This window comes from Eretmochelys imbricata, chromosome 5 (genome assembly GCF_965152235.1).
Source record: "Eretmochelys imbricata isolate rEreImb1 chromosome 5, rEreImb1.hap1, whole genome shotgun sequence".
NCBI classification, from domain to species: Eukaryota; Metazoa; Chordata; order Testudines; family Cheloniidae; genus Eretmochelys; species Eretmochelys imbricata.
In genome coordinates this window covers 77884093-78005988 of record NC_135576.1, presented here as the reverse complement: position 1 = coordinate 78005988, position 121896 = coordinate 77884093, and the positions used below count along the sequence as shown (strand labels likewise).

General features: G+C 41.0%; 1 protein-coding gene across 1 annotated transcript; it reads right to left on the bottom strand.

Moving 5' to 3' along the window:
* Positions 1-6209: 6209 nt before the first annotated feature.
* SNX2 (sorting nexin 2) lies at positions 6210-64093 on the bottom strand. Its single transcript, XM_077817372.1, has 15 exons — positions 63944-64093; positions 50080-50197; positions 42622-42785; positions 36261-36327; positions 36032-36075; positions 35766-35907; positions 21920-21998; positions 20671-20746; positions 19317-19430; positions 18988-19081; positions 12069-12274; positions 10763-10906; positions 7560-7640; positions 7358-7429; positions 6210-6373 (listed from the first exon to the last, which is right to left on the bottom strand). Exons 1-15 carry the CDS (start codon positions 64049-64051, stop codon positions 6323-6325), a joined length of 1560 nt encoding a protein of 519 aa, XP_077673498.1. The 5' UTR covers positions 64052-64093; the 3' UTR covers positions 6210-6322.
* Between the last annotated feature and the right edge of the window lie 57803 nt (positions 64094-121896).

Below are 121896 nucleotides of genomic sequence, written 5' to 3'. Positions count from 1 at the left end.
TGAGGAACTGTTTGCTCAGAACATTAAAACTTTAAATTATACAGATTTCACCATGAGCTGGAAGCAAGATGGCAGGTTCCCTCTCTTTATTAACATTTTTAAATAGTTGGCAATATACATATATTTACAGCTAGATGATAGGATATGTTTTTACAGCTACAGTTTTTCTTAAAAGACTGTGTGCAAAGCCAATGCTAGCATTTCTTTGCTAGCCTTTCAAGTATGGCAATCTTAACCTCACAGCCCTTGAAATAAACTGCAGTGGGCTAGGAATACGCATGTCTTTTTTCAGCCTTGAAGCAAAGCAGCAGAAAGATATTGGCCAGATCTTTTGTCTGGATAACTGAAATCCCTTGCTGATAAATCTGTTTCAGACATCATGCCAAGTAGAAACATCCCTTGGTCATAGGTTCATAATAATGACTGATTCACAGCACTGAATACTCAGCTATTCTCAACAGTTCAAACAAACTTTTGGCTTGGAGGAGAGTAAGTTCTGTCACTGTTACAGACTAGTTGCATCTCTGTCTCCATTCTGGTGTCTCTGAGTGCACTCCCACAAGGCCCAGTATTTTGATCAACTGTTGACCCAGCAGGTCCAACTGATGTCAAAATACACCATGGAACTTTTAGTGCACAGTAGCAGGGACCACACGGATGGATGACTATAATCCCTGCTGCCTGCAAAACCACCACAAAAATTCTTCTGTACTGAAGTATAATCTGGGTATATGAAATGCTAGATGTTCTTTGCCTCATACAATTTTCAGTATTTTATTTCTGGTCATGAGAGATTTATATGTAACCAGCAGGATAACTGTCTCAAGTCTATCCTGACAATTTGTCTTAAAGGACTTTAAAAAAAAAATTGGCAGGTATTCAAACAATCGTTAAAGTGCTGTCTTGTCAGACAGCATTCAAAAAGCTGATGTCTTTGGCTGTTTGAAACGTATCCCATTTGCAACTCCTTTATGTGTTATTTCCAAGCATTACAAACAAACAAAATAAAATGGCTTTGACTTAACCAAAAATTTAAGTCTCAATTTATTTTCCCTGGACAACATCACAGAATTTTGTGCCAAACTTTAAGGCTGGGAAACAAATTATAGCAAAATACCATAACAACAAGCAGCAGCTGGTTAATGGACATGTCAGATTTTCACATAAAGTTGTCTGAACATTTGGAAAATAATTAAAAAGATCAAATAATGGTTTACAACCTTCACCCTTTGATGTCAGAGGACATTCTCCTCCTGACCTTCTGCAAGATTCCTTAGACTCCTAGTCATGTCTTGGAATTTAAACCAAATTTAAAAAAATTCTTTTGGGAGTTCTTGGCCCTGGGAAGTAAGAAATTTAGCCAAACTGGCTGTGCTAATGAAGTCAACATTACGGACCTCATTCAAGCACAGGAATGACCTAGTGTTCCAGTTGGTATATCTGCAAACTGTATTGTACTGGTTCACCCATATCTTTCGATGAGTCATGGCCACAAGTAATTCAAAGGTATGTTTATTGGTCCAATCCTGATTTTCATTAAGAAATTAAGAAAACAACTAACTAGCTGCTTCCTTATACTTTGGGATGACAAGTTTGTATTCAGCAAAGAAATGAGGCTCTAATTTGGACCCAGAACTATCCTTTGGTCTCCTGAATTACACCTGAAGCGCTAGGGCTAAGAATAACTATTTCCTTTATTAAAAATCAAAGTAGAGGCTTGCTTATGGACCCATAGGTCATCTGATTTGGAGTTGGATTTTTTTGCGGTTAAATTTGAATTAATGAAAGGCTGAGGTCTACTCTAGTGCAATCCTGTACAGTGAAAGCAGAACTTCATATGCCAGATATTATGTCAGGCTAGAGCTGGCTGGAAACTAGAATGCCTGTTCTACAGGAAAGTCTGAAGTTTTGTTTTTACTAAAACAGTTTAGATTTTACTATCTGTGACTTGTGTTTTTATATATCAGTTTACAATAAATGTTGAAATATTTCAGCTAATATATTATGACATGACAAAGCATTCTGACTTATTTATTATTTTAGGTTATTTCATATTTTGTTACATAAAATCGATGATTGGTATTCTGATAATTGGCCATTACTATCAAAATTGGTTTGCTAATTGTTTCGGTAACCAGCAATTTCCTATTGAAATTGGTATAATAAAAGAAAAATATAGCTAGGGAGCCCACCATTCCCCAGCCTGGGTTCCGTCAAACCGGCATTTTCCAATGGAAAACGTTTGGTTGGAAAGTTTTCAACCAGCTCCACATCAGATATTATGTGAAAGAAGGAACACTTGGGTTGCAGATGTCTCAGTTAACTGGGCAGCAGCTGCGCACCATGGATAGTCCAAGTCTTTGAAATAGGTTCTTCTATCCCAGCTAGCAGATGAGGAAGCCGATTCCTGTCAGAGCTGGAGACAAACCAGTGTATTTCTGAGCCATCAAATTCATTACATACTGGGTAACTATACTAAGAAGTTCATTATTTTATTTCCATCTGAAGACAAAGGAACTTTACTCAAGTGTCTGGGCAGATACAGACGGAATAGAGAGCTTTTAAAAAGCACAGGAAAGAAGAGGAAGGAAAGAATTCTAGGCAGGATATTGGAGTACTTAATAAGGATTTAACCTGACAACAAAAGTTTGGCACACTAAACTTTTCTATTAACTTGATACAGTCAACAATTTAATAAACTATTTTCTATCACATTCCTGTAACATGAGAATATTATGAATAATTTGTTATAAAGGCTTGATCAGCATCTGTTTGGAATGACTAGATTATTCAGGTTTGGCAAAGTCAAAGTCATCCTAAGTGAGTGTTAAATAAAATTTATACTACCTCTTTTATATTACTAAATATTTATGATGTGGTAGTGCCTAAATGCCCTAATAAGGCAGGGGCCCCATTCTGATGGGTGTTGTACAAACACAGAAGGAAGACAATGCTGGCCCTCTAATGCATACAACCAATACATTTAGAAAGTTTTAGTGTCAACTGTGGGAAAGGTAGATTAGTGGGCAGAGTACAGGGGAATTATTCAGTGGTGCAAGATAAGTGCAGTCTATTATCAGGATGAAAATTACTACATGGACACCACCACCAAACATGATATGCTGCTATATAAAAGCCAAATGAGATATAACTAGATAAAAAATACAGTCTGAATTATAAATTGGAACAGTAACCCATCATAAATCCTCCAAGTTGTGAGCGTTATATCTAGTGAAATTCCATAGGGGTCAGTAGTAGAACAGGTATGCAAAAGAAATCAAAATTTACAAGTAACGACAAAAAAGTGACAGATGGATAGCCAACAGAAGATCCACTCAGACAACTAATGCAAGATGACCAGGAAAGTTTAGAACAGACAGCCATGTTCAAGGACAGGCAATTCAGTACACAGATACAAACTGGGAAAGTTGCACAACTAGAACTGACCCATGGCTAGTAGACTAAATATGAAGTTTGGATATTAGTGTGAAAAAAATACTTGTATAATATTGATCATGGAACTAGGGAGATGACACTATATAGCCAAACAGATGGCTCTTGGAACGTTAGAATAATATCAAATGCATCTCTAACTAAACCTTCAAGTTCAATATGTATATGAAAAAAAGCCTGAACACACAAGAGGGGCAGTAAAAACTGTACAACTCTTGGGATTAATAGGCATGCAAAGATTGAAGCTACTAAAAGATGCTGAGAGGAGGTGGGAAAAATGTTTAGTGAAAAGGTATTTATTATATAACTACACAGAAGGGAGTTCAGCCTAGATGTTAAAGTTACAGAAGACTTGTGAGCAACTCCCCACCATGGGAGACGGTCAAGGTATATTACTTCAGATGTGGTTAAGAAGAAGGGATGATGATGTAATTTTTAAGATTGTAAGCTTCTCAGAGAAAAGATTATCTTATGTACTGGCACTACATGAGACAGTTAGCTCTTAATTATATTATGTAGAGCAAATAATCATATAATATTAGGACTGGAAGTGACCTTGAGAGCTCATCTAGTCCAGTCCCCTGCACTCATGGCAGGACTACGTATTATCTAGACCATCCCTGACATGTGTTTATCTAACCTGCTCTTAAAAATCTAACGATGGAGATTCCACAACCTCCCTAGCCTATTTATTCCTGTGCTTAACCACTCTCACAGTTAGGAAGTTTTTCCTAATGTCCAACCTAAACCTCCCTTGCTGCAATTTAAGCCCATTGCTTCTTGTCCTATCCTCAGAGGTTAAGAAAAACAATTTTTCTCCCTCCTCCTTGTAACAACCTTTTATGTACTTGAAAACTGTTATGTCCGCTCTCAGTCTTCTCCTCTCCAGATTAAACAAACCCAATTTTTTCAATCTTCCCTTATAGATCATGTTTTCTAGCCCTTTAATCATTTTTGTAGTTCTTCTCTGGACTTTCTCCAATGTAAGTGGGTTTTCTAACCTTGTATGAGATAGGAATTTAAAGTTTAGTATTTCTTACTGACTTGACTGGATTTAAAATACTATAAAAAAGCCAAACATCAGGCCACAAAAGGTACCTCTCTCTTTTTTAAGTGCATAGTCTCATCGATTTTTGCCCATTTATTTTCTCCTCAACTCCCAATAATGCTGATGGGTCTGCTCAGATAAGGGTATAGTGAAGTGATGGAATCTGCTCAACTAATGAAAATTCAGCTACAGAGTTTCCCTGTGTTGTGTTTGATTCAGGAAATATCAGCTGAGAAGAAAAAACAGTAAGTGTTTGTATTCATTTTGTTCAAGAATGCAAACTATAAAAATATTGCTTTTTGTTTATAACCAAGTATGGACTAAGTGAATTTGTGGGCCTGATACACAGTCTATAGCATTCTTATGATTATAATCAGAGTTTAGGAAGTAGGAGGTAGTGGTGAAATGCACACAGTTTTCTCGTGATCATTTGACAGAACTGTTTAGCATTAAAACATCTACTCTGGAAATGAAAAGCAAGCAGTTCTATATGCTATTACTAGTGAAATAACTTGAACGGAACCAAAACCACCAATCAAAAATAGTTTGCATATCTTCTGTGTCAGTAGTTAAACCCCTACCTCAAACATAATAAGCAAAATACTAAAACTTGAGCATAGATATGCAGACTACACAAATAAAATCTATTCTCCATGCAGATAATTCTCTAATTTTCTAATAAAAAATCATAGCCTTATTAAAAAAACTAAGTAACATACTAAACTTATTACTGCCCACTCCCAATTAAACCACTTATGTGCTTTTTCCTGTTCCCTGCCCCATCCCTGTGATTATCAAAATATTAATGTGAACACGAGATTTTCCCCTCGTAACCAGTCTCAGAAGATACATGATAATCAGACCGCGATTTGATCTCGATTAACTTCATCAGGACAGTGTGGTTGTAGTACCTGAACAGGTAGGTGATATTCTCTGATGAGGGAACCATATATTGTCAAGATACTCTATTTTCAGGAAAAAGAATCCAATTTACACCTGCCCCCATCACCACTGGACAGTCTCCATTCTACTGATCATAGAAGGAGTTAAGAATCCATCATCTTGGCAAATAAGTGTTTCAAAAATAAATGAGAAAGGAGTGGGATTTAAAAGTTGGCAAAAATAGAAAGTGTTTTTTCCAAGAACACTAATAAAATGTTTTTCATAACCTTTTAACATTTAAGTTTAATTCTGCCATGACAGCTAGTGTACAGAAACTTAACTCCTTGTGCCAACTTTTCATTTAAATAGTTAATTTAGAACTACAGTTCCTGTCAGTGGTTTCTAAAATTCTATCTCCAGTTTACTAGAAATGCTACTTCTAAGTAATCTAGAAAATTACTAATGTTATAGAAAAATGAAGGTAAAAATAATGTATAACTAATGTTTCACAAGGTACATCCCTTTATTTTTGTAATCACAAAAATCATGATTTTGTACAGGAATGTGTAAGTGAACATTAATTAATGCAATTAAATTTGTTTAATAAAGATCAGGTAAACATACTACAGAACATATTGTATTGTAAAGAACAAAAATATCGTAACTTTCTGGCCTTGCAGTGCACATTTTAGTGCAAGTATTAAGACACAATAGTGCTCAATTCAGCAAAATATTGCAGAATATCATGCCACAGTCCACTTCAAAGAGGGTCAGGACATGCAGCTTGTTAATAAAATGCTGTATTATATAAAAAAAGACATGGTAATTCATAAAATATATAGTGGTTTATTTGAATGATTTTAAAGTGATTTCACTGTGGAATTTAGCTTAACCGGGACAAACATCCAAAGTGTCTTCTGGTTTGGAATATTCTTCTTTCTAGGCAATGGCTTTGGCTTCAGGTAGGAATGCCTCCCAGTATTTTATCAGCTTGGGGAAAAGGAAGAAAAAAAAAAAAAAAAGTTCAGCATTTTCCAAAAGCATGTTTTCTGCCAACATGGCAATTGCAGGAAAGCACCAGGTAGTAATGTTTACATAAATCCATTCATTACTATGTGGTAATCTCTAAAAGTTGACACTTCAGTCATTTGTCTTTACACAATAAGCATGCATATATTTACAAATGTAGCTCTCCTCTAGGGAGATTTCTCACTCCACTTCTAGCAAACGTGATGGGGTGAGACACTTGGAAAGAATCTGGATTGATGGAAGACGGAGGATTAGGATACGTTACATGTAACGGAAAAGAAGGTTTTCCACCCGAAATAGCATTTATACATTACTCACATGGGAACGGAACCCATTCTTAAGGTAATTTTACTGTTGTTTGACATTCAGCATTTGTATCTGTCAGGTGAATACACTAAAATCCAAACACTCAATTTCTAAAACTAACACACACACCCCTCCCATAATAATTTATAAACACTTCACTCTATGACTAAAAAAATTCCATACTTCCAAATTTACTTTTGAGATTACGAAGCATACGAGTGTCTTAAGTGAGAGTACCTATATTATCTTATAGTTTTTGCATATAAGACCAATGTGGCTGTTTCAAGAAAAAGCAAACTTTCTATAGCCCATCCACATGTAAATAAATTACTTCAGTTAATCAGTGATAGAAAAAAAACAAGATTAAGAGCATTTTCTCCCCCCATAAACATAGTGGAGAGAGGGAAGTTTCAAAAAAAAAAAAGTTACCAGCAGTAACATGGATGAAAGACAGCACCAGTATTCAAAAAGTGAAGTTCTGTTTCCTCCCTAACCCTCCCAATCCAACCTAGAATGATGGCAGTTTTTAATTTTACTAAATTTTACTAACACCATCTATAATTGAAAAATTCTCAGTCACAGCTTCATATTAGGTTAGTAATGAAACCCCTGGAATGAGTTCCACAAAGTTTAGCTTACCTGCTGTTGTGTTTGCACTAATGATTCTAAGTACTTGATAATAACAGTTTTAAAGTCTTTCACTCGTTCCTTCTGTTAATAAATGAAACAGATTAATTCTGGTAGATTAATGTAAATAACTGATTTTTTAGAATGCCATATTGCTATTAAATCATTACAACAAATGAGATTGTCACTGAATTTATAAAACAGGTATACATGCCTCAAATCTTCCCACTTCTTTGCGTATGGTTTTGGAGATCTGTTCAAAGTCTCTCTCCCCTTGCTGAACTTTTGTCTCCCACTGGCAAAGGAAAAACGTACACAGATAAGACTTCATGTTACTCATTCACATACCTAGAATAAGTAGACAGTTCTATCTATAATTTACCAGCACTAACAAATTAAGGAGAGAAAGCATTTTATTTCAACAAAATGCTATTTGCTTGGAGTTGAAAAGTAAGAGTATTTAATTTAAATTTGACAGAGCAACATTTTAGGGAAACTCAAGTTAATGGCATGTCAATCCAACTATATTTTACACTGAGGAATGCCAAAAAAAATCTGTTATTTAACAAAAGCTTCTTTAGAGCTAATTATACAGACTTGTTAGCAAGAGCCCATTATTCACAGCAAACTCTTCCTATATCAGTTAAAACGTTCTTTAGTGAAACCTTTAATGGCACTGCCTGTAAAAGGAGCATCCAATTAAACTAAATTACCTAAAAAGTTACTTTTAAAAACCGTAAGTTGTCATACTTCGTAGCATGCCATTAATATTTCACTGCCACGTACAGCCTGGTTCAGGATCACTAGTTATCCCTAGCTTATGGAGAAAACTCCAGCTGCACAATGTACAGCATTGCCAGGTATGGTACCTTGTCCATAACTGCTGTAGCCAGTTTTCAGAATCTGCTCTCTTTCCTGCACAAACTGAGATACAATGTGCACAGCTGCTGTTGATAGTAAATTGAGAAGATAGAAAAAAAGGCTTGCAATTCTCAATGCTTGCAGCCTATTACACTTTCGTACAAAGAGGCTTCAGGTTTTAAGAAACATTCAGAGGTTGAGATTGACAAATTTAGTTTCAAGGTGCAACTGAAACATGGGGATCAGCTGCCTGGTACAATCATCATCTTATAAAGCAACCAACAGGTCAAACATACCAAAAATTTAGTAAGATCAATCTATATTAGGTTGCCAGCAGGAAAATACTATTCCCTCTCCCCAGATAATTCTATAAAAAAGGTGATATTCAGTACTTAGCAAAGGATGCACTGCAATATATTTTGCATCAAGGAACAATGCTTGAATAGTTTTATAGCTGGAGATATACAGCAAAATAAAAAAAAAGTTAACATTTAAGTACATTTATTCCAATTTCCCCTATCTTTACTGTTCAAATGCCCATTCTGACATGGAATAAGCAATAAGCCACAACAGGACGTACTTCAGTAGGCTTTTGATGTACACCTTAAGGGAGATTCTGTGCTGTGCCTCTAAGAGGTGCACTACAGAATTCAAAGCTTACAGTGGGGTATTTGGCTTTGAGCCACCTTTGCACGATCCCTCTCCTGGGCTGCTCTGGAGAGATCCCCTGGTATTAATTTAGGCATGCTTGCCTAGATGAAAAGTTAGTGCATACAAAGTTGGAGTGTAAATCTATAATGCACTAGCATGCTGAACAGTAACTGGCTGTGTTAGGTCAATGCACACTAGTGTGCGGTAGCATGGTCCACATGACCAGTTAGTGTGTGGCATGCTAGTGAGCTGTAGATTTACCCCAGCTTGCTGCACACTAGCTTTTCAGACAGACAAACCCTTAGGCATGCCTGGGGGCCTTTCAAGTTATGACAGCTTCCCTGAGCTAACCTATGGGCTGCGGCACAGCCTAGAATCTCTGTAGTACTGTATTCCAGTTCCAATACAGATCTTTCACTGCCAGCCCTGTGCTCAGCATGCCCTCTATACTAAAGATGGGGGGATGGATGGGGAAGAGAAGGAATCAGTGGAAGTCAATCTTACAGCCGTCTTCTACAGTTCCAGGGGAATCCTTCCCTGGTTGGAAACGGAGCTTTTAGGGTCCCTATATGCCACTCCAGCCCTTTTACCAGGTATAAAGGAGCTGAGACACAAGTGAGGATCTTGCCACTCGTGGGCTTCATGCCTGGGAAGTTAACAAGGACTATTAATCCACACTCTGGAGTAGCTTTTAGCTATTTGACTATGGCTCAATAATCTGATTAAAATTAAATCATCAATATTTGGAATTGTGGTTTCTGCAACAAATCCTTCTCCTGTGGAGAAGTACTTCCTAGTAGGAAAAAAGGAATCCTGCTTTGGGCCCAAGTAGGCCAGCCCTGTCCTTCATTTCCTTTAGTGTAAAATCAATAGAATACTTAAACATCTTTTTTGGTGTAATGGGCACAGAGTTTTTCCTCTTTTTGGTAATTACAATTCACTGTTTTGAGTTTGTGCATGGCAGTAACACCAAACTGTCCAGCAGCCACTGAGACAATCTGTGGACAATCAATGATTCTCCTAAAAGTCAACAGCACACGAGAGCCAGTGGGTGGTAAAATATTTTGTGGAGAAGGCCAAGTTCTATTTGTAAACTTCCTCAAGTCTAATATACAAAACACTGTGAAAGTGCAGAAAGGACAAAGCAGCTTGTGATTAGTGACCAATGAAGCAGCCAAACAAAACAACTGTGAAGATTTTAAGCTCTATTATGCAGTGATGTTTTCCCACAATTTGATGACAAAGTTGGTACACATTCTTTAGAGTATGTGTATTAAATTCAAATTTAAAAAAAATTGTCCTACCTCTTCAATTTCCTTGGTGAAGCATGACAGAAAAAGTGTATAAATTATGACAAACTTCAACATGTTATATTTAAGAACTTTTACTGAAATTATACCACATATATATACACACACACACACACACACACACGGGGGTGTGTGTGTGTGTGTGTGTGTATATATATATATATATAGGTGTAAACGTTGCACCAATAAAGAAAACATGGAAATAGTTTTCAAATAGTCTTTTTAAATTTACTTGAGTGATACACTTTAGTTTTAAAAGCCAGAAGACAGTCATTTAACTGCATAGAAGTAAACTGACTCAATCAGTAAAGAATGTTTTTGAACTTTTCCGTGTTTTTGTTCCCCTCCCCATGCTGTAAGACAGAATCAAAGCGCCTTACAGATTTCATATTGGTGTAACAATTGTGTACATTTTATATTTAATTAATACCATTCCTTTTAACAATTTCAGTAAACATGGAAAATAGCAAATGTGTAAGTGATTTAAAAATAAAAATCCATATAAAAGTAGTGCATTATGCTGATGAATGAATCAATGGAAAATTTAGGCCTTCAGAATATAGATAGGTAGTCAGGCGCTCAACTTAATGATTACCTCCTTTATCTCATCTTTAGCTTGCTGCAGTTTATCAGGTTTGTTGGCAAGCTGGAGCTTTGCTTCAGCCTCACGTTTTTTCTGTAAAGTGACCTGAGCATCTTGCCATTTCTGCCAGCATTTCATTCGATGATCTAACACACCCTGTAAGAGTAATAATGCAACAGAAAATTATTATTTTTTTAGTATCATGTTAACTATGACAATGTGCTGTAAAATTAAAGAACAGGAAATAATGACTGAGTAAGACCTACTCTGCATCAGATATCTTGCAAATGTCTCCTAATCCAACTGTCTTAATTTTTCTAATACAGTTATTATGAAAAAGTATCTGACTACTGCAGAATGAAGTCCTCCCTATATCTACATACTAAGGAGTACATGCAAGGGGCCATCTCCTGGGAACATACAGTTTACTCTCTATACCCATTCAGTCCTTTCTCTCTCTCCCAAGACCGTTGACAAGGCTGCCAATTATGGAGGGTTAGTATGTTAATACTACTCTGTTAGAATCTGCATTTAGACCACTGATTTCATTTTTATAGGCCACTCAGCTGTCCGGTAATATGTTTTGGTGGAAACAGATCAAAGTAGTAACAATTAAGTTTTAAGTGTTCATAAGCTTAAAGTAATTTCTAAACCAAAACATAACTTCTGATAAAAAGTTGAAAGATACATCCAGATAAATTACTGTTGAAACACTCTCTTACATCCCCAACAAGTAATCAAAAGCTACTGGTACCAGATAGCACAGTTTACACCCTCACTGAACACTCCTACAATGCTTTTAAAGTCCTAATAGAGCTACAATAGATATTTTTTCATCTCTGGCATCTCACATTAAGGCCTCCAGGCACATAAAAAAAAAATCTTTAAGACGAAAGTACAGCCCTGTAACTCGTGTTCCACTACAAGTTAATATTTTCTGTACCTGAATATAATAAGCACACCATGCTGAACAGTAGAATGTCCTTATACAATAAAACATACTTCCTAGGACTATCATTCACATACATAAATTCTCCATTTAAGTTTACACAATGTTTGGGATGTTGGAGAACCCAAATTTGATTAATCCACATTACACAACAGTTTATAGAGTGGGATGCCGCAATACTGGAAAAAGGGGAATCTCCCTAGCAATTTTCAGTGCTAGCTTGAAGTCACAGTTCTCCTTGCAACAGTTTTGCATTTACTTTCCCTTCTATTGCCCATGCATTCTTAGCCTGTGAAGAAATTGCAACCTTCAACATAAACCCTATCTTGCAGCAAGATAAACAGGTTACATTTTTAAAACAGTGCTTACTTTTACTGCAGCAATAAGACGAATGTAGTCACCGAGCAGTTCTGAGAACACATAGAAGTCAGCAAAAGCTTGTTCTTGATGTAACTGGTCTATTTTTTCCTCAACTTCTGCCAGCTGAGACAAAGCTCTAGATAAAGCAGTGTGGTCCTCAGAGTTACCTAACATAGCAGCACTTTTAGCGAAGGCAGCTGTGTTGGCTGAAAGCTCTGAAAGACAAGAGTAAAATTCAGTGTGAAAGTTTTTCAGAAGTTACTCCTGGGGGAAGTCTGAACCACTGTGCATAATTCATGTCCCCCTGCATATTTTTTTCCCCTCCAAGAATACAGATTCTGCTGGGGAGACGCTGCAGTTATATCTTTCGCCCATCAAGGTCTGCTGTGGAGCCAGAAGAGAGGACAGCCAGCCGGTGGAGAGGGAGGCGAAGAGGCTGCATTCCTCACAGCGGGGCCAGGTAAGGAGGCACGGGATGCATGGAGCAGGGCACATGGGGTTGCTGGGTAGTCTCAGACTGTGGTTCAGGAAGGCTAATGGGCGGGGGAGAGTGGCAGGAAGACAGACTGGGGCATGGACTCAGGCAGGGCCAGATTAACTTTTTGTGACCCCGGTGTCAAACATATTTGTGGACCCCCATGTGGTTGTTATGGGCCCCTTCTGAGGTGGGCCTGGCGCGACGGTGCCATTGGTGCCATAGTAGACGCGGTACTGCCGGGATGGGGATAAAAACATTTATTCAAAAACAAAACGAGATATCTGAAGGCACACTTGATTGAGACCTCCACTCGGGCCATAGATAATCTGGGCTAGCATCCATATACCTAGAATACTCTCGAATTTGGTTTGTGAGGGAAGGGGTTATTTGTTAGTTTTGTCTTTTTTGTTTAAACACTCAGGGCCTCCTTGGGGCCCTGAACATAAGTGCTTAATTAGTACACTTATGAGCCATATTAAGCCCAAATGTAGCAGTCAGTGGAGTTGCACCTGCATCTCCACACCACCAACTCCTCCACCCAAAGTTATGTTTTGTAAATACATTTTTTGAAAGCTGCATTTTCTACTTTGATACAATGATGTTTACAAAACTTTTTTAAAAAGTTAGTTACTTTACCCTATTTCTCCCTTTGCCTCACCACCCCTCATGACTTCAAGTGAAACAGTAAAATTACTGGGGAGGAGTGTGGGGAGGAAAATTGCTCGTGGCCATTTTTTGCACGGAGAAAGGGCCACTGAGAGACGCACACACACTTTACCACAAAGGCTACCACAAGCGAGCTTCAAACCCCTACCCAAAGCTTCACATCTGGACTCTTCTCCCATCTCTCCTACTGTCCACACTCCACCCAACTAACCCCCACTTTCACACAAAGGCTTTCCTCAATCTCCCTGCTACTGCCCCCCACACTTTCACCCCAGGGCTATCATGTACCTCCCTTCTACTGCCCCCCCCCCCGCCAACCTCCCACCTTCAACCCCGACTCTCTCCATCACCCCACACCCATCCCCCACCTTCAACCCAGACTTTCCTCGCCCTCTGCCCCATCAACCCCCACTTTCACACTCTGCTTCTTTTACCCGTCCCACCGAGTCTCTGCCAACTCCCCCGTCGCACTTGGACTTGCCCCACAACTGCCCCTTTTCCCCCAAACTGTGCTGCACCCCTTCCCCTCCCCAGAGTGGGAGGGGGGATTTCTGGGCATTCCCACTGGCAGGGAGCGTGGCAGCCAGCACTGCCCAGCCCTGCTGTCACCGCCCCTCCTGTTCCTGGGGACCATAGACAACCACTCCCCACCCCCGTGCCACGAAGTTGCAGGGTAGAGACCATGCCCAGGAGCCCGCAGCCGGGCATCAGGGTTGCCAGGGGGCTGCACACTGGGAGTCACAGCACCGCAGCTGCCCCTGGCTCCCCACCACCCCAGGAGAGCAGGGGAGACTTGGGGCGGGGGAGCAAGCCAGGAGCCACCATCCTGTGCCCCATAAGAGAGGGAGGGTGCAGCGGGATCAGCGCCAGGAACCTTCTTTCTGAACCAGACCATTTCCTTGCTGGGGCAGTGTGGCGCAGGGTATTCTGGCACGAGTAGTGCAGCTGGCAACGCAGGTTCCAGGGCCTAGGGGAACACAGAGGTATGCAAACTACAATTCCCAGTACACCCTGCAACACCCAGTCTCTATTGCGCCTGCACGCTTCATTTCCTGGGCTGCTGACTGTTTCAGCCATGGCTGGGAAGTTGCTGACTCTTCACATTGCTGGGCTGTGGCCAGGGCTGGATTAACCCTTTGTGGGCCCCTTCCAAGTGTGGGCCTGGTGCCACCGGAGCCATTGTAAACCTGGTACTGGGCTCTGGAACAACTGGGAAGACAGCACTAAGATGGGGCTGAATGGGGGGCGGGGGGCTGCAGGGCCACATGGGGATGGGAGAGAGGGGTTGGATGGACACATGGGGATGGGGGAGGGAGCTGGAGGGACACACAGAGACAGGAGCAGATGTACCTGACTAAATGGGAGAGGGTAGGGGTTAGCCCCAGGGTCTGCACAAGGGAGGCTCCCCAACTCCCTAACAATCCCCCCCCAAAATAAACCCTGTTCCATACTTCTTCCACCCACACCTAACAACCCTCCAGGTTCACTCCCAGGCTCCTTCCCTCTCCCTCAGCTCCTCCATTAGCCCCGACTCCCCCAAGCTTTTGCACTGCTTCTGAGGGGTGCAGGAAATACATTTCTGTATTGTAGTTTAAGTCAATTACTCAAAGTTCCATATTAATATGCCTAGTAAAGAATCTTTGTCAAAAAAAATTTCCTCAATTTTTTTTTTTGTCTGTATTGTTACAGATATGCTTGTTGACAGGTATTTTGAAATACATTACCAAAATAATTGAAATTGGCATGATTATATTGTGTTATTTTGACAAATAAAATATGCAGAGTTTTAAAATATTGTGTGCAGAATTTTTAGGTGCAGAATTCCCCCAGGAGTAAGTAAGTAGTATTCTGGTTTCTTCCTAGAGTTTATAATCAGGCTATAAATTACCCATTAGAAAGGAAAGATTATAAAAGTTCTTGAGACAAGACCACCGATGTTCCCCAGAGATAGGCCTGTGTTTAAAGTAATTCAGCTTTCCACCTGAATACTATTCTGCAAATATATCTACACTTTTAACTTACCCTTTCCAAAGCTTGTGAGAAAAAAAAAGCATATATAGCGAGAACAAAAACAAGGCACTGAGAAATAACCATATACAGGGGGCTAAGTACTGCCCTTTCTCTACAGCAAAACTCACATCAATGAGCATGGTGTATCAGGATCAAGTATATAACTCAAAGTGGAAGAAACTGTTAAGTACTGGGGCTGGAGAAAGTGAGGAAACTAAAAGGTTTCCATTTCTGTGCTTTGGCCTGAACTGTATAAATTCAAATATTTCTCTTAAGCAAACAAATCAGGATAAAGATAAAACATTCAATTTTTTGAGAGACAGTTATGGATCCTAGAACTCCAAATTTAAAATTCAAAACAAAATTCAAGATAACGGTAAAAACATTAGGCTCAAATGCCCAACCACTAGCCTGTGAAGGCCAGCCCTTGTGTCTATCCTGTAATCCTGTTTTGTAAAATTCTACTCCTGAATTATGAGTAAAAAAATCTTCGATTATCATCTGTGTCCTAATGTATTCTGTCAAACAGACCTTATTCTGTCAAACTGACCTTCTGCTACAGAACTATGCTCCAGAATCCCAGCTGTCATTGAAAAATAAGTTTCTAGCTTTCATGGTTTTGAGAAAAATCTTGAAATAGTGAACTGAGTTTAAAAACCATGCACTGTTGTCTTTGTAAAAAGAAAAGGAGTTCTTGTGGCACCTTAGAGACTAACCAATTTATTTGAGCATGAGCTTTCGTGAGCTACAGCTCACTTCATCAGATACATACCGTGGAAACTGCAGCAGACTTTATATATACACAGAGAATGTCTGCTGCAGTTTCCACGGTATGTATCTGATGAAGTGAGCTGTAGCTCACGAAAGCTCATGCTCAAATAAATTGGTTAGTCTCTAAGGTGCCACAAGAACTCCTTTTCTTTTTGCGAGTACAGACTAACACGGCTGTTACTCTGAATGTTGTCTTTGTGTGTGTAGACAGCCCAAAACAATAACTTGAAAGGTATTATCTTTCATCCTCACTCAGGGTCCCACAGACTCTCTGATTCTGTGACCACAGAAGTCACTATCTGCTCAGGCCAGGTGATCCACATTTTGCTCTCTATCTCCCTGACCCGGCTGCAGCTTCCTCTCATTCTCCAGCTTTTCCCACAAAGGGCAATTACCTGGCTTACAGCACACACTCATTGCACAGTTCTTTGGAGCCAGGCAATAGAGCATAAGGGGGTCAGAGCCAGAGTCCAGCATATAGCCGGGAGCAGGTAGAGCCAAAAGTCTACATTGGTAAAATAAGCTGCCTGGAGAACAACGCATCACCTGAGGCCTTGGAAACTAGAGAATGTGTATTTGAGTGTGGCTATGCTCCCCACTTCCCTGGCACACACGGGGGAAAAGGAAGTTCTGAGCTAGGCTGTCTGGACAACACTGCAAGAACAAAGACCCAGTGAATGGAGCCATGCTGCCTGGAGAAGAAAGCAAAAACTTATGCTCAAAAATGCTCAACTGAAAATATGTCTTTACTAGTTTTATATCAATAAGAATGTTCAACTATGAAGCACAGATGCACATGTTTGGAAACAGGGTGGAAAGGAATGAAGTTATTTCATGAGAGAATAAATTAACACTGACATTGAGTTTAAGGGTACTTGCTGCAGAATACACACTGCCTCCTCCTATCCCTCCACCCCCAATTCTAATCTTCTCATGGTAAAGGATGGGCAAGTCAGTTTTCTGTTTTAAAAGGCTGCCATAATCACATGGGTGGCACCTTTGTAATTAGGTGCACTTACATCAGTATATGAAAGATGACCTACACATAGTATAATATGAATCCAATAAAAGATATTTCAACATTATCTTCAAAAAATACTTACACACGTTTAATTTTCATGTTTAATTTTATGCAAATCATTTTTAATAATCTTGCTGTATTGAGTTAATTCGTACAAACAAGATTTGATAAACAATTGCCTATGTGCCTTATGTCACAGGTAATCCATTTGGAAACTTGACAAAACTTATAACTAAGGTAACAATGGACTGTAAAAAGCAGCACCACATAAATAGGGCCAATGATGACAACAAATGTTTGTAACTTTAGTTTTAAAGTTTTCCTCCTCCTTTTCAGGTATTTAAACAAATACATGTATCTATGGCTTTTTCAAAAAATAACTCTTTGGTAGTTATTTGCAATTCTAGCAGCCACTGATCACACTCCCTATATAGTACCAAAGCAAGTTTCCATTTTCATGTGTTCATAGCATCCTGAAATATCTATCTTTAAGACTGAAGTTTTAACGCCATCTCTGCCTGAAGATCAACAATTTTTAAAACATGAGCAAAATCTCATTTGAGATTTAGGAAAGCAATTTAAGATAAAATTCCACACTTCCAAGTGTGGAAAAATTATTAAATATAGGGTTACAGCAAAATGACTGTAGTTTGAAATTTGGCACAGGGAGTAGTGTGCATTTGGTAAAAGTTTTGAAACTGAAGTCCACCAATTTTTCAGTCACTCAGCATGCTCAGTAGATACTTGTTAATGTTTGCTTAGAGTTTAATAAAGTCCTTTCCCGTTTGACACCACTGTTTATTCTTCTTAGCAGGTCTAACTAGCAGGTCAGGCAGGCACAGGGCCTGCGTTATGGGATGCATGAGGAAGAATACATATCATTAAAGGATTTTCCAGTGTGTTAATAAGGGACAAAGATTCTGTATTTTGTGTTTTCAAATCTATCTGGAGTTTTGCTGCATTCTCAAATGTTATAATGTGCTGTAAGCTACGATTTTACTTTCTTAAAAAGGTTATGTTTCTATCTTTCTGTTGTGGAGACATAGCTGATAATCTAAAACTGATACTCTATAGCACAAAAAAAAAACCCTGTCTGGCTAAAGAAATGCAATGGTTTAAGCTATCCCTTCTCTATCCCATTCACTTTGATCAGACAAAAAATCAGCTACTGATAATTTTTACTTTTAAAAAGACAAATTAAATGCAATGACAACTTATTCAAAATAAAGTTGGCTTAATTCAAGGGTTAGTTTCAACAGCAGCATTTATCTGACCATGTTGCATATAGATTTACATAATAATTTTTATTCTCGTTTTGTTTAAATGTCTAAATTCATAATCTTGCTTTTTACACTGTAAACTATACATAAGACATACAGGATGCACAACAAAGCATTTCTTGACCTATCTTACCTATAGTCATTTTGCATCAACTGTTAAAACTGCCACCTTGTTCTAAAACAAATATGTCCTTTGTAATTGCTTTAGCTTTACCTGTAAGGGTGACTGTTAAGAGTAGAATTGGTAATCACCTGTAGAATAAACTTGTGTATCACCCATGTTTTGTACCATCAGAGGCAGACAGTTCACTCATGCAAAGCTTGTACTAATCAAACAAGTCTTCTTGAGAAAAGAATCCAATGCTATAATCAATATAGCAACCTTTAAAAATTCCCTCTTTACTGGGTATAATAGGAATTGTATACATTTGGGATAATAAAATGCAAGTTGAGGGATACAAAAGAAGTTCCTAAATGTCTGATAAGTTTAAATAAAATAATAAAGGTAATTTTAAGTTGGAAAGTTAGTGTATGTTTTGTATTAAACCACAGTATACTTTGAGTCTCTGGCTAACTTACCTTGTATTAGTTGCAAGTCTATAGTAAAATTCAATTTAACACCAATATGAAATAGTTTGCTTTAATAAAGAATTTTAACTCCTGAGCACTGAAATTAACACCCACATTAAAAAAAAAACCTACCTTTTCTGTGGCAGACCAAGGCTTCTACACTGGCATGAAGTTTCCTAAGTTGCTGATCCAGATTCTCAAATTGTTGCTGTTTTTCCTCAAACCACTGGCAAAAGATTGAAAAAAACAAGCAGTACAAATTACGTTACCAACAACAAACTACATTCCTTGTTTTAAAGGAACAAATTAACCACGTACAACCATAGTGGTCAACTGATGCAGCTGAGAACCCAAGCCAATAAGTAAATTAATATCCCATTTTCTACTCCTACAGCCTTAAAATTCAATTGTTGAGTCTCATTAATTTGTCTCGTTATTCAAGTAGAAAAATCAGCTCTTACTGCATCCGATTCATTCATCTTGATTGTCATTTTGTTGACAGCGTCGGCAGCCTTGTTCACCATCCTCAATATTCCTGCTCCACTCAGAGCCTGGGTGTTAACTGCTCTTGGCAGCTGGAATTGAATGACAAATAAGGGCAAACAAACCGGTTAAAAGGCTGGAGGTTTAACTGGGCACAAGAGGGACTGAAAAGGATGTAGTGTTTTCTTCACTCTCATACATTTCAATATAGTAGAACCTAATTTCTCAAATTTACTACTTTTACATTCTCAGAGGAAAACTTAAAAATACAGACTTTCCATTTGCTTTTCTTCTGTACCTTTACATTTAGATGGAACAAACGCTCTATTTGTCAAAAGTTATTACAAAATAGCCAAAGGCCCTAACTGGCCACCTATATGCTACAGAGAGCAAACTGCTACTAAAGAAACAGACAGAAAAGCTTAGATATAGTACAAAACAATAAATACATCGAGATGCTATAAGAATATTTCAATACATTATGAAAATCTTTTAGAGAATATCTTGGTCGTGTACAAAAGAGCACACTGTGTTTGTGTACATTAATTTCTAAATATAAGTTAAGTATTGAAACCTACCTCACACAGGAATGTCATGAGAATTAATATTTAAGTTACCCAGTAATGATGCACTTGTCAGTGATGTGATTCTTTAGGTATGGTAGGGGTAACATGACTAGGATAATGACATGGGCTTATTAGACAAGTATTACAGCAGGTACATTATGTGCATCCATAAAACTGATTGTTGTTTTATATAGAGATTTTTGAAGTTATTTAATGCTTGTGAAATGCGTTAGGTGACAGCACTGGTGACCAAAGTCCTCTATCCGCAGAACAGATATAGTACAACCAGCAGCAGTGCAAACTTCTCCATATTACCCCCACCAACAAACCTCAACATTGACTTCAGGGGTTACAGGTGAGAGGATAATTATGTTTCCATGCCAGTTTAATCCCTCAACTCTCTGCTGAAAGCAGCCAACAGCAGTGCCATGTGTATTTTAGTGACTTGGACATTTGTCCATCAGGAGCTGGGCAGACCAATTTATTTCCCATAAACTACTGAGCAGTCAGATAACTTCGAAGTCATTACTGACCTAATTTACATTTTAATAAGAGGTAAAGGCAAGAGACTCTGTAGTCCATTGTTTTTGTACCTTGAACCATTTTATCACACTGAAGGTATAATCTAATATTAATGCACAGGAAATTATGGGACTAAGTCTCCATATCTAAAGATGAGAATATATATTACCTTGTATAAAGTACCATTATTAACTAGAGAACAAATAGGAGAACTTAAAAAAAAAAAACAAAAAACCTTGAATACCTCAGAACTTTCCAAGAACTGCCTTAAATCAGGATCCTGTAACAAGGTTGGGTGTTTTACTGTTCGTTGTAGATACCTATAATTTTAAAAAATAAAATATTAGATAACTTAAAACAATTTAGTGCTCCTGACAGCACTGGAAATGTCCTTATTCACAGAGCAAGCAGCAGTGCAAACTTCCCTTAATCATTCTGCCAATATGCTCAAGCCCCCTGTTGTGGAGGAATCACCTCTAAGGGTTAGAAGATAGGTCAGTCTCCATGCCCCTTCAATCCTTTACCTCTCTGCTGTGATTTACAATCATGTTTGAGTATGTTGCTACTCGCCACTCCCACCCCACAAAAAACCCAAGCTGATATCAAACACTCAGCATTTGGTTATCTGCCTGTGCCAACAACTATTATGAAATACCAGTAAGAGAAGTCTTGTTTACATATAGCAAGAAGAGAATGTTACAAAACCAAAGCAACTAAAAATGGGAAGACATGGGTACACTAAAGAAAAGCCAAGAAACCTAAGGAGTACCAAGAAAAGGAGAACTTGTGGCACCTTAGAGACTAACCAATTTATTTGAGCATAAGCTTTTGTGAGCCACAGCTCACTTCATCGGATGGCAACCAAATTTAGATTCATCCCTTGATGAGTAAAGTTATCAGTAACTGATGAATGAATTCACAGCTCTGAGGTTTGCTTTCTTTTGAGAAATTTACTTTTTGCTTTTTCTTGGAACACAAAGATCTATTGCTGCTTGAACAACAGTCTCGTGCTATATGTCCCGTCTTGTCCCACGGTTGTGTTATTTTGTTATTTTTTGCCAGTACCCAAGTAAGCCCTTTAGGGCAAGGACCTGTTATGTTTGGCTCTGACTTACAGTACTACTATGCAGCATGCAGTGTAGCTATAAATGAACAATGCCATCTATATTATAAAACAGGTTGGATAAAACCTATCAGGGATGATCTAGGTTTGCTTGGTCCTGCCATAATCACTAAGGCATCATTCTTGTTCAAGTCTCTTTAATATGGTGTCCAACTTAGAGTCTTTTTTGTTATTTCCTTTTTTTCTTTTTTAAGATTGCAATTGAATTTAAGAAGTAAAATTAATTGGCCATACTTTAGTCAGAAAATTGTCCGGATCTGATCCAGCAGCCCAAGAACTGTACAAGCTGCTGGATCAGACTGGGCATACAGAGCCTACTTAGTAAATTAATATACTAGGCGAATGCAGTAAATATAAATACATATATTACCTTTCTAGTGCAGCTCTTCTTTTTTCTACAAATTCTGTAGATGATGAATCTTCCTTGCCTACTTTAACCTTGGTCATGCCTTTGAAGAAAATTATGTGATATTGATTTTACATTACCATGAGGCAATCATGAACATAACTGATGTGCTTAGAACTATAAAGGTATTAAAGCTCACTTGAATGTTATGCATTAAAGTCAAAGTTACATGAAAATCAGCACCAAGGCATACAGAGAAAGATAATGGATATTGTATGCAGTATGCTTTTCTCAAAATTCCCAAACGACAAATTTCTGAAATCAAGTACACAGCTGCTGATAAACATTTTGGATATTTAAAACAATTTCAATTATAAAAAGTAGAGCTGTCAATTAATCGCAGTTAACTCATATCATTAACTCAAAAAATTTAATCACGATTAAAAAAATTAATAGTGATTAATAGCAGTTTTAATCATATTGTTAAACAATAACAGAATACCAATTGAAATTTATTATATATATATATTTTTGGATGTTTTCCTACATTTTCAAATATATTGATTGCAATTACAGCAGAGAATACAAAGTGTACAGTGCTCACTTTATATTATTTTTTACTACAAATATTTGCACTGTAAAAAAGATAAACAAAAGAAACAGTATTTTTCAATTCACCTCATACAAGCATGTCCCCTGGAATGGTGGCTGAAGCATGAAGGGGCACACAAATAGTTTAGTATATCTGGCACATAAATATCTTGCTACGCCAGCTACGAAAGTGCCATGCGAAAGCCTGTTCTCACTTTCAGGTGACATTGTAAAGAAGAAATGGGCAGCATTATTTCCCATAAACGTAAACAAACATGTTTGTCTTAGTGATTGGCTGAAAAAGAAGTAGGACTGAATGGACGTGTAGTTCTTTAAAGTTTTATGTTGTTCTTTTCGGAGTGCAGTTACATAACAAAAAAAAAAAATCTACATTTGTAAGTTCCACTTTCATCATAAAGAGCTCGCACTAGAGTACTTGTATGGGGTGAATTGAAAAATACTATTTCTTTTGTTTTTTACAGTGCAAATATTTGTAGTAAAAAATAATATAAAGTGAGCACTGTACACTTTGTATTCTGTGTTGCAATTGAAATCAATATATTTGAAAATGTAGAAAAACATCTACAAATACTTATAATAAATTTCAGTTGGTATTCTATTATTAACAGTGCGATTAAAACGGTGATTGATCACAATTAATTTTTGTAATCGTTTGACAGCCCTAATAAAATAAATGTGATCTAATAGAAGTCAGATGACTTGAAACTTATTAGGAATTCACACTCTACAGAATTAAGCTGCAACTTCTATTTTAAAAAGTTTGCCACTTTATTGAATAGACTGCAATATAGTGTATTTTCTTGCCTTTTTTTTTTTTAAATACTAATTCGGAAGTAAACAGGCGTACAAATCCTTGCCATGTAAATATCAGAAACAAAACAATCACTACAGAAGTGAGTTTTTGTTTAAAAAGACACACAATAATATTAGCATCAGTTGTCTCTTTTTAGCAGGGTGTTATATTACACAGTGACAATCCTTACACTTATGGTATGTTACTTCTAGTGATTGTATTAGATTGAGTGACAGTTATTTCTGGTGATTTTATTACACTGAGCTCTGATTACATATATTTAAACAGACCAGATGTGTCTATCAAATGTTAACATTCAAAAAATTGGACAGGAGTGTTTTTTTCCTCCACTGCAGGTGTGTACACTGTCTGAATTTTGACTACATGGTAACCTTATATCTAAGGTATCTATCCTCTATTTTGCTTGGTTTGCAGTTGGTGAGTGAATTTTCCATAATCACCACCTTCCTACATAGATGGACTATTTTTCCTCTCTCAAATGAGAAGCTACCACTAACTTAGTATGACCATTTCCACTTGGAAGCCCCAGGAAAATTACCAAGTGATCCTTTGGTAACAAACATCACAAATCGCTGAATATTTAGTTACAAATGTCATCCCGATATTCTCTGATGACTGGACATGTCTATTATATATGCATATAAATTTCCTCTTTCACCACAGTTTCTCCAATATCTCACCTCCGCCCCTAAGCCCTGTGTGCTGTGATAAGGAAATGCTATTTTATCATGCTACAGACTGAAAAGAGGACAATCAATGTCAAGCTCAAACCCAAGGTAATTTGTCTATCCAGATCCTTTTCCCAGCATGTCATATATGGACTTTATTTTGGTTAGGAAAGTTGTCTGAAAAACTAATATCAATTAGTTATTTTTCTGTTCCTTAATTGATCAGACACCATTGCTTCTATTCAAATTAGCTTCTATTCTATTCTGTATAAAACAGCTTTTCTATAAAGTTGAGGGAAAAAAGCCTAACTTGAAAGTACTGGTACAATGGGGGACTGGGCCAGTTAAAGTTAGTTTTGATTTCTAAGTATGTTAGAAAAGTTTCTTTATGGAATAGCTGGCCAACCATATGTAATTCTGCATGTTGGCAGGGGTTAGCCTACATGACTCTTGTGGTCCCTTCTAACTCTATGATTCTGTGATTCCATGGCTCTCCCAATCTGTAAAACTCTCTGGTTTGTGATTTGGATTAACAAGGGATTATTTTCAAATAGATTATTTGTAATGGGCATCACTGGAGAGGAAAAATAGTTTCTCTCTAGTTCTATTTCAAATTCAGAGTAGTCTTCGCTAAAAGATGTATATACATTTCTGGAGGGTGTGACTTTTTATTAATGCCTGGTAACATAGCGATGTTTTCACTGTCAATTTTCTTGTTCAACAAAGACCCAGTTTGGCTGTGTCAGAGTCCCCCAGTCCACAACTGCTTTGAGCTAACCGTTTTGACAATACCACAGAATATTTCAAACAGGTAGTCCATCCTGTTTAATAGGTCTATATAAAGCACCAGTGCTCACTCTCTTTTTTCCCTTACTCCATATAAATTCTAACGTCCTCTGCATTTCTGCTAGTTTTTTTTCCTAGAAGGATTACAAAAAGATTTTAAACACGAAAAGATATCCTTGGCAATGTGTTCATTCTGACTGTGGCTGTTCTTCCTAACTAAGAAATTGCATACTTCCCACAGCACTCCAGATCTTTTTTTCATTTGTAGTACTAGGGACTTACTATTTAAATCAGAGAGCTCTTCTAGCTTGAGAGTTGAACTCCCAGGTATTTTATAGAATTTGTTACCCATCAGTACCTAAATATTTTTGGAAGGAATGACATCCCAGAGTTTGGCAAATTTATAGCTAGCATTTAAAGTAAATTATGCCAAATCTGAAATCCAGATGCTTTCCTGCAGTAATAGATTTCTTTAGAAACTAATTTTAGGGAAATATTTGGTTCAGAGAAAAATTGTATTACATCATCTGTGTATAAAGCTATTTTTGCTTTGTCCCTGCAAGTTCTATTCCAGTGATAAATTCACTGTTCCTTATTCTCTGTGCAAAATCTCCATTGCCAGTGCAAAAAAGGGGAGACAATGGACATCCCTGCCAAGTTCTTCTGTGTAATTCAAACAGGGGAGATTTAACCTCATTAGCTCACACAGATGCTTTTGGGCTGATATAAAGAGTAGTTATCCATCTAAGGATCTGAGGGCCAGCAACCATATGAGACAGGACTTGACAGAGTTCGACTCTATTCTATCAAAAGCTCTCTCTGCATCACGTGATAACAAAAGAAACGGATCTCTTTTTGATCTGGCATTATAGATGATTCCAAGCACTATCAGAATATTGTCTCACATGTCTATCCTTAGTGAATCCAATTTAATCTGGATTTGTACAAACCAAGAGCATAGCCTGCAATCGGCTAGCTAGTATTTTTGCTAAAATCTTTGTCATGATTCAGCGGTGATATGCACTTATAAGAGCAGCACAAGGTAAGGTCTTTTCCAACTTTAGGGATAACAGTGGCTTCTTTCATGTGTTATGGAAGCCCTCCCCTAATGGAATAATATTGAAGGTACCTCTCAAGGGACATACTAATACTTCTTTAAATACTTATAAAATTCAGCTGGAAAGCTATCAGGTCCTTGAATTTTTACCACTTTTCCTACTTGCTAACCTCTAAGATGTCTTCTTCTGTTATTTCTTTGTCTAAAATTTCTTTATCAATTGTGTTTTTGTTTGGCAACTCTGCTACTTCCAGATATTTTTGAATAACTTCAGGAGCTTGGAGTATCTGAGGAATAAAGGTTTTCATAATAAACAACCAAAGTAGCACATATATCAGAGTGTGTAACTGTCTTCTGTAGATTGTTTTTAATTGGTGGAATAATACATTGCTCTTGAATCCCTTTAAGCATTTGAGCCAATAGCTTATCACTTATTTCCTTTCTCACAACAAAATTTGCTTTGTATACAAGGCCTTTTTCAGTGGGCCTTCAGTTAATTGTTGATACAATCTTTGAACCTGTGTATTTATGAAAGTATTTTATCATCACTACTCTAATTTTATTTTTTCTTGAGCTCTTTTTCAATTGAAATGTTTTGCTTATCAACTGGCTCCTAAATATGCTTAACCTGCCTCTTAAGGAAGACCTCTTTATATTATAGTGCATTTTTAATAATAATGATAGACAAACACCCAACATTTTCATTCTATTACTTTTAATTTAATAAATTACCTATAAAAGTAGACAGTAGGTCAAACAAATACCAGAAGCCTTATTTACTGCAGCCGGAATCACCGCGATAACTAGTTAAAACGATACATTTCTGCTCATTCCCCCACTTTTCAGTTGTTCAGTTTTCTAGGACTTCACCTTTCAAGCTGAAGTTTTCTCAGCTAGGTCTCTGCCCAAAAGTAACTTTTTTGAATGTGTGAACAAAAATGGTTCTTTCTACTTCAAGAACAGAGAGTCAACATGTTTTTCCCTATTATAAAAACAATTCTCATGGCTTTTTGCTTGTTTAGGTGAAAAGTTCTATAGTTGTGGTGCAATGGCCCTTTCACAAGGTTTCACTAGTCATTTTCACCTCAGTAGCCTAGAACTCGTCTGTTTCAGCTACAAGGACAGCTGACCAGAATGTCACAGGTAGTTCAGTATACACACCCTCACAACTCGAGCGTACTGACCCCAGAGGCATCTTCAAGTCATTATGTAAAGAAGATAAGGAATCCTTGCACTCAACTTAGCCAGTTTTGAACAGACTGCCACTTGGGACAATCTCTGCAACCTATATCCAACTTTCCAGTGATTGTTGGGGAAGGTGGCACCAGACTACCTAGTAAAGAACTGGGACGACAGCATCAGCAAGAGTTTGCAAGAGAGTTGTGTTGATAGATGACAATATGCTCCTCTATTGTCCTTCACCTGAAGCCCCTCTTTTATTTGAAGAAAGGCAGGAATTTCAAAGAGTCACTTTTCTTCAACAAAAAGGAGATCTGGATCGCAATCCATAAGATAAAGTCTGGGAAAACACCAGGGGTTTGTGGCATCACCCCTGAGTTGCTGAAGACCGTTTTATCATGGCAGCACAGGCTCGGTCATAACATCTGGCACACAAATATCCCTGATTGGAAGAGGTGTTCTTCTGATATTCAAAAAAGGGCAACACAGCCAGATGTAGCAACTATAGAGGTACTACACTGTTGTCAGTGCCAGGGAAGTCTTTGCTTATATGTTAATGTCTCAATGCACTTCATGGCAAAGATCAGGATACCCACTGTGGCTTTCATTACACTGTCAAACAGATCTTTACCTCCAGACAGCTTTTTTCAGAAGGCATCTCAATTAATAAGCTATTTGCAGTACTTTTTATAGACTTCCATCAGGCCTTTGAATCAGTGGATCGAGCAAGTTAGTGGGATATGAAGATATGACTCAGCATCCTTGGGAAGACAGTGTCATTGGTAGAAGTAGTCAATGGCAGGTCCACAGTATGGTTTCCTACCTCCACAGGAGTTTGGCAAGGCTATGTTCTGTCATGATTATTGTTCAGTATTGTCATTGTTTGGTTGATGGATAAGCTTGAGGAGGCAGCTGTTGGTGGTGTTGAGATGAACAATATTCTGCACTGCGATTCTGAATATGCCAAAAACATTGCTTTTTTGGCTACGTTTGGTGAATCAAAGCAGTGGACGGTGGATATAGTCGGGCAAGAAGCAGTGTTCATTGGTCTGGTTATTAATCATTATAAAACGGTAAGTCCCTCGTCATTACCAGTAAGCAGCCTCCAGCTCCAAATTACAACCAGCTCAGTATTAAGCTGTCCAGATGGGACATCGAGCAGCTGGAAACTGTCAAATATCCGGCATCATCTGATGTTGCTTGGAAGACCCTTGAAAGATGTGGACACTCATATAGCACCAGCTGCCACCAAATTCTGGGCCCTTCAGTGGCCTCTGTATGCATTTTGTGACATCAAGTTTACTGCATAGCTGCATGGTTCTATCAACTCTACTGTATAGAAATGATACATGGGTGCAGAAAAAGGGTGAAGAACACCAAATGGATGATTTTGATTCTTGTTGTCTTTGTCAACTGCTTCATATCAAGTGGCAATCACTAGTGGCATGTGTAGCCCGGAATCATAGAAGATTAGGGTTGGAAGAGTCCTCAGGAGGTCATCTAGTCCAACCCCTTGCTCAAAACAGGGCCAACATCTGAATGTTGCTACATGACTGATAATCACCTGAATGTCAAGAACTTTGGTGGTCTGATAAGATTGCCAGTGACAGACAAACTGAATATGCTGCTGGACCACCTTAAGGATCCAGTCAGACACTGGGCCAGGTGGTGCTCAGGAGACCACATCCTTTTGTAATTTATGAAGACAATGACAGCAAAAAGTGGGATGACAGATGAAATTTAGGTTCAAAATTCAAGGAAATAGCCCTTATTTAGTACAATTTAATGTTCCCCCATGAACTCTGGTTTTGACCGGATCAAATTTGAAAGTTGTGCACTGCTTATATGCAGTACATTTTATACAGAGTTTTGTTTTCCTACTTATTTAATCCTGCAACCACTACCAAGCATAGTGCTTACTGCCTTGAGTAGTCCACTTGATATCAAGGGGACTTCTTACATAAGCAAGCATTATGCTTGATAGTATTTGCACAAAGCTTCTTCAGGGAGCAACTAGGGAAAGTTGCGCTGTGTATGCATGGCTAACTAGCCACATACTTACACATTTACTGAAGTGGTGAAGGGGCAGCAGTGATTATTGCACGATTTGTAATACTTAAAACAGAGAAGGAAACCCTTCTGATAGAGCTCATGAGCTTTTAAAGTTTGCAAGAGGGATTCCCTCCTGCAGCTTTCCTAAGGTTAGAGGAGAGTATGTTCTGGTGGTGTCTAACCAAAAAGTTACAGATTATAGGTTTTACACAAACTATTGCCAATTTGTTGAAAGACAGAGCTTTGAAACCCTGGACAATGAGGTTCATCATGTTTTCCTTTTAAAAACTTAGGAAATTTCATACATTACCATAAGGAGAACAAAGAAGTTTCCCAAGTAAGCAATCCAAGCCAGGAAATGCCACACTTAAACTTTAATTGTACCCCCTTCTCTCTATATGCATGATACAAGTTCAATTCCATAAGCACATTTCTCAGACACAAAACTACAAAATGCAATGTGTAATCTATACACAAGAGTCCATGAAAATAGTTTATATTAAGGATATACATTATATTAAAAGAATACATAAAACTATACCAATACAACACACTGCACATTAAACATACAGATTAATTCTGAACATATGCCCAAATCAATTTACAAAACTGAATTAGGTGTAAATTAATGGCCTTATCCCTTGGAATACACTTAAAATTTAACAAAATGGTATGTAATACATTGGTGGTAATAAATTAAACAAGCCTTAAACAAAATACGAAATGTTTAAAAAAAGTCAGATATACTAAAACATTTAGAACACTGAAATTAGCGTAGACAAACAAATGTAAAAAATAAAGTATACATATACATTAAAATTATAGAAAAAATTTACTTGACAAACAGTATTGTAATAAAAGACTCAATACACAAGGTAGAGGAGTTAGGAGTTGCATATGTAACTTTAATTGTGGTGTTTCCTAACTTGTGTGTTTTTAATTATGTGACCTTAATGTTCTCTTAAATTTTGTTGAAGGGTTATATCTAAGGGTTAAACTTGATGCAACAAGAACCAGGAAATTCAAAGTTACAGACAATGTCAAATTTTTTTTATTTTTTTTTTGGTAAATTCCTATAAGCCACTAGTTCTCAAATTGTAATCCATAGAGCATTTGCTGATTGTCCACTGATTGCCAGAAACATGGTGCAGGATCTCATCTTTGTTTAAAGCTGCTCAGTTGCATTAAAAAGACAGCCAAAAATACTTTAAATAATTTCCTATTCCTTTTCAACATAAGGAAATCCTTCACTTGCTATAGGGATGTTATACCATCACACAGGGAGGTAGTCTATGTGGTGATGAATGAGAAGGGAGGAGGTCAATAAGAAATTATTTTGATATAGTGTATACTATAAGAAGTTGAGAACCCACCAGTTTAAGGAAAGTTTAAATTGACTAAACTTCAGCTTTTTATTTAATAAATTTAAGACACTGCTCCAGAGGCTCCTCATTAATTATTCTAGCTAACTCATCTCCTTTATTAGCACAATAAACAATACGTGTTTAATTTCCATGTCTATCCTGATACTCCTAAGCAAGTAAATTCTTCAACCTTGAAACATCTGACTTTAAGAACCAATACTGCAAAAAGTCTATAGGGAAACAGGAATATTAGGCAGCCAAGAGTGCTCCATAAGCACATAAATTGAGAGTTCACGGGGTTCCCCCCCCAAACAGCGGATTCTACAGATCATGATGTCAAGTTTCTTCCCTCTGGCAATCTATGAACAAGTGGAAAAAAAGCAAGTTCCATGGTACAGAAGCCCTTTCCTATTATTACAGGAATAAGGTCCAGGAGTTAAAGAAAAACTGAAGTGAGTATTTGTTTTTGCAGCAATAATAGCAAGAAAATGAGTTTCCAGAACAGTTTCAGAAACAGCAATCTGGACTTCAGTAGTTTTGGTAAATATTCAACAGCTAAATGTTGCTGGCCTCTATTTTGTTAGATGATGAATCTAGTCCTCTTGCAATGATGTAAGTTACAATGAAGAAAATAAGAACTCACCATCTGAGTGCATGATAAATGTGTAGATAAAAGTTCCATTTTACTGGTTGATAGAAACAGATTTTAAGCCACTAATTTAAAAGTCTTTGCAACTTTTGAGACTTTTCTTTATTGTATATTCAAATAATGAACTGTTATTGCATGCATCATACTCTTCAGTCTGTCAAGTTGTCCATTCCCTGGGTAATGGTTACATTTAGATTTTGGGGGGGAAAAAAAGTATTTTTTAAAAGCTTCTTATTTTATTTAAGAAATTCTGTACTGCATAAAACATCCATTAACCCTGGAAAAAGTCCCTACAATTTTCTACCTTTGCAGTGTACATATAATATGCACATGTACTGGCAATGTCTATGTGATAAACTGTAGAGCCATGTGATAAATTCTGGAACCATGTGGTGATTTTATCATGCACCTTTAACTACTCTGGTTGCTCTATGCTCACTACTTTATCGCCTCAAACATTCCAAACCTCCGAACAAGCTTAGAACAAGGCCTTTGTTTTAAGCAACTGCCTAGAAAAGTTTCTTTCCTCCAAGTTATACCTGCACAAGGCGAAGCTGGGCAATGTTTAGTCCTGCAACAATGACAAATTTGAGATCAGGTATCACAGAATCATAGAAGATCAGGGTTGGAAGAGACCTCAGGTGGTCATCTAATTCAACCCCCTGCTCAAAGCAGGACCAACCCCAATTAAATCATCCCAGCCAGGGCTTTGTCAAGCCAGGCCTTAAAAACCTCTAAGGAAGGAGATTCCACCACCTCCCTAGGTAACCCATTCCAGGGCTTCACCACCCTCCTAGTGAAATACTTTTTCCTAATATCCAACCTAGACCTCCCCCACTGCACCTTGAGACCACTGCTCCTTGTTCTGTCATCTGCCACCACTGAAAACAGCCTAGCTCACCTTCTCTGAAACCTTCCTTCAGGTAGCTGAAGACTCCTAATCAAATCCTCCCTCACTCTTCTCTTCTGCAGACTAAATAAGCCCAGTTCCCTCAGCCTCTCCTCATAAGTCATGTGCCCAGCTGCCTAATCATTTTTGTTGCCCTCCGCTAGACCGTCTCCAATTTGTTCACATCCTTTCTGTAGTGGGGGGACCAAAACTGGACGCAATGCTCCAGATGTAGCCTCACCAGGGCCGAACAGAGGGGCATAATCACTTCCCTCAATTTGCTGTCTATGCTCCTACTAATGCAGCCCAATATGCCATTAGCCTTCTTAACAAGGGTACACTGTTGACTCATATCCAGCTTCTCGTACACGGTAATCCCCAACTCATTTTCTGTAGAACTGCCGCTTAGCCAGTCTGTCCCCAGCCTGTAGCAGTGCATGGGATTATTCTGTCCTAAGTGCAGGACTCTGCACTTGCCCTTGTTGAACCTCATCAGATTTCTTTTGGCCCAATCCTCCAATTTGTCTAGGTCACTCTGGATACTATCCCTACCCTCTAGCATATCTATCTTTCTCCCCAGCTTAGTGTCATACACAAACTTGCTGAGGATATAATCCATCCCATCATCCAGATCATTAATGAAGATTTTGAACAAAAAAACCTGTAGGGCACTCTGCTTGATACTGGATGCCAACTAGAAATCGAGCTGTTGAGCCCGACGATCTAGCCAGCTTTTTTAAGTTGCTGGCAAGAATACTGTGGGAGACCATTTCAAAAGCTTTGCTAAAGTCAAGGTATATTACATCCACCGCTTTCCTCATATCCACAGAGCCAGTTATCTCATCATAGAAGGCAATCAGGTTGGTCAGGCATGACTTGCCCTTGATGAATCCATGTTGACTGTTCCTAATCACCTTCCTCTCCTCCAAGTGCTTCAAAATGGATTCCTTGAGGACCTGCTCCATGATTTTTACAGGGACTGAGGTGAGGCTGACCCATCTGTAGTTTCCTAGATTCTCCTTCTTCCTTTTTTAAAAGACATCTCGTAACTGCCCAGGGCTAGAAATAGGAATCTTATCCCATTCATTGCAAAGGGAAGATTCTCAGGCTTGGTTGGCCCCAACACAATTTTAGCCCTACAAGGTCCCAAAATATGGGACCTTGAAGTCACAACTTTGGGGTTTAATTTTTTCCAAGCTTTTTCTAAGAGCTTTTATAGCTCCCTCTAAACCCTGTATAAGTGGGCTCGTGATAAGCAAGAATAAAAATATAAAAGTGATCCCAACAAAATTTTTTTACCACAGTTTCTGTAGATTATAGGAACTCTGTGGGGTAAAGGTTTTATCAGCATTCATTGTGAATGACACACACACACACACACACACCCCTAGTCTAGTTCAGCTGGACTCATTCATACAATCAAAATTGGTTTTCCAGAGATGTGAAAACTGCCATACAGTACCAGATCAAAGGTACATCTAGTCTAGTCCAGTACCTGCTCTCACCCTGTTTATAGGAGACACTTTAGAGCAATGATACCCTGTGGCTCTAGAATTTCATGACACTTTCAAGCACCACATATTTTTCAAGTCTGGGGGTTTGATGGGAACTGTTCACTGTAGATAGAGCAAGGAGAGAAAACAGCTAATTCCACAAGTGTTCCCCATAATGTACAAATTTGGCCAGAGCTGCCAGGATCTCTCTTTTTATCCATCAGATCAGTAAAAAAAGAGAGAAGGACAAAAAGTAATGAGGGCTTCATGTTTTGAGCATCTAACAAGACTATTGCAGCACATACAGCAAGATGGGGGGAAAAAGATCAGAATTGGCTGACTTTTACACTGAATAAATTACTACCTCCCTGTTCTGTTAACAGTTGATAAAAGTTAGATCCATTAATTTAATTTCAGTAGAACACTCATACAACCTGAAGTGAATGAACACCTTCGGTGAAAACTTTACAAATGAACATCAATTCACACCTCTGAGCAATAAACAGATTTAAAACACTTCCAGCCATGTCAATATTTAGAACAAAATTACTAGATGAATCAGTTACCCATTGTTTAATCATTGAAATATACTGCACTGAATCTATTCTCTGGCTATCATCCCAATGCAGATTAAACGATCCTTCTGTAGTGTACATACTAAAACGGAACAATCATATAGCACACTACAGAAATGATTTAGTGGTAACTGTGGAAGAGTAATTAAAAGTCAGCCCAGTTCACAGTTGCAGTTAGAAAAGACAAATAAGAAGCTAGATTATATCAGTAGAGGAACAGAATCACAAGAGATTACATACTGTTAGTGCAGCACACTTCAGACACCCATCTGGTATAAAGTACTGATCATTATACCATTGCCTTAGAGGAGGCCAGTGAAGATTATTGAGAGCAGATATTTAAGTTATGAGGACAAGTTAAAATGCAGTCTTACACTGTAGAGTGACTTGCATAAAAAGGTACCATTTTTACATAAAGATTTGCTTCCTGTGCATACTCAGCAATATTTACTTATTTCAGTGACAAAAATAAGTTTTACTACTTTTTACTTCTGTTACCTTAAGATGCCAATTACAGCTACAGGAGAGGAAGACAGATTCTATTTCTCCTTGTGTATCAAACAAGATTGCTCATTAAACTCCAATCAGTTACACCCATCTACAGCCATTGAATGTAATGGCTTTGCATGGGTGTAACTGAATGTTTAATTTGGCCTTGAGAGCCTTAAATATGTGTGATGCAGAAAGAGAAACTCTGCTACTCTTAGTGCCCACACTAACTGGACTGGCAACCAGAAATCATCTTTATTAAGAGAGCACACTGGAGGTAGATCCTTGCTAAACCAGGGGTGCTGGGACAATTTGTATAGTGGGGAGTGCTGAGAGCCACTGAACCAAACTGTAAACCCTGTATATGACAGAAACCACTTCAAGCTGGGGAGGTGCGGCAGCATCCCCAGCACCACTAGTTCCTGCATCTATGTGCTCAACAGACCATGCTGATTTATACCAGCTTAGGATCTGATCCTAAACAGCATTCATGGAGACACCGATGTCATTCAGGGTCACTATTCAAAGCAGAACCGCACTTTAAGGGAGAGCGCCTTATTCTCATTAGAAATTAGGACAAATAAGGGGACATTAACAGGTATTTTCAAAAATTACAAAAAGGACTGAAAAATCTATTGACAAATACTAGCAAGGAGTTCAAAGCTGAACAGGCAAGTTAGGACATGGACTAAATAGGGAACGCAGGGGATACTACTTCAAACAATTGGTAATGAACACAAAATAAGTTAAATGAAAAAGTCTCAAAGCAAAGGGACTAGGCTGAAAATCTAGGAAAATGGACAAGAAACAGGAGGCCAGGCATTAGGTCAGATCTCCTTTTCATACTACCTCACTTCTTATATGCTCCAGGAGGGGGTTAGGTATCTATATTCTCTCAACTGAAGTTTACTGTTGAATACTAGCTTTTGTTACTGTTCCTGTTCTCTTCTCTCCCCTAAACTCTACTTGCACTAAAAAACAGTCTTCTTTTACAAGCATTTTAATTTTAATTTACAACCCATTTTAATTTTCAAGAGCCTGAGATCCAAGCAGTTGGCAGCATTCTGTGCAAGATATTTTGTTCAAATGATATTTTGACATGAACTGCACATTTTATTTTCAGACACCATGTGTTACAATTTTAATATTTACATTTAAATAATATTTAAGGGCCAATGTAAGACAAACAAAGCCGAGTCAAAGATTGGATGTATATGTTCATCCTTATAGAAACTGTGCTTACCTACAATACTTTTTTCTGGAGCTGGAGGCACAATGTAACCAACATGCAGGTATTTTGTTGCTAATTTGCTGTGCAAACCAAGAAAGTCACTGAATCTTCTTTTAACAGAGAATTCATTTTTGTGAAACACAGAAAGGGATGTCTAAAAAATCCATAGAAAAGTTATATTTTAATTTTCAGTTATTTTTTCATCTACTCAGGTGTACTGTAGTTTATATTCCGTATATTTAAATTCAAGATGAAAAGTAGTTGCAAACAATATTTACCTTTGTTGTTACTCTGTATGCCATGTAAGCATTCATGCCATCCCCTGTAAGAAGATACACAGTTAAAAGACAGGTACTTAATCCAAGGGCAAGTCTTCTGAATCACGTATATGCTGGAATTATAAATAAATGCAAAATTATGCTAAAACCAAAGTTTTTTCAAATAGCAAGCAGATAAGTTAATGCTGAAAGAATGCAATCTTTCTCTGGGTCTGAGATACCAACTCACCAACTTTCTCTGGGTCTGAGACATTGATTTCTATATCAAATACATCTCCATTTGCTTCCTCTTCAATCTAGAGAGAAGAATGTATAGCATTAACAGTATACTAGTGAGTTAACTTTCAAAGGATAATTAAGGTAGCTCCCCCAACTACATCTGTGGATACAAGAAAAACAGTAAATCTGTGTGGGACCTAAAAAAGCATAACTGAGACCCCTTCCATCCCATTTTAGTGAAAAATGTGAAGACACTAGTATTTACCATAATAAAGGTTGAAAAATGCTTTCCCCATAAGTTTCATTTTGAGCCCTGCCACAACGGCTTTAAGTTGGGAAACCTTATCCACCTGAAATGTTACAGGTCTCTTTTTATTCCAAAGGAGACGTTTTTCTAGAGGAAGTTTGAAGCAGATTGGACATATGCTTAGAAGAAATGGGGTTAAAAACAAAACTCAGATGTTTTCCGTTAAAACATTTTCCTAAATTTCTGGATCATAAAGAGAAAAGAGACGAGAATTAGTCTAGAAATATCAAATTAGCTATTATGGACGCCTTTAATTGAGCAAGGAGGGAGACTGAATCGGGAGGAGAATTAAATTCCATTTTATTGTACATAAGGGGAACTGAAATATTTTAAGATACTGCTCAAGTCCTGACCACTCATGTGCACTTCCTAAACTCCATGTGGCATGATGCAGACTTTGTCAGGCCTTTCATTAAAGCCTTTATGAAATCCACACATTGTCATAACAGAAGGGGCAACAAGAGGGAAGCCTGTTTGGAGTGGAGGAACAAGAATCGCATCAAAGCGGAGAGATCTGTCTGGCAAGAAGCAGTTCAAAGGAGACAAGGAAACAGTCTAGGAAGGAAGAGATTAATGCTGTGCAGCTCACAAACCAATTTTGTGGAGATGCTCGACAAATGAATACAGTATACTCCCAATTATAGAATCATAGAACTGGAAGGGACCTCGAGAGGTCATCTAGTCCAGTCCCCTGCACTCATGGCAGGACTAATTATCTAAGCCACTCCTGACATGTGTATGTCTAACCTGCTCTTAAAAGTCTCCAATGATGGAGATTCCACAACCTCCCTAGCCAATTTATTCCAGTGCTTAACCACCCTGACAGTTAGGAAGTTTTCCCTAATGTTCAACTTAAACCTCCCTTGCTTCAGTTTTAGCCCATTGCTTCTTGTCTAATCCTCAGAGTTTAAGAAAAACAATTTTTCTTCCTCCTCCTTGTAACAACCTTTTACGTACTTGAAAACAGTTATGTCCCCTCTCAGCCTTCTCTTTTCTAGACTAAACAAACCCAATATTTTCAATCTTCTCTCAGAGGTCATGTTTTCTAGACCTTTAATCATTTTTTGTTGCTCTTCTCTGGATGCTCTCAAATTTGTCCACATCCTTCCTGTGGCACCCAGGAAATGTGGTACCCAGAACTGGACGCAATACTCCAGTTGAGGCCTAATCAGAGCGGAGTAGAGTGAAAGAATTACTTCTCATGTCTTGCTTACAACACTTCTGATAATACATCCCAGAATGATGTTTGCTTTTTTTGCAACAGCATTACCTGTTGACTCATATTTAGCTTGTGGTCCACTATGACCCCCAGATCCCTTTCCGCAGTACTCCTTCCTAGGCAGTCATTTCCCATTTTGTATGTGTGCAACTGATTTTTCCTTCCTAAGTGGAGTACTTTGCATTTGTCCTTATTGAATTTCATCCTATTTACTTCAGACCATTTCTCCAGTTTGTCCAGATCATTTTGAATATTAATCCTATCCTCCAAAGCACTTGCAATCCCGCCCAGCTTGGTATGGTCCCCAAACTTTATAAGTATACTCTATATGCCATTATCTAAATCATTGAAGAAGGTACTGAACAGAACCAGACCCAGAACTGATCCCTGCGGGACCTCACTTGTTATGCCCTTGCAGCATGACTCTGAACCACTGATAACTACTCTCTGGGAATGGTTTTCCAATCAGTTTTGCACCCACCTTATAGTAGCTCCATCTAGGTTGCATTTCCCTAGTTTATGAGAAGGTCATGCGGAACAGTATCAAAAGCTTTACTAAAATCAAGATATACCATGTCTACCACTTCCCCCCTATCCACAAGGCTTGTTACTCTGGCAGTTGGTTGTTACTGTATCAGCTTGGTTTGACACTATTTGTTTTGAAAAATCCATGCTGACTGTTACGTATCACCTTACTATCTTCTAGATGTTTGTAAATTGATTACTTAATTATTTGCTCCACTATCTTTCCGGGTACAGAAGTTAAGCTGACTGGGTTGTCCTTAATTCCCTTTTTATAAATGGGCCCTATATTTGCCCTTTTTCAGTCTTCTGGAAACTCTCCCATCTTCCATGACTTCTCAAAGATAATCATCAATGGCTCAGATATCTCCACAGTCAGCTCCTTGAGTATTCTAGGATGCATTTCATCGGGCCCTGGTGACTTGAAGACATTTAATTTGTACAAGTAATTTTTAACTTGTTCTTTCCATATTTTAGCCTCTTCTGATCCTACCTCATTTTCACTGGCATTCACTATGTTAGATGTCCAATCACCACCAACCTCTTGGTGAAAACCGAAACAAAGAAGTCATTAAGCATCCCTGCCATTTCCACATTTTCCGTTATTATTCCGCCCTCACCCCAATTGAGTAACAGGGCCTATCCTGTCCTTTGTCTTCCTCTTGTTTCTAATATATTTGTAGAATGTTTTCTTGTTACCCTTTTTGTCTCTAGCTAGTTTGATCTCATTTTGTGCCTTGGCCTTTCTAGTTTTGTCCCTACATACTTGTGTTATTTGTTTCTATTCATCCTTTGTAATTTGACCTAGTTTCCACTATTTTTAGGACTCTTTTTTGATTTTTAGATTATTGAAGATCTCCTGGTTAAGTCAGCATAGTCTCTTGCCATACTTCCTATCTTTCCTACACAGTGGGATAGTTTCCTCTTGTGCCTTAATAATGTCTCCTTGAAAAACTACCAACTATCTTCTATAATTTTTCCCCTTATGCTTGCTTCCTATGGGTCTTACCTACCAACTCCTTGAGTTTGCTAAAGTCTGCCTTCTTGAAATCCATTGTCTTTATTTTGCTGTTCTCCCTCCTACCATTCCTTAGAATAATGAACTCTATCATTTCATGACCACTTTCACCCAAGCTGCCTTCCACTTTCAAATTCTCAACCAGTTCCTCGCTATTTGTCAAAATCAAATCTAGAACAGCCTCTCCCCTGGTAGCTGTCTCCACCTTCTGAAATAAACAGAACATTTTAGCTAGAAAAATCAGGAGTTCAAATAACAGAAGACAGGAGCCATTCAGAAGTGGGGTGGGGTGGCTCCCCATGCAGCCATGAGCTTGGCTGTCTCCTTCCCGCAGTGTTGGCCAGGAGTCTCTGCTCTACCCCACCAGGACCACAGCCTCCCCGTGTACCATGCGCCTGCAAGGATTGTGTGTCACCAGCTCTGCAGCAGCACAGGGGGCTGTGCAAGTCTGCTGTCACAGCCCTGCTCACTTGTTCCTATGACAGTGGGGCTGCACAGGGCTCCCTTTGCTGCTGTAGGAGCCTCCTCTGCAGCTGGGGGCTCATTCTCCCCGCAGTCCTGGCAGAGGGTCTCTGCTCTGTTATCTGAAGCACCACATTATCTGAATCCTTTCCTTGTGCCCAGCACGAGATACATGCCCTTTGCAGCATGTATCTCATGCTGGGGGACAAGGAAAGGATTCAGATAATGCAGAGTTTTGAAAAATAGGGTTTTGGATAAATGTATTTTTGAAACACTGGGGAGATGGAACTATTAACCTGAAGGAAGAATCTATTACTTCAAGAAATATGAATCTTCTTGGAAAACCCAAAATATATTTGAGTCTAGGAATTTTAAATTAATGTTTTGTTTAAGAACTCAAACACTGGAAATTACCAGGTGGATTTGACTTAAATCATGATTTAAAAATCACTAGTCAGGAAGACTTGATTTAATCATGGATTTCTACATAAAAGGGCGTTCTTGTTGGTTGTTATTTAGAATACATATTCTTCACAGGTAGAGGAACTTCATTAAAATATTCCCAAACTGGGTCTCTTTTACGGCCTGCTGCCATTACAGGTTTTCCCTTCCAGTGAGAGAATGACATGGTAGATCTCAAATCAATGAAGACTATACTCAGAAAGACCAAGACTTCTGGAATATGCTGCTCCAACAGTTTCACTTTTGTTTCTACTGCCTGTCCTTCCCTTCTCACATTTATCTCCAGACTTCTTCTCCTTGTCCAGATCTATTCTTCCCCCAACAATCTTCTATTCATTGAACTTATTGAAACTTTGCACTTTTAGAGAGAGATAAGGGATTGACTCTGTGTACACAAATTTGCAGAGGGACAGTAGGGTTGAGGTCTGTTATTTCTCACCTCTCTATATATATTTATTTAAAAATATTTTTGCTGTGAACAAGCACGTTACCTTTGGAGAGACAAATCCACAGTTTGAGAACTGCGAAACTAAGCATCTCTGATGGTATCTTCTAGACTGAGCACTGAGTCCCCTTGGGTAGACAGAAAGATTAACCTAAATAATCTACACAGAAGCCCCTGGACCCCATAAGATTGGGTCCCTAATCCATGAACTACTGGAACGCATTTACAAAATTGTATTAAACATTACATGAATATATTTTCTCATACTATAGAATTAGAATTTATAATCCCTATTTCATGATGAGATATCTTTGACCTATAATGTATCTTAATTAAAACTATCTTTAGATAAAATGCTTTTTGAGAAAAAACCTATCAAAAAAGTCCGATTTAAATAAAAAAATCCAATTTTTTTTTTAAAAAAAATCATTGATTTTTATCCACCCTGGAAATTACTGACATGTAGAGTTAAAATCATGTAAACCACCTCTGTTCCAAGATAAAAAGTGTTTCCTTTTTTAGTCAACCTTTAATAACTTAAACATAACTGTCAACAACCACAAGAAGCAGAATACATTTTTCTCTACCACACAGTTACAAACTCCCTAGCATTCTTTATAACCATATATACAGCACAAAAAGAAAGTATATTTACCAATTCCATTTGGACAAGCAACATACTGAAGTCCATTATTTCTCATTATTCACATGTGCAAGCAGTTAAACAGATGTCAGAGAAAGCTAGATAAGCTACATATACAAACCTGTAATGCAGAGAATTAAATTTGGTACTTATATTGCAAGTGCAAAGGTTAGCATGGTGATGAAGTAGCTCACTTAGTACTGGGACATTTACATATGAAGCCAATTATAAAACCAATGCTTTGCATTCACATTTGATATTCCATCTGCCAAATGCTCCCATTGCTATGAATGGGAGCTGAATTGCTCAGAACCAGATTTTTGCTCTTGAACAAAGTGATATTGATGGTCTCCTACGATTAGATCCTTAAGGTAGTCCAGCAGTTTATTCAGTTTGTCCCTCACTGGTTATCTTATTGCATCACCAAAGTTCTTAACATCCAGGTGATCATCAGCCATGTAGCAACATTTCTTGATACATATGCCACTTGAGATTTTTAAAGCAATGACTAAAGTTAGATCTACAGCATACCAGTGGGAGTTCGGGTACTCAGCATCTCTTCAGTATTTCCCCATGACTATTTCAAGTAATGTTTTTATTTTTCCACTTTATATTATCAGCGTATTAGCTGTTCATATTGGAGTAAGGAAAATAATTGCTATTGACTATAGCAGGGATCAGCAACCTTTGGCACGTGGCCCTCCAGGGTAAGCCCCCTGGCGGGCTGGGCTGGTTTGTTTACCTGCCGTGTCCACAGGTTTGGCTGACTGTAGCTCCCACTGGCTGCGGTTTGCTGCTCCAGGCCAATGGGGGCTGAGGGATGTGCTGGCCACCACTTCCCACATCCCCATTGGCCTGGAGCGGTGAACCATGGTCAGTGGGAGCTGCGATTGGCCTAACCTGCAGATGAGGCAGGTAAACAAACCGGTCCGGCCCGCCAGGGGGCTTACCCTTGCGGGCCGCGTGTCAAAGGTTGCCAATCCCTGGACTATAGATTGAGTCTTGATCTCAACATACAGGGAGTTGTGAACAGAATCCCCCAAATGAATATTCATAAGATCTTTTCTAAGAAGGACATCTTTCAGAAAGTAAACACGCAATAGCTATTTGCGTAAATTTCACATCCCCCCCCATGGCAATGAAAGTTCTTGTGAGTCAGAGACTACATAGTTAATACCTTCAGTTGCAATTTTTATGCTGTTTTAAAAAAATGAAATACCATACCTTAAATTTGTACATATCATAGCAATAGTATTTGCAACAAAGTGTTAAAATATTAAATTATTCAGTTACCTCTTCCCTGGATCTATCAAAAATCACAGGGGCTGTTATACTTTTTGATTCCATTCTGGCAGTTACTAGTGTAGTGGGCATTACAGGAGTGACTGCAGGAGTAGGATCTGGAGACAGTATTGGTTCCCTTTCTGGACTGTCCAGAGAAACCTCTTCTGTGGCTTCTAGGTAAAGATTTTATGAATTAGTACAAAATATTACACAAGAGGCACATAACATACATGCATAATATAAAATATTTCACTGGCACACTACCTACAAGATTACTGTCATTCATAGAAATTAGTTTTACATCTTATTGTATATTTCTTTATTCTTCAAATTGAGAATTATTGCAAACATTGCACTAATAATTTAACACAGATGCATGCTTATATGGATTTCCACTGTATTGTTAGTTATAGTTTACATTACAGCCTTCCTCCAATTTCAGGGGTTTTAGCTGTAAAATTTACCTGTAAAAATTTGCTTTGAAGTGAACTTTGTCAGCAAGGTCTCTGTTCAGAACAGAGCAATTAAATCAAGAGATATTTGGGGGCGCAAGGAAGAACTGGCTTTGGCAAGAATAAAAACAGTGTGTTAAGTGGTTAGTTTTAGAATTCACTACTCAAATGCCAATAAGTATTTAGATATTGTAGCAGGTGATGAGCCTTCAGTGGAAGTCTTTAGGGGGGTTTGGGGGGGGGGGAGGGGAGAAGGGGGTATGTTTCTAAGATTGTGGGAGTGACAACAGTCATTCTCTTGAAGTAGGAGAGCCTGCATGCAGGGTAGTGATTTTTAAGCATACAGATCTGCTGCACACCTGCAGTACTTATATCAATTCATGAAGTTCAGTATGGTCAACAGCTGCAGTCTCAGCTTGCTGATTAACTTAAAAAGGCAGTGTACTTAATAGTGGGGTCAGCTTTCTTAAAGGGCCAATGCACATCTCTCTCTCACACACAGGGTGTGTGTCTCCATCTGCCATGCTGTCTCCCCTCCCTCCATTCCTGCTGCCTTGTAGAGCCTGAGGCTACCTTAACAATGAGTTAACCCTGAGGGCTCAGCCAATTGCTAGTTCATCATTTAGCAGTAAGGCATCCCCTGGGAAATATCCCACCCTCTGACTTCACCACCTCAACCAAGCTTCGCAATTATCATCACTGTGTACCAATATTAAAAATTGTTTGTTTAAAACTTATACTCTGTGTACACACACACTATAGTCTTTTGTATACACAATATAGTCTTTTGTCTGGTGAAAAAAATTTCCCTGGAACCTAACCCCCCACTATTTACATGAACTCTTACAGGGAAACTGGATTCGCTTAACATGGTATCGCTTAAAGTCACATTTTTCAGGAACATAACTACAACGTTAAGCGAGGAGTTACTGTACCAATGTAACTTGGACATCACTGACTTTGGAGTTACTCTGAATTATACCAGCCTAATCGAGAAGAATTCAGTTCACTAAGTCTATTGATTTTTACAAACAGCACATCAGCTCAAGGCTGCAGCAGCAGTTTATATTTTCAGCTGGAAACTGAACTGCCTTGCTTTTGGAAGGTTAACACATCGTTAAAGTTGTGCAGTTATGTATGCAACACGTATAACTTTTAAAATGTAATTAAGGACCCATATTCTAAGTATATTTAGTATTTATATTTAGTATATAAACTCATATGCCTTCATTGTACTATTCAACTGTTTAAATTTTTCCATAGCAAAATGGGAACGTTATATTCGCTGTTGCTATAGCTCCAGTTACTTAATGCATAACTCTTGATTCATGTAGCAAAATGATCAATTCTTCCATATGCAATTTCTTGCTATTCTCTCATCCCCATTCTACCTCCATGGACCACGAAGATATTTGGGCACATTTTGACTTAGAAGCACTCAAGTCAGGACGCCCTCTAATAGGAGGAAAGATTCTCACTGGCTAACATCACTTACATACTGAACCACAGTATCTGAGGAACTGCTTAAGTTATGGGAGCCACATAAGCACAATGACACACAAACAGTTTGCGCCAAACATCAGCCAGTGCTCTGTTAGTGTGGGCATTTCCAGACTCTAGAGTCCTACAGTGATTTTCAAAAAGTGAATTGAAAAGTAAAAGTTTATGCTCTTTACTGCTATTTGGTAATGTACAGTGACCGTCTAGAAATTTGCTTTCAAAAAAAGCTTTTTTTTTTTTTTTTTAGAAAAAAAGTCAGAAATATAGGATTCTCATCTATTTTGCTAGCCGTCTTAGAAGTACCCAAATGGTGATGTCAAAGCTGCAGCCCTGCATGCCCTCAAATATGCAGAGGATACTGATTCTCACAGTAACAAACTAAAGAAATGTAGTCTGAGAATAAGCACTGTCCCACCTCATTTGGGGAGAACTGTAGCTTAGGTTTTAGATAAGTGTGGGGAATCACCATTAAAGTCCTAAGAGCTTACTAAGGATTTCCAGCAGAAAGAAAGTGGCGACCCGTTATTACTCTATGTATTTAGACAGTTTTATTTCTCAAAGGAGCAGTAAGAGGCACAGCTTTTTGCTTTGCAGTTCACCTCTAATACTTACGGGTATGTCTACACTGCAATTAGACACCCATGGCTGGCTCATGCCAGCTGACTGAGGCTTATGGGGCTCAAACTGTGGGGCTGTTTAACTGTGTGGCGTACACATCTGGGTTCGGGCTGGAACCCAGGCTCTAGGATCCTGTAAGGTAGGACTATTCCAGAGCTCAGGTTGTAGCCTAGTCTAAACGTCTACACCGGTCTGTTTCACCAGAAAATGAGTTTGGCAAACTTCAGACTCGAACATAAAGCATATGTTAACCCAGTCTTTGGGCCATGTTATTTTAGTCACACAAGCAGGAAATTTACAATTTAATCCAAATTTAAATTTTTAAAATATTTTACAAAAACCTAAGACCACTAGAAATATTTACATTTTTAAAACCTCAGAGAAATGATTTTTATACAAAAGTAACTTTCCTCTGTTGTGTATGCTGGTGAATGTGAAAGTAAAATGGACTGGTATTGTTCTAGCTAAGAAAAATGCTTAACAGCATAAGCAGAAAAATGCATATTATTTTAATTTTGCTTTAATAGTCTAAGGTGCTTTATTCACAAGTTTTCTAATGTATGCTTCAGCCTACAGTAAGTACATTAAAATAGAAAATCTTTTTCACAATAAAAATGTATAATGTTAAGAGTATTGAGCCAAATAAAACTACTATACATGATTTTTTTGAAGTACAGTGAAACTCATCTTAAGTAGCCACTCAAGACCTACAAAAATGATCTTCTAACAAACAATGAACAGATTTGTACTCCATAGTTAGGGAAAAATGTTAAAACAGGAGGGGATCATTGCCAAAAGGACCCAAATCACCAGTCCCATTATCAGAAAAGACTTATGCACTAGGCGTATGGAAAGCCAGTGAGACTTGGACTCCTAGTGCGTAAGTCTCTTTTCAAAATGGGACTTGGTAGCTTTCGAAAAATGTTACCTGAGGTACACAAGTGTTAGTAAGGGTAACCAGCTGAATAAAGCATTGGTATCAACATGAGACTGTTGCTAAAGGAGGGTCGAAAAAATTACACTTGCCAAAAAGACTGCATCTAAAATATTGTTGGGCTTAAAGTATTTGAAATCTAAGTAGGATGATGACATAGATTTGCTAGTATTCTTTGAGATAGCCACTTCTACCCCAGGACCAAGAACAGAAAAATACACAAAGGTAAACATTCAGAAATGTTTACAATTATAATTCCTTGTTAAAACTGAAATAAGACCACTATTATCTTTATTACAAAAAGGATGACCTAGAAACAGCCCCAGAAAGTTTGTTTCAAATGGGACACAAATATCTACATGAGAATTATGTAAGCCACTGATAAATGAGACTTCCTTCTGGCTTCATAAGATAACTATTTGTTCGTTCTAGAAGAAATACAGACTATTCAACTTCTAAAAATCATACTGAGACGCTACTGATGTAATTTAATTGCCATGCCACCTTGTGATCAGGCACTTTACGTTAACAAAAGCAAGAATGAGACGCTATCAACCTGAGCTATATGCTGCTCATCAGAGCTTCCCCTGTGGCTCATGAGGTCCACATACAACTGACAATCCACTTATTCTGCCTGGATCTCTGAAACAACAAAGTGCCAATAACAAAACTCCACCATGTGGATAATAATCAATGTTTTTTTTTTAAATAAGGAAAACAGATATTTAAATTAAATATAGGTATTCTTTTAAAGAAAAGCTATTTAAAATTAATTTTGAAATTGGCAACCTGTTAAAATAATTAAAATTAATACTAAGCAGTGGGTGTTTGCTGCCAAGTTCCACCAGTTCAGTGGTGTGAGTCACTGGCGAAGCACCTGGAGCCACAGTTTGCTGAAGCGCTAAGTCAGCTTTTGACAGTAGTAGCCTCTTCTGCAGGTGCAGAGAGAATATATTTTCTATTTCATTTTCTTCAACTTCAAAGGTTCAGTTCAATGAGTGGTTCATTTAAAGTTAAGAAACCAGTTGGGTGTTGAGAAAGCAAGAAAGCTTTTTTTTCCTCCCCCACCCAATGAATAAAAACTTGGTGTAAGAGGATGAGATTTAATCGTTGTAAAATCCTGAAAGATGTGATAACAAGAAACAATTGACTTCACTAACTACAGATACTTCCTTTGTTTAATAAATAAGTTTTATATGCAAAACATGTGTTGATTAACTTTTTTCCTTATTTATCTGGCACATTTAAAGTAGTTTTATTTAATGAAAAAATGGTAAATACTGGTTTTGTGCATTTTAAACTGAATTTTCATTCCAACAGAGCTTGACACAAATATCAAAGAAAAAGTTTATCTAGTAAGTAAGAACTCCATCATTCACATTTTTCTACCACAACAAAAATGTAAAAACTACGAGTCTGAACAAATGTAAATTAAGCTATTTAACTGCTACATGTGTGTGTGTAGCTGTTTAGTATGAAAGTTGTATTTATTTGTAAATCAACATGTTTAAACGGTCACCAACCACTGAGAATAATTTTTTTAGGAAAACAACTGAAAAGTATAAATGCAAAACATAATTAAAATTGCTGATTTCAATCAAGGTTTTCTGCTTACTGATTAGAGTCAGTGATTTAAATTGCTTTGATTTAAATCAATCCACCCTGGAACTTCAAGATCTTGGAAGTGAGTCAGCACTCAGTTAATGGGCCTAATGCGGGAGCTAACAGGATCCAATTACCAACCCCCCCTAACGATATACAGTAAAGCAGAACCAGTATCCAAGAGAGGGAAGAGAGAATACCACCCCACTTTCAGCATCAGGAAGCGAGAAATCAAGTGGTTATAAGCCAACGATCTGAATATATATTGACCCTCTAACAGCGCAGATGAAAGCGCATTGTGAGACGCTTCATCACATCATGCATCAACTGTGGATGGTTAGGACAGGATTCCTAGTGATATCTATTACAGGCAGCCCAATACTACATTTCTGCAGCTGTCGTTAAGTAGCTACATGTTTGCTACTCCAGCTAACAGTAAGAGATGCAATCAAATTTGCTTTTAGTCCACCATTTTTGAGTCTGGCTACTTAAGATTTAACTCCTAAATCCAAGTTTAGGCACCTAAGTAAGAGTGGCCTGATTTAAAAAAAGAAAATGCTCAATGTTCTAATGGATGGCACTCTGTTCTACCTTATATTCATGTAAGCATGAAAACCAGAGTCATTCAAAAGGCTCTGGATGCAATAAGATTTGAAGCCACGATCACTCCTGTTTAGTCTCTATATTAAAGGTCTTGGCAAACAGTCTCAGAAGACTGAATGTGATCCATTCAAACACATCCCCCACTCTGCCCCCCGCATAAAAAACTAACCTTCTATACACCCCGCCTGCCCCCCCACCCATATCCTTAGAAAATGAAAAGATCTCTGACTGGGTTGAATGGGCCAATTTTCCAGTCGATAAAAAAGTTTCAAGGAGGGACAAGGGCTCTTTTTGCAAAGCTGAGACTCACAATACAAAAAGGCAAAGAAACAAGCAATAAGGCAATTATTATTTTATGTAATCTACATCCAATTTACCTCCTGCACACTGCTATACTCCATCTAGCATACACATCATGACACCCTGAGCAACACATTCCACACCAAAACATATAGTTTAAGCTAGGACTATGAGAAAATGGCACTGAATTGGAGGAGCAGGTTAGTGTAATTATTTGAAAATATACAGCCTGCTGTATGTATAGATGGCCAAACAAACATGCAATTTTCTTGATTGGTGAATTGTCTCTAAGGTGCCACAAGTACTCCTTTTCTTTTTGCGGATACAGACTAACACGGCTGCTACTCTGAAAACTGTACAATGTATATTTTATTTGATTTTTGGAGGATAGACAATGGATATTTGACAAGATAAATGAAGAAGTTTATCATAGTTTGTAGATGTATTATAGTTACAGTCGTAGTTAGGTATGCACTTCTGGTGCATAGTATGATGCTGTGGAGCATGTGACATATTATGAACGATGGATGGAGAACATCAATGTGCAGGAAGACTAGACATATCTTGTTCTGATCCCATGTGACAATTCCTATTTCACTTGAAACTGGGAAATCTGCTTTATTATATGAAATATATCTCCATATTATAAACCTTGTGAAAATATTCTCATTTCAGAATAGGTACTAAGGAAAGATATCCATGGTAGCTATCACAAATTTCACTACAGTATCAAGTTGCCATTTCCATTTGATAGTTACTTGAGACAATTCTACTCGTTTAGCAGTAGATGATTAATCAGGTGGTAAATGTGGGAAGAAAGTGTTTCCAACCCATTGTTAGTTTTATGTGTAGACAACATTATGTGTTCTATACAAGCTAAATCTATGATTCAATCATTAAAAACAATTAATTAGGATGGCTTAGTTTGAGCCGGAGTACAGTATTTAGTAACATGACATTTTACATTAAAATGTCATCAGGTAATCACAATGCACTAAACAGGACACAGGCCAAACAATTTAACTAAATTGAAATTTTTACTGCAGTTATCAATAATCTTAAAAAAGCAGTATTCCCAGAAGTTCACACAGCATTGTAATGATAATGTAGATGAGTAACCAAAACAATGACTGACAACAGTGGCCAAGGAAGAGAATCCAAATATCAAAAGGATAGACCAACTGTTAAAAGTTGTTTCTTCAAAAAGCATTTGCTGAAGGGGAGTGGGAGAGAATCATTGTTTTAGAGAGCCAGAAGTCTATTTTATCATATTAAGACATACGCATTTTAAATTCAAGGTCAGCATTACAAGTTTAACTACTTCACGTTTCCTCACAACTAGACAGCTAACAAAACTTTTGAAAGAAAAAGGAATAAAGTTTACAGAATACCCCAAATGCAAAAGTGTAAGTGTCCATGTGAACTCTATACTTTAAGAAAAAAAGAAGAGAAAATTACCAGCAAAAAGGTCTTCCCTGTCATCATCTAGTACGATTTCTGCAGGCTTTGGACCATTTGAGTTTGTGCTGATGTCTTCTGCAGGAAGACTGGCTGGTTCCGGAGACGATGGGCTTGACTGTTAAAAGGAACAAACAGTTAGGAGGCAAAGAACTGGTACAGTTATCTGTTATAATCATTTTTATACATTGCCACGATAGTCTTTCAACACAAGCAGAGAAAGCAGCAACAACAACATGGAAAGGAAACCATGTTAGCTATTTCCATTTCCTACTCCTACTGGGATAACAATGATCAAAGGAAATGAATTAGTCACCAATTCTTTTCACTTATTCTTTATGGACTTTAAAAATTTCACCTTTTCCTCTTCATGATATGCATTTCCATAAGTTAATAAATATGTTTTATATAGTTAATAGGATAGAGCCAAGAGCTGCTGTAGACTAATCTAGAATAAGTTTATCTACCATCTTCAACATTGAAATGTTTGAGTCTAGTTCCTCAGACTGCTGCAATCAGTTCCTTTTTGTAAATTTATGTCCAAAACAAACTGCAATTTAAACCATCTGAACAGTTGTCCAAGATGTACAAAAATGTCTACAAAATAAAGTCTGCCTTTTAAGGTTCCAAATCAGTTTTTACGAAGAGTAAAGGAATGAGTTAACTCCATTAGTATTTTTATTCTGCAAACTGTAAAGTGTCAAACCGTGTTGCCATGGAAGTTAAGCCTGCCTCACAGAGACAAGCAGCATTTTAAATCTGCTGTTACCTATCTAACTTATTTTCCATTCTGAGGCATATACTAAAGTATCAAACAAGTCACAGGATTAGTGTTCACATGTTAGCTGGGACAAACAAGAAAGCAATCCAGCTTCAGTGCTGCAACCAGGCCCCAGTTCTTCCACAGCTAGAAAAAATTCACCTTTTGCTGAAGAACCGCACTCTAGTATCCAAGTTTTCATTTTAAAAAGCCTGAGTAACAGACTGCAAGCATGGTACAAATTGTCCCCACTCATCTCAAAAGGTGTTTAGGCAACCATTTAGCTTCAAAGCTGACATCACCCTGAATTATCACAATTCTGATTTGCTAGACATTTCCGCTAAAACAACACACAATCAATATAGCATTTTTTGTTTGAAACTAATATGCATGTTCATTTAACTCAATAAAATGTGTCCATCATTTCAAGTTAAACTAAAGCTGCCTTCGATTTTTTAGTTTACTGCATAGGAATCCCACAGTACTTATGAGGGGTTTTTTTAAGTCGAAGTTAAGACAAGCATCCTATAGAACATACAGTGTCTTTACAACAAGAACAGTCATATACTGAATCTATATCACAAAGATCTTTGATAAAGAAAAAAGAATTTGATGACAGAATGACGCAAAATAGCAAGACTTTATGCCAGTAGCCAAGACTTTGAACAATAAAGCCTTGCAGCAAAGTAGACAGTCTTACCCATTTTAAGTGATATTATTTGCAGATAGGGCATAAGAGAAAGTTAATTGATTTGTATTACAGCCTTCTCTGGAGATAGTATCTTGCAGGATTCTCAACTGGGTCTCATGCCTCCAATACAAGTCATGCGGGAAATTCCCTACCTCTTATCTTTGGCTTGGAGGGCCAAATCTTAAACTGGTTCAAGAACACTGCTTTGTTGGGTATATTTCAACTTTGACAGGTTTCAGAGTAACAGCCGTGTTAGTCTGCATTCACATAAAGAAAAGGAGTACTTGTGGCACCTTTTTCAACTTTGAGTTCTTCAAAGGACACCCTTCTCTGCCCCAGCTACCAAAAAACATTCTAGCCAGTTCCTTACAAGCATGAAGCAAGAGCTCCCCTAACCTCCAAGAATATAGGAAAAACCCACATAGGTTGGGGTTCTGTGCCGAGTCTCCAGGCAGCACAGCACAGAAGATGGAGCTTAGGGTGGGAGTAGAAATCCTCCTAATTATAGGCTTCTCAAGGGGCCAGGGCAAGCTCTGGAATAATGTAGACCAGTGGCCCTCAACCTCTCCAGACTAATGTACCCCTTTCAGGAGACTGATTTGTTTTGCATACTCCCAAGTTTCACCTCACTTAAAAACTTCTTGCTTACAAAATCAGACATAAAAATACAAAAGTGTCACAGGACACTTACTGAAAAATTGCTTACTTTCTCATTTTTACCATATAATTATAAAATAAATGGATTGGAATATAAATACTGTGCTTAAATTTCAGTGTATAGTATAAAGAAAACGAGTACTTGTGGTACCTTAGAGACTAACAAATTTATTTGAGCATCAGCTTTCATGAGCTACAGCTCACTTCATCGGATGCATTCTTGAAAGCTTATGCTCAAATAAATTGGTTAGTCTCTAAGGTGCCACAAGTACTCCTTTTCTTTTTGCAAATACAGACTAACACGGCTGCTACTCTGAAACCAGTGTATAGTATGTAGAGCAGTATAAAACAAGTCAGTGTCTGTATGAAATTTTAGTTTGTACTGATTTCGCTACTGCTTTTTATGTAGCCTGTTGTAAAACCAGGTAAATATCTAGATGAGTTGATGTGGCCCCTGGAAGACCTCTGCGTACCCCCAGGGGTACATGTACTCCTGGCTGAGAATCAGAGATGTTAGAGAAGCACTACTTTCATAGCAGTGAAGAAACAGAGTACCCACAGCATAACCGATTTTAACCTCCCAAATCAGAGATAGGTAGGTTGGTTACAATCCTGCAAGATATATTCAAAGAAACAGAAGAAGCAAATAGTTGTCTCTTCTTAAAAGACACTAAACAGAATTTTTACTCTTGGAGAGTAAGCAACTCAGAGGACTGTAACAAAGGGGAAAAAACATTAACTTAAAAACAGGTATAAAATGAAGGCAAATGCCAAAGAACCAGAAACAGTTAATTGATTTGACAACTTAAGGGACAGACCGAAGTAAGTGGGGAGAAAGTTTGAACTCCCATGACTCAAAAGCAAATTCAGATCTGTAAAAATCAGAGCAAGACTGCTGTAGAGACTGAATACAAACAGTGGAGTTTAGTAACTATATAGCATGTAACCATGTAGTCACCATGTTTATGCATGTATTTTGGTAAAGGACACGCATGACATACATTTAAAAACAAAAGCATGGAAAAATGAAGTAAAAGCTGGCTAAAGCAGCAGCATTTGGTACTTTAACCCTACCAAACATAATTTGATCACAACTTTTAAATCCTCCATTACACTTTCCTACGAGACAAATCCCACCTTCAACAGCCTCTTCTGTTCACCAATGCCCCTTAAACAAGAAGGGTTACAAATCAGAGCTATTTAAAACCTTGGGAAGCTGAGGACTTCCACAGGAAGGGGCCCTTACAGAGGAAGTTCTGCCATCAGCACCCCTACTTTTTATGAGGGAGAAATCAAGCTCAGGGTCTCTTATGATTGCAAGAGTGGCAGCAGTGCCAGGGGAGACATGGTCTCCCACTTAGGCAAGTCCCAAGCAGTTTAAGAATAGGTCAAAACCGCTACTACCTAAAACTCCACCCAGAAACCATAAGGTAGCCAGTATTGCTCAATCAAGCACTCTGGATGAATAGCACTGCCATTTAAAGGCACTGTTTAACACACTGGTATTTCATCTAATAGCCTGCTTAAATTTAGACAGATTTAAGATGTAGCCCACAGAGCAAATTGCTATAATCCAGTCTCAAGGTGACGGACACAGATCACAGCAGCAAGCTCCACAACCAAGGGAAACCAAGCTCCACAACCAAGCGGAAAGCTGATTGCTGCAGAGGCGCATGTGGATCGGACAGAGACTTCTCTTAGAGGACAGTCTATTGATAGAGATTCTCTGGGTTTTAGTCAGGAAGAGAGGATAGAAGAGGATAAACTATGGGTCAGATCAGACGAGAAACATTCATAGAATCATAGAATATCAGGGTTGGAAGGGACCCCAAAAGGTCATCTAGTCCAACCCCCTGCTCGAAGCAGGACCAATTCCCAGTTAAATCATCCCAGCCAGGGCTTTGTCAAGCCTGACCTTAAAAACCTCTAAGGAAGGAGATTCTACCACCTCCCTAGGTAACGCATTCCAGTGTTTCACCACCCTCATAGTGAAAAAGTTTTTCCTAATATCCAATCTAAACCTCCCCCACTGCAACTTGAGACCATTACTCCTCGTTCTGTCTTCTGCTACCATTGAGAACAGTCTAGAGCCATCCTCTTTGGAACCCCCTTTCAGATAGTTGAAAGCAGCTATCAAATCCCCCCTCATTCTTCTCTTCTGCAGACTAAACAATCCCAGTTCCCTCAGCCTCTCCTCATAAGTCATGTGTTCCAGACCCCTAATCATTTTTGTTGCCCTTCGCTGGACTCTCTCCAATTTATCCACATCCTTCTTGTAGTATGGGGCCCAAAACTGGACACAGTACTCCAGATGAGGCCTCACCAATGTCGAATAGAGGGGAACGATCACATCCCTCGATCTGCTCGCTATGCCCCTACTTATACATCCCAAAATGCCATTGGCCTTCTTGGCAACAAGGGCACACTGCTGACTCATATCCAGCTTCTCATTCACTGTCACCCCTAGGTCCTTTTCCGCAGAACTGCTGCCTAGCCATAAAGAATCTGACACATCAGAAAAGGGCAGACAAATAAACAGTGACAAGTTTTTAAAGTGCTTGTACACAATTGCTAGAAGTCTAAATAATAAGATGGGTGAACTAGAGTGCCTCATGTTAAAGGAGGATATTAACATAATAGGCATCACAGAAACCTGGTGGAGTGAGGACAATCAATGGGACACAATCATTCCGGGGAACAAAATATATTGGAGGGACAGAACAGGTCGGGCGGGCGGGGGTGGAGGGGGAGAAGGGTGGCACAAAATGTGAGAGAAAACGTAGAATCAAATGAAATAAAAATCTTAAATGAATCCACATGTTCCATAGAATCTCTATGGATAGTAATTCCATGCTCTAATAGGAATATAACAGTAGGGATCTATTATCGACCACCTGACCAGGACAGTGATAGTGACGATGAAATGCTAAGGGAGATTAGAGAGGCTACCAAATAAAGAACTCCAGTGGGATCCAGTGGACATCGTATACTTAGATTTCCAGAAAGCCTTTCACAAGGTCCCTCACCAAAGGCTCTTACGTAAATTAAGTTGTCATGGTATAAGAGGGAAGATCCTTTCATTGATTGAGAACTGCTTAAAAGACAGGGAACAAAGGTTAGGAATAAATGGTAAATGTTCAGAATGGAGAGGGGTAACTAGTGGTGTGCCCCAAGGGTCGGTCCTAGGACTAATCCTATTCAACTTATTCATAAATGATCTGGAGAAAGGGGTAAACAGTGAGGTGGCAAAGTTTGCAGATGATACTAAACTGCTCAAGATAGTTAAGACCAACGCAGACTGTGAAGAACGTCAATAAGATCTCACAAAACGGCAAATTAAATTTAATGTAGATAAATATAAAGTAATGCACACTGGAAAAAATAACCCCAATTATACATACAATATGATAGGGCTAATTTAGCTACAACTAATCAGGAGAAAGATCTTGGAGTCATCGTGGATAGTTCTCTGAAGACATCCATGCAGTGTGCAGAAGCAGTCAAAATGGCAAACGGGATGTTGGGAAACATTAAAAAAGGGATAGAGAATAAAATGGAAAATATTTTATTGCCCTTATATAAATCCATGGTATGCCCACATCTTCAATACTGCGTACAGATGTGTTCTCCTCATCTCAAAAAAGATATACTGGCATAAGAAAAGGTTCAGAAAAGGGCAACTAAAATGATTAGGGGTTTGGACCAGGTCCCATATGAGGAGAGATGAAAGAGGCTAGGACTCTTCAGCTTGGAAAAGAGGAGACTAAGTGGGGGGGATATGATAGAGGTATATAAAATCATGAGTGGCGTGGAGAAAGTGAATAAGGAAAAGTTATTTACTTGTCACCATAATATAAGAACTAGGGGGCCATCAAATGAAATTGATGGGCAGCAGGTTTAAAACAAATAAAAGGAAGTTCTTCTTCACGCAGCGCACAGTCAACCTTTGGAACGCCTTGCCTGAGGAGGTTGTAAAGGCTAGGACTATAACAGGATTTAAAAGAGAACTGGATAAGTTCATGGAGGATAAGTTCATTAATGGCTATTAGCCAGGATGGGTAAGGAATGGTGTCCCTAGCCTCTGTTTGTCAGAGGGTGGAGACGGATGGCAGGAGAGAGATCACTTGATCATTACCTGTTAGGTTCACTCCCTCTGAGGCACCTGTCATTGGCCACTGTCGGTAGACAGGATACTCAACTGGATGGACCTTTGGTCTGACCCAGTATGGCCAGTCTTATGTTCTTATGAAACAGTTACAATATTCTGCTCAGGAGGATAAAAAGCATGCCTGGACATTGCTGCAATGTGATCATCCTAGAACACTATCCCTAGACTGTGCATATGATTAATGAATGGTGAGCAGACACAACTCCAAGTAGCTATTGCCATCTTCCAGTTGTTTTCTCCCAACCTACTACATCACCGTCTTATATGGCTTGAGTTAGAGTCATGTTGCTCTCATCTATGCCACAATTTCCTCCAAACACCAGCAAGTAAGCCATCATGAAGGGAGACAGTATTGTCTGCCTCACAGTGACTGTACTCTATGTATGATCCTTCAGTAGCAATCTAGCCAGTGAAAGATGTGAACAGCTACAATGATATCACCCACTAGCAACAGTGTTACATAGGACACAGATGAGAAATGAAACCAGAAAGTGAAGTGCATTGCCCAAGGACCTAATACAGGTTGAGATCCCTTATCAGGACTGTTCCACATTAAAACAAGAAAACAGAGGCTTTGTAAGATTAGGCATGTAGATATGGAAAGAGGCTGGCATGGGGACAGGACTATTAATATGATTAATGGTCACTTCCCTGTTACAGATGCCCATTAAAATTGCACCCGTCACATTATCCAAGGAAAATGGGAACGTTATACATTAGATACTAAAGCCCAACGTTTGGATGCCTAAAATTAGGAATCTAAATATAAGTTGCCTGAAGTGCTAATCATACATAAATCCCAGTGAATCCAAACGGGAACATGTTCTGTGAGGCAGAGTTCTCAAGCAAGCCTACAGCCATCTCAGAAGGACAAAAACCAGTAGAACTAAATGAATTACCCACATAGCTTGTGCTGGAGGCATAAAACGCAGGAGTGATAATCCTACACAGATGGTATCTAGAAAGAAAACGGATATACTGGCCACTGCTGGTTAAATATCCCATGGTTCTGTTCACAAAGCGAGTAGGAATTAACAATTTGATTACATTCAAAATTTGATTACATTTACAAAAAATGCCTCATTTCAGTTGTGTAATGAATTCCTTTTCTGGTCTATAAACTGATGGATAGTATATTAGACACTGTTAGACAGATGAAATGTTCATCATAGATGCTGTTGCATTTTAAGATGGGTTAAGGATCTACATATTTCCTGTTGTATCTAACTGTAAAGCTGCTTGAGTTCTTTTGGTCTGAAAGACATTACATAAATTCCAAGACAAAAGACTGCTAAATTAGAGTTCAAGTTGAGAGTATATCTAAGTAATTTAACAGAAAAAAAAAAAAGCTTTAAAACAAACACCTATTAACCAGAGGACTAAAACTTCTAAATAAAGGTTTGTAGGCTAAAACAGTTATTTTGAAGCTTTCAAATACATAAGATTGCAGTTTTGTAAACAAATGAGCCCAAATTAGAATTACACTGCCTTCAGAAAGACAGGTGTTATTCCTGATAATTATGAAGGTAGTAAAAAGGCCAAGTCACCGAACTTTTCAGAAGCTACAGTAGTGACTAAAACTCAATCACCACCAAATATTGAAAGGATGTAGTGGAGCTGGGACACAACACTGTTCAACCTCACTAATAAGCCAAGCTGCACACACACCCTTATTCGGCATATTCAGTTATTCCTCTCTATTCCACTCCTTATTCTGTCTAGATTGAACAGAAAGTGTTCAATCTCTTGCTTATTTTGCTCCTGTAAGTATCAAGCAAAGCAGACAGAATACCCAAAAGAAGCGGAGCTGATGTCTCGGAGCAGCATAAACTACTAGTAGGGTCATGGAGTGGGGAGACTTGAAAATTATCAGAAAACTGAGCAAGATTACATGGGGGGAAAACTAAGGCCCAGAAATTGCTTCAGTGGGGGTTGTGTATGCACACATGCATATTACTCTAGGGGAAATTCTGTGCCACTGTGGAATGCAGAATTTTACAGAATTCTGTTTTCCCCGCAGAATTTCTTGCCACCATTAGATGCCACTGGACTCTGCAGAGCCCAGCTCGCAGTAAGCGGACTACCCACCCTGACTGGCCTGGAGGCTGCATGCTCTTTGATCCTCATTCTCCTAGGGATGGAAGAGGGCCTGGGAGACCCAGCTCTGGCAAAGGGTGAGGAAGGGCAAGGCCATACCACACCATGTTCACCAGCGGGACAGTAAAAAGTTGGCGGGAGTAAAGGCTCTGGGCTGCTGGTGTCTGGGCCTGGATCTGCCCTGTGATTGGGCTCCACGGGGACAGGAGGTGCTGGTGTCTGGGCTGGGGGCTCCGTGGCTCGGCTCTGGGGAGAAGGGGTGTGGATATCTGAGCTCTGGAGGCCCCAAACAGAGGGAACAGAAAAGATGGGAGGGGAGATAGACAGAGCAGAGGCAGATAGCAATTCACTTTTTAAAAAAAACACAACAAAACATTTGTAACAATAAAGAAATTAACAAAACAAAAATCCTAATATTACTTTTCCATGCAAGCAATTGCTGCAGTTGCCAAAAGAATGGTTTGTGACCAGGAGTGAGAGGGGAAATAAGCAATCCATCTTTTATTAAGATGCAGCCAGTACTATGAAACAGTTTGAGAATCCCTGCTCTACTCTATTTGGCTTCTTAACCTTTATACTTATAGCAAATAGACTTATAGCTAAGAGAGTTAAACAGTGATGTGGCGCTTGAAGTTTCAAGCATAAAAATATGAGTGCTTCAGCTCCCACTCCCCAATAACTTCAGCTCCCACTCCCCAATAATAGGGTGCTTCGTGCCCTTTCACCAAGCCTCAAAAACCTCCAAATGTTCTGGATACAGAGTATGAATACAGAGCCTATAATTTAACCATATACAAAGTTTTATGCACACAGATCATAAGGTTAATATGTAAAATCTTTAACCCCTTATATTCCTTCAGCATGTCACAATAATGATCTGGAAAAAGGGGTAAACAGTGAGGTGGCAAAATTTGCAAATGATACAAAACTACTCAAGATAGTTAAGTCCCAGGCAGTCTACAAAAGGATCTCTCAAAACTGGGTGACTAGGCAACAAAATGGCAGATGAAATTTAATGTTGATAAATGCAAAGTAATGCACATTGGAAAACATAATCCCAACTATACATATAAAATGATGGGATCTAAATTAGCTGTTACCATTCAAGAAAGAGATCTTGGAGTCATTGTGGACAGTTCTCTGAAAACATCCACTCAATGTGCAGCGGCAGTCAAAAAAAGCAAACAGAATGTTGGGAATAATTAAGAAAGGGATAGATAGTAAGACAGAAAATATCATATTGCCTCTATATAAATTCATGATACGCCCACATCTTGAATACTGCGTGCAGATGTGGTAACCCCATCTCAAAAGAGATATATTGCAATTGGAAACGGTTCAGAAAAGAGCAACAAAAATTCTTAGAAATATGGAGCGCCTGCCATATGAGGAGAGATTAATAAGACTGGGACTTTTCAGCTTAGAAAAAAAGACAACTAAGGGGGGATATGAGAGAGGTCTATAAAATCATGGCTGGTGTGGAGAAAGTAATGTTATTTACTCCTTCTCATAACACAAGAAGTAGGGGTCACCAAATGAAATTAATAGGCAGCAGGTTTAAAACAAACGAAAGGAAGTATTTTTTCCACACAGTGCACAGTAGAACTCCTTGCCAGAGGATGTTCTGAAGCCCAAGATCACAAATGGTTTCAAAAAAGAACAAGATAAATTCATGGAGGATAGGTCAATCAATGGCTACCACCAGGATGGGCAGGGATGGTGTCCCTAGCCTCTGTTTGCCAGAAGGTGGGAAGGGGTGACAAGGGATGGATCACTTGATGGTTACCTGTTCTGTTCATTCCCTCTGGGGCACCTGGCATTGGCCACTGTCAGAAGACAGGATACTGGGCTAGATGGACCTTTGGTCTGACACGGTATGACCGTTTTTATGTTCTTAACATGCTTTACATACTACAGTATACAGTGATATACACAAAAAAACTGAAAGGTTGATTGAAGTCAGTACAGTGAATTTTTACATGTCAATATTGCTGTTTACCAAGATGTACAAGGTGTAATATGGGTAAGGCAAAGTTTCCTGAACTAGTAGTTTTCACACTACTTACATTTAGTTTTCTTTAAGTGTCATGGTCTTGTGTTACACTTTGTAAAAAGTTAATATTATTCACTGGAGAAAACATATTTCAGTTAACAATGTTTGTTTTGCAGGGTAAAACTAAATAAATACACAGACATTTTAAAACATTTTAAATCTAAATTTGAAGCATGGTATCTGAAAGAGTTTTCATTCATTCTCTTGACTTTACTTCCACCAAACAGAAAATGAAGGGCATGATCTTGTGGTATGCGAATGGCAACAAAAAGCAAAAGGTGAGGGGAAACAAAAGACTATGCTAAGAGAGGGAAAGGCAAATTTTAATAACAAAAAAACCCAAGAAAAACTAAAAAGAATCAGCAGAAAGAAATTGTTGTTTACTCTTCTTCCATCCAGAAGCAAAGGGAAGGGATGAAAAAATAAAGAGTGGGAAGACTCTCCTGTGATCAGCCTGAAGAGGAGTGAAGAGTGAGAGTCAAGTTCAACAGACATCTAGGAGCCAAAACAAGAGAGGGAGTCCCCACCTCTGAAGGATCCATAGTCAGCACTCGGGTAGTTGGGATATCTCCCTTCCCCATCAATTAGCGATGAAGAAAGAGGATGTTTTCACCTTCATTGGAGTTATCCTGGGACTTCAGTGTGCCCTCCCACCCACCATCTTCCATCCCTTTTCTCCCCAATATCAGTCTCTGGCTGGTAAGTGTGCAATAAATGTTAACCACCAACTATGAAGGACACTCAAAGTTGGTTTTGTTTTATTTTTTATTAAAAATAACACTCCTAAAGAGTCTAAGAAATATTACCAAAGCAGGTACAATATGAAAGTTGTTAGAGCCACAGAATTTAAAAGCACAAGTTTCATAATCTCTTAATACAGCAGGCTAATGTAAAGCAATATTATCAGGTTGTTAGGCCAAGAGTGTGACCTATTAATTATTTTACAGCAATCAAGTGTATTAGGTACCTTAGAATAAAGAAAAAGAGACAGAGCTGCTGCCCTAAAGAGTTTAAATCTAGTTTCAGACTAGGCAGGACTTTGTAGACTATATATAAAATTGAACTTTGTCAAAATTATAACTGAAGCCATTATCCCACACACGTCGTTTCCCCCCGCCCCCCTCCCCCTGCAAAAAAAACCCTGCTGCCTGTAAATGAACTGGCTTTTTCTGACATATAAAACATTTTACATATGAACATTGGATATGTGTGGTTGGAAGGTTATAAGAGAGACAGTATTTACTCGTACATAAGAGGGGAAAAAATCAAAAGTCCCAGAAAATTTAATTAGAAGTAACTTCATACTCTCTGCCGAAACCTCAAAAGAACACTTTTTTTAAATTAGTCAATTCAAATGAGTTAGTAATTCTTTTAACAAATAGTTCTAAAAAAATCTCGATAAAAAAAATCAAGGCTTTTTCTTCTACTCTACTCATGTTTATAAGGCTCTTTTCATCTAATCACTTTCTTCCAATGGACTACTTGGAGAAACAGTGAAACAAACACACTGTATGCAGAATGCTGTCAAATGCACTATGTACACAAACTGAACTTTTGTCAGTTTTTCAGTTACAATAATCTTTAGTGTTATTTGTACCATATGAGGTACCAAGCTTTCCACACAGAAATGTGATTTTGAAGTTAACTGTGTCCGTTTAAGACTGGACGTTTAAATACAAAAAGATTTTTTGTTGTTGTATGGAGATGGATTAGCCATAAATTCCATCACTCCTCTCTCTGAGTTTGTAGTTTTATTCTAGACAAGTAAGCATTACTTTTTGTGTTTTAATGCAGTTCATCTAAAAGTACTAAAATATATACAGACCTATTAGTTTGGTCAAACAAACAATCTGGTCAAACAAACTGAATATTTTATATACGTACATAAGTGGGCCTATGACTATGTTTTGCACATTTATTTTTCTGAAAAAAATTGCCCACAAACTGCATATTTACAAATAAAAGGCTAAATACTAAAACTCTAAAGAGAGAATTCTCCTCAAAATACATTTATGAGCCTTATTATGTGTTTGAGAACATAATTTACTATATTTTTGTTACAGGAAGATAACATTGATAAAGGTAGACCACATATGAACTGAACACACTGACCCATTACTGTAAAGTTCAGGGGCAGGAAGCTTCCTTCAACAAAAACAGGAACATTTCACATTTTAGATAGATGTCTGCATGAACAGGACATTTAATGTTGTCCATTACAGTTCTGCACACTGAAAACAAAACCAGAACCAATTACAGAGGAGAGGAAAGCTATCATTTTATAAAAAAAATTTTAAAGTATGTACACACTGCTTATTTAAAAAAAAAATCAATTATATTTAATGGAGGAGAGGGGAGAGATGGGTTGTTTACAAACAAAGCAAGACAGGTTTAGACTTTTCAATAGCTGCACAAAGTTTTAAGTTACTGAAAAAATAACATGGTAATTGTACGTTTCAAAAGCCCTGATATGGATGCATCTCTCTAACTAGCGATAAGTACCATCTGCCCCTAAAAAGAGACAGATGACACTAAACTGCATCAAAATGAGAATCTCCAGACAGTGACGAGCTCCCAGGAGCTGCTCAATGCCAGCATTAAAGAGAAGGAACAAAAGAATTTTAAGGAGTAAACATATAGGTTCCTTGAGAAAGGCAAGAGAGGGGGATTTTTATCTTGGAAGGAAGTGGGTTATGTTTTCAGGCCATGGACTGGGGAGATGCAGAAAGTGAGATCTAGGGTAGGCAACGTTATAAAGGGGAATGAGAGGTTATTCCAGGAGAGAGACAGATGTGGGGGAAGAAAGAACATCTGGCAGAAGAAGAAGAGACAGGTAGCTATTTCTGAAACGACAGCATGATTATCCCGGCAGCGGAGCGGAGGGCTCCCCGGGGAAGGGAGCCAGGGACACCGGAGGGAGAGCGCTCTGGCAGGGGATGACAGCTGCAGAGAAGTGACTCCCCCGCTCAGGGGATGCACACCGCAGCAGGGAAGGGGGGGGACCGCTACCCGGCTCGGGGGGTGGGGGGGGGAGGTCGCTCTGAAGGGATCATAGAATCATAGAATCATAGAATATCAAGGTTGGAAGGGACCTCAGGAGGTCATCTAGTCCAACCCCCTGCTCAAAGCAGGACCAATCCCCAATTTTTGCCCCAGATCCCTAAATGGCCCCCTCAAGGATTGAACTGTCAGAAGACGCCAACGCACCGGGGCAGGTTGGGGGCAGGGCTGCCTGTCACTAGTCACCGGAGCAGGGCGGAGGCCGGTGTGGGGACGCTGGGGCCCCCGACATGCGGGCGGGTCAGCGCTCTCTGGGTACCGGGCGCCCTGGGCCCGGCGGCTGCGGCGGCTCTGCCCCGCAGGGCACGAAAAAGGCGGCGGGGGCCCGGCCCCGCGGATGACAGGGACGTCACGCGGGAGCAGGGCCTCGCCTCTCACCTCCAGGGTGGACACAGTGCTGGTGAACAAATCCTCGCCGTCCTCCAGCTCCTCGAGCTCGGGCTGCCTGGCGTCCCCGAGCGGCGGGGGCTCCCTCTCCGCCGCCATCTTCCCTTCCGAACTGGGGCGCGAGCTCCGGGTCCCCTCGGTCACGTGACGAAGAGGCCCCGCCCCGTTTAACACGTGACTAGGGCGCGCACCGCCTCCCCTATCTCCGGGGGGGAGCGCGCGAGTTGGGCCGCGGCCGTTCTGGAGCTCTGGCCACTGCGTGCTCAGAGAGGCGGGGTAGCGGTAGGCCCCGCCCCTCCCTGCGGCCGGTCCCAGTGTCGGTGGCTGTGGGGAGATGGAGAGAATGGCCTCCTCTCTCCTCCGCCTGTCGTCTCAGCCCCGGCCACTCCGCGCCGGCCGGCCGGGCTCCAGGTCCCCGGAGGCGGGACGGGCTCGAGGCGAGGGCGGGCTTAGCTGCGTCCACTCCTGGGCCGGCTCGTGGCGCAGGGCAGGGACTCGGAGTGGCGCTGTGCGGCGGCGGGGCTGCTGCTTTCCTCGGCCCTGCCCTGCGCGGGGCCCCCTGGCTCACGCCCCCGCCCTCCCTGTGCTGGCCATGGGAGTCCGCCACTGGCCGGCAGCTCTTCAGCTGTCCGAAATCACGTGCTGGCCCCAGTTCCTTGCTCTGAGGGTTGGTTTATCATTGTGCGCCGCGGATGTGGCCCACAAAGTGTTAGCTGGGCCGTAGGCTGAGAACCACAGTATCTCCCACCCGCCCACAGACACACACACGCACCCCGATGCCCAGCGCCCTCCACAGAGCGGAACCAGAAGCCAAGGATGGGGGTGGCGGTCAGGGCCCTCGACTCCGGATCCCCTGTGCAGTGCCTAGGGACAATCCTGATTTGGGGGGCTTTTTCTTATATAGATACCTATTACCCCCACCCACCTACTGTCCCGATTTTTCACACTTGCTATTTGGTCATCGGAGCAGTGCTGGGCAGGAAGCGAGGACCCAGACCCCACTGCAACCCCAGACCCTGCTCTGCGGGGCCTGGCAACAGCTGGGACCTGGAGCCTGAGCCAGCTGGGCAGCAGCCTGTGTAGTGGCACAAACTGCTCCCTGGCAGAATTTCCTATGTAGGTTGTACTGAGCATGCCACTACGCTGGCAGCCTGGACCCCGAGCCTGCTCAGCAGACTGGACCCATGAGTCCACCCTGCGGGGCTAGGCAGCAGCCAGCTGCCTGGAGCCTGCTGTGGGGAACCAGGTGGTAGTCTGCCACCCAGACCCTGAGCCTGCCAGCTGCCTAGACCCCAGAGCTTGCTGTGCGGAGCCAGCAGCAACCCAGGCCCTGGGGCCTGAGCTCGGCCATAGCCGTGTGCTAATTGGGCCGCATGCGGGCTGAGGGTTGAGAACCGCTGCTCTGAGATTAGGCCAATGTTAGCTCTGTGGGAGGACCCTTTTAGTAATGATCTAGTAGGTTTCAAAAGGCACAAGGAGCCCCCAATCATGCTTAGTTTCATATTTTTAAATCTCATAATTTAAGCAAATCTTAATTGTTTTGGTTCTTCTTCCCTGCACTGGCAGAGTCTGTGAAGTGTTTAGCGGGCTCTCATTAGGACCATTAAAACCCTCTAAATAGTATCTACATTTCAGAATTTTTCAGGGGAGGGGAAGGAGCCCAAGACCACTCTTCTCCCCTCATTTTATATCAACGTTTGGATTAAGTTTCTTTCTGACAGTTAATTAACTTTATGTACTGCTAACTCTGTTTGTGATATGGAGGGGAGAATCATTAATTAAGGTGTTTTTGGCCTGAAGAAAAATGTAAGTGATAAATGATTTTTGAGTTTTGCTCTTGGAAGATATGAAACTACTACGTGAATTGTTGCCACAGCGAATGAAGAAATTTTAAGGACAGGCGATCATTATGTATAAACATAGCTAGCCGTTTTCACACAGATTCAAAGAAATTTCAAACGATAAGTTAAGATGCTGTTAGTTCAGCAATTGCAGAGACACAAACCCTCAGCAATAGTACAAACCGACACACACAATACTGAGTATTAAAGCCTATTTTATAAGCAGAGAGCTACAAGTATTAGGTCCTGATCTTGGGAAGATGCAGTTATATAACTAGCATTTAGGTACATTAGTAGTCCCATTGACTTCAGTGGCATATTCATGTGAGTAAGTGTTTGAAAGACCTAGCCTTATGTTATTACTTCTAAATGGCTCTTATTCTTGTATTCACTGTGACTTGGTTCATAAATTCTGATCTTGTTCCAAAATCTTAAGGTATATTATAATGCTCATTTTAAAATACTTCATGTCAAGTGTCAATGGTGTTAGCAGCAGGGTCTAGCTATGGGGCATTAGCGAATACAGTCAAATCAAGTTTAGTGTATAAATCATTTATGATTTATCAGCACAGAAGTATTTTTCAATTTATTTTTTCCTTTATAGAAAGCAGCTTTTGAAAAAAGTTGTTTTTTAAGCATGCTATTCCTTTACTAGAAAAGGTGAGCAAACTACGGCTCACGGGACCGTCCTGCCCGGCCCTTGAGCTCCCGGCCAGGGAAGCTAGTCCTTTCCACCCCCCGCTATCCCCCCTTCCCCACAGCCTCAGCTCGCTGCGCCGGCTGCGCTCTGGCCCGCCGCTCCTGCCAGGCAGTGGAGCGGCGTGGCTGGCTTCGGCCGTGCGGCGGGGCTGTGAGCTCCTGCTGCTCTAAGCGGCATGGTAAGGGAGCAGGCGGTGGGAGGGCGGTTGGATAGGGGGAGGGAAGTCCTGGGAGGAGGCAGTTAGGGGACAAGGAGCAGAGGGGATGGACGGGTCAGAGGTTCTGAGGGGGGCAGTCAGGGGGCGGGAAGGGGTGGATAGGGGGCGGGACCAGGCTGTTTGGGGAGGCGCAGTCTTCCCTACCCGGCTCTTCATACAGTTTCGCAACCCCGATGTGGCCCTCGGGCCAAAAAGTTTGCCCCTGTAGCAAAAAACAGAAAGATTCATCAGTTATTTGAGTTGTTTATTAATTTGATCATGGTAAAACATTTGTTAGCTCAGCATGCCTCTGTTCTGTGAGGACTGTTAATCTTTGAAGTGTTTGAGTTTATTTCTACACTGTGTCCACTGCAGACTAAATGAATACTGTAACATATTCTAAGCTCTTTGGGGCTCGTTAGAATTTCTGACTCAAACTGACTTCAATAATCATTGGAGCAGGGATGATGAATACCCTAACTACTGGGCTACTGGCTGGGTGGACAGATACCCCCATCACCACCACCCAGACCCAAAACCAAACAAACTGGCTGTCTTTTATGCAGGTTAAGTGTGCTCAGAACACACCTAGTGGATCTGGTCCTGCAGGTGAGGGAATGCTGAATTTGAGAATGTGTGAGCTAAGGTGCCAAGCAGCTCAGTGGAATCAGGACTTAGATGGTCTTGTGCATGCTCACCAGTGGAAACGTAGGCATCTACAGGGCTAGGGACAGTTGAGCAGGGGGGTTTGAAGATTTCAGTGAAGATTTCAAATGTTGGGTTAGGCACCCAAGTCCCTTTTTGGATCTAGCTTAATGTGCCTTCTCTTTGTTGCTCTCAAATGTGAAATGAAAACAAAGGAAAGAATGAAATCATACATATTTTTCTTTCAGGCTTTGCTCCCCCCCCCCCAGCATTGCCACATCACCAGAAAAGACAAAGAAGTGGTCTACAAACCATGGAATTGTCATGTATGACTAACATATATGACTGTCTGGACAAGGCTATGTTCAGAAACAGTTGCAGGAAGTGCTTAACAAAGAGCTCCCTCAGGAAAGGTGTTGACACTTCTCAGGTTCTGAATGAGTGTCCTCCACTCCTGATCACTTCAGAGCAAATTATAGGTTTTCAGTTCTTAGCAGAAAGTGCTCATTCCCTCTCTGGATTGAAATCTTACAGATCTATCTCCTAAAACAAAACAAAAAAAATCTGGAACAATTTTTAAAATTGTGGAACTTCAATTAACAACTTTAGATATTTGCTATTGATATGAAGGAGTCTTGTAATGCTGTAGGTTCTAAAAACTTTTTTGTTTTAAAGAAAAATGTTTTACTTCAGTGTAAGGGTTTAAACAAACTCATGCTTATTAAAATAAACTTAAAATGAACTTCAGAAGATACTGAACTAAAGAAACAAAATAAAGATGGTCCGTTTCACTGGCACTGGAAAGTACATTTTTTCAAAACACAGCTATTTTTCACCTGCCTGCACCAGATAAGACTAGTAGTGAATCCAGCCTACACTGCTAGTAATAGACGTGAAATGAAAACCACTTATAAGGCTTCAATAAGTCTTAACTTACTGGTGTCATAGATGTTAAGTAAGTCTTGGTAACTTGCAATGTGTATCCTGGGTTTTATTGTGGGAAGAGAAATCAGGTAAATTGTTTCCCTAAACTCAATGCTCAAAATATTCAAATACAGTCAGAAAGGATATTTCTCCCACCTCTAAATATTTTTATGTGGTTTGTATATCATTGTGGGACCCAGCGGATTTTAGCTAGGTTAGTTATTTCTAGATCTTTGTAGGCTTCCTGTTCCACTATTCCACTTCTGCAAATTTCTCAAATACATAACTGGGAATGTACAGTGTTAGTTTATTTGGAAATTATTATTCTACTAAAAAGGGCATATTTTGTACTCTGGCCTTACATCATAAAAATGTCAGCTTTATCTTTGTTCTTTTTTATTAGGAAGATTATATATTTATTATTCTCTCTAAAAGGTTGGGAAGTATATCAACATACTATAGTGCTTAGGTACAATTATCTTATGGCTTTCCACTGGTTTTAAGGAATTAATGAGACAGTTTAACTATTTCTAGGACTTCATTTAGATTCAAACCAACATGGTTAGTGTTAATGTGGCTAGACTATTAATCTATGTCTCAGATACTTTGGAGTACCTATTACACCATTTAATAAAGTATTCCACAGAAACAAATCAGAACAAAGTCAAAGAACAGACATAAGGTGTTATGGTCACTCCTAACAACAGTATTCACAGTTTTAAACTTGTTCTTTGACTACAGAATAAAATGTTAATTATAACATGTTTTTACTTAATCTGGCAAATCCTTCAGAAATGTGTGGCCATATCTGGTGTCACAGAATATAACAGCAAGACCCTCACTTACTTTTGGTTGGACAAAGGAATATATGCCATATCTGAACCTATATATAAAGTCTAACTGATTGCTCTATCTTAGTCAACCTGTACTTTCGATGATTTCACTGTATGTTTGTTTCAACATGTATCAGAGTGGATAAACGTCAGTGATACCCATTTTTTTACATTTACATTTGATTTCTTTGATGTAGATTAATGCATTTTTCTTTTTAAAAAACAAACCTTTTAAAAATTAAGTTTAAAATTATGAGAACCTATATTAAGTCTTAAACTCCCTAGAAACTACTAAAATAAATTAAAAATAACATTCAAACAGTATATGTTGGCTGCCAAAGTTTTAAAGAAAGTCAGACCTCTTAACTGGTGGAAGTTGCTTAGCTAAGCACCTAGAATTGTTGATTTAAAATCACTCTCCGCTGAGATATACTGAGCCCAGTTCTCTCCTAAGAGATATCTATGGAACTCTCATGCATGCATGTCTGAAGGCTTAGAACATCTGCAGTCATTTTAGTTTATGTACATTGGTATAACTGAATTCCCAGCATTTTTTCTCCTTTCTCATCTGTCATCTCAATTCTTGTCAATAGCCAACTATTTTTCAAATCAGTATTTAAAAAGAACAATGTCAGCTTTTAAAAAAAAAATCCAGTAAGGATAGCATAATAGAAAGGGACCTACAGAGGCTGGATATAACAAAATGAGACTCATCTTGGGAAAATGCAGATTAGTAGATCTTGGTGGGGAAATAACCCAAAACACAGATAGGCAAATGAGAGAGAAAGAAACTGGGAAACCAATAATGCTGAAAAAGAACTCAAGGTGATAGTGAAAACCCAACTGTATACAAGCTTGCAATGTGTAATTGAAAACAAACAAACAAAAAATACCAAATACCAAAACAGTGTGGCAATGTGATTTTTTTCATATCACAGAGCAAGAAGGTATTAGTTCCTCTATGTACTGTATACCGTATTACCCACAAAAAAGAACTTTAATGTTGCAAAGTCAAGTGCCGCTGCAACCTTAATTTGGCCAGTTTGTACATATGCATTATGATACATTCTATAATTACATAATCACACCGTTTTTTCCACTGGACCTTGAGTCATTCAGTGCATACAATGCATGTTGCTCACTTAATGATCAGCTATTATATATTTTGTTTTCTCCTTGGTCTGTGTTTAGCTCCATGCCTTATTTATTGCATGTTGTTCAACCTCTGCTCCGAATACAGAATTACCAATTTCCTCAGGGACTTTCCTGTGATGCTTATCACTATAGCATCTGAGTGCTTCACAAACATTAATGAATGTTTCCACAATGCCCTTGTGAGATGGGGTGGTACTGTACCATTTTAGAGATGGGGAGCTAAAGCACACAGAGATAAACGTCCAAAGTATTCACTAATTTTAGGTGCCTGGTCTGAAATGCCTAGGACCTGATTTTTCAGAATATGTAATGTTTAAAGTAGTCTTCTTGCCCACTCCACCTCTGTATCTATCCCACCAGCTCCCTGTGTCTCCCCCAACACCCAGGATCCTTGTCCCAATCTACTCCTTCCACACTTCCCTTCTCCCCTCCAGGGTAGGCACCCCTGTGTATTTCAGTCAGTCAGCTTCATCCTCCACAATGCCTGGTACGGTCTCCCTGCTTTGTGTTTTCATGTCTGGCACCACATTGGCCTGTGGAAGCTGGGAGGAACCATTGTAGGAAAAATCCTGCTTAGTCCCTGCATGCCTGGGCCTGGAGCATGCTCAATTCTTTGTGAATGGTGCACACCCAATCCAGTCACACAGATAATTTGTCATCTCCCCAGAGCTCCTATGCAGATGGAATCTGGAGAATTTGGTTGCCAAACTCTAAGACGCCTCTACAGATCACATGCAAACTGAGATTTTTCAAAGGCTTATAACTTGGGCAAAATTGGGTAGTTTTCCATAGCAACAGCAAAAGGCTCAGCCTTGACACCAGGGTGATGCCCCTGCCGAATTTCAGGTTCCTGCTCCAAAGCATGGAGGCACTGGAGTTTCTCAATACAATGGTTGTAAGCAGGCCTGCCGACAAAGGGTGTTGTCCTCGAAGTGTTCTAACAACAGTTAAAACTAATAAATCAGAGATTGGTGTTTGGACTCAGACGCAGTATCTATCACCTGTTAAAAATCCTCACTGCCCACCCGCCTCCCCAGATTAGTGAAAACTGGACCCAGATTGAAGGTAAAAAAAGATTTTATTTAGGGAAACAAACACAACTGGGAACCCAAGGGATAAACAGAGAACAGTAAAATGACTCAGTGGCTTTGAACCAGTTGGGTTTGAAGTCTGGCTCCTGTACAACCCTGAATAAGCTATGGATATCTGTACTAAAGTCCATTTTATATGTAACCCTTCTGCCCGTCAGAGTTGGCAGCAACAAGGGCCGGGTTCAATATCTAGGGGATCCATTCCAATAACACAATGCAAACCGGCTCGAGCCCCCACCCAGTGACCTGGGACAAATATATACCACCCCCGCTGGGCGCCTCCAAGAGGCAATACTTCCCCTCTCGCAAGCACATAGTCTGAGTGTAGCAAAAGCCTTTTAATAACAGAGAGAAACAATGTGGCATTATGTTGGGGAAACACCACCAACAGGATTCATAACACAACCCATGAGCAAAAAAAAACCCACCCCAAGCAAATTGGGGCATGCCCTTTTCCCTTTGGTTCTTGAGTCCAGCAACCCCAAATCACCCAAAGTCCCAAAAGTCCAATGCCCCAAAAGTCTCTGTCCCTGGTCAGGGCAGCCCCAGAGTTCGAAAGTTTATCTGCGGAGCTTTACCTCCCAACCTGAGTGGAAATGGGACGGGGGTAAGAGGCACCTTACATGATCTGAAGCTGACCGCCCCATAACTCCATAGCGGCGCTCCGCTCCGCCAGCCACCCCACGAACTCCTTCGCTCAGGTCCACGGCCCACAAGCAGCTCGTGCCATCCACAAACTGCTCCGCGTCGAACTGCTTCACCAGCCTGTCCACAAGGCACTCCAGCCATCCCGCAAACTGCTCCACAATATATCTTCAGGCTCCCCCACTACTTAACACAACACTCAGTGATTTCAGTTCTTAGGTGAATTCAGCTTGTAGTAGGGGAGCCCCAGTGCTGGTGCACTGTCAGCCCAAAGTGAGCTCAGCAGCCTATAACTAGACTTCTAATGAAATCAAAATTAGCTCTGATATTCCACAGTGGAGAGAGGAGGAAGTGCAATTAGCATGTAAAGCCCTCACCAAGGGGCCCATACCACCAAGTATTAATACTTGTCCCCAGCCTCTCTCCATTCACACAGTTTTGGAACCCATGACCCTTGCCTAGCGAGTGCTACTTAGTTGATGGTGAATCCCTCCATCATAACAAAAGGCCATGTACAGTTCCAAGCACAGTTCCCATAATCAGGGTAATAACAATTTATTCTTCCTGCCCCAATAACAGAGACACTGGGGATCCCACAGCAGCCAGAGTGACCATTTGGGCAGCTATGGTCTCATTCTAGGCGTGGTGGGTGTGCCTATGCAAATGAGATCGGCCCCTGAAGTTCTTTTCCACAACTTGCCACACCTCACCACCAGATGTCAGGGTGGAGCTCATCCTGACACTGCTTACATCTACTTGCAGAGTGATGTCATGATTGGACAGCAGACAGCTGGTCTCAACCCAGGTTATTGCAGTGGCCATTAGGTTTTGGACCTTCCACTGCTGAAGATGGTGTCTAGCAGGAGGAACATGGAACCTGATGGAGCAGGTGGAACAGCCCAGGACACTCCTCGATGATCTGCAGGTGAGTATCGATGACAGATGTTGACTCTCGGAGTGCCTGCATATAACCGGCTTACAGGCTGCCTCTGTGGCGTACAGCATTCAATGCTGGACGCGGCGGCCTTATTTAAACTCTAGTGCGTGAAAGCCCTAGTGTGCAAGACCCTTCTGGCATTTTCCCTGCCATTATGGAAAAAGGGCACCAAAGTTCGATAAAGAAGGGCTTACAATATGGAGTCCAAACAGCCGTTTAGCTATATTCAAAATGGCAAAGCCAACAAAATGGCATCCATTGTCCTAAGTCTACATAAGCATCATATAAACTATATAAACAGTACAACATTAACATCACATAATACAGAAACTTAGAGAACATCACAGAAACCTAATATAAAGTTCTACAAGGGGGCAATTGCCCAGGGGCCCAGACAATTTAAAAGGGTCTGGGGGCTCACGGCAGTGCAATGGGGCTAGGGCAGGCTTCCTGCCTGCCCTCGCTCCACGCCACACCCAGAAGCAGCCAACATGTCCCTGCGACCCCTGGGGAGGGGGTCTCCATGGGCTGTCCCCACCCTGAGTGCCAACTCTGCAGCTTCCATTGGCCAGGAAATGTGGACAATGGAAGCTATGGGGGCGGTGGTTTCGGGCAGCAGCGCACAGAGACCCCCTAGGCCCCCTGCCTAGGATCCTCTGAAAGAGGGGTGTGCCGGTTGCTTTGGGAGCCGCCCAAGGTAAACGCCAAGCCCCTGACTCCCTCTTGAACCCCAACCCCCTGCCCCAGCCCAGAGCCCGCCCCCAAACTGCCTCCCAGATCCTGCACCCCACACCCCCCTCTTGCACCCAAACTCCCTCCCAAAGCTCGCACCCCACACTCCCTCCCTCTCCCAAACTCTGTGTCCCAGCCTGGTGAAAGTGAGGGAGGGTGAGGGGGTGGAATGGGCAGGGGCAGTGCTTCGGAGAAGGGGTGGGACAGGGCGTGGCCTCGGGGAATGGGCAGGGCAAGGGAAGGGTCTTTGGGATTACAAGATTAGACAGTTGGCAACCCTACCGGGCGGGCATGTGGAAGCCCTGGCCATGCCAGAAGAGCGCACCCAGCAGCGCAGCCGGCAGCTCGCTGGGCACCAGCCAGTGCAGGCACAGCACCACCCAAATGTCAGGCAGACCGCGTCTGCGCAGGTGCAGCTTGTGCGTGCATGAGGGCCCATTGACTATTTTTGGGCCCGGAATTGCTGTCGGCAGGCCTAGTTTTAATAGGGTTTTTTGGACAAGGGCAAAACACTATTTTTTCCCTAATCTTTCTCAGAAACCCGTGAATCATTTTTGCAGAACCTTTCCAAAATAATTCAGCCTGAGGCACGCTAAAGTTTGCCAAAAAGATGTAAACAACAAGATCTTATAATAGAAAGTGTTGGACAACCTTAATTCCTTATAGGTGGCACCACCAGCAACACCTATAATATTACACATCCCTGCTAGCTGCTTGCCATGCCTCTCTGCCAGCCGCCATAGTGGTCGCTTGCCGTGCCTCTCCGCCAGCTGCCTGCTCAACAAGATGTCTTCAGGGCCCTGCCCCACTTAATACAGCTCTCACTGATTTCAGCTGTCAGTGGGGGAGTCTCATTGCTGGTACACACTGGGCAGCCTCTTGCAATAGAGACACTGCCCTAAAGTAGGTCTAGTACTTAGACCCAGGTCTCAGTGATTTCAGCTCTACAGCATGTAACAAGACTCACAATTGAGTCCAAATTGGCTCTTATCATACCATAGACAGAGGAAGGGTCAAATGATGTCTACAACCCTTAAACAGGACCTACACCAGCAAGTGCAGGTACCTATCCTCACCCTTTCTCCTCACTGGGCTTTGGAACCCATGTCCCCTGCCCAGCGAGTGCTGTCCAGTTGAGGGTGAGTCCCTCTATTGGGGTGTGCTAGGTACAGTTCTGCTGCCCTTGGTTCATACAACAAGGATAACAACCCTTTATTACTCCTGCCCCAAGAGCAAGGAAACTGGGTATCCAACACCAGCCACAAGTGATCATTTGGGCAAGCAGTCCCATCATGCTGAGCACCTAGGCAGTGTGGGCGTATCCATGCAAACAAGATCAGCTCCTGAAGTCTTTTTCCACAGCTCACCACTAGATGTCGGGGAGAGCTCATCCAGACAGGATTGAAAACTTAAATAGATTAGAATCAGTCTGCAGTAGAGTTTGAGCTTGTCAGCACAGCTGAGGAGAGGGCAGTAAAGGTGGCTTCAAGCCACTTTTACAACTCCTAAATTCTGTGGTCAGCAAGGAGCTGAGCTGGGTTCCTGAACCAGTTAAATTGGTTCAGGAAGTTTCTCAATTGAGGCAGGGGCCATTACAGCAGACCTGAAACACCAGAATGCAGCAGTACTCCCAGCAACATCCCGCCACTCCCTGGCCATTTACCCACTTTCCCACAATACATTCTCCCAGTGACAAGGAATTCCCAGGCTGGGAATCCATAGCTGGCTGATAGAGCTAACTGTACAGTCCCTTCGGGCCACTAGAGGAGCACAAAAGGTAAGTAGATGAGGTATGAATCTGGCCTTATTTGTAGAAGGTGGCTAAGTGACATGTAACAGGGAGGCATAACCACCAAACCCCTTTGAAAGATGTAAACACCATTGAGAAATTGAAATATTGTCTTGCGCTAATTCTAAGAGAAATGGGAAGAAATTAAGAAAAGGAAAATTTAGGCTGATTATCAGAAGGAAATTTCCTAGCAGTGAAAGAAATGCAAGAAGCCCCAGCCATTCCTGAAACACTTAAAAACAAAAGACTAGAAAAGTTTTAGAGCCTTGATTTTTCTCTCTTAGAATAATCTAAAAAGGAAGAACTGGAGGCAACATGCTAGCTCCTGAGTGGTCAAAATCGACACCCTCTTACACAGTTAAAGACTCCACTATGAGTCAGCCTTCATAGGAAAAATTATAAAATACAAATATCTACACGTGTCTTTCTAACCCACCTTCCAATCAGCCAACAAGCATTACATCTAATGTTAAGATATAAGTTCCATATAAAAACAGCTGTTACTTTTCCAGAAAACCATTTGAACCTTGAACATTTCACAGCATATTTTACACATCAATATTAATTTTTTCCAGCACGCTTTTTAAAAATTCTTTGATGACAGTGAGTGCGCAGTGATTCTAATTTATCTGTGAGATGTTAATATACCCTTTATATGAGAATGTGAGCTATCCCTATTCTATTAGCATATTCACTCATGGAGTTTGGAGTACTTTTAAACAAAGTTGTGTAATATTTTTGCCTCATTCAAATAAAGCAATGGGAATTACCATTCTCCATTTGCATCTAGTGCTGCATACAATACTTTAGGATGTACAAATCAGTGTATGCCTTTGCTTCAGTTCCCACAAATGCATTGGTATCATCAGGAGAGGATGCCAGGCTTCACCCTGGTAACAGCATCAGGATGGGGCAGAAAAATGGATGGTATATGCCAATCATAGCTGAGAATAACTGAGCAAGGAGTGCGATTAGCACCTCAATTGATAACATGATGGTCCTAAATGTATAATACAACTTTTTTTTCTGGATTAGGTGTATCAATCATACCTTTGTACAGAGGAGGATTGCAAAATTCCCCATACTTTTGTCAGGACACTTGGTGAATCTTACAACAATATACTTTTTCCTGTGTATTTTAAATACTGGGAATCGCTGAATCCTAGTGGACAGCTATTTTTGGACCATTGTAGCTTTTTCTGAGTACACATAAATTGTTAATGATTATATGCATCAGTGCTGATTGTTAAATTGCATGTACATTGTACCACATGAATATTTATGCTCATAATATATTATGAAACAAAATAGTATATCTGGCTACAGTATAACAAATAGGATAAATTAATCAGATGACCTCTATAAACCTTTTTCTTCTTATGAAATAGCTATGTACAGAATTCAAATTCACCACGTTTTATTGTTTTTGTCTCTATAGCCCAACTGAAAACAATGTTGCAAATATTTGATCTGGGATATTCAAAATTAGAGCTGTGCTGCTTAGTAATGTTCATATAAGTCATGTGGTAGGTTCCCTGACTGGAGGAGTGTATGGGGACTTCTAGCAAGACTAGCAAGATGTGCAAGTTAAAAATGCCATTACCCTGAATATTCTGTAATGAGACACTGAAATCACCTTCCACAAGCATTTGTGATATTATGTAGGTATAGTGCCATTCTTGCTTAGACTGATAAGGCTTTTCTTTTGTTTTCAATAACCTATGTACATGATAGCCCTGTAATATTTACAATAGAAAAAAGTTTTAAAAGAAAACATCAGTCATTCAAATGTTCATGTAAGCATGGCTAAAACAAAATCATTTTCAAATTTGAATGGGTGTTTGTATATTTATTTATTGCAGTGTTTGCTCAGCTATGCATTTGGTCCTCATCTTAGTTTGGGTAAAATTCACACTTGTGCATAGAGCTAGCCCAAAGTCTATACAATACTAAAGGCCAATTTAAGCCCTATGTGACATTGCACCCCGTAATGCTTTATAGAAATATGCTTATTAGTATAAATATGATATAACTTGAATATGTTTTATGTAACATCTTTGCAAAGGTTATGAGCTACTGAATATATTCATCCTATTTGTATGCATGTATCATTTTGATATGTGAAGTTATGAGCGTTGGCTCTATGCTTGTATTTAAAGCGTTTGCTGTAGGAAGCACATAAGACAGATTTTGTCAACATAGTGTGAAGGGGTTATTCAAGTAATTGGGAGTACTTAACAGTGGACTTTGAGAGAGGCCAATCCACATCTGAGCTTTTCTGGGAATGCTCAAACTAACATGTAAACAATGGCGTCAGCCTGCAAAAAGCTGAATCATTCATAGACATGTGACTTGCCCAGGTGGCTAGAGACCCCCATCTTGTGGCTGTGATGTTGCACAAGAGAAAGACTATATAAGGCCCTGGAAGCCCCTGCATTTTGTCTTCAGCTGGCTCAAAAGATAACCTTTCCACCCCGAGAGATGCCTGAAAAAAAACCTGGAACAAAGGACAGTAACTACGGGGGTTAGGAGGAAGTCTAGTCTGTAAAAGAAGCTTATCGGTACATCTCTGAGGGTGAGACTTATCTGCATTTAGTTTCCTACTGTATTAGGCTTAGACTTGCGAGTTTTGTTTTATTTTGCTTGGTAACTTACTTTGTTCTGTCTGTTATTATGTGGAACCACTAAATCCCACTTTTTATATTTAATAAAATCACTTTTTACTTCTTAATTAACCCAGAGCAAGTAATTAATTCCTGGGGGAGCAGACAGCTGTGCATCTCTCGCTCTGTGTTATAGAGGGCGAGAAATTTGAGTTTTCCCTGTATAAGCTTTTTACAGAGTAAAATGGATTTATTTGGGGTTTGGATCCCATTGGAAGCTGGATATCTGGCTGTTAGACAGGAGCAATTCTTAAGCTATTTTCAGTTAAGCCTGCAGCTTTTGGGGGATGTGGTTCAGACCTGGGCCTGTGTTTGTAGCAGGCTAGTGTGTCTGGCTCAACAAGGCAGGGTACTGAAGTCCCAAGCTGGCAGGGAAAACGGGCTCAGAGGTAGTCCCAGCACATCAGTTGGCAGTCACAATGGCGTTTCTGTGACCCAACCTGTCACACCCTATATAGAATTTAAGTGATGAATAGGTCTTGTGCTGGCCCTCTGCACAGGGGTGAATTTCACCCTCTACATGCGTAAGTCTTCATCCTTTTATTAAAGCACCTGACTGCCCTCAGCAACTTGTGGTGCAACTGCATTAAAGTCATTGGGGTTGGACCAGATATGATGGCAAGGTTTTGCAATACATAGTAAAAGACCTAAAATAGAATGGATTTTCAAAATTAAGTGGGGTATAATCTCATTCTTTTACAGTGTAATAGAATTCTGTTACTCCAATTCCTTTAGGGTTTCAACCTGCTAGACTTCCTGCTTTCAAAGAATGCAAAGATAGTATGTCAGATCTGTAGTTGGTCCCACTGGAGTTATGAAGGTTTATAGTAATTTACTAATCAATTTTAGCACATACTTTATGAGAGAGGGGTGAATTGTTGTATTTTTGACAGTATATCAATGAAACAAACGTTTGTTTTTATTGTTTTCTAGGATGTTGAATTAAGATGGTACTGCTAGTAAAAAGTGGTCAGTCTGGTTATAGATTCATATGTAGACTTGTCTGGTCTTTAAAGAAGGTGGTAGCAATAGCAACTCATTTTGTTGGACTTTCTTTTTGACCTTTTAATAGAGTTATCTGTTTGTATTGGTTTACTGACTTATCTTTATTCTTCCATCCAAAATTATTTCAGAGTTGCCTAGAAGGAACGGAGTGGGGGTAAGGAGGAAGGAGTTTCACTAGCAGAATGGGAGAGGGGAAAGATGACCTACTGTTTGCTGGTGCCATTTGGTCAGATCAAAAGCCCTATGTGACAGGTTGTCTCCCCTGGGGTGCAGTCTGGGAGCTGTGGGAACTGCTGTGCCTCTAAGACACACAACTGTGTTGGGGACACAGCCAGCCTCACCCAGGCCCTGTTATCACCCAACACGACAGCAGATGGTGCTACCTGAGTGCCAACAGCAGACACCAGCCAATTTCTCAGATCCCCAGGCACATACCCCTCTTTAGAGTATGAACCCAAAATTATACCATCTTGCACTGGATACAGTGTAAACTCATTAATATGTCCACCCCTCTCTCAATGTGGAGAGGGATATGCACAGTATACTTGTGTTAAGCCAAGCTGAGATTTTCCCCAGACACTTCAGTCAAAGTCACATTGGGTTAGATTAAAACATATACAAGTTTATTAACTACAAAAGATAGATTTTAAGTGATTATAAAGTGATAGCAAACAGATCAAAGCAGATTACCTAGTAAATAAACAAAACTGCAAACTAAGCCTTAGATACTTGAAAGATAGGATATGAATTAGCAGCTGATGTGGCTGTCCCCAGGGCTACCTGAGCAGCCCTTGGGTGGCCCTGGAGTCTGCCACACTGGCTGCTGTAGAAGTCACGGCAGTCGCAGAAAGACACGGAATCCTACTAATGGCCCATTACACTGAATGGGCCCGTCACAACCTGCTATTTAGATTGACACCCACTAGGCAAGATGCTTCCGATCAGGTGTGACTGCATGTGAAATGCAGATACATAGTCAATATTCATAACTTCAGATACAAAAATGTTACATGCATACAAATAGGATAATCATATTCAGAAACTTAATTGATCTTTAAATATTCATGGTAAATAGGCCTAATGGCCTGTGATGGGATGATAGATGGGGTGGGATCTGAGTTACCCAGGAAAGAATTTTCTGTAGTATCTGGCTGGTGAATCTTGCCCATATGCTCAGGGTTTAGCTGATTGCCGTATTTGTGGTCGGGAAGGAATTTTCCTCCAGGGCAGATTGGAAGAGGCCCTGGAGGTTTTTTGTCTTCCTCTGTAGCATGGGACATGGGTCACTTGCTGGAGGATTCTCTGCTCCTTGAAGTCTTTAAACCACAATTTGAGAACTTCAATAGCTCAGACATGGGTGAGAGGTTTTTTGCAGGAGTGGGTCGGTGAGATTCTGTGGTCCGCGTTGTTCAGGAGGTCGGACTAAATGATCATAATGGTCCCTTCTGACCTTAATATCTATGAACTTTTCCATAGACACTTGACATGACATATCTTGTACAAAATGCATCATGATTATGGCATAATCATATCAGAATAATATCACGATCAAGAATATGGGGTGCAGTGTCACATCCTAATTTGACAATCCCCAATAGAGGATGGGTTTCACCTTTCCAGTGGTCAGCTGCCCTCTGTCTAGGCTGCTATGACTGCATATCTTGCCATCTTAGCTCCTCCAGATACATAGAGGTATAGGGAATTTTCTTTGCTGCTATATCAGGAACTAGCTGTAGAGTAGTCTTCAATGCAGTACAGATTAGAGCAGGTCAAAAAGTGTTTCATTTTTAGTGGAAATTTGAATATGAAAAATGACCAAACACCCCAAAATTCTGTTTTCATCTGAAATATTTCAATTTTGGGGTGTCCATAAAAAAGGGAAGTTTTCTGCAAATAGATACTTTTCCCCACAAAATTTGTTTAATCAAAAACCAGTTTCAACAGAAAAATTTCAGCCAACTGTAATAGGCCCCAAGGAGACACCAGTAAATCAGATGAAGGTTCAAAATGTTGGTGGGAGGGTTTTGTAGTCAAATTATTCTAAGACATTTGTTTCTGACATAGATAATCACTGACCAGCTTTGATGAAGAAGCACATTTTAAGGAGGGAGTGGAATGAGAGCAATGGTTATTTGGAATATTCCAGAGGTGTAAGGAGCACCATAAAAGAAAGATGGGCCTATGAGAAGGATACAAAGGGAACAATTAGGCAGGAGACATGGGTGGAGCAAATGGCAGGGTAAAAATGGCAGCAAAAACATCCACAATCACCACCCTGCCTTCTCCACCATGATCTAATCCTTGGCAACACTCATTATTGCTGCTGCTCCTCTGTGCCAGAATACACTAAACGCTTAGGGTGCCAGTAGCGTTCCAGTTGCACCACAACTCAGAGGTGAGTGCTCTAGATGCTTCAGTAACTAGGTCTTTAGATTCTAGTCCTGGTGGATCCCAGTAACCATTCAGATACAAGGATAAGGGAAAAGGTTATTTTGCTAGGGTTGGTAGGAAAGGGAAAGGTTAGGAACAGCCTAGATACAGAGGCTTAAACACTTACAGTTCACAGTGAGTGATAGCGGTAAATTGATAGTGGGCCCCTGGGGACACTCCAATCAAGAGTCAGGCTCTTTAGGGCTAGTGTCTGGAGTGCCCTCTCCAGTCCAGTCGCTATTCAAACTGGAGCTTGTGGGTTTCCAAGCCAGGCTCAGTTAATCTCTCTTTAGGGTCTCTGCACTGGCTCCCAGAACTCAATAGGTCTTGCAGCTTCCCCATAAGTCTGAACTGACTTGCAAGCCACTGTAACATCTGTCACTCAGAGCCTGTTCCACACATAGGTCTGCATCCCTTCCTGTTTGCAGCTTCTTTCCAGCCCCTGGCTTGCCATGCAGCTGCTGCTTCACCTTCCCTCCATCTCTTCACTTGCCATACAGCCACTGTCTGCAAATGGACCCTGGCCACATCTTGGTTCAGGACCTTTCCCTTTATCAGGCCAGGGTAAGGGAAGTGCAGTGGGGAAGAGGCTGATGGGAGTTGTAGTCCCCCCTTTGCAAATCTATCACAATTCTGTCATCATGCCAATGCTTGAGTATTTTTGGAGTCAGCTTATTCCCCTGGATCAGTGTAGGGCCTTGCCATACTCTAGAAACAAAAATGCATTTTACTTATCTGTGGACTTTTACTAAAGAAAAACTACATCTTTATACCAGTTGACACTTGTTGAGCCCAGATGCAAAAGGTGCATAAAGATCAAAGGCATGATTGCATCTGGTCCTGCATGAGTAGATAAAAGAGAGACTCCTTTGCACACCCATTTAGGGGCCAGGTACAGCGAGTTTCATGTGCCTTTCTGAGTGCAAAGAATTTAGAAACACTATTGGCAGCAGCAGCAATAGCCTCTGAGAGCGTGGAGAAGGGTCTGGTCATGGTGTTGCCCTCCAACACTCTGACAGGTGCAGAGAGGAGTACATGCTGCAGCTTCAAGATAGCTCCAGCTTACACTATCGAAGATTTGTGCCTGAATTGTGGGGAGTTAAGGGGGAGCAACAGAGTGTGGTAACTTAAAAAGCAAAAAAATAAGCCATGGCCTTTAGAATTGCCTAGACTTTGCAAGAGGCCATGGGGAAGTTTCCATCACTCTCACCTGCATGAACACACTCTAGATTGGCATGCTGCTCACCCAACACACCTGTCCAAAGAACTGCAACAATTGTTCACAACCTTTGTTTTTAGTCTTTCCTATGGACCTCATCCCTGTACTACCTGGGCCCCTCATGAATATTAAAGAATTAATCCTTTAACCCCTTGGAAGTAGGGAAAATTATCCCCATTTTACAGACTGGCAATTGAGGCACTGCAGGATAAAGTGACTTGCCCAAAGTTACAAAGGAAGTTTGTGGCAGAGCTGGAAAGAGAACCCAGATGATTCTGGGTCAGTCTGATGCCATAATCATGAAACCATCCTTCCTCAAGGGGTACATCTATGTGGGGGATAAAAACCCATGGCTGGCCTCGGTCAGCGGACTCAGGTTCATGGGGGCTCAGGCTCTGGGACTGTAAAATTGCTCAGTAGACATTCAGACTTCAGCCCTGGCTCTGGCCCCCTCAAGAGAGTATAGGGTCTTAGAGCTTGAGCTGCAGCCCAAACCTAAACATCTACCCTGCAGTTAAACAGCCCCTTATCTTGAGTTCCATGAGTCTGAGTCACCTGGGTTTAATTGCATTGTAGACATACCCTTTGAGGCTCTCATTCAAGTAAACACATGCTTAACTTTAAACACCTGTTGAAGCCAATGGGACTTAAGCACATGTTTAAGTGATTGGCTGAATTGTTCAGCCAAGTTTGGGCTATTAGAGATAGAGAATCAAGATCAAATTTCGACCACAGTCTAAAGAGACTGGATATTTAACTAGTAGAGTTGTGGAGACAAGTTTAACATAATTCTGAGTTGACTTGGAAAAAAAAAAGTGAAGGCCCTCGCCCACAACCCCAACATGCAGCCTCCTCTTGACTAACAAAAACCCAAACAAACAGGAATCAGTCAAAATATTCTTGTATCCAGGCATCTGAGGAGCCAACGGCGAATGTTTTGCTTCAAGGGTTTCCAACTATGTTCTCAAAGCATAATTTGATATCCATTTAGATTTTTTCTGTTTGTGAATATGAGCTACAGGTATGTAAAAGCACATTTTCCCTGAACATACACAGTAGGAAGCAATAATTGCTTTAATGCTAAGCTTTGCAACTCAAATGCTGTTGTGATTTGTATCCTTTACAATTTTGCCATAAGCTGACTTGAGGCATCTGTCTGCATTATAGGCAGACAGAGCAAAAAATAAGCAGGAAAAATGAAAAATTGTCATCATCATCATCAATTGCCACCAAATAACATTAGCTTATCAAATTACAGTTGGTTACAATTTTCCTGAAAATCAGTGTGCAAACTTGCAGGTCTCTAAGGAATAGTACTGCAAAAGGAAAAACTGGCAATAAAGCCACTCGAGCACTGAGCACCCTTACTCAATTTTCTACAAGTCATTTTCTGATGTGTTTGCAGTGTTGCCTTTTTTTTTAAGCAAAGCTTGAACTAACATGTTTACAACTAAACCTAAACATGATTATTCATTTTGTATATCACTGCAACTGATAGCAAATGCTAAACACACTGAAGGTGAAAAACAAGGATCTCTGGGGAGTTTTGAGAAAGCAATTAATATACTGTCTAAATTAATTAATAAGCACATTCTTAAGATACCCAGGAAGAAAACAGACAGCCTCAAGAGAAAGTTCTTAGAGCAATATGTAGGCTTATCAGAATAGGAGTCCACTGATAAAGAGATGAAAACTTTAGAAAAGTCTTGTCATGATTCATTTGACATCAGAAAAGGATTTAAGAACTTTTTGTCAACTCAAACTCACAATCATAGAAATTAGATAAGGAAAAAAGCATATTGGCTCATGCAGTCCTCCGCCCTCCTACTACATGTTTCCCACAGTAAGTTTGCTGTTGCTTTGATCAGTCTAGTATTAAGTGTGCTCATAGATGTGGTTTCTGGCACCTCTTGGGAGAATATAATTAAAGGCCTGATTCTGTAATGAACTAGCAGGAACAAAGTCTCATTGATATCAGTGGGATTCCATGGGGGTACAGGTATCTATGGTGGCACATCTACCTGGAGAATGAGGGCTCAATACATCAGAGTCAGGCAGTTTTTCCCTTGATATTCAAACTAAATTGTCATTCTTAATTTCACATAGTTATTTCTAATTATACAGTTTTGCATTACCATAAGTAATTACTATCCACCCTTGGTATTCAGCCCCTTGATATAGTTCTAGACCGGGGTGGCCAAACTGCGGCTCTTGAGCCATATGCAGCTCAAGTGCGGCTCCACACCCACCATTCTCCACCTACCAGACTGGGGGTGGAGCTCAGGGCTTCTGCCCTGCAGTGGGATGGTGGGGTTGGGACTTCTTCCAGAGACAACTGCTGCCTGTAAGTGTTGGGGAGGGGATAATGTAAAGGTTTGGCCCTCCCAACAGCTTGAGTCACATGCCCCCAGGCACACTCCCCCTCTTTCCCTCAGCAGCCTCTCCCTTCAGCTCCCAGGTGTTAGCTCTGTGTGGAGAGGCAGTGACAAACAGCCAGGAGGGGTCTCTGCTTTAGCTCCTTGCGGAGAGACAGCAGCAAAAGCAGCTGAAGCTCCAAGCCCTGGCAGGTATGCCCCAGCTCTCGTCTAAAGATTGTCATATGCGTAGGGCCCTATCAAATTCACAGTCCATTTTGTTCAATTTCATGGTCATAGGATTTTAGAAGTCAAATTTCATGATTTCATCTATTTAAGTCTGAAATTTCACAGTGTTGTAATTGTAGGGGTCCTGACCCAAAAGGGAGGGGTGTGTGTGTCGCAAGGTTATTGCGGGGAGGATTGCAGTACTGCTACCCTTACTTCTGTGCTGCTGGTGGCAGCGTTGCCTTCACAGCTGGGCAGCTGGAGGCAGAGCTGCCACCACAGAAGTAAGGATGGCGTGGTTTGGTATTGCCACCTTTACTTCTGTAGAGCTGGGTTTCCGGCCAACAGCTACCAGTCTCTGGCTGCTCAGCTCTGAAGGCACCACAGAAGGGTGGCAATACTGCAACCTCCCTATAATAACCTTATGACCTCCCTCCCTCCCCTGCAACTCCCTTTTTTGTCAGGCCCACAATTTAAGAAACCTCGTCTCCCGCATGAAAACTGTATTGTATAGAGTAAAATCACACAAGACACCAGATTTCACGGTCTGTGATGCATTCTTCATGGCCGTGAATTTGGCAGGTCTCTACATACGTGGCTCAGAGGTTTGGCCACCCCAGTTATAGACTGTTATGTTCCAACTTATCCAGGTTCTCTCTTTAGTTCTTTTAATCCTTCCTCAAGTAATATAATATAGGTTCTTCGCCCCAGTTAGATTACTGAAAATCTATAGTTCTGTACCAAAATAGCTGTTGGTAAAACTGTGGAGAGAAGGTGAGGGAGAAAATTTAAAAATTCAAAGGCTCAGAAAACAAGTTTCCTAGTATATTACAAAAATTACTGTGATGACTTTGTCTTGTGATCAATACAGGAAGAAAAAGTGGCTCCCAATAAAATAACGCATCAGCTTGAAGTTAGCAAACCAGCATCTCAATTCCTTGTCGTGGTTTACAGTTGTACAGATGAAAAATGAAAGAAGGAAGAGAAACCTCCTGCTTCCTGTTGGATAAGATTATAAAACACTAAGTTGAAAAATTAATCTACAACAACAAAACATTTACCCTCTCTCATAAAAAGAAAAGGAGTACTTGTGGCACCTTAGAGACTAACCAATTTATTTGAGCATGAGCTTTCGTGAGCTACGATGAAGTGAGCTGTAGCTCACGAAAGCTCATGCTCAAATAAATTGGTTAGTTTCTAAGGTACCACAAGTACTCCTTTTCTTTTTCCGAATACAGACTAACACGGCTGTTACTCTGAAACCTCTCTCATAAGTACAAGATGTCACCCACTGAAATTAAAAAGGTAATATTTAAAATTGATTAATGGATTTTAAAGAGTCAAGGCATAACTAAGGTATGGCATAAATTATGCCAAGATTTTATCTCAGCTGTTCTGAATTACCAATTGTGAATGAATTATCCAGAAAACATAGCCCTTCTATTTGTGAATCATTTACAAAACAAGCTTGGTTTCTGCAAAAATATTTATGATTTGGAGTTATTCACCAATTAGTTAACACAAACAATTTTCAGTCACAAGCTGTTCCCTTCAACTATTTATTTGGTTATTCATGGGATGTGACTGGTTGCCTCAGTCACATAGTTTTGTTTTGGCTCCCTAATTGGATGGGACTTTTTTAAAGGGGAGGATAGGAAATAATGACAAACAGGAAATAAATAGTAAATAACAAAGACCATGTGTGAGTATGGGTATTCTTGTGAAGAAGAGTCATTCCTCAAATATTTATATGTATGAACAACCTGCTTGTGGGAGCATTTCATAGAATCTTAGGACTGGAAGGAACCTCAAGAGGTTATCTAGTCCAGGCCCCCACACTCATGCCAGGACTAAGTATTATCTAGACCATCCATGACAGGTGTTTGTCTAACTGTCTCTTAAAAATCTCCAATGATGGTGATTACACAGCCTCCCTAGGCAGTTTATTTCAGTGCTTAACAACCCTGACAGGAAGGTTTTCCTAATGTCTAACCCAACCACCCTGGCTGTAATTGAAGCCCATTGCTTCTTCTCCTATCTTCAGAGGCTAAGGCAAGCAAGTTTTCTCCCTTCTCCTTGTAACAACCTTTTATGTGCTTGAAAATTAACATCCCCACTCAGTCTTTTCTTCAGAGAAAAGAAATCCAAGATTTTTCAGTCTTCCCTCATAGGTCATGTTTTCTAGACCTTTAATAATTTTTGTTGCTCTTCTCTAGACTGTCTCCCATTTGTCCACATCTTTCCTGAAATGTGGTGCCCAGAACTGGACACAATACTCCAGTTTAGGCCTAATCAGCACAGAGTAGAGTAAGAATTGCTTACTGTGTCTTGCTTACAACACTCTTGATAATGTATATTTGTGAATGTCTGGTCCTGCTCAGAATTAAAACACAAGTGTTCACAAACTTTGTTTTGTAGTATTCAGCCTACTTAAGCTCTTCTGCTAAATAACCTTTAGGCACTTAAATATTACAGTTCTAGGTGCCACTATAATAACTGGATGGATTATTGAAGATTTGAAAAGGATTAGACATCTGTATGAGTATCATCCAGTTACAGTTTGATGATAAAAATGTATAAGGGCCCTTAAACCCTAGATTCCAGAATATATGTCAGCTACCAACTGCCTTGGATTAAAAAGAAATTTACCCTATAGTCAGGTTATTTCATAACTGTCCATTATGGGGGATTACTCCTTCTGACTGGCCAGTGTGGATGGGCCATTGTTCTGTTTTGATATGGCAATTTGTGTGTTCCTATATTTATTCCAAACTATTCTTGGCATATGCACAACGTGCCTCAGGTGGCATGTGACCAGGATTCATCACCAAATTTGGTCTGCTAGTTGTTCATTAGCTTGCCTGACTTGGGCCAGGTACTGACGGGGAGTGTGGTGTGAATTCTGATCCATGCCCTCCTCCAAGCTGCTTAGATAGTGGATATGATAATCTTTTACACAAATCCCTGATTTGCACTTGAATGTGGCTAGGTAGGCATCCATTGAAATTGCATCTGTAAACAAATGAAGTATTCATATAAACATGTTGTAGTTCACATGCATGATGCCTACAAACTCCCTAAAAATCAAGCCCTTAGATTGTAAGCCTCTTAGATCAGTGATTATTTCTCCCTCAATATTTTTTGAGGGAACTGTTCCTAATGACATAATTAATAATGACAAGAATTATCAAACTATTTAGATGCCTATTTTTCAGTTTAAGTACTTAATTCAGTGTTTAACTTTCATCTAGGTACCTAAGTGATTGTCCAGCAAGCCAGCAGGTGAGCACAGAACTTCTTGGTATAGCCAAAAGGTGTAGACAAGCAATCAGCTTCCTACTTGCTTCTGATTCTGCAGTTCAGCTATCAGTAGGCTAGAGACCTAAAGGTGAAAATGAGCCTGAGTGACCAGGAGTGGGACAGACAGGTTAAAGGGCAAGTTTGGTGATCGTGAGAATTGGACAGGTAGTTAAATATGAACGAAGGCAGCTAGAGGGAAGGTTTGAGAGGCTGTGTGGTGGCTTGCTTTGGAACAGAGGGGACTGCTTTTTAATCTGAGGTATTACATTAAAAAAAACTACATCAATGCACCCTTAAGATAAATTTGCATGCACAAAATTTGGGGAATAAAACAGTTCTCATAGTAATATGATCTCACTTTAGCAGCTGTAAAATGGGAATATCATCTTCTTTGTAAAGCACTTTGAGAGACTGATTAGAAGTGCTATATAAAAAAAGTTAGGTATCATGAACATATTAAGTAGCAAGACTTTGCCTTAAATCCTAATAGCAACCCAGGGGCTTCTGTTAAGACACATTTGTCACCTACCCCACCATCCTAGTAAGTGGATAGTTTAAAGACACTTCCCCATAGAGCATGGGCACAGCTATCCATGCAGGTCCAACTATGACAGAAAATGCTGAATAGTAATAGACTGAGTTTAACACTATGGAAAGTCAGTTCAGTTTGGATGCTTAACCAGACTATCTGAATTATGCATACCTCTTGGACTGCAAGCTAGAGCTGGAAATCTGCTGAGATTAGACTCTGATTACTTCCTCCTCCCAACTGCAATGAAAATACCCAGAGAACAGGGTGTTTCTTTTGGGGTGGGAGGTAGGGGGGCATGTTCTGGCACTTCTAGTCTGGCTGGGAAATAAATACAGTGGCACACGGATGTTAAAGTAGTGTGTGGGCTTGGGGGGTGGGGAGGTGAGGAATCCAAACTTTTTTTCCCACATTCTTCATCCTAATATATTAGCTCAAGTTCAATATAGGATTAATAGGTATTGCATAGCTACAGCTTTCAGTACAAAATAATCAGTTTTAATACCTTGGGTCAAATTCATTCCTAATGTAACTCCTGTGAAAACATTTTTTTCTGGTGTTTAATATCTTGAGTTAATGAACAGTTTCTTCTTTAATACAAGTATTCACAGGGGCTTTTGTCGGATGAAGAAACAGTCAATCTGGTTATCCAATTTCATGATTCTGAAGTGTCGGCTGTTCATTAGCTCCAGACATTAGAATACCCAGAAAAAAAAACCAAAAGGAAAATATGAGTATTATTAGGCACGGAGTACGATGAGCATGCAATGTGGCTTTTCTGGTTGGAAGCCCAAAGAATATTGACAAGCCACATATTTTAAAGGAACCATCAGCATTATGGAAATTCTCATACTGTTAATCGGAGCTCCAAAAAGTGAAGAACACACTATTTTGGACATGCAATCCATGTTTTGTCATTAAAATCCTAAAGTACCATCCAGAATATTTTATATGGATTTTTCCTCTTGTGCCTCTGCTGACTTAATACAACTTAAAAAACCCCAAAACCACAAAACAATTTTAATACATGTGCTACTTCTTGACAAATTCAGTCAAAGGACATTGCTTCAAGAAGGAAAAAAACAAAAACAAACGAACATCTACATTAGACTGTTATCCTAAACATGCATGTCAAAACAGGTACAGACAATGGATTGCACTATTAAGTCAATAGATAAGGCCACATTTTCAAAAATAGTGTTTAACTTGCACCTGGAATCACACACACAAATCGTGCTCACAACCTGTGTAACTGTTTGCACTCTTGTCCTCTGATTTGGTAGGTATAACATAAGCCTCCTTTTGAAAAGTTTGGTCTAAAAATGTTCCTTATTTCATCTTGTAATTTCAGTGTGTTTCTTTAATATTTTGGGACTGGGTAAACTCCCTCTGGTGGCTAATTTGATACTTAGAAATCTCTTATGTTGCTGATGACTAAATCAAGTAGACAAAGGACTATTTTCTGTTAACATTAACAGTGTTCTAAATCAGAAGTAACTTCACTTAAAGGGAGTTGCTCTCGATTTAGTCTGAATAACTGAGGCAAATCTGAGCCACTGTATGTGATCTTGGTACAAAATACTATGAGCATGAATAGTGCTGAGCAGGTAGCTTTCTAAAAATTCTGTTGCTGATGTGGATGAATGTATTCTCACCACTTATCTATTTAAAAAAAATCAAAGGAGAGGGTAGGGAACAGGGTCCATGTCAGTGCTGATGTCTCAACCCCCATGTGTAGGGAAAGAAGAACTTGTGCTGCATTTTCTTAAAGGGTAGTACAACAGTGGTTCTTCCTGCACTGCCACATATTACAGGCTCTGCTGCAATGTAAAACTGACAAATTATTATCCAAGGCCAAATTCTGCCAGGAGTGTCATGTATACTCAAAAAACAAACAAACAAAAAAAAAACTACCACACCCCCAACGCTGCTGTCCATCAAGTAATTAGAATCAGAATCTACCAAAATAAAAATGTCCCATGTGGTCCACCCAAGAGCATGAGGAATAGGAGAAAGGAGTGAACCTTGAGAATACTGTGCCAAAAGGTAGCAATGTTGAATGAAATCCAGTGTACTTGACTCCTTAGTGACAGGCCCTGCAAAGTCCTATTCACACAGTCCCTAGGCAAACCGTTCCACTTCATAATGTGGATCTAGATATACACATCTGTTACTCTGGGTTGGTCCTTGGGTTTGAGTAAAAATGGCTGCAGGTCTCTGCACACAGCAAGTCATTTGGCCTCTTATTAGTCAGAATTTGTCCAATTAACAATGCTACTCACAGTATTTATTTTTTCCACCAGCTCTTTGGGCATCCAGGATTCTTTTCCCCGCTAAAGGGAGCCAAAAGAAATTTCAGACATTAACATACCCTCCTGCCAGTCTAAAAAAACCCCAAACAACCAGTAGTTGTAAAAATGTGTGCTAACCTTCACCTTTTTATTTCTGGCACAGGGGTTCTGACACTTTCACAGGGTGGAACTCATTTTAGTACACAGGTTGTTTCACAGACCTTGTATTTGTGATTGCATAATTGCATAACATCCCTATGACAAGTACAGCAACTGCTTACATATTAAAGTGACATTAGGAAAGTAATTAATGCATCTGCTGGTTTAAATACAACTTAGAAGCAGGAAATACAGAGGAGGACTCAGCACCCTCTGGCTAGCCTGCTTTCCCCAGACCACCAGCAAATGCTTCATAGACCAGGGGTCAGCTGGAGAAGTGCTGTTCTCAAATCAGAAAGTTCAACAGCTGAGTTCAGAATACAGGATGAAATCCTGGCTCCGTTGAAGTCACTAGGAGTTTTGCCACTGGTTTCAAGAAGGCCAGAATTTCACCTATACTCTTTAACCTAAACCATAGACTTTCTTGCTTTTATGAGTTTCTGGATTGTAATCTTTATTTGAACCATTAAGAAGTTCACATAACTAGTTAGGTAATTGCATGATCCTACTACTGTTACCCTCCTGTGAGAGAGTGTCAGCACAATGGTGCCCCTCCTGGCCAAGCAGGACATGGCCCCAGCTCAGCAGCGCTGTCTGTCTGTCCCTGGTGCTCAGGAATGTGAAGCCCTCTCTGTTCTCAAGTCCATCAGGTATTAGGGGATCCCACACTCACCTACTCCACTAGGTTCCTGCTCAGGACAGGTCCCCAAGCTAGACAAGCAGGATCAGCATTCACCAACTCTGACAGTGCCTTGAGCTCCTTCCTACCTTCCTCTGGTCTCTCCAGGCTCATCCATTTGTCCCTTTCTGGGGTGTTTTCCCTGGGTGGCTCCTTAGCAGTTTGCTGACAGGAGCTCCTTGCTCTAATCTACTCACTCCTCTGGTAGCTGCCCCACACAGCTGCTTCCCAGTCCTTTTATCCTCCCAGCTGCTGGGAGACTACCAATTGGCAGTGGCCAGCTGTGCCTGTATTAACCCTTTGGTTGCTGAACCAGTGTGGGATATATATACCCAATGACACCTCCTTCTCTCTCCCCTTCAACTGCTTTGTTATCCACACATGTTATGTCTTTTCTAATATAAAACTCTATGGGGCAGGAGCTTTGTCTTCCTCTTTATTTGTACCGCACTCAGGACAATGGAGGGTCTCATCATATCCAGCAATTGAAGTTGAAGACCAATGCAATGTGACTGAGCCCCTCCTAGCAGGTTGCTGGATGCCATTCTGTTCTCCCTAGCCCCTGTGCAGTTCCCACAGGCAAAACCCTTTTTCTCAGGCTGTGGGACCAAGGTTTGGCCCTAAACCAAGGTGTACACAGAAGACATACTCTGGACGCTCAGAAACATTTTTAGTTGATATCTATATTTCATGGACTTATGAAAAGCACTTATCAAAAAGGCGTACAAGTCAGCTTGCTAGTTTTTTTCCTTACCTCATATAGCTTTCATGAGAAAGGTGGTTGGTGCTTCAGGCTTGTTGTAAAACATATTTGTTGTGTTTGGCATCTATGGCCACTGAGTAGTACCAGGGTGTCTGGATCTGTTATTTTTCCTCCTTCATCCACATGTCACATTTTTTCCCAAGCTTTATTTATATCTGAAGAAATCAGTCATGAGGGGATTTTAAAAAAAGGGAAGCATCCAATAAAAACAATTGTTCCAATTCTTGTTGAACAGAATATCAGTCCCAAAACACAAACTAAAATCCCTCAGATCACTTTGTCACAATGCAAATCCTATGCTTTCTAATGATACTATATTTTTTTAAGATTTCTTTTGAACTTCCCCTGTGTCTCTCTCACTTGTTCAACATGATCAGCCATTGTTACCAGGCATGTATGTCTGCTTGTTATGAGAGTTTTCTGCCTTATTACTTGTTTTCCACTTAACAAAAACCTAAACCAGGATCAGATACTATTTTCAGAAGATGTGATCTTTGGCTTTTCAAATATTCTGCTTTTAGGAACAGACTAGGATGACCATTTCAATGGAGGGATAAAAACCATACTTAGATTGTAAACTCTTTGGGACAGGGCCTGTCTTTTTGTTCCGTGAATGTACAGTGCCTAGCACAGTGGGGTCCTAGTCCATGACTGGGTCTCCAATGTGCTACAATACTTCTATTACTAAGAATAATATCACCCACACACATACAGCTTGAGTTCATAGAGTCTGGGAGAAAATGGTGCGCTCCGCACCGCTGCTTTCCAGCTTCTTTCTGTCTCCTCACTATAGTTTCCTAATCTCTTTCTCTTCATCTTGCTGTTTTCCAGCTTCTTCCTCCCCAATTTATGTTACCAATCTGCCTGAGGCATCAGGTGATCAGGATGAGGCTGCAGGATCATTAGGGGAAGAGATGAAGGAGCCACACCAAGTGACTAAATTTTAAAGTTTTGTTAATAAAATAACAGCACTGAGTGCTGGGAATGCTCCCACATCACTCGGAGGAAGAAAGAAAGCATTAGTGCCCCAGCCCTAACCCACTTTCATACTCACACACACATGACCCGAGGCTGGCCAACCCTGGGTGTAACGTCAGAAGAAGAGGGGGAAGGGTGGACGAGAGTTCTGTCCTGTGCACAAGTTGTCCAGGGTCTGCTGTTGATCTCCTATTTGCTTTAGCTCTCTGGAGGGTTTTAAGTCCTGGGGTCTTTTGGGGGTGTTTTGTTCAGGGACCTCTGTCCCCTGTGCTCTTTGTACCAGTCCAAGCCAGCTTTCCACAGCTTCCTCAGCTTTCCCAAAACACACTGGCTTCAGGGATGCAAGACTGTTGTTTTCCCACTCTCTGGCCTTCACTGTTCCACTGGTTTTTGCAGCCCCTGCAGTTCTCTTCAGCTGAATCCTCCTTTCTCATGGCTGGTCGGGGTTGGAATCCGGCCCCCGTCTTTCTTGGCAGGCAGCCGAGAGTTGGTTGTGTGCTGTGGCCTTGGGCTGGAGTCAGCATCTTACGTTCGGACCTAGCTGGAGCATCGAGTTAACCCGTTCCCTTCTCCCTTCCTCCCGCTACAGCCTCTCATACCCTGCAAAGAAACCTTTCACTCCATGCTTACACCTTCAACCCCTCCCAAAATCCTTTCCCACGCATATGCATATATAGGCATTAGCAATATACAATGCTGGTGCTTACCCAGGGGACCCCATGGGGGGCAATTTTACTGTGACTGTGACACCCCGTCTCTTATTTTTTATCCTTTCTATCTCTCATCTTATTTCCATCATTATCTTCTCAGGTGATGGTCCAAAGGGAGTCAGATGAAATGGTTGGCTATAGAAAAAACAACATCAACAACAGGATCATGTCATCCAAGCTGCTCTTGCCTTCTGCTGGTCCTCTTACAGCTGCCTGCTTCTGCCTTTGTACAATCAACATTGCACTCTTTCTCCATTCCCAGCACAGACCTGATCACAGCAGCACTTTAGGGCCCTTCTTACAGGTAGGCCAAAAGCAACACTGGTGGTCCCACCTTGTAGTTACTCTGCATATACAGCTGATGCTCTAGAAAGAGCCTGCCAGGAAAGAACTTGCATAATTCCCTGGGAAGGTGTTCAGATACCAAGGTAATGAGAGCAATGTAAATACATAGACAGATATATTTCATAAATGCAGGAAATAACTTTTTTACTGTACATTTTTGACATTAATTACAGTTACTCCAAGGAATAGAATACATTTTCTGTCACCTCCAAGACCAGCTACTACAGGCCATTCATGCATTACCTACAAAAGGTAGCTCTGCAGAAGCTTGAATTTGATTGAAGGAACATAGGTGGGAGCCTATGAAACTTTTCACCATCAGTTTCCAGCCCTCCTTCTTTATGGGAGTTCTTTCATCCCCACCCTCTTTTGGCTACAGTAGTTTTACCTGGTTGTTTCTGCATCTAATACCATTGTCGTATTAGGGACCAGCTGGAAGAACTAATGATAACCTCTGCCCCTACTGACCTGCAATTCTTTCTAATATGGCTCTGGAATGGGTCCCCGAGGCTACCAGCTGGATAGCAAAACTCAGGTTTATAAATCATGATTTTAAAAAAATAGGGAAAAGGATGGGCACAAAGGCGGAATGTTGAACACATGCTTGTTTATAATATAACTCATAATAAAAGCTCAGGCATTGTCTCTCCATTTGTAAGAATAAAATTTAAAATGAAGGAGAGGAATTGTATTTTTGAATGAATGTGTCTGATGGAAAGGGTCTGATTCCTGGTCTTGGAAAGGGAGAATAAGAGAGAGCTCAATGAATATATAATAAAATGAGGCAAAGCCTAAGGGATAGAAAAGCCTTACGCTTGTACAAAGGGGCGAAGATCTATGTTAACCTGACCTACCCTGAGAACAATCTGGCTGGCCCGGTAAGGTGCACGGATTGGCTCAGCCACTCCACAGTCAGAGCCCATGGAAACCAAAAGGGGACTTGGAGCTCATGTAAGTGGTCCTGCATTTCCCCGTGCAGCAAAAGAGACGCCTACAGAAGTCTGAGGCCTGCAGTAGTTCCTGCAGAACCCCACCTGACAACAGACCAAAGCGTCAGGGTGGGGACTCACTAAGAGCCCCTACAAAACAGGTGCTTGGGGAAGAGATTGGATGGGACCACGGGCCTTCAACATTCCCCCAGACCAAAAATTCCTGTGTGGTGTATGTCTTCAGGCAGATGGGCTCCCATCATTCCTAAGTGACAGCTCTGTTTTGAAGTTGTCAGCCAATTGATGCTGGAGAGCAGTTCGCTCTATTCCTCTGTCTATCCACAACATCCTTCTCTACCAGCTCCACTCCACTTGCATGTATGGTGGGGATGGGGGAAGGAGAGAAGTGGGATGGGAAGAAGAGCAGCTCTGTGTCCATAGATGATGGAGTCTTCTCCCTTAGGACCACTGTATGGGCATGGTTATGACTTAGGGCATGGAGTTGTAGCCACAATACACAACAGTGGTGTATGGGCGTTAGGATTTAGTCCATTAATATTAGAGGTAGAACAAATATTAAATCTCCATTCCATTGGACTTGATGTGAGAATGTATAAACTGGATATCCTTCACATTACACAAATAGTTATTGTTTCTGAGAACATGTTAATTGATGGCCTAAAGCTATGAAAAATAACATTTCATTATAGTTCCCACAGAAATGGCTGTGGTTATTATTGTACAAAAGAGAAAGTCTGTGTAATCCAAAGCTAATGTAATATTTGGCTTCTGCAAGCTGATTTCCCTCGGCTATGTTCTATATTTTCCCAGTAATTTGGATTTAATTTTCCAGCGCTTTTAAGTATGACATCCATTTGCATGGCTTCAGTAGTTGTTGTGATAAACAGTCATTAACAGCTGTTCTGTTTTATCCCTCACCTGAAAGCTGGAAGGACTCTTTCTGAATAGCCTGGATCCTAGACCACTGGGGAACCAAGGAGAACCTTGTTGGTGATAAAAATAGTGAAGCCTGTGTTCATTCTCTCTTACAAGACCATCATAAGATGACAGAGACTGCTGCTTACTGTTACTGTTTAACAGCACACCAAATGCCTGGGAGCAAAGATGAAAAAACTGTGCAGTTATGATTTGCAGACATACACAACTCTCTTTTTACCTCATCTGCATTTATATTATGTGGTTTTAATCTGGCCAGTATAATACTGCCTATAAACTTCTCCTATCTGTGAGAAATATGTTCATCGAATGAACCCATAAGATTTTTACAGCCACTGAAGATTGGAATATTATACTACCATTTCACTTGTGAAGCAGCTAGTCCTGGAACCCACAGGAGGAGAGGCAATTCTTGATTTAGTCCTGAGAGGACTGGTCTAAGAGGTGAATATAGCAGGACAGCCTGGTAATAGTGACAATAATATAATTTAAATTTAAGATCCCTGTGGCAGGGAAAGCACCACAACAGTCCAACACCGTAGCATTTAATTTCAGAAAGGGGAACAACACAAAAATGAGGAGGTCAGTTAAACAGAAATTAAAAGGTACAGCGCCAAAAGTGAAATCCCTGCAAGCTGCATGTAAACTTTTAAAAGACACCATAACAGAGGCTCAACTTAAATGTATACCCTAAATTAAAAAAAACATAGTAAGAGAATCAAAGAAATGCCACCATGGCTAAACATCAAAGTAAAAGAAGCAATGAGAAGCAAAAAGGCATCCTTTTAAAAAGTGGAAGTTAAATCCTAATGAGGAAAATAGAAAGGAGCATAAACTCTGGCAAATGAAAGATAAAAATATAATAGGAAGGCCAAAAAAAGAATTTGAAGAATAGCTAGCCGAAGACTCAAAAAGTAATAGCAAAAAAATTTTTTTAAGTACATCAGAAGCAGGAAGCCCCGAGAAGCTAAAGGAGCACTCAAGAATGATAAGGTTATTGCAGCGAAACTAAATGAATTCTTTGCATCAGTCTTCATGGCTGAGTATGTGAGAGAGATTCCCAGACCTGTGCCATTCTTTTTAGGTGACAAATCTGAGGAACTGTCCCAGATTGAGGTGTCATTAGAGAAGGTTTTGGAACAAATTGATAAACTAAACAGTAATAAGTCACCAAGACCAGATGGTATTCACCCAAGAGTTCTGAAGGAACTCAAATGTGACATTGCAGAACTACTAACTGTAGTCTATAACCTATCATTTAAATCAGCTTCTGTACCAAATACCTGGAGGATAGCTAATGTGGTGCCAATTTTTAAAAAGGGCTCCAGAGGTGACCCCGGCAATTACAGGCTGGTAAGCCTGACTTCAGTACTGCGCAAACTGGTTGAAACTATAATAAAGAACAAAATTGTCAGACACATAGATGAATATCATTTGTTGGGGAAGAGTCAACATGATTTTTGTAAAGGGAAATCATGCCTCACCAATCTACTAGAAATCTTTGAGGGGGCCAACAAGCATGTGGACAAGGGGGATCCAGTGGATATAGTTTACTTAGATTTTAAGAAAGCCTTTGACAAGGTCCCTCACCAAAGGCTCTCAAGCAAAGTAAGCTGTCATGGGATAAGAGGGAACGTCCTCTCAAGGACTGGTAACTGGTTAAAAGATAGGAAACAAAGGGTAGGAATAAATTATCAGTTTTCAGAATGGAGAGAGGTTAATAGTGGTGTCCCCCACGGTCGTGGGCCCAGTCCTATTCAATGTATTCATCAATGATCTGGAAAAAAGGGGAAACAGTGAGGTGGCAAAATTTGCAGATGATACAAAATTGCTCAAGATAGTTCAGTCCCAGGCAGACTGCGAAGAACTACAAAAGGATCTCTCAAAACTGGGTGACTGGTCAACAAAATGGCAGATGAAATTCAATGTTGATAAATGCAAAGTAATGCATATTGGAAAATGTAATCCCAACTGTACATAAAAAGTAATGGGGGTCTAAATTGGCTGTTACCACTCAAGAAAGAGATCCTGGAGTCATTGTGGATAGTTCTCTGAAAACATCCACTCAGTGTGCGGCTGCAGTCTAAAAAAGCAAACAGAGTGTTGGGAATCATTAAGAATGGGATAGATAAAAAGACAGAAAATATCATATTGCCTCTATATAAATCCATGGTATGCCCACATCTTGAATACTGTGTGCAAATGTGGTTGCCCCATCTCAAAAAAGATATATTGGAATTGGAAAAGGTTCAGAAAAGGGCAACAGAAATGAAATGACTACTATATGAGGAGAGATTATTAAGATTGGGACTTTTCGGCTTGGAAAAGAGACAACTAAGGGGGGGATATGATAGAGGTCTATGAAATCATGACTGGTGTGGAGAAAGGAAATAAGGAAGTGTTATTTACTCCTTCTCATAGCACAAGAACTAGGGGTCACCAAATGAAATTAATAGGTAGCAGATTTAAAACAAAAAAAAGGAAGTATTTTTTCACACAGTGCACAGTCAACTTGTGGAACTCCTTGCCAGAGGATGTAGTGAAGGCCAAGACTATAACAGGGTTCAAAAAAGAACTAGATAAGTTCATGGAGGATAGGTTCATCAATGGCTATCACCAGGTTGGGCAGGGATGGTGTTCCTAGCCTCTGTTTGCCAGAAGCTGCGAAGGGGTGACAGAGGATTGATCACTTGATGATTACCTGTTCTGTTCATTCCCTCTGGGGCACCTGGCATTGGCCACTGTCAGAAGACCAGATACTGGGCTAGATGGACCTTTGGTCTGACCCAGTATGGCCATTCTTATGTTCTTATGTGAGGACAGAGAGTTGGATTGCATTTTGCCTATCAGATTGTGTGAATTCAGCTCCTAGAAGCTGGTAAACCAAATACAAACAGTACCAATAATTCAGCAAGATACACAGAGAATATCATGAATCAAAAATCATGAGGGCCTGAGCAGACATAATGAAGTAATATAGATTTTTCCTGAGAAGGTGATGATCAGCACTGTAAGCCAAGGTTCAAGATATTTACTGGCAGAGAGAGAGAGAGAGAGAGGACTTTTTGAAAATTTTCATACCTAATATTTAAGAAACTTGATTAACAGAAATTCGACAGAGAAGGGGCACTTTCTTTAAACATTGGACCAGATCTCACATTCCCCCATCCTAGTTGCTTTGTGAAAAGCAGCCTAACCAGCTAACTGAGAATTTCTCTTGCTTTGTGGGAATTCCCTGGTGGTACAGGATGACCATAGCACTCCTATGCCACTCCCTCTACTGGCTTCCAATGCAAGGTACATGGCCACACTACCACAACCAACTGATCTCTGACTCCTATAATGGCCTATAGGGGGCCAGAGCTGGCACAACTTAGATTAGACTCAAGGATGCTTTAAGTTAGATTTTGTGCCTGGTAGCACTAGGATTCTTGCTCTCTGTTTCTCTGTGTGTATAAGTTGAACCTTGTGCCTGGTAGCACTAGGAGAGAGAGAGAGGGAGAGTATCACAGAATCATAGAATACCAGGGTTGGAAGGGACCTCAGGAGGTCATCTAGTCCAACCCCCTGCTCAAAGCAGGACCGATCCCCAACTAAATCATCCCAGCCAGGGCTTTGTCAAGCCTGACCTTGAAAACTTCTAAGGAAGGAGATTCCACCGCCTCCCTAGGTAACGCATTCCAGTGTTTCACCACCCTCCTTGTGAAAAAGTTTTTCCTAATATCCAACCTAAACCTCCCCCACTGCAACTTGAGACCGTTACTCCTTGTTCTGTCATCTGCTACCCCTGAGAACAGTCTAGATCCATCTTCTTTGGAAACCCTTTCAGGTAGTTGAAAGCAGCTATCAAATCCCCCCTCATTCTTCTCTTCCGCAGACTAAAGAATCCCAGTTCCCTCAGCCTCTCCTCATACATCATGTGTTCCAGTCCCCTAATCATTTTTGTTGCCCTCCGCTGGACTCTTTCCAATTTTTCCACATCCTTCTTGTAGTGTGGGGCCCAAAACTGGACACAGGACTCCAGATGAGGTCTCACCAATGTCGAATAGAGGGGAACGATCACATCCCTCGATCTGCTGGTAATGCCCCTACTTATACATCCCAAAATGCCATTGGCCTTCTTGGCAACAAGGGCACACTGTTGACTCACATCCAGCTTCTCGTCCATTGTAACCCCTAGGTCTTTTTCTGCAGAACTGTTGCCTAACCATTCGGTCCTTAGTCTGTAGCGGTGCATGGGATTCTTCCATCCTAAGTGCAGGACTCTGCACTGTCCTTGTTGAACCTCATCAGATTTGTTTTGGCCCAATCCTCTAATTTGTCTAGGTCCCTCTGTATCCTATCCCTACCCTCCAGCGTATCTACCTCTCCTCCCAGTTTAGTGTCATCTGCAAACTTGCTGCGGGGGTGCTGTCCACGCCATCCTCCAGATCATTTATGAAGATATTGAACAAAACCGGCCCAAGGACCAACCCTTGGGGCACTCCACTTGATACTGGCTGCCAACTAGACATGGAGCCATTGATCACTACCTGTTGAGCCCGACAATCTAGCCAACTTTCTATCCACCTTATAGTCCATTCATCCAGCCCATACTTCTTTAACTTGCTGGCAAGAATACTGTGGGAGACCATGTCAAAAGTTTGCTGAAGTCAAGGAACAACATGTCCACTGCTTTCCCCTTATCCACAGAGCCAGTTATCTTGTCATAGAAGGCAATTAGATGAGTCAGGCTTGACTTGCCCTTGGTGAATCCATGCTGACTGTTCCTGATCACTTTCCTCTCCTCTAAGTGCTTCAGAATTGATTCCTTGAGGACCTGCTCCATGATTTTTCCAGGGACTGAGGTGAGGTTGACTAGCCTGTAGTTCCCAGGATCCTCCTTTTTCCCTTTTTTAAAGATGGGCACTACATTAGCCTTTTTCCAGTTGTCCGGGACTTCCCCCGATTGCCATGAGTTTTCAAAGGTAATGGCCAATGGCTCTGCAATCACATCCGCCAACTCCTTTAGCACTCTCGGATGCAGCGCATCCGGCCCCATGGACTTGTGCTCGTCCAGCTTTTCTAAATAGTCCCGCACCACTTCTTTCTCCACAGAGGGTTGGTCATCTCCTCCCCATGCTGTGCTGCCCAGTGCAGTAGTCTGGGAGCTGACCTTGTTCGTGAAGACAGAGGCAAAAAAAGCATTGAGTACATTAGCTTTTTCCACATCCTCTGTCACTAGGTTGCCTCCCTCATTCAGTAAGGGGCCCACACTTTCCTTGACTTTCTTCTTGTTATTAACATACCTGAAGAAATCCTTCTTGTTACTCTTAACATCCCTTGCAACTCCAGGTGTGATTTGGCCTTCCTGAGTTCACTCCTGCATGCCCGAGCAATATTTTTATACTCCTCCCTGGTCATTTGTCCATTCTTCCACTTCTTGTAAGCTTCTTTTTTGTGTTTAAGATCAGCAAGGATTTCACTATTAAGCCAAGCTGGCCACCTGCCATATTTACTATTCTTTCTACACATCGGGATGGTTTGTCCCTGTAACCTCAATAAGGATTCTTTAAAATACAGCCAGCTCTCCTTTCCCCCTCATGTTATTCTCCCAGGGGATCCTGCCCATCAGTTCCCTGAGGTTGTCCAAGTCTGCTTTTCTGAAGTTCAAGGTCCATATTCTGCTGCTCTCCTTTCTTCCCTGTGTCAGGATCCTGAACTCAACCATCTCATGGTCACTGCCTCCCAGGTTCCCATCCACTTTTGCTTCCCCTACTAATTCTTCCCAGTTTGTGAGCAGCAGGTCAAGAAGAGCTGCCCCTAGTTGGTTCCTCCAGCACTTGCACCAGGAAATTGTCCCCTATACTTCCCGAAAACTTCCTGGATTGTCTGTGCACCGCTGTATTGCTCTCCCAGCAGGTATCAGGGTGATTGAAGTCTCCCATCAGAACCAGGGCCTGCGATCTAGTAACTTCCGTGAGTTGCCGGAAAAAAGCCTCATTCATCTCATCCCCCTGGTCCGGTGGTCTATAGCAGACTCCCACCACAACATCACCCTTGTTGCTCACATATCTAAACTTAATCCAGAGACTCTCAGGTTTTTCTGCAGTTTCATACTTGAGCTCTGAGCAGTCATACTGCTCCCTTACGTACAATGCAACTCCCCCACCTTTTCTGCCCTGCCTGTTCTTTTTGAACAGTTTATATCCATCCATGACAGTACTCCAGTCGTGAGTTATCCCACCAAGTCTTTGTTATTCCAATCACATCATAATTCCTTGACTGTGCCAGGACTTCCAGTTCTCCCGGCTTGTTTCCCAAGCTTCTTGCATTTATGTATAGGCACTTGAGATAACTCGCTGATTGTCCCTCTTTCTCAGTATGAGGCAGGAGCCCTCCCCTCTTGTGCGCTCCTGCTCGTGCTTCCTCCCAGTATTCCACTTCCCCACTTACCTCAGGGCTTTGGTCTCCTTCCCCCAGTGAACCTAGTTTAAAACCCTCCTCACTTGGTTAGCCAGCCTGCTTGCGAAGATGCTCTTCCCTCTCTTCGTTAGGTGGAGCCCGTCTCTGCCTAGCACTCCTCCTTCTTGGAATACCATCCCATGGTCAAAGAATCCAAAGCCTTCTCTCCGACACCACCTGCGTAGCTATTTGTTGACTTCCAAATTCAACGGTCTCTACCCAGGCCTTTTCCTTCCACGGGGAGGATGGACGAGAAGACGACTTGCGCCTCAAACTCCTTTATCCTTCTTCCCAGAGCCATGTAGTTTGCAGTGATCTGCTCAAGGTCATTCTTGGCAGTATCATTGGTGCCCACATGGAGAAGCAGGAAGGGGTAGTGATCCGAGGGCTTGATGAGTCTCGGCAGTCTCTCCGTCACATCGTGAATCCTAGCTCCTAGAGAGAGAGAGAGAGTGTGTGTGTGTGTGTGTGTGTGTGTGTGTGTGTGTGTGTGAAAGAGAGAAAGAGAGAAGGTGGCTTAAAGGCCCCCTCTCCGCAAAACTGCACTAGGTTCAGAAAGGCTAATTCCAAGGCTCCAGCCCATTTTTATAGGTAGAAGAATTTTAGGTTAAAGGGAACTGGTTAAAGCAAGTGACTTTGAATCAGGATTGTAAGGGCTGCCACTGACACACTGCACTCTCTGTGTCTCAGTTTATCCATCTGGGAAAATGGGGATACCTATCTGACAGGAGTGCTATGAGGCAACCCTAATTAATTTATGTTTGTTTGCAAGGGCTTTGAGAGCCTAAGGTGAAAGCTCCTATGGGTATTAAGAATTATGCAATTTTTTCAGGTAAACACAAATTAAAGTATATATATTGCCTAGGTCCAGCACGTACATTCTAGAAGAATGGAACTTTTCATTCTCCTGCATCTATAACCCGAACTGTGATTTAGAAAAAGGAAGCAAATATATGGTTATTTATATGGCACTTGGCATGAAAATAGTACATTTATCTTTTCATTAAATGGTCAATTCTTAACAATTGACCACATCTTGTTATCTGTGTATGTTCCAGTAACAGACTTACTCCAGTTGCCTAAAGGAAAATGAAGGCCTTGGGGCTATAGCACTTCTCATATGCTGCAAGGAGAGGGAAGAGGAATATGGGTGGGGTGAAAGAGCGGATGTATCTCTTCTGAGCTGGCTAGGTTCCTTTTTAAGAGGCTATTCAAGGTCCCATGTCCTCAAAAACAAAAACAAACAATACAACCAACCCCCACCTCCAACCCCCAAACAAAACCAAAATTCAGTTGCTTAATTCTAGAAAAGGGAGAGCAGAATTGCTCTCTGTACATTTGGGATGATCTAGAACAGTGTTTCTCAACCTTTTTGGTAACAGGGACTGACTTGCTGCCTTCCTAATCTGCGTCAGGGAGATCTCAGGAGCTGGTGCCAGTCCACGGACCAGTCGTTGAGAAACAGTGCTCTATAAGACATGAAGTGGCTTAACAAGGTTTGTGTCTTGTACAGGTTTGTATACTATAGGAAACAATGTTGCACTCGCAATGTTGACTGCCAGGAAAACCAGGCTATTGGCTGTAATAAAGAGAACTAGAAGAAAACTATGTAATGCCTGACATCTGATAATGAAAAATTGAAGACAGCTTGTAAAAACAGCCCATATAGAATCATATAGAAATTTGAAGATCCATCCTAGCTGCCCTTGTGAGACACTCAGGTTTAATCTTCTTGCTCTCCAGGCCATCCAGTGCTAGGATTATTGCCTCATGCTCTGCAAGGGACTTCTCCAGTTAATGTGTGAGGAGCCTGGAGGGTCTTCAAATGGTCTCCCATCTTGTGCTGCACAATCAAAAGAAAGCTCACCAAGACAGGGCACTGAGATGCATCTAGAGAAGAAAAAAATATACACATAGAGATATCATCTGGTCAGCTTTCACAATGCTGGCAGCTAACAGGGTCAGTGTAAACACCTGCACTGTATCTGAGCGTTTCACTTCTCTAGAGGAATTTCCCCTAATTAGTCTTTATAAAAAACATGAGTACAAAAAGAAAAAAAAGCAGTTATTGGCCAGAGATTGGATAAGAATTTGAGCCCCTTGACCCAGCTGTGTCTTGTAAAGAAATGTCTGTGACATAGACAAGTGAAATAAATTGCAAGGTCGTTGCACCTTGCTTGTAACAGACTGCCTTTCATAGTCCATAAATGATGTTTGATTACAGTAAGAAGTTAGCATTTAGGGAGTATATTTTGGCAGGGTTCCCCCCTGCCCCATCTTAACACTGGTACTGTGGCTTTGTGCCATGGTATCCTCCTACCTGTCAAAAGCTTCATTTTGGATGCACTGCCTGCTACTGAGAGTGGAATAAAGCTGGCCTTGTGCATCCATGTCTGGAATGTATCTTATAATGGTCAAGTCATCAAGTAACTGGGAGAAGAGGCCATGCCATCATTTTCTCCCTGGTTTGATATCTCCTTCATATGATATCAATAGGAGTTCCCTCCATGCGTGAGAAAAGGAGAGAAATTAACTTTGGGAATTAACACCTATTTTTTTTCTTCTGTTTACATAGGCTCCCGCAGCACCATCACCTCCTGCATCTCTGTTTTCCCCGCTTAAAATGACACTCACTGTCAAGGTTTTTTTTTTTTTTTTTTTTTTACTATTTAAAGTTTTTTTCTGCTTCTTTTTTTTACTTGTCTCTTGGAAGCTCAACATTTGAATGTGTTTCTTTTATGAGTAGCCTAAACAGAGGAAGACAAATGGTGTGTTTGCCTGCCTGTTACTCTGCCCCCTTGTTAAAAATGACTGATGTTTGTTTATTTCCTATTCTGCATCCTGAACAAACATCAAATCCCACATTTTGAAAGAAGAATGCAGAAGAGGAAGGTGGATTCATCATCATGCATGGTGCATTTAGGTGTGCATGTGTGTGCCTTCACTGCAGATTATGACCATAGTTTTATTTTTATGCTCACACTAAACACTGGTGCAATATCTTAATGCTGGTACTTATTGTTGCATTAGAATAGCAGTGCCCCTCTGCCATTTACATTGGTCAAACTGGACAGTCTCTACGTAAAGGAATAAATGGACACAAATCAGATGTCAAGAATTATAACATTCATAAACCAGTCGGAGAACACTTCAATCTCTCTGGTCACGCAATCACAGACATGAAGGTTGCTATCTTACAACAAAAAAACTTCAAATCCAGACTCCAGCGAGAAACTGCTGAATTGGAATTCATTTGCAAATTGGATACTATTAATTTAGGCTTAAATAGAGACTGGGAGTGGCTAAGTCATTATGCAAGGTAGCCTATTTCCCCTTGTTTTTTCCTACCCCCCCCCCCCAGACGTTCTGGTTAAACTTGGATTTAAACTTGGAGAGTGGTCAGTTTGGATGAGCTATTGCCAGCAGGAGAGTGAGTTTGTGTGTGTGTGTGTGTCCCCGGGAAAAAAAAAGGGGGGGGGTGAGAAAGCCTGGATTTGTGCTGGACATGGCCCACCTTGATTACCATGCACATTGTAGGGAGAGTGGTCACTTTGGATGAGCTATTACCAGCAGGAGAGTGAGTTTGTGTGTGTATGGGGGTGGGGGGGTGAGAAAACCTGGATTTGTGCTGGAAATGGCCCACCTTGATTATCATGCACATTGTAGGGAGAGTGGTCACTTTGGATGAGCTATTACCAGCAGGATAGTGAGTTTGTGTGTGTGGTTTTTAGAGGAGGGTGAAGGGGTGAGAGAACCTGGATTTGTGCAGGAAATAGCCCACCTTGATTATCATGCACATTGTGAAGAGAGTTGTCACTTTGGATGGGCTATTACCAGCAGGAGAGTGAGTTTGTGTGTGGGGGGGTGGAGGGTGAGAAAACCTGGATTTGTGCTGGAAATGGCCCAACTTGATGATCACTTTAGATAAGCTATTACCAGCAGGACAGGGGGGTGGGAGGAGGTATTGTTTCATGATCTGTGTGTGTATATAATGTCTGCTGCAGTTTCCACGGTATGCATCCGATGAAGTGAGCTGTAGCTCACGAAAGCTCATGCTCAAATAAATTGGTTAGTCTCTAAGGTGCCACAAGTACTCCTTTTCTTTTTGCGAATACAGACTAACACGGCTGTTACTCTGAAACCTAGAATATAATTAGCATTCTTTGATTGTAACTAGTAAAATTATTGTCTGTTGCAATGTAATCTCCTCAGAGCTAGAGTGACACGTGCTTTTCAAAAGCACCGTGTGTGCACTTGATGGCACTCAGTAAATAATAATAATTTTCATTAAATGCCTAACAGGGAGGGGCCCATACATAATCTGATCATGTGGCCATTTCACTTAGCACATGAGTCTCCTGCCTTTTGCATGTGCTACACAACTGTGCCCCAGAATCTAAGCTGTCATTTGAAAAAAAGAAAAATGGCCCAGATTCTTCTCTCTAGTATGGCCATTTTGCACCATATTCCAGAGCAAAGGCATCCCTAAAGACAGCCTAACCAGCCACAGGAAGATTATCCCAATGTAAGGGACCACCGTGTGGTGAACTTAGATATTCCTGTGCTACTCCTCATGCCAGCTGCAGGTATAGGGATGTGACCGGTGGGGAAGGGAGTGTGATGGTGGCAGTGGAAGCCCTAAGCAAGAATATTCCCCTGCCAACACATAATAAAAAGTGAACAGGGAACCTCCCTGAGCTGCTCGCGGCCCTAAGCAATTGCCTATTCTGCTTATATCTAGCACCGGCTCTGGAGTCTGGCCAGAACTTCCTTATGCCCCACTGATCCTCAGCTGCTGACTGGTCCTTTAGGTCTATTAGCAGCTGACATTGTTTAGAGCAGCAGCAGGGGACTGCACTGTCATCTACTTGGCTCAGGATGGGAAAGTGCGAAGACCACCTTTGCAGCCTCTTTCCTGAGCTGTGCAGTGTGCTCTTCAGCCATAGCCAAGGATCTTGGCCTAAATTTGTAGCCCTTAAAATTTCAGAGATAATCTTCAAAATGTAAACAGAATGTAACAGATGCAGAGATGTCTTCCTAAGTATGTAGACAACTTAAAACAATTGCTCTTCCAAGATGTGTAAACAATGCTCACTCATCTCAGTGACTTGCATAGCAACATCTATAGTCAATGTTGCCTAGAGGAGAAGAGGCTAGATAGCACAGGGGAGCTGAGGAGAAATGTAATATAGCTACTGTGCCTTAACTGAGTATACTAATGTGTTTAGATAAAACAATCCCTGGCCTCTATTTAATGGGAATCCACCTGACAAACCTCTTAGTTAGCAGTTGGGCACTCCACTGGGCAGCCCTCTGATTATTCAGTTTTTTGACATCCTCAGGAACCTTCAAATAAGTGGGTTTCTAATGCTGGAGCCTAAAACCACAACAACGGTTAGGTAGCTACTGTAGGGTTGTTAACTTTTTAATTGCACAAAATCAAACACCCTAGCCCCCCCACTTCCCTGAGGCCCCACTCCCTACTCACTACATTCCCCCTCCCTCAGTGGCTCACTCTCCCGCACCCTTACTCAGTTTCACTGGGCTGGGGTAGGTGGGTGAAGTATGGCAGTGGGTGAGGGCTCTTACTGGGGGTTAGAGGCCAGAAATGAGGTGTTCAGGGTGCGGGAGGGGGCTCTGGGCTGGGGCAAGGAGTTGGGGTGCAGAAGGGGGGTGAGGGCTCTGGTTGGCAGTGTGGGCTCTGGGATGGGGCTGGGGATGAGGGATTTAGGGTGCAGGAGGGTGCTTCAGGCTGGGGGGGGTTGGGCCGAGGGATTTGGAGTGTGGGCGGGGGCTGTGGATTGAGGCAGGGAGTTGGGGTGCAGGAGCGGGTATGGGCTCTGGGGTGGGGAGAAGGGGCTTGGAGTGCAGGAGGGGGCTCTGGGTTTGGAGGGAGGAGCTCAGGGCTGGCGCTGATGGTTGGGGCTTGGGTTTACCTCGGGCGACTCCCAGTCAGCAGTGCAGCAGGGCTTAGGTGGGCTCTCTGCCTGTCTTGGCACCATGCTGCACCCTTGCCTTTAGGCACCGCCCCCCCCCATTTCCCATTTGCTGTCATTCCCGGCCAATGGGAGTGCAGAGCCATTGTTCAGGATGGGGGCAGTGTGCAGAGCCCTGTGACCCCTGTCTAGGAGCCGGACCTGCTGACCGCTTCTGGGGCCCAGGGCAGTGCCAGGACAGGTAGGGACTAGCCTGCCTTAGACCTGCAGCACAGTCGACCAGACTTTTAATGGCCTGGTTGGCAGTGCTGACCGGAGCCCCCAGGGTCCCTCTTCGACTGGGTGTTCCGGTCGAAAACTGGACACCTGGTCACCCTTAGCTACTGTGCTCTGACCCCTGCTTTTCATGGGGACCAGATTTATCTCATTGTTTCCTTGTGCTCTCCATGTTAGTTTGCTGTGTCCGCCCATTGTCTCTTGTCCCATTCTTAGATCATAAACTTCCTGTGGCAGAAGCTGTCTTTTTGATATATGTATTTGTTCATAGCCTAGCACAATAAGGCTCTGGGCTATGGTTTCTGAATGATGTGCTATAACTCAAGATTTGCTTAATGCTAATTTACTGGGTGAGGTTCTATGGCTTATGTCATACAAGATCTCAGACTAAATGATCATAATGGCCCCTTCTGGTCTTAAAGTCTATTCATGAAAATAATAAACAAAAAAATTGCTACCAAATTTAGGATTTGTAAAAAACAAAATTACAAACCCTAAACCCAAAAGATATTTGCATGCATTGTTTTTAATTCCACTTTTGCTTCTATTCTCCTTCCCACCTCTCAGGAGTGATGCTAGGAGTCATATGTCAGGAGGGGAAGGACACCAGGCCCCCTTACACACGGACCTGGTCACTAAGACTAGATGCCTTGTAAAAGATCCTGGGAGATGAATGGAAGATGGTGTGTTTTGGGATTTGTTCATCAGTTCAGTAATAGTCCCTGCAAGTCACTGAGTGGGTTTAGCTATACCGGAAAAGGGAGATCTGGGAAGTGGTAAAGAAAGGAGGAAAAGCTGGAAATAGGTAATTGGGAGGTGGATTAGGAAGTCTGGATGAGGTGCAAAGAGGCACACAAGGGTAAGTAACCTGAGTTACCCATTAGGAGCTGCAGAGAGAAATCCTGACCCCATTGAAATCAAAGGCAAAAGATGCCAGAGGGAGCAGGGCTGTTTCTGACAGCAAGTCAGCAGCTGAGAGCAGCTGCAGCAGCATCAGATAGGTTCTGAACAGAGCCTGTAGGGAAGCAGTTTAGACTGGAAGAGGGGAAAAAGCCAGAAAGCTGTAAAAAGAGGGGAATGAAGAGTACCCATAGGAGAACAGCAACAAAAGCCCTACAGACTTTTAAGGGGCAGTGACCTGAATAGGCTAATTCAGCTATCAAGCCTCAAACACAGGGGATTAGCCTTGGAAAGGGTCAGTGTGACTGACCATAAGTTTCTTAGGCTCAAAGGGGAAGGGTTGCAGTGCTTTTTAAAGGAGCAGCAGCAGCTCAAAAGCCTTCTAGCCTGAGCCACTTCAACTGGGACAATGTTCCTGGCAGAGAACCTTACGAGGCGGCTTCAGTAGGTTACCACATAAGGCTTAGTTACAGCCCCAATAAATTCATCTTTTACACTTAAAAAACCATATTTCTGATTTACTTTCTCTGTATTTTGCATTGCATATCTCTGGGGGTTTCCCCAAAATCCTTTTCTCCTGATGACACACAGTAAAGCTTCAGCCCAGGTTTTACACGTCACTAGAGCAGGTGAGTGTTTGCTTTAGAATTTGCTAAACCCAGGACTTGCTCTAGTTATTAATTCACTTGGAATCAGAATGATAAATAATCAACACTGCATTTCTGTTTCTACTTGACATGGACATTGGGAACTGGCTTATAACTCTGTATGTCCTTTGCTAGGACTACAAGTAGCAAAATCTAAAATATATTCAGAGTTTAACAGCTACCAGTTAAACCTTTTCAAATGATTCTGATGGGATTTAATCTCATCTTTTAAATTTTTGTTGTTACCAGTTCTTTATTGTGCAGGAGCGACTTGGATTTCATGTAACAAGCTAGATAATCCCCCCCACACACCCCTTTTTATACCAATCAGGCTTCCTCGCATTTGTTTCCCTTTTGTCTGCTAATGAACTGAGATTTGGAAAAAACTAGATGTCATGGGTTCCAAGGCAGATGAATAAATCCAATTCAGAAATTTCAGTGAGCATGCCTTGTTTACACAATGCAAACACTTCTTATTCTGCTTCTACAATACCAATGAAATCTTTCTTGCTTCTGTTCAGAGATGAATACTAAATAACCTTTCCCAAATACAAGAGCTAATCAGTATACTACAGAGTCCATTAAAAGATTTTCTGTTTGTTTGTTTTTGTGAAGTTGCTCTGTGCATCAGATTCTCCTCATCTCATCAACCCTGGAAAGGGCAGATATGCCAGGATGGCTCCCTCTGAGGGCAGTGACTTAAGGTATTAGGTGTATAGAATTTACAGGGAATATCATCCACTGCATCTTTTCCCACAGATAATTTCTTTTTCTCCTGCCCTCGCCTTATCGGTAGCCAAGATTCCAGCAGCCGTCCTGCAAATGGGATGGGACAGACAGTTATCCTTTGAGGCTGAATATCCACTCCATAAATAGCCAATATGAGATGTGAAAATGTGATACATACTACAGAAATAGATGCCTCACTCTCAAGACTTTGCTCTTTGAGTACAGCAGGTGTACATGTAGGGGACATGAGTTTTTGCATATCTCCCAGACTGGCCTGTCAAAAAATTATAAAGCTCTGAGATATGATATGAGGTAGATGACCATAGGTAGTCCATATATATGACACTTTGCTTGTCATACACACACAGGGCTCTGAAAGAGTCAAGGACATCATGCTTTGAGCTTCCAAACACTAGCTGACTTGAAGGATAAGGACCAATCAAAGGTGCCAAAGTCATAGGCTTAAATGCATAGATAATTGTGAGCATAATCTGGGAATTTAATTACTGAAATTGTATGTGGAAATCAAATATTTGCATGGGCAAATGGCCAGTTAAGCATGGACCAATGGAGCCAGTTCTTCAACTGGTATAAATTGGTATAGCTCTATTAAAGTCATTTATACCAGCTAAGGAACTGATCCATGGTTTCTAACTTGAAAATGCTAGCCTTAAGAGTTCTGAGGCCATTCATGTTCCCCTGCTCCCACAACCTAGTGTAGGTTATCTCTAAACATTTCTTGAGTCTAATTTAGATTCTAATGTCCTTTAGGAAAAGACTTGTCTTAGGAGGAAATTTTCAAAATTGCCTATAGGCATTAGGAGCACAAGTGCTATTAGCTTTCAATTAAACATGTGCTCCTAACTGATTTAGGCACTTTTGAGAGTCTACCTGTAATATAGCTGTACAATATGAAGTACATCTGGGGACTATATGAGCCTATTGTAAACTAATGATACACTAACAAAAGTTCTCCCAAATGACCTTGAGTATACAGAGCTGGTAAAAAATGTAATATTTCCTTTCCTGTCATTAGTTTAAAATCCAGGTGAAATAGGCTGCATAACACTGCATCCTAAAATAAAAACTATAATTAACCACCCTAATTAACTAGGGAAACAGATATCAGGGATGCTAGCATTTGCTTTGTAACTAGTACTATATTTTTATGTTCAATCTTACTGCATTTCATTATGCTTTTTGAGAGTCAGGAAATGCCTACTGAGTAACAAATGGCTTATTGACAATGGTCCATCTGTTAATGTGACTTCTTGGTTGTTACCTGAGATATTCAAGGACCATTTGGCTTTGTTTCCACTTACGGGGATGTTGTGGGTGTGCGGTTTTGACTTTGTTGTATTAGCTTTAGAATAATTTGTCTAACCAGCTTCAGTTTATCTTCTTTTAGGTGCAAATGGCAGTGGCCCTAGATTAGGGTGACCAGATGTCCCGATTTTATAGGGACAGTCCAGATTTTTGGGTCTTTTTCTTATATTGGCTCCTATTACCCCCCATCCTCTGTCTCGATTTTTCACATTTGCTGTCTGGTCACCCTACCCTAGATTCCATTCTGGGTCATATTTTATTATATTTGAATATGTTATTGTTTGACATTATTCATGATGGCAAATTGTAATAAATCACTGCCATGCTAGTGATAATCAAAATAATAATTTATGATTATGTGAGAACCATCTGTTTCCACTGTCTGTCTGACTCACTAAGAAGCTTCTTAATCTCCAAGAGCAGTAACAAATTTCACGGGACTCATTCTACTTTATTTCCACATGTGATCTGAATGCTTCATTATTTTTAAGACACAGCAAATAGTCTGCTAGGATATTTCTTTTACCAATAATGGCAATGCAAACTTTTAATGCTATAACTATATAATAATAATTACACAAACCTTGCTAGGTAATAATAAAGGTTACCAAGTACTTATTCACAGAACATAGAACATTACATATATAATTAAAAAATAATATGCAGTACCTAACGCAGTACCTAACCACTAAATTTAACTATTTGGTTCTGATACCACAGTTAACATTCAGCCATGTATTGGAATGCACTGTCTGTGCAATACCAAATAACCTTAACTCTGCCCCATATTGATGTCCTAACAGACAAGCAAAAACACAGAAACAACTTTAGTGATTCATCAGAAACAGTTTAGTCTCAGCAGTTATCACAAACACTGGAATGTAGTAACGACCATCAGACATTGGTTGAGCCAACATATGTGGCCACAGTCCACATAAAAACAAATTTTATAAACTACTAATTGGACCAGTAGCATAAGAAGATCTTCATTCCCTGTTCTTTATTAAGACTCACAATAACCCTCATAAGGTAGGTATGATAATACACATTTGAGAGACAGCAAACTAAGGCATCCAGAGGTTAGAACCATAGAATCATAGAAGATTAGAGTTGGAAGAGACCTCAGGAGGTCATCTAGTCCAACCCCCTGCTCAAAGCAGGACCAAGACCAACTAAAACATCCCAGCGAGGGCTTTGTCAAGCCAGGCCTGAAAAACCTCTAAGGATGGAGGTTCTACCACCTCCCTTGGTAACCCATTCCAGTGCTTCACCACCCTCCTAGTGTAGTAGTGTTTCCTAATATCCAACCTAGACCTCCTGCACTGCAATTTGAGACCATTGCTCCTTGTTCAGTCATCTGCCACCACTGAGAACAGCTGAGCTCCATCCTTTTTGGAACTCCCTTTCAGGGAGTTGAAGGCTGCTATCAAATCCCCCCTCAGTCTTCTCTTCTGCAGACTAAACAAGCCCAGTTCCCTCAGCCATAGGCACCAACTTTTCCTGGCACCGGTGGGTGCTCATGCCCCCCCCTCCCCGCCCCAACTCTGCCCTTGCCCTGCCCCTATTGGACTCCTTCCCCAAATCCCCATCCCAGCCCCTCCTCTTCCCCGAGCACACCGCGTTCCCCCTCCTCACCCCTCCCTCCCAGTGCTTGCTGCCGCGAAACAGCTGTTTCGCAGCAGGAAGCACTGAGAACTGGGGGAGAAACAGGACGCAGTGTGCTCAGGAGAGGAGGCAGAGGTGAGATGGGGTGGGGTGGGGTGGTGGGGTGAGGAGCTGCCGGTGGGTGTAGAGCACCCACCAATTTTTCCCCATGGGTGCTCCAGCCCCAGAGCACCCACGGAGTCGGCACCAATGCCCTCAGCCTTTCCTCATAAGTCAGGTGCCCCAGCCCCCTAATCATCTTTGTTGCCCGCCGCTGGACTCTCTCCAATTTGTCCACATCCTTTCTGTAGTGGGGAGCCCAAAACTGGACACAGTTCTCCAGATGTGGCCTCACCAGTGCCGAGTAGAAGGGAATAATCACTTTCCTTGATCTGCTGGCAATGCTCCTACTAATGCAGCCCAATACGCCATTAGCCTTCTTGGCAACAAGGGCATACTGCTGACTCATATCCAGCTTCTCATCCACTGTAATCCCAAGGTCCTTTTCTGCAGAACTGCTGCTTAGCCAGTCGGTCCCCAGCCTGAAGCAGTGCATGGGATTCTTCCATCCTAAGTGCAGGACTCTGCACTTGTCCTTATTGAACCTTATCAGGTTTCTTTTGGCCCAATCCTCCAATTTGTCTAGGTTATTCTGTACCCTATCTCTACCCTCCAGTGTATCTACCTCTCACCCCAGTTTAGTGTCATCTGCGAACTTGCTGAGGGTGCAATCCACACCATCCTCCAGGTCATTAATGAAGATGTTGAACAAAACCAGCCCCAGGACCGACCCCTGCTTAAGTGACTTGCTGATAAGTCCCACATACACCAATATAACAGTCAGGTGGAAACTTTGCAAGTGGAAACTGTAATATTTTGGCATCATGTAATCTCTCTCTCTTTCTCTCTCTCTCTCCCTCCCTCTTGCTCTCTTTGTGTGTATAACACATAGAAAGCAGGTGCACCTAAGAATAATTCATAGAGAAGCTAATGATAAAATTTTGAAATACAAGTTAGTGATGAAGGAGCTTAAGTCCCATTTTCAAAAGTGATTTAAGAGCCTAAGTCTACTGAAAGTCAATGAGATTATGCTCAGCATCTTAGAAAATACTGCACTACAGCTGACAATAAGCGTTTCTTCAAGTATGGACTCCTGTATATTCAGATAAAACAGAACTAGCAAAACTATCTTCAGTTGCACCATCTAGTGACACTAAGTGTCCAGTAAGATACTATAGACACTTGCTGAGTTTCTAGTCTCCTGTTCAGGAAAATCTATCTAAAGGGATTATTTCCTCCTTGTGTGCAAAAAAATCCAGTGCTGAGATCATTAAAACAGTCTACTGTCAGCATTTCATGACATCTCTGTTAGCCAAATTGTTGATAGTTTAACAGTGCTAGCAAAATATATCAACTTGCTTGATTGCAGTGGGTAGCTGCTGTTTGGAATGTAGTAAAGTCTATCTATGACAATTGAGAAATGTTGCACCAACTGTGGGTTTTGATTATACAATGACAAGTTCCTGTTCTCTCTGGCAACAGAGAATCCACACTGCAGCATCTTAATGACCTGATCTGCTGCATGCCTGATGGCCACCTGCTGCCAAATATACTAGAACTGCATATAATTTGCTAGTTTTTGAGGAGTTGAGAGTAGACTGGAATGAAAGGGCACTTATTGGAGCTCACATTGAAAAAGCAGTGGGAGATGTAATGGATGAAGATGAGGACAATACAGTCTACAACAAGACCATCTTTACTCTTGAAATGCGGATTAAAATATACACAGCAGAAATCAATGTGCTTGGTGAGCTGAAGAATTTCTGCACAGAACAAAAGCTTGATCTCTGTTCAAAAATAACACAATGCAAAGGCAACTGCACCACGAAGATACCAAAAAAGTTACGAACAACAACATTATAGAATTTTCATAATTGAAGAGCTTTAAAGGCTGACCGATTCTGGACAACAAAACCTTGAATAGGGAGAATTTTTACTTTAATACTCTATTGTATTACCATGTAATTTGATCATTTTAAAATCTTCCCATCAATCCGCAAAAGACACCATGTTTCTCTACTCACTGAAGACATCAGATTTATAACCAAAGAGGATCAAACATTTAAAATGTGTTAACTTTTATCTTAGTGTTACATAAATAAAGTGAATCAACAATTCAAAAAGTTTCAGAGTAACAGCCGTGTTAGTCTGTATTCGCAAAAAGGTTTTCTCACCCTCCGCCCCCCCCGCCCCCCAAACTCACTCTCTTGCTGGTAATAGCCCATCCAAAGTGACAACTCTCTTCACAATGTGTATGATAATCAAGGTGGGCCATTTCCTGCACAAATCCTGCTGGTAATAGCCCATCCAAAGTGAGAAAACCTGGATTTGTGCTGGAAATGGCCCAACTTGATTATCATACACATTGTAAGGAGAGTGATCACTTTAGATAAGCTATTAACAGCAGGAGAGTGGGGTGGGAGGAGGTATGTTTTCATGCTTTGTGTGTATATAAAAAGATCTTCTACACTTTCCACAGTATGCATCCGATGAAGTGAGCTGTAGCTCACGAAAGCTTATGCTCAAATAAATTGGTTAGTCTCTAAGGTGCCACAAGTACTCCTCTTCTTTTTGCGAATACAGACTAACATGGCTGTTACTCTGAAACCTTTGTTCAGGGTGACATTTCTGGTAGCATTTTTTGGAGCTTTTAGGATCAGAGAACTAGTACCTGGGTCCTGTAAGGACTCTTCTGGCAGGGCTTTGGAATTGAGGGATATACATTGGGTGGGTGACTGGGGGAGGTCAAAGATGGATCAAGGAGGCCAGGGTGAGTGTATTATTCTACAGAAAGTTGGCAAGCCCATACCTGCCTTGTGGAGGCTGTGAGACCATACATGGAAATAGGGCCAGGGAGGGATGGACTCCTCTTGATTCTTGGTGATGGGAGTTTCCTCCCAAACTACCATTTTGTTACAATTTTAAGACAGGGATGGATGAGGTTGGGGCTTCCAGCACATGAACTTTGGTCCCACTCATTCAGGATTGGGCTCAACAGCAGCGGCCCACCTGGGTTTTGGAGCTAGTGCAATTCAGGCATTTGGGCATTGACATTTTGAAACACACAAAGGATAAATGAGACCCCAGGTGAGGAATCAGTCTTAATTTTCCTTTATCTTTGTGTTCCAGATGCTGACAGATGGGCCAGGCCGAGGGCTGGTGTGGGTCTTCAGGCACTGGATTGTTTACTAAGAGCATAAGCAGGCTTCCAGGTTGTCTGGAGGCATGCAGCTGGGCTTCAGTGGTGAAGCAGTCCTGAGCAGGCATCGGAGGAGGAGCATGTGGAGAAAGAAGTGGTTCGGGACTATTTAGAAAAGCTGGACGTGCACAAATCCATGGGGCTGGATGTGTTGCATCCGAGAGTGCTAAAGGAGTTGGCGGATGTGACTGCAGAGCCATTGGCCATTATCTTTGAAAACTCCTGGCCATCGGGGGAAGTCCCGGACGACTGGAAAAAGGCTAATGTAGTGCCCGTCTTTAAAAAAGGGAAGAAGGAGGATCCTGGGAACTACAGGCCAGTCAGCCTCACCTCAGTCCCTGGAAAAATCGTGGAGCAGGTCCTCAAGGAATCAATTCTGAAGCACTTAGAGGAGAGGAAAGTGATCAGGAACAGTCAGCATGGATTCACCAAGGGCAAGTCATGCCTGACTCATCTAATTGCCTTCTATGACGAGATAACTGGTTCTGTGGATGAAGGGAAAGCAGTGGACGTGTTGTTCCTTGACTTTAGCAAAGCTTTTGACACGGTCACCCACAGTATCCTTGTCAGCAAGTTAAAGAAGTATGGGCTGGATGAATGGACTATAAGGTGGATAGAAAGCTGGCTAGATTGTCGGGCTCAACGGGTAGTGATCAATGGCTCCATGTCTAGTTGGCAGCCAGTATCAAGTGGAGTGCCCCAAAGGTCGGTCCTCGGGCCGGTTTTGTTCAATATCTTCATAAACGATCTGGAGGATGGCGTGGACAGCACCCCCGCAGCAAGTTTGCAGATGACACTAAACTGGGAGGAGAGGTAGATACGCTGGAGGGTAGGGATAGGATACAGAGGGACCTAGAAAAATTGGAGGATTGGGCCAAAAGAAATCTGATGAGGTTCAACAAGGACAAGTGTAGAGTCCTGCACTTAGGACGGAAGAATCCAATGCACCGCTACAGACTAGGGACCGAATGGCTAGGCAGCAGTTCTGCAGAAAAGGACCTTGGGGTTAGAGTGGACGAGAAGCTGGATATGAGTCAACAGTGTGCCCTTGTTGCCAAGAAGGCCAATGGCATTTTGGGATGTATAAGTAGGGGCATTGCCAGAAGATCGAGGGACGTGATCGTTCCCCTCTATTTGACACTGGTGAGGCCTCATCTGGAGTCCTATGTACAGTTTTGGGCCCCACACTACAAGAAGGATGTGGAAAAATTGGAAAGAGTCCAGCGGAGGGCAACAAAAATGATTAGGGGACTGGAACACATGACTTATGAGGAGAGGCTGAGGGAACTGGGGATGTTTAGTCTATGGAAGAGAAGAATGAGGGGGGATTTGATAGCTGCTTTCAACTACCTGAAAGGGGGTTCCAAAGAGGATGGCTCTAGACTGTTCTCAGTGGTAGCAGATGACAGAACAAGGAGTAATGGTCTCAAGTTGCAGTGGGGGAGGTTTAGGTTGGATATTAGGAAAAACTTTTTCACAAGAATGGCGGTGAAACACTGGAATGCGTTACCTAGGGAGGCGGTGGAATCTCCTTCCTTAGAAGTTTTTAAGGTCAGGCTTGACAAAGTCCTGGCTGGGATGATTTAGCTGGGGATTGGTCCTGCTTTGAGCAGGGGGTTGGGCTAGATGAGCTCCTGAGGTCCCTTCCAACTCTGATATTCTATGATTCTATGTTATGGGACCAGCTAATGCCCCTTCTGTACACTGTGGTGGACCATGAACAGGCACCAGCTATGACTGTCGTTCACGCTGGGGAAAAAGATTTGGGAATGCATCCAGGGGTGCACTTAATGATCAGAGCTAAGAGGGACTTGGGGCAGATAGTGGAACTTTTCTTAGGAGTAAATTATTTGATCAGACGTGTTGCAATGCAGGGTGTGGTGGGGAGCTGTGAAGCCCTGTCAGGTCCACAAAGCTAGGGGGTATGTGAATAGGGAGGTAGCCAAATGCATAGGTGGCAAAGGGGGGTTGGTAATTTCTCATCTGGACATAGCAAAAAGGCACCAGAATTGTTCATATTGTGGCCAATATTAAAGAGACATTACCAGATGTCTGGGAACCCAGCGAGGGATTGGGGAGGCAGCCACGCTCATTGCCGGCATCTCCCTGTAACAAATGTCCAGTGCAGGTACTCCATAGGGAAGGGATATGGTGATCAGATAAAATGGATGGGTAAAGGATTTAAAGGCGGTATTTTTTAAAGGAGCAGAAATGGGGGTGGTGGGACTCCTCTGACTGGTATGGCAGGGAGCCAACCCTTTCTCCTTTATAGTCTCCCTGAACCCTCATTTGGGTTGGGGGGAGAGGTCCCAGCAGCAGCTTGGCTGGGGACCAGTCTGACAGCAGTGCCCACTCCCACCCTCCCTTCTGGCTATGTGTAAATGATTATGGAATCACCTGCACTGTACACTTGTATATACCAGGCATTCCCAGACTTTTAGGAATAAAGTTGCAGCCTAATTAAATCACATCCAGGGTCTTCTGTCTTTCCAGCATAGCTGGACAATGACCCCACTGCACATTACGCAGTGGGTGCTGTTGTCTGACTTGTAGGGAAAAGTGTGTGGCGCCTGTGAGGGTGATAGAGCCAGAGTAACTGGCTGAGGCAGCTTCAGAGCAGGTCAGTGTGGAGCTGCTGACCCATTCCCCCCAGATAAGTGGAAGAGACGGGGGCACTATTTAGGTCTTTGACGGTGCAGGAAAAGCCCTCTTTTACTTGGATCAGGCGGAGCAGTGCTAACCCTCCTGCCCATAGAAGTAATGATTAAAGAGCAGATTTTGTCATGATCCGCTGTAGGCCTTATGCCAGTCGCTCCTCTCTCACAGGGCTGGAAAGACTTTTTCCCCTCCCCTTTGTTTGTTTTTTTGCCTTCCTCATAGTGGGTTGGGTGCTTATCTGAAGTGAGCATGAAACAGGGGTTAAGCTCTTGTAAGCACGGGTCCTGTGCAGGTACTCCATAGGGAAAGGATACGGTGATCAGATAAAATGGATTGATAAAGGATTTAAAGAAGGTATTCTTTAAAGGAACAGAAATGGGGGTTTGGAGCTCCTATGACTGATACCACCCCCCTTAACCTTCATTCAAGGGGGATAGTGGGGTTCCAGCAGTGGATTGTCTGGGGAGCAGGATGGGTAAAGAGGCAGAGCTGACAGCAGCCCATGGAATTACCTGCACTGTACACTGTTATCTGCCAGGCACTCCCAAACATTGAGGAATAAAGTTGCAGTCTGATTAAACCACATGCAGGGTCTCCTGTCCTTCCAGCAAAACCAGACAATCATCCCTTCTGGCCTTGGAATCTATGAAGCAATATATCAAGAATGTGCTCAGGAATCTTTTAATTCAGAAGTTGTTTAAAATAAAGGAAACTCAATTCACTCTAGGGCAAATCTGAATGAAAATTCAAGGTTCAACACCATCATTTGAAAGGCAAAATAATGATGGCATGGTTTTCTATTGCATTTAAACTGTGGGTTTTTTATTATTATTATTTATAGTTATCATTTTGGCTGCTCTGAGTAGCAGTGACTGGGATTAGTCATCTTCTTCTCTCCACTGGATGAAAAATGAAGTTTGAAAGAATGTTCATTACCTTCCTGGCATGTGTTGACTGCACTGATTCTTCATCTGCCAAAGTGTGTACACTGGCTTCTGTCTCATCTAGAGACCTCTGCAACTTAAAGTAATTGATCAAATTAGCTCTAATATAATCCCACACTGGTTCTGTTACTATTGCAGCTTGTTAACCTTATAC

Coding starts and splice junctions, on each gene's coding strand:
- SNX2 (XM_077817372.1), bottom strand. CDS start 64,051: ATGGCGGCGGAGAGGGAGCCCCCGCCGCTCGGGGACGCCAGGCAGCCC. Junction 19,082..19,316: donor AGATGAATGAATCGGATGCA/GTAAGAGCTGAT, acceptor ATCTTTTGCCAG/TGGTTTGAGGAAAAACAGCA. Junction 6,374..7,357: donor TAGTGCAAACACAACAGCAG/GTAAGCTAAACT, acceptor CTTTTCCCCAAG/CTGATAAAATACTGGGAGGC.